Source organism: Carassius auratus, chromosome 27 (assembly GCF_003368295.1).
Source record: "Carassius auratus strain Wakin chromosome 27, ASM336829v1, whole genome shotgun sequence".
Classification (NCBI taxonomy): Eukaryota; Metazoa; Chordata; class Actinopteri; order Cypriniformes; family Cyprinidae; genus Carassius; species Carassius auratus.
In genome coordinates, this window is record NC_039269.1 from 28,332,142 (window position 1) to 28,476,320 (window position 144,179).

Below are 144,179 nucleotides of genomic sequence, written 5' to 3' on the forward strand. Positions count from 1 at the left end.
TATATAAGCTTAAAAACACGACACAGAACCTCTGAATGCAGCTCTCATTGTCTGCTATAATTTTAATGGTGTTAAAATTAAATGAAAGCACAGTTTTGAAAAGACTGAAAAACATGCACCTCAAGGTTACTTTTTACGAATGAGAATAAAGAGTTTATGATGTGGTTTTAACAGCAAGCCAGAATAAACAAATGAATAGTTTACAGAGGAATCCATCTATTTTAGTAAATTTATGCATTTCTTTCTATATATGTGAGTGATGATGTCATAATTGTATACTTTACATAGCAAATGAAATGGTACAGTTTTGTTAAAAAATGGAAACTGTTGTAATATTCAAGTGTTGTCATGGAGTATTCTCGACAAATGTGTTTTACAGCTATTAAGTTTTGAAAATACAGCCCTCGATGAAAAATAGCTGTTATCTTTGAATGTCAAATGCAAATAATCTCAAATTGTTATTTCATATGTGCTGTGATAGACTACAGATTAATATATTGATATCATAAGATTTTTCCTCTTGGAACATACTAGCACAGAAAACCCCTTTTCATTTAAATCCCCTTTTAGAGCTTTGGTTTTCTAAACAGTTTTTAAATGGATAAAACAACAACAAAAAATGTTGAATGCAAAAGTTATAGATATTTTGAAGAATGTTGGAAACCAGATGCTTATGATATACACAATGACTTCCACATTATTTTTTCCATACTTTGAGAGTAATTGTCTACTCTCAGCTGTTTGGTTACCAAGATTCTTCAAAATATCTTCTTTTGTGTTGAACAGAAGAAAGACAAGTTTGGAACAACTTGAGGTTGAGCAGATGATGACAGCGTTTTCATTTTTGGGTGAACTATCACTTTAAGTCAAGCATCTCTAATACTTTAAACTCATTTCCAGGGCAGCCTACTTCAAGTGCATTGAAATTATGCAGAAGGAGAAGTACAGTATGCTATTATTAACTTTTCTATGCATCCACACTCAATTAAAAATTGGACAAGATAATGTAAAACAAACTGTCAAGGTACCATACTAAAAACGTTTCAATTACCAGCAGCTTTTAATTCTCAGAGGCACTTGAAATACAACTTGTTCTTTTAATCCAATAAAAAGTTTTTTTGTGTGTGTGTCATATAGGTAAAAGTATATATAATAACTAAAATGAATAACATAAATGAAGCCAAGTAGGTAAACCAAGATGTTATCATAAGTGGACTGCAGCTACTGACTGTTCAAGAATATATTTAATGAAAAAGCAAATATTAAAACCTTGCTGAAAGATGTATTTCAGAAGCCAGCGAAAATTTTAATCCAAATGTTACCCAGCATTGTATTTGCATAATTTCATCGGTTGCATTGCACGGTGTCGACGCGGACCGCTTAGAAACCTTCGTCTGCCAACATAAAGTACAGCACTGAATGCGAGGCTTGTGCAAAAGGGGCGGGAAACACGTGTCATCTTGAGTCGATGTGTAATGAAACCCTAGAGACCGTCCGCCAATCAAATCCCTCACCATTTCCCCGTAAACCAATCATAATCCTTCACTCCTGTCAGCGATACCTGCCTCTTTCTATCCGCTTCTTCAACATGTACTACACAGGTTTAGTGAGGGTTACCGACGGGTGCCGTCAATGAGGACAACTCTAAACTTGCGTGAAAATAATCTTAAAAGCCACACTGATTTTCTTCAGCGGCGACTTTACGTTAAATGTGAAGTAGACGTGGGATTATTTCTTTAAACAAAATCCCATTTACCTACTTTGTCACAGTTACCTAACGTTCGTATCGTCGCTTTAATTAATACAGCTGTCAGATTCTCAGTGTAGTAGATGTTAAGCTTTCAGTTAAAACTGAAAATGAATCATTTTTTAATTACCAAGAAGTGTCATGTTTCACTAAAGACAGCATTTGCGTTTGAAGTCTGAGTTATAGCTACCGAATAACGAAACCCGAATATCTTCTTTATTGTGGCTTCAGTGTGTATTTCGGTCCACGTCGCTCCATCAGTCTTCGTTAAAACCGTTTCTTTTGCCGTTTTTTGATGTCCTGAGAGAAAAATGAAGGTTGAGCCTGAGGGACACCGCTTTATTATGTCGCTTTTTTTTACAGCGAGGCTGAAGGGAAATTTAAAGACCTAAAAATAAAGCGTCGGTTTCTACTCCACAAAGAATCATTTGAACTTCCTACCACAGAAGGAGCAGGACATAAATAGTTCTGACATGTGGATGTAATTTCAGAAAAAAGGCAGACAGATGCAGAGAAATAAAACGCGAGCGGGAGAGAGAGACTGGGAACAGTTTGAATCGAGCTGCAGATCTGTGACAAGGAAAAGCCGTGAGAAAATATTCATAATTTTACAAGCAAACGATGTAATGGGAGGGAAGCGGACAGCAGAGAAATGACTGGCTCTTTGACTGCGCTTTAACAGACGCAAACATCACAGAAATCCCATTCAAGCTGACAGCAATTTGCGTGAACTTGTCGGGATGGGAGCCACGCTGATCGTACACACTTTAGGTTTTCTCTTTTGCGGCACCTTGCTGAGTTTCGTCTATGGTCTGGTAAGTTTCTTTCTTTCTTTCTTTCTTTCTTTCTTTCTTTCTTTCTTTCTTTCTTTCTATTACGTGGTCTTTCAAAACGCTTACTGATATGGCTGCTTGACTTTCTTATCCAGAGTAACAATTATTACTGATGACTGTCAAGAACCAAGGACAGTGAATTTATTTATTTATTTATTTATTTATTTTAAGTAACATTTAGGGGTACAAACAGCATGTCCCATTTCTTTAAACTCATTAAGACTTTTTTGCACTATTACAAGTATGCTGAACACATCGTAATTGGTTATGCTCACGATTCATATGAACAACCTCAAACCTAAGACAGAGTCCATACGATATAAACCTAATTTACTGTTATAAACCCGAGCGCAACACCTTATGATACTCATCATGGAATCCTGTGAGCCATATCTTATGATATACATTGGCAAAACCTGATGATACTCGCCCTCAGATTTCATGTGATGCAGAGCTAAATATAATATCTGTATAGAAATAAAGCTTTATGCATACTTTATTCACAGCAGTGGCACTTTATACCTAGGTAGAGTGCCTTTATTAAATAAAAAAGGGATTTCTGATACAATGGTGATGGATGTTGACTCTCAGTGATGTGGCAGGTAAAGGATGTTGGTTTTTACGAACTTCACACAGTCAGATGTGCGCTGTATAATTAAAGCCACTCTATGGTGAAAGCTGCAATTTGTCCCAGCATGAACAAAGGGTTGCACTTTGTTTCTCACTATAAGAAATATCAGTTACATGACAACAAGTCAACTCTGTATATATCAGTATTCTCAAAAACCGAAGCATGGTCAAGTGCCTTGTCACTATTAAGAAGCTAAAAGTACCTTAGGCATCACTACATTGACAAACTAGGAACTCATTGCTTTCAGTTGCTTGTTTTTTAAATTATTACTTTCATAGATAACGCCCAACCCTAAACCTAACCCTAACCCTAACCCTATCCTGTGGGGTCCCCGGCAAGATCATGACAATAGGTTACACCGGTACTGACTGTATATATTATTGTACACCTTTTATCTTTTATCAGTGATGTGACAAAAAAAAAAAAAATTAGGTACAAAAAAAATCATGAAGAGATTAATGTCGTAGTATAATGCTGTATAATAACCGTATTGTATAACTGAGAGTTCAATTTTAAATGTGTCGCTTGAGTGTTTGAAATTCCTTGTCAACCACTCACATAAAGTAACTTATATATATAAACATTTATTTAGTGCTGCAAAATTAATGTACATAAAAATAATGTGGGACAGAACCATGTGCAAAAGTGAATAGAAGTTAAAACTGTAAAAAGTAAACTATTTAAAAAAAATATAATGAACTCTAATCTAATTCTTTTAATATATAAATTAGTTAATGTATTAATTAATAGGCTACATTTTTCATTCAGATTTTTTGCATCTTTGTGTTGTCAGCCTTTGAATTAATTTCCCAGATTATTCCTGACTAAACAGAGTGAGACTTTGCGCTGTTTCTGCTATCCAAACGCTGCTTTAAACACAGAAAGCATCTCAAATACCCACAAAGTACTCATTTTAGGGGCCGATTTGAGCATTTGTGGCACTTCTAAGGAAAGTCTGTAATATTGGAAAATAAGAGGGTATTCCATAAAATGGCACGTGACACGAATGCAGTTTTGCAGATTACGATACATTTTATATTTTGTGGTTTGCTGTTCTTGTTTATTCTGTGTTTATTGTCACTAGCGATTTCACTTATTTATCAGTTATTTTTCATTTGCTGATTGAAAGCTTATTTTATACTTCACACTATTTGTTGTTGTTTCTGTCATTGTGGTTAGTGTTTTAAAGGTCCTTGTACATCTGCTTGTTTGTGCTGGTGTGCCGATCACATTTTGTCAATGGAGAACAGAGAATGTTTATTTGGCAGTAACTGTACTAAAACCATAATGTATATCTCCCTGCGGGGCTCTCCAGGCATGTTTGGGGCCCCAGGCGAGGGTCTGTATTTCCTGTAGGATGGGCTGGCTCTGCTTACCCTAAACCTAAACGCATAACAGGCAGATAAAAGTAGAGTCACTGTTGTTTAATGCAAAAACGGACCAAAAGTAAACGAGTCAGGATGCATCCCAAGTCTTCTGAAGCCATGAAATATCTTTGCGAGGAACTGAGTGAAACTTAATGTTTTAATTGCAAATCCCACTTTGTTAATGCAGCCACATCTCATTCAAAAGATAAATCTGAAATTTAGCATGATTTAATAATAAGTCATGCGACACGAGAGCCAATGGCGTTTCACAATCACAGCTGATGCAATACTTCTTCAGGCGGCAATTTTTTAATATGGACATGTTTGTAATATGGACTTTAAGGTGAAAGAAGATGCTGATCATCAGATTTGACACAAAGCAAACATTTGGCCTCTAAAGTCTTGGAATATAATTACTGTATTTTTAATTGCCTATAGTTATATGTGTTTTATGATTTGTTACAAAATTTTACTCAAATAATAATTTAGATACATTTTCCATGACCTTTGTATGTGTGTATTGATGCCAAAGTTCTAATTTAAAGCAGTTCCTGGTTTGTCGATATATTGCTGGCTAGCGGTAACTTTAGCATCTTTATAACGACACTTAAGTTGCTTGACTGTGCTCCGCGTTTTGACGCCTTGGGAGTGAGAATGGGTTATGTGTACAGTCGTGTGGATTGTGCAATTAATATCGAACACATTTTCCAAAAATGCACTAGTATGTTTTCATCTTCAAAGGAGACAGAATCTGGTCCACACCATCTGATCTGCCGTTAAAGTAACCCACAGTTTAAGTATGCTGGACTATGTTAGATCACAGACAAGGTTTAAGCTTAGTCCTAGACTAAAAAGTAAATCTGAGCTGTTTCAAATGAAAGAAACTTGCACTGACCGATCTTAAAACATGTCATTGTTTGTTTTGTCTTAAGCTGCACATCAGTAACGCTATTTTCTAAGACATGTTTATAAAAATTACTTAAATGTCCTAATTAACTTATGGCCTAATCCTGGTTTAGGCTAAACCCTGTCAGTGAAACCAGGCCATAATAAGGTGCCGCTTCAGAGCACCTTACCTTTCCTAAAATATCCTTTCTGTAGAAAATGTGAGTGGAGCTTGTTTTAAGGTGCTTGTTCGGGTATTCCTTTTCTGTTTCTAAAGTGTCATGAGTGCTATTTAGGACATTGTTTAGTTAATTGGTCACTAGATGCAACACACAATGGTTGAATTAATTGAATTCACTGGCTGATTAAATGAATGATTGTAGACACCATTCTTGCACAACCTGTATTCAGAGCATAACTGAAATAAAACAGTACTGCTAACAATCAGTCTCAATGGAACAGTAACAGTGATGACCAGCACTTCTGATATTTGACAATAACCTTTTTTATTTGTATTTTTACAGAATTTGTTAAAATCCTTTATCGCATGCCTTCCCCCTTTTGTGTGGAATATAAAAACATCCAAGTGCACAATTTTGACTTCTCAATGCAGCCCATTTTTAAAGGGCAAAGATGTAGTTGTGGATACACTGAAGGTGAACCACTCAGTTACAATACGATTCTCAGTGGGTCACCCAGCATGCCTTGTTACTGAAAATGTTGTCTGGACAAAGTGACTCACTATCTCCTGTATTTATTAAAGAGGAAATGCAACTTCTCAGGAGCCACGGCATGCAGCTAATGCCCGGCGTATGACTAAGTTGTCACTTTGCTGCTCAGCTGCATGTATATTTGTCCACAGAATAACAGTCAGGACACTATATTCTCTTGTCATTGGAGACAAATGTTGTGACCTATATCACCCAGGCTTCACATTTAGCCAAAATGACAATAACAAAAGGTCATGCTGCAGGTCTTACTCACTGCAGGAGTTAGATCAGGACACTAGTCAATCACTGAATATGTGGGTGCTTCAGGGGCCAGACACAGAATTCATAAATCACAAAGTTAGTCTGTTAAGCGTAAAGTTATTTAGGAGAAGAAAAATCATACACACACACACACACACATATTTCTACGATCAAAGCTGAATTTTCAGCATCATTATTCCAGTTTTCAGTGTCACATGATCCTTCAGAAATCATTCTAAGATTCAGATTTATTATCAGTGTTGGAAACAAATGTGCTGCTTTGTGTTTTATTATTAATTTTTAGTTAGTTAATTTACTGACCCCAAACTTTTGAACGGGAACTGAGGTGCAAGTCGTGATGAAAGTAACAGCAGATCCTTTCTTCCGTATTGTGGAAAGTGTTCAAAGTGTGACGGATTTTCAGAAAAAAAGGAAAAAAAAGTAGTTGTTGATTGACATCACCAAAGAGAAGTCTGACATCTCAAAATAAGTAATGCAACAATTGCATGAATTAATCTTTTAAATTAAAGTCAATAACGTATTTAAAACGTATATAGCGTGAATTTTCATTTCATGCCAACTTTGATGAACTACCTTATTAAAAATACTGTGGCACTGCATGTGTACATGAAATATATGTTTATGTGATTATAATATCGGGCTACCGTACAACCCTTGTGTGAGTTATGTATCAATATTTGCTCTGAAAGTAAGAAAGTACAGCTGGTGCGGAAAAGGTTCAGGGGTCAACATGCATTGTCTTTTTATTTATAATCACTCCAAAATCATTCTATAATCAATTTTAGATTGGATTCTGTGTTAGATTCTTTTGACCTAACTAATTTAATGATTTATTATTGAGTTAAATTAGTCAATTAGTCATGCTGGAAGATAAATCTAGGAATGTGACTGAAGCCAACTGCCTTGTTCGGAACAGAATGGAAAATGAATTTAAAAATAAATTGCAAAATCAAAAGAATAATAGAAAAAATGCAGACACTCTTGGTTCTTGCTGAATAACAGATAAGCTTCACAGAGAATCTAAAATTACTATGGCATAGTGAGTGTGTAAAGTGAATGAGTGTAAACTCTATGAATAAAAATGAGCGCAGCACGATCAAACAGACACAATGCAACTTCTGATTTGCAGAAAGTGTGTGAAGTAACTATGAAAGCATAGAAATGTGTAGCCAAAAGTCTTGTTCATTAAATTGAACATATTAGGACATTCTCAGTGTGGGTCAAAATTATTATTTTTTCTTGTACGCCAAAAATCATTAGCATATTAAGTAGAGATCATGTTCCATGGAGATATTTTGTACATTTCCTACAGTAAATATATTAAAACTTAATTTTTGATTAGTAATATGCATTGCTAATAACTTCATTAGGACAACTCTAAAGGTGATTTTCTCAATATTTAGATGTTTTTTTGTTTTTCATCAGATTCCAGATTTTCAAATAGTGTACCTTGGCCAAATATTGCCAAATCCTAAATAATAATAATAATAATAATAAACAAAAATTTGAATAATTTCACCCTTATGACTGGTTTTGTGCATTTATTAACCTTTTTGAAATTTCTGAGTTAGTTCACAATGCATTATCTAATGTTAACAAATACAATTTTTGATTTTAATGTACAGTATTAGTAAATGTTGAGCTAACTAAGATTAATAAATGCTCTATAGGCATTGTTCATGTTAACTAATATAGTTAACCAATGTTAACAAATGAAACCTTATTGTAAAGTGCTACCCAGAAATACATTTTTTACATAATTTGAGCAAATTTTGCCAATGCAACAGATGCAGATACTGGCCTCACTACACACACTTAATCATTCCTGTTATTTTTGCCTTTACCACTGAAGCACATGTGCAGAGAGTTTGTTGATATTACCCTAAGAAGTATTTCTCATTTTCTAATTACGTTTTTAGAAGTTCTTTGAACAAACGATTGATTTATTTGTACTTTCTTCTTCAAAAGAGGGTTTTTGAGATAAATGCAACAAGGAAAAAATTAAAACTGAAGCATATTCTTGGATACATCAGCAGTGAAATTTCTTAGTAAATTTGCTTCTTTTACAGATGAAGAGTATAAGTCTTGATGTAGTATTGTTTTGAACCCTCGTTCAACAAAATGTATTATAGAGCATATCAACTCTATGCAGTTGTTTGTTTACATACTGCAGGTTCTTTAAAATAATTGAGTGTTACTCATGCATGTCTGATATATGTTTTCGCTGAGATCTGCACTTTCACATGAACACTATTTGAATGAATACATTATCTTTGAATTGGATTATCATTGCAGCCAGACGTTTCTCTTTGTTTTTATGTTTCTCATGTAGTCTTCTTACTCATAAGCATTTTATACAGTATGCAGAACAACACCCCCCCCCCCCCAATACCATTGCTATCTTTTCCAGACATATGGTCTAAAAAACTGGTAAGTTTAAGTGAACCGAACATCCAATTGTACAACATTGCGGCTACACAAAAGGACATTGAACAAATTGATCCGCTTTGGCTTTCAACCCCCCCATATTTCTTCCCCCAGCTCTTCACACCAAACACACACTGGAGTCTGATCTGTTCTTACAGTGTTGTGCATGTGCTTCAGATGGATTTGGGACTGAATATTGACAGTCCAAATCTCTTTACTTTATCAGCAGTGTTATTACAGTTATGACGCCTTTGACCTTCAGGAATAATTCCCACTGATTGGCCCTTCCATTTGTGCGTCTATTACTAGGTACAAACCGTCATGATTGCAATCAGACGTGTTTTTTTTTCTCAATTCATGCCTTGTAACCTTGCAGTGCGAGCACTTGATGAGAGAAACCAGTGTGTCCGTTGTAAAGTGATGGTGTTTTCCATAATATGTGGTTTTAATCGCATTGTGTCCCTGTAGGCATGTCCAGTTAAATCCTTGTACTGTTAGTTACTGTAAGTTCATAGCTATAACAGTGTTTTTAAGATTGTTTGTATATAGTACATAACCCAAAGAATTTCCAGATTGAATTAGGCTTTGTGCTCAACTCATCCAAACATGATTCGGAAATGTTGAACTTTCAAACAAGCATTCACGTAAACCTTAATAAATGTTTGATTACATTGTTGTATCACAATCAGCTTTCACCAAAGAGTATACAGTTGTGTGAATGGATATGCATCAGGGCAAAGAAAGCACTGTCTATGATTGAGGGTCACTGCATGCTACCATTGTGTGGAAAGAGAGTTTTGAAGGTTGCCTTCTACGCATTAAAACAAGCAGAACTGATAGCTGTGTGCTTAAAGCTTACACCCACTAAGGAGTCAACATTCCTCTATGAGAGCTCAATACTTCTTGCTAAGGAAAAAAGTAACTGGAAAGAAATATAGCTCAATTGAAAGTGCTATCTTTTTTTCTGTATGATAGAAACAATTAGAGAAATGGACTGACGTACATCATCTATTGGCAGCAGTTCATGACTCAGAGCTGGTGTTAATAGTTAAGGCCTCAGTTTCTCTGGCGTGGCAAGGCAATATGATGGCAGTATTTGACTCAGGAAAATGTTGTTTACTTGACTTCCCTTGACCTTTGCGAGGATTTTCCCCCCACCTTTTCCACTCGAAGAATGTTGGAGTGTGAGTAACTCAATGCCAGTTTTACAGCAAACCAAATAGGTGACACAGCTAGCACAAATATTTCAACGAGAAGCATTTTGCCTGTCAGATTTCTGGACGGAGTCCATGAAGTGCCGAGCCATGAGTAAAGTCACTCATGCATTTCTTTTATGCATTATATATTTTTTTGGGCATCCAGTTTGTCGTAAATAAAGGAAACATATCAAAAATATTTAGGGAAATTATTGTAGACTGATACCTTAGCTGAATGTTTTCTCAGGCACTTTCACTCATTGGTGTGAACCCAAGTCCATTTGATGTCAGTTTGTGTGAAAGAGGTTTTCAGATCTTGGTGATCTGCTTTAAAAGGTGGGTTAGGATACGATTTATTTGTGTTCATCTATAGTTACAGTGAATATGAGTGAAATCCACATTGGCATACACTCTCAGAAAATAAAAGGTACAAAAGTTGTCACTGGGGCGGTACCTTTCCAAAAGGCAGACCTTTGTACCTAAAGAGTCCTTATTGGTACCTTAAAAGTACATATTAGTACCTAAAGTGAACATATTAGTACCTTAGAGATACAAAAGTGTACCTTTTGAAAAGGTACCGCCTCAGTGACAGCTTTTGTACCTTTTTTTTCTGAGAGTGTACAGACGTAAACTGCTTTTATTTTAATGCTCCATATTAATATCATATGATATAGTTTAGCAATATCACACGAGCATGAGTGTTTTTTTGTTTTATTTTTGCAAAATCTCAAATTCAGTAAACATTGAGCGTTAATAAAATGTTACATTTTTGACACAATATTATCTATTTTTGCTCAGTTTTGCCAATGAGACTAGTTCCAAACACAGCCACAGCAGAAGCATTGTGCCTTTCCAAGCAACTAACACTGGTGTTTTAATACTGAATGAATTGAGTGAGTCAGTGATTCATAAAGACAGTCACTTGGTTCATTTATGAATGAACCAGCCATTAAAACATGTAGGTGGAATGGATGACTGAATGACACTCTAACTCTTTAAGACAGTGGTTTGCTGCCATCTACCAGTGCTTTAAGTTTCCAAATTTAGAGTCACTAAACAAAACAAAACAAAAGAAAATCTAATTTATTACATTGTTTTTTTGCAATTCTAATTTAAGTATAAATGCATCCATGCCACCTCTGAACAATCTTTGTAAATATATACCACTTAAAGGCCCAAGGTTGTTGTTTTTTTACGCACATGCTACCAATTGTGCACAAAGGATTTCAAAGTATAGTCCATTTAAGTTGTATGCGACTGCAGGCAGTCTACACATGTGCTATAGAAAGCTTCATCTTTTGGTCTATTTTCTCCAGAAGTTATGACTGATAAAAGTGTCTTTGCACTATTTTAAAGTAAGTGTTGCCACCTTGTGGATCAACTGATTAGTGCAAAACCAAGTCAGTGCATGTGTGCAACCTATTACAAAAATCAGATGGTGTGCTTACTATTCTAGTGATGTGACTGTATGCAGGCTCTGAAAACAATGTTATGGCCATATTGTTGCCTTAATGCTGTGTTCACACCAAACGTGAATAGAGCGTCTGGCGTGAATTATTTCAATGTTAAGTCAATGCAAAGGTCTGTTTTACACGCGTCTGGAAGTCTCGCAGTCTCGCAGCGCGAATGAGACGTTTAGCGTCTGGTGTGTTACGCGCGAATTGTGCATTTATGTGTTTGACGCGAATTCGCGTCTGCCGCCCGAGTTGAAAAATTTTAACTTTGCCGTCAATTTACGCCGCTTTAACCAATCAGGAGCCTGCTCAGGAGTCACTCATTCAACACGGAGAAACGACTGATTTTGTCAGTGAGCAGTCAACTGGAACTTTATGTCACAAGTATCATACACAAGTTCATATTTCAGGAATAAAACGGACCTCGCTTGGAAGAGTGTGTTGTAAATACACATTTAACTTTTGAGTCACGTACATGTTTATCGACCCACGGCCTTTCTGCTGTTTTTTTAAAACTATTTTCCCCCTAATATAGCCTACAGCTACTTTTTGCTAACAAGATAAAGTGTTTATTCAGAGGACGTGTGCTGGAAAAAGTGGAAAAGACCCGAGTGTTCGATCAACATCAGCCATCTTGCAAACAGACAACCGCTAGCACTTGCTCCTCCCACAAGAAGCAGATTTCGTCTCAGACGTGCGTCAATTTCGCTTCAAACTTTTGCTTTCTACACGCGTCTATTTCGCTCTAGACGCGCGAATGCATTCAAAATGTTCAAGCGGCAAGCTAGACGCGGTAGACGCGAATTTGACGCTCTATTCACGTTTGGTGTGAACACAGCATAAGAATGTATGTGCAGTAAATTCTTTGTTGAATCAAAAAGTTTATTTTTCAAGTCATGTTTTTTTTCACGTCTTTTCAGTGTTTTTCTCATTTAACATAATAATAATGACTTTTTTAGCCTAAATTAATGTGCAATTACTGTAATTTGTGATTAATTTGATTCATTAATTGGCACATGTTAATAATTAGACCCAAAATAGTATCACCTGACAGCTCTACTACAAATACTTCAATACTAGAGTTAAACTGGCCTCTTGACTCATTATGTAGCCGCCGTTAGTTTCCACAGTGCTATTCATGTTGATGAGGCAAACACACCATGTTTCTTACCCAGAAGTACAATGTGAAAAGATCTGTTGGGGCAGGAGGAGAATGGTGCAATTGAGCTCAGTTTCAGGCGATGTAATTGAACCAAGTGTGAAAACGGCATAACAAAAATAATAAAAAATACACACAGACAAGACACAAGGATCATTATCTCAGAAAGTAGGAGGCAGCTGAATTTTGCAATGCTTTCGCATATACCTGCTATTAAAAGGAATCTGGCTTTTTGTGTGTGTCTGGTTGAAATGATGTGTGTCGTATGTGGGCAGATGACATGTTTCAAAGGGAAATGCACAGAAGGATTGTGTGAAGAGGATAGTCATTTTAGACACTAGGGAAATATGTCAAGATGAGTTGATAAACCTAAGAGAATTCTAGCCATCACTTTGCTGCCTTGTGTACTATCTAAAACATTTTATATGACACCTGAATTTATGATATTGTAATTGCATTTTATCAGATGCTTAAAGATATGTACACAAAAAAATACACAAACACACACATTACACAATGCTACTGTTCCAGCTGAGCTTGAGTTGTGGAAAATAATGGTCTTTTAATATAATTACAAATGTTATATAGTCTTTCTTCGGTGTAGTTTCAGTTTTTCGATTTGGGGAAATTAACCAGCCATTAATTATTTTTTTTTTTTTTACTAAATGTATGTGCATTATTTTATTAAAAAAACATAACATAAAAAAAAGAAATTACAGGTTAAACAACTGGAGATTAATAATAAAAAATTAGGTAACACTTTACAATAATGGTCCATTAGTTAAGAGCATTAGTTAACATGAGCTAAACAAGAACAACCCTTCTACAGCATTTATTAATCTTAGTTGATGTTCATTTCAACATTTACTAATGCATTATTCAAATATATATATATATTTTTTTTATAACAGTGCAACTACAATAAAAATATCTATGGTTATTTTTCTTTGCTTTCAAACGTTAAATGCTTTTATTTTGGCAGAAAGCAGCAGGGAAACGTCTCTTTTGAATTTCTTTCATTCAGCTGACCAACATTTACAAACCATTCTCATTCAAAACCTGCAAAGATGTTTGGCGCATGCTATATAATATAAACGAGTCAAACTCAGAGCGCTTTCAGAGATTCAGAGAGTTCATGTGCAGCAGCATTGACTGCGAACGAGATGCTGAACGAGATGAGAACACTGTTCTCATGTTTCATATACTTCCCAACACTGATTTTACTCACATTTGGTTCTTGGCGAGTGTTAATTTTAGGCCCTAGGCATAATAGTGCAACTCAAAACGTTTTATATGTGTCAGTTACAGGCTAATCTGTTGGTACCCATGTGCTAAAACACTGATGTAGCTATCTCTACACCAACCATCATTCAGTAGACCATGCAGTTGATAGTTCAGAAGGAATGGCATAATTTTGACTCAATCCCCTGTGAATGTTGTCTTCTTTCCCGAGTTCGCCTATCAAAGTCCCGGCCCCTGGATTCCAGGCAGCTCTGCATTCCACAACTCCCAGGTTGACAGAGTAGTGTTACCATGTGAAAATTTGCAGTCATGAACTTTTAGCTTCTCCACTGTAGTGGCAAGAAGCATTCGAGTCAAAGATACCAAGTATCAGGCATCGTGGATCTGAGGTGCTGGAGGTATACAGGCTCTTCACCAGACGCCACCAAACTCTTGGCAGAGCTGGCTGTGAAGGGGGTGGCGAGGGGCTTGGGTGGGGGATTCTTAAAAGGACCTTTATTAGTTTCATTGCAAACCTCAGGGGCTTATGGGAGTTTGTAAGAATGCAGTTCATTGCTCTAGATTTTCCAGCCAGGAGATTCAATACCGCTCGGGAGAAATGCTAAGTGACCTAGTATTCAGATAGCAGCAAGGCCCTGATGCAAACCCTGGGCAGCATGCTATATAACTATATAACGCTCTTAGCTTGACACCAGCACAGATTACTTCTCCAGTTATTTACCCTTGCTTCTTCCTTTCCAGGTAGACCTGTGCATTGGGTTTTGTGATGCAGGTTGATAGCCCACCCATTCTTTCTCTGAGAGATCATACATAATTATGATCGTAGCCCAGTGTGTTTGGGTTTGCGCTGCTCTCTGTGAGTGAAGGTTTGTGATTTGGATAAGTGTGAGCGCGAGCTCCGCTGACGATGTAGCAAAACACTGGGGTTCATTTATCCAGTGCCCCACGCCCTTGTGACTGCTGGGTAATATATGCAGAGAGCATGTGCTGTAAACGCTGCACTATCAGTGCCACAACCTGCATTCCTCCACACGGCTTCTCACTGACACACACAATCTGCTTTTCCTCATGAAGTCAAAGACAAAGTAAGAGATCCCTCTTATTTTTCAGTGCTTCCAAACATTTAGCCACATCGTTGTTTGTAGCAAACAATTTTTTTTTATGATCCAGACAATTCCCACCCAAGATTTCCTCTCAGTCTGAAACATGCTATATTATGGAAGCAATGTATTTAAATGTGACTTTCAGGACAGGTCAGAAAATGTCAGAGACACATATACAAGCTAAAGAAAAAAAGAAGAAGTAAAGTGCCTAGCAATTATTTAAAATGAAATATTTTGTTTACAATATACCATACCATTTAAAAGTTTGGGGGTAGTAGTTTATTTAAGAAATACATTGTGTCAAATTGGTAAAAAGTAATAAAGACATATACCATTAGAAAATATTTAATATTTTGACCCATACAATGTTTTGTTGGCTATTGCTACAAATATACCCCAGAGACTTAAGACTGCATTTGTGGTCCAGGGTCACACACACACACACACACACACACACACACACACACACACATGTGCATGTATCCTCCATAACATGCAAAAACTTTAAGATTATCTACAGATATCTCAGTGTGAATACTAATTAGTTCACCCAGTTTTTTCTGTACAGACAGAATAAGGTGCAATTTCACAGAACCTAACAACATGCTAATCAAAGCAACAGATTATCATCTTTTCTCGCTTTAATTAACAATTTGTCTAAAAATAAAATTGTAGTGTTGATTTATGATTCATCACTGCATGACTTGCTGAGGATTTGACATCACTTCACACATTGCATTGTTTACTGATGGAAAGGCCTGTAATGTTTTGACAGGACACTTCATTAGCAAGGTGCATTAAACAATAAGCATCTGAATGAGATACTGAAATACTGAAAACAAAACTTTTTTTTTAAACTAATTTAATTTTGCATTCCACTGATGTCAACTTTTATCATTTGAACATGAAACTTAAAGTCATACTACATAATAGTCCTTGAAACTTACCCATTTTACTAAAGTTATCCAAAATATATTTCTACTGGAGTAATGACATAAGCAAAAATGACTTATGCAAATCAGAAATGCTGCTTAAATGATAAGCTAGTAGGCAGAAGTCAAAGAAGGGGAGCTCATCTTAAATCAAGAGGGGAATCAAAAGTGGCACTAGGGAGTAATTTTTTTCTTTCTTTCTTTTTTCCAGAAATGTTTCATGTTTTCTTCTGTAAAGGGTACAGAAAAAAAAAATGACTGGATGTCTGAGAACTACACAGAAATACGTTCGACCTTGCCATCAAGGTTCACTTACAATAGGCCATTTAACTGTCTAATCAAAGGGGTGGGATGTTCTGAAAAACTGAGAGACACCTCCTGATAATTAAGCAATCTCTGATTAACTCCCATTGGGATGCCAACTATTCACCTCTGAGTGCTCTCTCTGTCCTTCCACTCATGTTCCTCAGCTCCAATCAGACACTTTTGCAGAACATGTCCTTGTTTCTTCTGACCTCTGCCAGATCACAGCAGGCTGCACCTTTGGACAGAGTGTTGCAGCACTTGTAAAAAGACCAGCTGAAAACTGAGTTAGCTTAGCGCTGATGTTTTCTTAAAGGGACAGTCTCCTGAAAAAATAAAATAAAAAAATCTGTCATTATTTACTCGCCCTCCACTTGTTCCAAAACAGAATGTGAGCAAACTAATAGTTGCTGGTAGTCATTGACTACCTTTTTTTTCATACTATGGAAGTAAAAATATCAACTTTTATGTTGAGAAAATCATACAGATTTAGAACAACTTTTCTTTATTTACCCTAAAAAAATGGAATGTAAAATGTGACAATATGCCCCCCAGGTGGAAAACATTTAGTAAAACATGACCATATGACAGCATAAAATGTTTTCCTTGCTTTATGTTTTGCTTAAAATAATTATTTTTATGTTGCAAATATTATGAAGCTTGCTCTTAAGAATGACATAGATAGAAGTTCATCTTTCTGATTAGTTGTTCAAGGTACCGCATATATGCAAAACTGGAAATCTAACGTTCGTGTATCTTCATATAAATATGACTAATAAAATGTGTTATTTTACTTATGGATTAAGGAGCATCATCTCTTTAAACGTGTTTGCCAGAGGCTATATTTAAAATATCATATAACCATCTTAAAGGGGTCATATGGTACGATTTAAACATTTGCTTTCTCTATGGAGTGTTACAAGCTCTTGGTGCATAAAGAAGACCTGTAAAGTTGCAAAGATTAAAGTCTCAAATCCAAAGAGATATCACAATCACAGCGAACTGGATAACTGGCCAATCAGAAAACAGTTCGCTTTGAAAAGCGATGAGCCTTGTGAAAATCGACACGTTTCAGAAGCCGAGGCACAGTGGAGAAACAATAATGAACATTATGTGGAAAATAATGTGTTTTTGAACCTTAAACCACATAAACACATTTAATTACACCAAATGCACCAAATAATGTAATCATATGACCACTTAAAAATTGGACGTGAGCTTTAAACGAGATTGTAATTACACCTTTTATGATTAGGATTAGAATAGATTGCTTAAAATAGTAGCTTTGAGTTATAATAATTTTTTATACTTTCTTCAATGTTTTGCACACAGAGCTTTCCGTCCCATTTAGACTACACAGTGATCAGGATAACGTCTACCAAGGTGTCGTTGTTATCTGGCTACAGGCAAGTTGTGGCAAAGAGTCACTCCTCAGAACACTTCTTATCACATTTTACACCGAAAAGCTTTTTACGAGCACGGTGTTAGGAAGCAGCCACATTTAGTTCTGACACTCACGAGTAAGCAGCGGTCTGACAGCGGCCATAGAGCAACCAAAGGGCAGTGGAGATCCCTCGATAACAGCATTATTAGGTTGATGCTTTCTTGACATTCTCCTGCTGCATAATGATATCAGGCGGTCTAGTTTCAGCCTTCATGTCATTTGGCACGGGCTATTTGTTAGAATGCCAGAGGTGCAACTAAAAAGATGTGACAGCAAAGCCTTGGCGTAATTTCACACTGCATTTTAGATATGTTTACAGCTAGGGACCTTCAAATGACATTAAAATCCTACAGTGGTGTGCAGAAGTGAGCTTTAGTTTGGTTTTAGGGTATGTTTATATTACGGCTAATTACATTGGCACTCATTTTCAAATGAGAAACACAGTAAAACATGCCTTCTGGGCTTAAATTAGTTGTTAGGGCATTAATGAAGGTGGTTGCAAAAACTAGTAACATCTTCACATGTGATAATGAAGATGTTAACTTATGCTAATAACACTAGCCTCGTGGCTGATATGGTATCTGGTCTTATTGTGGGTGATTAACTGATGCACATTATTCCCTATTCTAAGTAATTGTTCAAAACCTGCTTATACATATAAAACATTTTACCTTTCCACTATTGTGTGTGTGTTACCATTTGAATGTCACATTGCATAAACTGAACCTTTGGCTAAAGCTACAGACCTTTTGCTGGTCTCTTTTTTTTCTCTCCAGACTTGTCATCATCCATTTATGCTATTTATTGCAGGATATATCTCTTTGTAAGGCTTTCAGACTTATCCTTAGTCATATTTATTTCATAAAGTCCTTAAATTTGTCTGTTCACTCCCCTGCCTCAGGCATTTGAAAATGTAATGAACCTATTAGAATGTACCTGTAATATTTCAGAGTAAATGCTCTGATGTCTTGCTCCATGCTCTCCTGCTCAACTCTTCTTTACTTGAAAAGTGATGCATAGACAGAAAGCAAGAAGCCATGATTCAGTAAATAATATTGAAGATAACAGTGGAGGAAAAACTGTTGTTGTTGCATCAAGACACCTTTACGGTCAACTGAAATTGGTGCAGTTTCAGACTACGTGTCATAATTATCAGAGCATCCAGCTACGAAATTGCCTTATATGACAACAGTACGAAAACAAAAAGCAATGAGATCCTTACAGAATTCATATATGTTTATATTAATATGCTGGGCAGGCATGCTTGGAGACAGTGTAACATGCAAAGAAATTAAAACCATCTGTGCATGAATGTAAAACATGCAAAATGTGTGTGTGGGCGCATGTACATCCATAAAAGTCCCTCAAACATTATCTTATGTTAACGCATTGTTAGCATCTTAGTTAAGAGCGTAACATCTGTAGTATCTAAAAATAGAAAGCACTTAAGGGAATTAAAAACATGTTCTAATCCATAATCTAGACTGGGTTATTCTGTCATTGCATTAAGATTTCTATAATGAGCCCACATACAGGTTAACAGCTGTGTGCAAATGATTGTGCTGGTGGCACACAGACAACCATTCGGCTTCCGTTACACACAAACATCCACCCCCTGTCTGGGCAGTTACAAATGAATGACATGGTGTAAATATCCATTAAGGTATTGCAAACATCCTAGTGTCCACTCTGCACTTTATGTAACCCGTTTTTAAGCTTTAGATGAAAATGAAAATGCAGTGTTGTTGGCAGTGTTCAACAAGAAAACATACTGTATATTAACGGATCTTATATAATAGATAAAAACACACACACACACACACACACACACACACAAATTCTGTTACAAGTAAAAAAAATGGAGGGAGAGGCCACTTCTGGCCCATGAGTGCACAACTCACAATGTTTCCATACCAAATTCAGCTGCTGTTCTTGAGTCGTATCTGGCCAAGGCAAGACTGTAATTAGGGAACTAAATGCTGCACTAAGTCAGAATGTGGTTTTGCAAGCATTTCCAAGGGACAACCAGTCTTGTGGCCTGTGGTTTTTATCATCAAATGCAAATTGCACAGTTGAGGAGGAGTGGCACTGACTCACAGGCTTCATAAGGTCCAGGAAGCCGCGCGGCTCGAACATTCATGTGGTGCAATATGTCAGAAGCAACATATTCATGTCTTTTCCAGATTGTGGACGTGCCATTAAAAACACGATGGCAAGGCTATAATTTGCATGATTACTGCCCTCTGTCTTTCTTCTCCTTTAAAAAAGGGATATTTTGAAAGAATGCCAACAACAAGGAAGGAAAAGTTAGGCCAGGGTGTAAAGAAGTACAAAATACCAAAACAAATATAGGTAACACTTTAGTACAGGGTCCAATTCACACTAATAACTAGTTGCTTATTAGCATGTCTATTATTAACATATTGGCTGTTTATTAGTGCTTATAAAGTACATATAACGCATGACATCCTTAATCCTACCCAATACCCTAAACTTAACAACTACCTTATAAACTATTAATAAGCAGCAAATAAGGAGTTAATTGAAGTAAAAGTCATAGTTAATGGTTAGTTAATAGTGAGAATTGGACCCTAAAATAAAGTGTGACCCAAATATATATTAGAAAAAACAAATATACACTAAAATTTCCATAAAAATCTCATTTTATAGTAAGATGTGTCAATATTTACTGCTGTTTCATTTACCACCAGGATATTTAGGTGTTTTATATTTTCATGTTTCACAGAGAAATTATTTGGTTCTCTTCACTTTAGATTAGTTAATCTAAAAATGTGTCACATATGATCTGTTTGTGTTTCCCAATTTTTCCATTTTCATCTTATTGTGTGTATTTCAAGTGGCTGAGTTTCCACTGCTTATGTAGTTACCAATTGTGCACACCTGTTTCTTGTTTAGTTTTCACTGTTCCATATATTAATAGCCCTTTGTTTCAGTTGGCTTTAGTCTAGTATTGTCTTGATGTGTTTTCTGTTTTTTGTTGCTGTTGTGCTGTGGTTTTGTTAATACAGCACTGTAGAGGGCTGCATTGAGTTTAGGCTCAACCCAACGCAAATCTCGCGGGAGCGAGCGGTTTTACCTTTGCTGTGGGTGGGTGTGGGGGGTCAGAACATCTCGCGGGAGACCCGCGGGGAATGGTGGTGTGTAGTAGAAATGGAGTCAACACAAGAAGTTGAGAAGAAAATTAAAGATGCTGTTTACTTGACAAAAGCAAAGTAAGGCAAGTCAGACATCTGGAAACAATTCTCATTTGTTACAGGAAAAAAATGCGTTTTATTTTGAGCATTCCTGCCAGAGCATGTGAGCGGGGAGCGGGGAGCGGAGTGGTAATATTTCCTTAAAAGCGCTGAGCGCCTTTCTGAAGATTCCGCTCCGCTCGCTCAACCCAGTCCATTATCTAAGCGTTCTTTAAGTGCATTTTATCTTGTGTGTGCTTTTCACTGGCTTAATAATCCAGTTGTATTTTGTAAAGATCTATGCACATTTCATCTTGTGTGTGTATGCGTTTGTGTTTTAATGAACCTTTTTTATTGCACAACATTGGGAAACAATTAGCCTAATACATTTAATGAAATTAAGAAGAATGTAAGAATTTCGTTTTGAAAAATTGCTATTTATCAGCATGCATTATTTTAGACAATTATCCAAGGATTTCGACATAAAATTGATCTAGTATGCTTAATTGTTTATATATATAACTTGAACAAATATTTAATCTGAGAACCTATTTGTGTACATTTTTCACAAGCTCTGAGATAAAGTCAGCGGGAGCGGGCGGGAGTGGACACATAGGTTGCGGGAGTGTGCGGGCCTGGTCAAACATTCAGCGGGAGCGGCCGGGTGCGGGTTTAAGAAAACAGTCTCTCTCTACAGCACTGCTTATGATTAGATCCTTAACGCACTGACTGTAATTTCCTGGACCTTTCTCTTCCACTATTTCCACTTGACATGGATGACTCCCAACTAGGTCCATATCCCGTCTTCCTCCAATGAGTCCACCAGGATTCCCTGACTTCTTCTTCCTGCTCCAGTGGCTCTCCCCCATCCTCCAGATTCACTGGTGCAACCAACATTTCCATCGTGGTCTTTTGAGTCGATGCCCAAGCCTGTAACTTCTGACCATCTGACTCGACCTTAACCCTGGGCCCTATGATCCCTTGGCTCCACTTTGGTCCTCCATCATTTCAGTACTACCATAATCACTCACTCCTTCCAGTCTCACCATGGCTTCACCGTGGACTAATGGGCCTTTAGATGCACCTTGGCACTTAACCTCTTTGGCTCCACTGGGGTCCTCAATCCTTTTGATTCTACCAAATCTACTCCAATCTTCTGGTCCCCAGGATCCACCTTGGTCCTCCGTTCTTCCTGCTCCATCATTGCCCTTTTGTCCACTTTAAGAAAAGAGATAATATATTTTTTTAAGGCACACCAACTACAAAGAAGTAAAAATTTGCCATGGTGTAAAGAAAGAAAATACAGAAGCACATGAAATAAATAAAATAAAATAAAAATCACCTTGATCCTGTGTTCCTCTGGCTCTCTCTTAGTCTCCATCCCCTTCAGTTCTGCCTTGGTCTTCCAAATATTACATATACCTATTTTCCAAAGGACTCTTAAGATGAAGTCTTCTAGAACTCTTTGCTTTTCCATTGTTTCTGTTCCCACTTTCTGTGAGTATTTCCTGTAGAGAAGTTTGTTTTTTGTTGAGTTCTCTTCAGAATATTAATAACAGTATGTTTCAGTTCTCTTTGGTCCAATTATTATTATTATTATATTATTTTTTTTGTTGCTGTTGATTCCTGTATTTCAGAGATTTTTTGTTGTTAATAAAGCACTACTTGTAATTAGATACTCTCCTCACTGTACCACTTTGTGACAAAATGTACTATAGTTTGTCTATTACAAGTCTGCATTCTGTGCCATTTTCTTTCTTCTGTGAAACATGAGGAGATGTTTTGCAGAATGTCAGAGATGCGGGATTACATACTGTAAGTGGTTTATACTACAAAACTCCAAATGGAATAAAACGGTACCATGAAGTATTCAGTGTGATTGATAATCTAAAGGCAGACAAGTGAGGAACCAAAATGTAAGTCTATTACAGTATCAATAAAAAAAATTATTTAATAATCAATCAATAAACTTAAATTTAATTGATCTAATAGAAATTAGAGTTTATTCCTGAACTTACAGCATGCTACAGTCTTTGCACAAATATACACATCACATAGCACTGCATGCAAATGTACCAGTCTTAAAATAGGTCATCATAAGTTTTTGTCCTTTTTGCAGCTTGGCAGTGTAGATCACTATTCCTTTTTTTCCGTTGTTTTGGAAAAGAGCAAAACTTTCTGCCTAACACCTCCTTTTGTGGTTCATAGAAGAATGAAAATAATACAGAACTGAGAGCATGATGACAACATTTTCTTTCATTTAAGGGTCAGTCAAGGGGACATAGTTCTTTGCAGGGGGACACAGGACTTATGTCCACACACTGTTGATTTTTTTACGGTGAGTTCTCAATGATCACAGGATGCAATACTGTCATTTTTACTGGCTCAGGAGTTTTGCTTTGACTTTATCTGTCATATTTGTACCGCTTCCTTTTGAAAGTGACATGTTTGTGAGCAGTCCTTCATGCATCACTACATTATTGCCAGAGGAAATGAACCCTTTTATATTTTAGCTAATGGCACTGAACCTAACATGACCGTTTATGCACTTCATGTAGACTTTTCTACAAAGGTCTGCACAGTACTGCTTTTTTTTCTATACCACTCAGTGTTGCCAATTTAGCAATTTTGTTGCTAGATTTAGCACATTTTCTAACTACCCGAGTAACTTTTCTTTTCAAAAAGCACCTAGCAATGAATTTAGATATTTTTAAAAGGTCTTTGGCAACTTTTAGCAACTTTTGTAAAGTGACTCAAATGGCACATATTTTTATCTAAATTACACAAAAAGAGGAAACCATTGAGCAGCTAGCCAGCCACGCAGCACATCAACCTGAAGAGAGCTGGAGATACAGTACAAACAGTACAAACATCAAATGTGCATTAAGTTTCTAGTTTCAATTGGTAAATAATAAATGCACATTTATGATTCAGCATGATATTAGCTTATATATAAAATAGTTGTTTTGGTAGGTACTCTGTAAGAAAAAATATGTGAAAAAAAATGAAAAAGTAGTCATTTTCTGCCAGGATGTTATCCAGGTTGTAACCCTGTAACCTTAAAACACAAAATGCAATGTGGAATTGAACACATAGGTAAAACACCTGTGAAAAATAAACAGTACATTGTGTCTTATTTTTATACACTGCTTAAAATATTATTGTTCAGAATGCACAGTTTTACTATTTGATAAGAAAATAACTAAACTGATCAATAATTAAATATAGTGAAAAATCAGATCACAAAGATGTGCTACTGTACTTATGTTACTTATACAAATTAAAATATTTTATGTTTATAATATTTTTTATGAACTAACAACATTTAAAAATCTGTATTTGTTTGCTGAGATGGTTTTGTGTAATGCACACATTCATCATCATGCAATGACATCACAACATCATTTAGCACATTTTAGCAACTTATTTTTTTTTTTTCCTTCGGACTGTCTGGTCACAGCTTATAATGATCATCTTCCTGATCTTCATACGTCCTGTTCTGCAGCCTGTATTTTTGGTAAATTCTTAGTTTTATGACAGGTTAGAATTGATTTGTTTTTCAGCTAAATAGTGGTGTGATTACAAATACATCTTATTAACCATTAATAACCATAATAAAACATGCATATATGTATTACATGAATGTGATGCATATTAAACACTACTGTCTTGTGTCTTATGCATGTTATGTATGAAGTGGAGTGAATAGGAGATTGTTCACAGCATTCGCACATACATGTATGTGAACAAATACTTTATAAGCATGCATGTCCAATATACTTTTACACAATAAACAGAAATGCGAGGGTAAAAATAAATAAATAAATAAATAAATAAATAAATAAATGAATTGCATTCCACATGCCGACTTCTATTAAAATAAAAAAAATATGGACACTATAGTGGCAGATTGCGTATCAATTTAATAAAACCAGAGCAGTCTGGTGGAAACTTCCATTGTCCCAGATAGCAACACACCTGGACGGATGTAGTCCATCCTTATGGTGTGTTGTCAGTGATGATTTGTGGATGCAGTTGTCATGCTGTTGTTTGCTATGACCATATTTACCATGTGTTGCTCCTGCTCTGCTGTGAACAACAAACTGCTGTTTTCTTCCTCCAGTGAAGGATCATCTTGCAATTCTTCAAAAACATGATGAATGGTTAGGGTGCAAGATTTCTTTCAGTATGCAATGAAAAGTTACAGCAGTGCTGTTAGTGCTGCAGTACTGTATACCAGGTTGTATGGTTTACCAGGTTGGTATATCATGAGAAACTCAGACTTGAGATGACATTGACTACTGTAGCAGTTTAGGTTAAGCTGGATTCTGTGCTCAGTGTCCTTAAAAACTCAAATTATGGTTGACCTGATAGCCAGCACTTTTGTACTCCACTTTTCCAGCTCCTCTTTGTCTCACCCGCCTCTGATTTTCATTTTTTTTTTTCTTATTCTGTGTCCAGTTGTCGTCCAGTCCAGGAAATCCAATCTGAATCCTATTCGCAAAGCTCAAACTCAAACTTTCTAAGTGAACAAATTAGCATTTTTGCACATGAAACACAATAGGGCCTCTGCACCACAGGAACCTTTTCATACTACCAATTGTGGAACTACCCACTTTTTGCCATTTTCGAAATGTCGGTAGTGGGTGTGATTTGGGTACCATACTGCCTTTTTCGAGAACCAAATTAGCTCCTACTCCGGAGAAGGGTCTAACCAGCAATACTGGTACTACCTGTGACATAAGTAGACACTGACTGGCCAAATGTGTACGAAAACGCCCTCAAGCACTATGATTTAAAACACTGTGTAAACATTCTGTAAACATTGTGTCAACTCATTTCGCAAGTATTGAGAACAGTAATAGATGGATGGATGCTGAAGTGCAGGCACTTGTAGCAACTGTAGCATGGCTAGTTGTCGTTGGAGATTCTTAGTCCTCTGTCCATTCTTTTAATCGCTTTATGTATACGTCGACATTCCATGTCCATTATTGTGAAACCCGCGAGACAAAACAAAAACACAGCTCCGATCACAGCGCCCTCCATTCTCTTGTTGTTAACGTTGCTCTTCTTTGTTTTTGTTGTTGAACGGCGTGCACAAATGACGTCACTGTCGACCAGTTTACGACACTTCCTAGTACACACTGTCGGTGCAAATGCAACCCTTTAAATGGTCCTAGGAAATAGTTCACGCAAAATCTTCTAAGTACTTTAGTACTGTATATTTAGTTCTGAAACAAAAGAGGATGTGAAAGGCACTAATAACTGTAAGTTATGAGGGATTTATATTATAGAGAATAGAGTTTGTTTTACAATTTCAACTGAGTTTAAAGCAGATAACTTGCTTGCATTTTTGCTGACTTGGTCTGAAGATTAGGTACACACTGATGCATGGTTTTACTGAGTGGACCTCAAGTACCACTTTTATTGTGTAAGGAATTTTCAGTTCGGAACATAAAATAATATGTCTCATGACTTTCTGGCTGATTGTTTCTTTCCATTGTTCTGGGAAAGCTTGGACAAAAATTGCCAATGACCACAGTAAAGTCAACTCAGCAGCAAATATCTGCTTTATAACTGCCAAAAACTGAAGGCCGCAAATATTGTGTACATAGTTTGTTTCTCAGAAATGATGACAAACAAAACATCTTGGAACCTAACTGTGTTTGCCCGTAGTGGTGATGCAAAAGCCTGACCACTGCTTGGTTTGGTGTGGCTAACATGAACAGTGCTGCCATGTTCTGTTACAAAGAGCTATAGCCAAAAACCATCTCAGCTGCACAGAAATGGTTACTGACACTGGGAAATGTACTGTAATGTGCGGCACCTCCAGCATTAAAATATGATGATTTCCAGATCCTGGAATTATGCATTTTTATTTAAAATGTGATGCTCGGATGCTTAAACATCATACATGCATACACCGTTTCTCCACAAACAGAATAGGTGTAGCTTGTTCAAGTACCCTCACATTTCCTTCAGGAACATGAAACTATTATAAAACCATAATAAGTATTATTTATTATTTTATTTATTTATTTATTTCTTACCACAGTTACCACAGTTTTGCTGTAGTAACAATTGCTGTATCAGTTATATTAGTTTGATGGAAAGTGTGGTTACCATGGTACATTTTTGTGAGGATAGCCTAATATAAATCAGCATGTGGTTAATTTACACATAACATGTCCGTTGACTTTTTTTTTTCATCAGTATCACTTTTAGCCTAATACATATAAGAATATGTATATGGACATACAGTAAATAGGGAATTACAGTAACACTTTAGATTAGGGAATACTAGTCACTACCGTTTTTGCATATTACTAGCATATTGGCTGTTTATTAGTAATTGTAAAGCATTAATAAAGCAGACTTTGACTTTTGACTTAATGTCTTATTTTGCATTACCATATTCTAGATCATTTAACCCTACCCCATTCCCTAAACCTAACAACTACAACAACTGCTTAACTATCGATAAGCAGCAAATTACAAGTTTATTTAGATAAAAATAAATAGTTACAGTTTAGCATTTTTCATCCTTTTTGTCCCCTCACTAGTTCATGTCAGATATCCTGTGGAGTGACAAATTATTCTTTTAAAGTACAACTAATCCAGATTTTAAAGAAATTAGATGCATATGAATTATGAAATAATTGTGGCAAAATGCTTAAAATAGTTTTAGATGGAGTGTAGCATAGACAATTTTCCTCAAACTTTTCAACAAAACAGTACAATGTTTGTCTGTTGGATGCTTCCCACTAATTTTAATTTTTGGCAAAATTTAGAAATCCAAACATGATTGTTTAACCTGATAACTGTCACTCACGTTTTTGAAGATAGAGATGAATGTGCATGATACAAACCTAAATTTTTATAATTCATGACTGAAAACATTTTGTAACATGATTTTGATGTACCATTTACATGGTAATGCAATGTCTGATTTTAAAATGGGTTTTGAAGGATGCATTTTGAGATTTTATGTTTTCAAGTGATATATAACTTCTGATGATTTCTAAAATGTGATAGAGAAAAAGGCAACGAGGAAGTCTTTTTTTTTAAACAAAGGTCAAAGCTCCTTTTGTAATGTAGATTTCTGAAGGTGCACTCTTGTCATAAATTCATCTATTACTTTTCCTACATAATTTTTAACAAAAAATATTTGTAAAATATATATTTGGGAGTCTTAGACCTTTCCAACGATATATAGTTTGTCAACATTAGATTAGATTTGATTGTAAAATAGTATAGTCAACGTAGGCATCCCGTATACGGGACGGGGTGACGTTTAACAGGTTAAAGGATTTTTACTCTTTTTAAACATATTTACAAGAGTTAGAATTGTACATTGGTTTTCATAGCTTGTTAAAAGTTCAATATTTTTTCTTTCAATGCAAATTTACATCAGCAATTTTTTTACTTCAAGATACGTATTTAATATTTTGAATGAAACATATATTCATTAAAATATTTTTAAAAAATTAAAGTGATTACTGTCAAGTTTCTTTCTGCTTAGTTTTGAGAACTCTTAATTCACATTTTGTTCCGTGGTTGTATTGGTAAGGAGTTTTTATCAGTTTCCTTGGTTATGTTCACCTGTGTCTTGTTTACATCCTCCCTTACTGTTAACATTCGGCTATAGTCTGTGTTTCAGTTGCGCCTTGTAGTGATGGGAGAATCCTAACACCCATTACGAGTCTCTTCCAGTTCTTATTGTATCGTGTCTTGTACGTTTGATTTGAGTAGTATTCATTGATGCTGTGGCTTTTGGTTCTAGACCTTCTGGATTTGATTTTCATTAATAAACAAGTTGCATTTAGAGCCACACCTCAACTATACCTCAACGACACGTTTCCATCACATTATTACTTTTATGATACCACTGAGTAAATACTGCTCTAAATATGAACTTAATGAGGTATGACAGCATACAGATCTGCAGAAACTATATTTGTGTTCATATTAACGAGTCAAGCGGAGCCAGCAGCCTATTCATAAAATCATGAAGTGACACAGTGCCAAGCTGGATCCTCTACTCTCTTAAGCCTAAATACAGTAAACTCAATATTAGTTGAGGTATTTCCTTGAAAAGACACATTTGTTTTTTTGAGACAGAAATGCACAGTGTCATTCAAACACAGGGTGTGCAAAAACCTCATGTATTTATACCCTGTGTATTTTTCTCGTTTTCTTCCTGGACTGCCTCCAGCGCTGTTTAACAAAAAGAAGACTGTTTTGAATGAAAAGCTATAAATTCGAATATCTTAGCTTCCCCCTTGACTCTAATGTTTACTTTGGTGGCTGGGACTCAAGCCAGTGGAGAGGGAACAGTTTTCAGAAATAATTGTGAGGCGCAGTCTAATTACTTGTGATCCGCCTCTGGGGAAAGCTTAATCCTGAATTATGCTCAGTATCTTGATAGAGCGGTAAAGACGATCAGCATCCTGCCAGTTATTGTGTGTTGTTTGCCAGCCTTGTTGGCCTCACAATCAGAGGTCTGTTTAATGTAATTGAGGAACACCTCGCAGCCAATGGCTTATTTCTGTATCTCTGCAGGACCCGCATTGTGTTCTGTTTCAATTTAATATTATTTGAGTAATGTAAGCCAGCTTTGAATGGCACCAGGATGATATACATCCGATTGAATTAAGCTCAGGAATGCCATCGACGAGACGGGTCTGCTGACTGCTTGTTACTCTCTTGAGGAAGCAGCAGTTGACATGTAGTAAATGAGGTCAGACTCGAGGGATACCGTAACATAAAGCCACTCAAAGAAACCGTGTATCTCAACAAAGTATCTTGTTTTCATTAGCTCTGGCCTTTTTGTTTTGACAGGCAAACCCAGGTGACCGGTCACACCCTGATACACCCAATGAAATTTATAATGACTCCTTCAAAATATAAAATCTAGGAGACAGACAAGGGGTGAATTCACAAACTTTAATTTTGACATTTAGTAATTGGGAAACAAGCAGAACATTAGGAAAAATAGAATGTGGTAAGATTTCTGTGAAGTGATATTATATGGATTCTTACACGTTTCATGACCGTGAATCTGGTAATGTTTTATTAGTTTATTTAAAAGACCAATTCTCACTATTAACCACTTACTTATTAGTCAACCTGGTCTCATAAATACGTACCTCTGGGTACTTTTCTGCAACACTGTTTTTACGTACCTTACTGCATGTTTCGCCACAGTTTCAAAGAGAAATGTCCACTGTGAGTGGCGCTAAATCACGGGTTCATTTTGTAAAACCCTGGCACGTTTTTATTAGGTTGATATAAGTACATATTGCTGTGTTTTATGACGTTGCTTCAGGTACGTAATGCGTCAATTTTCTAATCTTTCATTAAATCAATATTGTTTTGAATTCATAACATTATTTAATTCAAGTAATTGTGCCAAAATTACTCTTTATTAATCAAAACTCTGTAAATTTGTCTAAAAAGGAAAGAGTTTTACTAACTATGGTATTCATTCATTTTGTGTACATGTACTTATTGGTACATATTTCGAATATCACAAAAAAAGTTATGTTTCTGCCATGAGATCGGGTAGTTATTAGCATGCATATTAGTGACTTATTGTCTGTTAATTGGTAATTATACAACTCATATTAATGCCCTATGAACATTTTCTAGATCCAGTCAAGTCATCATTTATATAGCGCTTTTTACAACAGATTATATCAAAGCAGCCTTACAGTATAACAATTTTACAGTTTTATTAATCCACCCCATACCTAAACTTAATAACTATTTTACTAACTATTAATATGCAGCAAGTTATTATAGCATTTTAGCTTGTTTAATATATATATATATATATATATATATATATATATATATATATATATATATATATATATATATATATATATATATATGTATATATGTAGTGACTTGTTTCAAAATCAGTATTATGTCTATAATCAAGGTAAGATGGGATAGAAACCTTATTTTTTTCTCTTGATAATAGATGACACAAAATACTGTCAACAACTAATTTGTGAGACTTAAGCTATGTTTCCACAACAACAATGTAAAGTACTGAAAATGGAAAATGTTTTTCCTTTGCATTTTTGAAAAGTTTCATGCACAGGCGACATCTTTATCAAAATGGTCCTCATTCACACAGATCTGTGAAAACAACCAAAAATGTAGTATTATGCCATAGGTGGCGATGCCATTATGTAAAGAAATACTATTTACCTGTGCACATTCCTGTAGACTGAAGAAGTAATATGTATGCACACGGTGTCACTGTTTTCATTTAAACAGAGACGATAGCATCCATATAATGTACAATTTTCTAAAATGTAATTGCAGTGTAAATGAATGGCCAAAACACTCATTTTTTTATTTATTTATTTTTATATTTTTTTTTATGTGTGTACTTGTTAGAGGGATCTGTAGACACATCAATGTTTTAGATTTGTGGAGTAAAAAAATAATAATTTGTTACTAGTGATATTATTTTCTAAATGTAATTACATATTCAATAATTCAAAATATTCCAATTATTCAATAATAAAAAAAAGTTAGATCTACATTTCAGGTATCTTCACTATTCATTAAAACCTGTGATTGAATAAAATCATTCAGTTTCTATTAAGACAAATAAAAATATGGAAAATTAAATATGTTCATATGCCTGTATATAATTCACAGACTAAATTTTCCTTCCAGGTGAATCTCTTTTCATTAGGATTTATGTGGTCAAACAATTATTCAATTAATTGTCAAAACTATTTTAGACCCCAGTAGTAAGACGGTCTCTTATATTTTGTGCCATGACAACTAAATTAACAAATGTTTCAGTTTATTTCCTATGATAACACATTATCTGATGCATCAGCATCCTGCATGTGTTAAGTCTATAAGAAAAAATGTTATATTTTAAGCGTAAATGCCCATTAAGGTAGGCATAGATCTTACCCTAAATGTTTCTCTATTTGCTATTTTGCTAAATGTAGATTTGATGAAATGTGTTAGTTGTGTCCAGTTTCTCACTAACCTCTGCATAACGTTATGTCAATACTGAGCAAATTTATATCTTGGTCTTCTATCCTCAGCTGTTTGGATTGGATTCTGGAATATTCTATATTCCCCCATCTAGAACACCAAACAAGTCGTGTCTATCCGTGTTTGCTTGTGGCAAAATGTTGTTCCATTTGTGGTTGTTTACTGTGCATAGCCATACATGTCTTTCCTCTGTACACCCTTTCAGTGCCCAAAATATGACTTCCCTTTACCTCCATACTTGAGAAAAGAGAAAATATTGATGGATAGAATATTACGGTTACAGATGCTGCCACTCAATGGGGTCAGAGTTTAGGCGTCAGAAATCCCCAGCCTGGAAAAATGTGAATGTGGATGCTGTGAAAGAGACTATGATTGCCACTGTGAAGCAGACAATTTTGGTTGGCTGCCTACTATTTATTTTGGATGATTCACATGCACGTCTAGTCTGTCTGTGCTACTTAAGGAGAAAGGAGGAAGCTGGTGGAACTACTGTTGGAGGATGGTTTTCTTACTGTCGACTGTCTGTCGTCTGGTGATGGTGCAGTTACAGCATGCACCAGCAGGGGCGATGGCCTACTTTGAGCAATTACAAGACCTTCTTCAAAACATCTGGCTCTGTTCTGATATGTGACGACCACTTTTTTTTCAATCCAATCAGTTCCTTGATGAATATAATCAAGTCCTGCTCCGAATTTGTTTTCTTGCAGATAAATGTCCTGTTTTTTTAGAAATAGATAACAATATGGGCTACATATTTTTTCTTTAAAGGTGTCTTATAAAACCCTATTTCAAAGCCTTGATTTGTTTCTTGGGTTGCACTAGAATATATTCCCTATCGTCTGCATGCTTGAATTTTTCCAAAATCAAATTTGGCATGTTTGGCATTGTTGCAGCACCTCTCTTCCCAGTCTGTCTCAAACACACTGTTTAGTTACCATTATGATGAAGTCAAGTGGTTAGCTGACCATGTGTTTTGTGATTGGCAAACCGTTGTTTGTTGTAATTCTTGAAAAGAGTTTTCTCTTAAAGAGAATATCTTGTTTTAGAGTGGACCTTGAGCTTTGTAACCTTGCAGATCTTTTTTTATGCTCAAATAGCAACATTACACATTCATGGAATTGAAAAAGTGAAAAAGCATAATAAGACCCCTTTAAGGTTATTGAAGCAAATTAACATTATTGATGAACCTAGATTTTCCTGCCTTTCTTTAGAACATAATGTGATGTGTTTTTCTTTTGCATTCAGCTTGGACAGCTCTTTCTTCTGTTATAATGATTTTATGTTATCATGTTTTACTAGTTCTCTAATAGCGAAACCAGTTAATAGTAAAGTTGGATATTGTTAGAAATTTTCCGGTTCCGGTTCCGGTTCTGTTTCTGCCTAGCGGTTCTGGTTCCGGTTTCAATTGCCTCCTTATTTCCATTTTAACATATAGATAAATTGAATACAGACCAAAGATCACCTGTTAGATTTTTTATGATAATGATATTTTATGTTTAACCACTAAAGAGACATCAGAGCCAGCGGCACATATCAGAAGGTCTAGCCGAGGTTAGGCTGCTTCTCTGCGGATACATGATCACTGAGCTCCCGCTGATTGCGTAGAGCTCACCATCTCCGAGATCGGCGAAACACATTTTTAAATAGACGCTGTATTTATAAATAAACCACAGATTTTAGTTTATACAACTAAATTCTCGCCTGAAATACTTTTAAAATTATATTTCATGACACAATAACAGTAATATTTAGAAAATAATCAGAATAAATGGTGGTTGAAATCACAATGCTGCGTGAACTCAACCAATCACGATGTTTTGCACCTAAGTCCCGCCCCCAAAAGTTCCGGAACTTTGGAAAAGTACGACCTTGCCAGCAGTGACTTTCTGAGGGGCATTTTTTTACCCGGAACTTTATTTAGTTCCTGGTTCCTGTGGTGGAAACACACAAGTACCAGGTCAAAGTCCCTAGTTCTGGGTAAAGTTCCTGCGGTGGAAACGCGGCAATATATTACAGTACACAGATCTTCATAAGCAGGGTTGGGTGTAGTTATAAATTTTCTGGTTCTGATTCTGGTTCCATTCAAGTGAACTTTTATGTTTTTTTACTATTTACCTTCATTGAATGTAGTGTTGCTGGAAGGTAGTAAGTAATGTTGAGTAATGCAAGTCCATCAATCAGCATGTGCTTTGAAGTTGATATTCTTTACACTACCAATGACATTTATCTTTTCAAGCAGGAATAAGCAGGTTGGCAAAAAGTCCCTTGTGGACTAAGACACTTGTTAATTTTCTCTAAATTTAATGAAATATAAACTGTTATAGTTTTAACCATGTATACACACACTCCGTAAAGCCACTATTTTACAAATAATAATGCAGTCAAGGGATGTGATGCAAAGCGTGGTTTGCACATTTTTCCACCTGTACTCTAAATAATGTGACACGTCTGTGGAGTGCTCGTCATTGGAAACAATGTGCTCAATAATTAATGAAGCTGGGCTGCATTTCTGTTATTTGGTTTGTGACATCCTTTACGGGAAACGGAACTTAAACGTAGAAATTGCTCACGGTTCCGGTTCTGAAGTTTTCAGTTCCCAACCCTATTTAATAGTGAGAATGGATCCTTAAAGTGTTATGGATCTTTTTATATTTTGAAGAACTTAGATAACCAGACAGTTGACAGTAGCCATTGACTTCCATAGTTGGTTGTCAGTATTCTTCAAAATATATTCTTTGGTGTTTAGCATAAGAAAGAAACTTGTTTGGAACAACGTGAGGGTTACCCTATTAAAAACGTAAAACATTTAAAATACATTAATTTCATACTAAATATAGTTCAAAACTGTTATCATATTTACTTACATATCGCTCAAGACTTACTGATATAAAAATTATAATTAAACTATTTGGATTACAACTTGTGCACAATGCAATGCTTTTCTTAATATTAAGCCTTAAATGTGTTTTAATGTCACTAATGATGAGGATTGTATGATCTTTGGATAATATCAGTCTTTAAATACAAGATGTTTACCTGAAGTATACTTGCAGTAGTTTCACTTCAGTATATCTTGGATTCAGCGTGACTAAACTGTATTAAGCACAAAATTGTCTGTTGCAATGTAGCACTCTTTTAGTACTGTATACCAGTTTAGTATACTAAAAGTGCAATTACCTTGTATTTTTTAAAGTGCATAAATTCATTTGTAGTATAATTAGCATGAAATAATTGTATTTTAAATACTGTACATTTGAGTATATTTATTTTTCACTAGGGTAATAAATGACAGAACTTTCCTTTTTGGCAGAACTATTCCTTTAAAGCTTCGGTAGGTAACTTTTGACGCTCTAGCGGTTAATAAACAGAACTGCTTGCGTCTTGCGGAAGAACATCGTAGCCGGATCTACTTCTCTCTGTTTATGTCTATGAAGAATCACAAAGGTACTGGGTTACTCCGCCGCGGTATCCCCGAAGCAATCTAAAATAGTCCGAATATAAACACTTATTATAGGTGCACCCTAGTGATTCAGGACAAGCTAAAAACACAGTTTGGAAAATGGATTCTTGGTGTACTCGCTTATTATATACATTTTTCTACATTTTGAAGACAAACAAAGTTACGGACCGGAGCTCTGATTGGTTGTTTCTTACCGGGAGCGGTCTGTAACTGCAAATGGCAATAGGACACTGGGAGGAGATTATCTGTCTCATATTCTACTGTCAGGACATAATGACAGGTTTAATAAATATGTAAAAAATATTTTTTTACAAAAGTTCCCTACAGCACCTTTAATGGCCATACAATACCAATATTGCCCAGTCTAATCTTGTTTTAACCCTCAGTCTATGACATTTTATGAAAATGGACCTTCAGAAGTTTAAAAACATTCCATTCCTGTTCTCTTTTCTTATCCAAGGATACAGATTTATTTTTAATCATCTCAGATTTTTCAGCAAAAAAAAAAGCTGTGAGACGGTGGTCTCATTATAATATCCAAACAGTGCACAGTAGAGTCGAGAGTCACTCAACCATTCCGTCATAAGATAAAAGACATGCTATTCATGTCATTAATTTGGGATTTTGGCCTGGACATTTGGAAAATATTGTGATTTAATTTAATGAAACCCTGTCTGGCTACTGTGCTTATATAAGTATAAAATGTTGACTGTCGTGTACTGTGAAAGGTAAATGTTTTCAGACAAAAAAAGAAAATGTTGACCTAAGGCCTAAATTAGTGCTACTGCATGCATCTCAAACTTTCAGATTTTCATATTTATCCACCATGATTAATGTCTTAAAGACATGTAAGAATGTCACTCATGCACCTTCTAACTATATTTCTTAATGAATATCAAACATCATGTGCAAATAATGCCCCAATTCAGGATACACAGAGCAAATAAGAGCAACATTTGGATTGCTTCAAACTGCAATTAAAATATTGATCCGGATACAGACAGTAATCATGGTCTGACATTACTGATAAAACTTAAAAAAAACAAAATGTGCATAATTTTTGTATTTTGGAATGGCAAAAATAACTCCATATACTAATGCTTGCAATGCAATGAAGTAGCAGTTACAATTCACTGAATAAACAGCGTTGGTTGAGGCAGTTTCGCTGTGTCGGGTACATCGATGTTTTGATAGCTCCATAAAGCCTCAGTGTTTAGACTTTTTCAGGAGAAATCAGCCAAAGAATGACTTGCTTCTCCACTCAAACTGTATGTGTAGATAAAAGAAAATACTGTATCATCCAAAAGATGATATACCATACCTTTGAAGTATTAGCTCTTATACCCTTAGCTTTTATAAATTCACTGTAAATCACGGTTTAACGTGGCTTATTGCTTTAATAAAACGTTTATTCCGTATTCCACATTACAGCAAACTGAGAAAGTTATCCATTCATTCTGTGCATGCAGAAAATTAGCATGCAGTCACATGTACTGTGTAGAATGCGATGTTAAACAGAACCAGTGAAAACATGCAAAGAAAGAAACTCCAGCCATGCAGGTCTATCAAGGCCGTGTAGGCACTGACACTTTCCCTCAAAGGAAATCAATGCACTGCAATCTAAACAGTAACTGGAGCTCAGCTGGACGTAATCAGTGTTGACAATCAAATGCAGGGTTCATTTTCTGAGTGTCAACATAAGAAATATTCATTTGATCTTACAAGCGTTGACTGACATTATTAACAAGCTTTGCAAAGCAACATACTATAATCTCTAAGAACCTGATGTGGCCATTTGTCATCTATAAATAGCACATTTTGTTTGGTTTGGGTAAATGATGATGATTTTAAATAGGTGGTTCTCCCATAATCGTAGCTTGTTCAGGAAAAGAGATCGTCTAATTATGGCTGTGGTGAAGTCTCTCAGCTCAGATCTTGATTGGAAATGTTCAGAGGCGTCATTCTGTTCAAACAGACGAGCCCCCTCATGTATTTGAGCCAAATGGATTTTGAATGCAGCTTTAAAAAGACAAAAATAATAGACTATTCACGCTAAACACCTTTCACTATTAACTAGGGCTGTCAGTTTAAGTTAACGTGAATTACTTTTGCGCAACATTAAAGAAGGTGTTTTGAAGACTTCCAACAAAGCTGTTTTGGTTACCAGGGACTTTAATTGCATTGCAAAAAGTACTGAGAATATATTTATTTTTATGTTCTATAGTTTATGTTTGGCCATCGTAGACTAAACATTTATGTGTAAAACATTTTATGTTGAATCAAATTAAATATTTATTTCTAAAGTTAATATTTGTAATTTTTACTAGATACTTTCTCATTTCACAATAATAGTTTAAAATAATCTTTTGTTGGTATTTTCACAGCCATTTAATCACACGATTAATTAATCATTGCACCATGTAAATAATTTGGTAAAAACATTTAATTTACTGACTGCCCTACTATTAACAAGTTGCATATTAGCATGCATATTACAAGCATATTGGCTGTTTATTATTGTTTGTAAACCACACATTATTTCATAAATATCTTATTTGGCATGAGTACATATCAATACAATAAAGTACTATCAATAAGCAGCAGATTAGGAGTTTGATGAAAAAACCTCCTCCGCGTTTGTAGTGAATATGTGTTCCCTAATCTAAAGCATTACCAATATTAATTTTAGCTTTGGAAGCTGTATTCAAAATCTATTTTCACATCTATAAAATAATTACCATAATATGTTTGCATTTGATAATTAAGATCCGCTATTATTGTAGGTATAAAATGAATAGTGCTTCTAAGTTTTACAAACACGATTCCAAAAAAGTTGGGACGCTGTACAAATTGTGAGTAAAAAAGGAATGTAATAATTTAGAAATCTCATAAACTTATATTTTATTCACAATAGAATATAGATAATATATCAAATGTGGAAAGTGAGACATTTTATAATGTCAAGCCAAATATTGACTAATTTTGGATTTCGTGAGAGCTACACATTCCAAAAAAGTTGGGAAAGATAGCAATACGATGCTGGAAAAGATAAATCTACATATAAGGAACAGCTGGAGGACCAATTTGCAACTTATTAGGTCAATTGGCAACATTATTGAGTATAAAAAGAGCCTCTCAGAGTGGCAGTGTCTATCAGAAGTCAAGATGGGCAGAGGATCACCAATTCCCCCAATGCTGCGGTGAAAAATAGAGGAGCAATATCAGAAAGGAGTTTCTCAGAGAAAAATTGCAAAGAGTTTGAAGTTATCATCATCTACAGTGCATAATATCATCCAAAGATTCAGAGAATCTGGAACAATCTCTGTGAGTAAAGGTCAAGGACGGAAAACCATACTGGATGCCTGTGATCTTCAGCTCTTAGATGGCACTGCATCACATACAGGAATGATACTGTAATGGAAATCACAACATGGGCTCAGGAATACTTCCAGAAAACATTGTCGGTGAACACAATCCACCGTGCCATTCACCGTTGCTGGCTACATCTCTACAGGTCAAAAAAGAAGCCATATCTAAACATGATCCAGAAGCGCAGGTGTTTTCTCTGGGCCAAAGCTCATTTAAAATGGACTGTAAAAGTGGAAAACTGTTCTGTGGTCAGACGAATTAAAGTCTGAAGTTCTTTTTGGAAAACTGGGACGCCATGTCATCCGGACTAAAGAGGACAAGGACAACCCAAGTTGTTCTCAGCGCTCAGTTCAGAAGCCTGTATCTCTGATGGTATGGGGTTGCATGAGTGCGTGTGGCATAGACAGCTTACACATCTGGAAAGGTGAGCACCATCAATGCTGAAAGGTATATCCAAGTTCTAGAACAACATATGCTCCCATCCCGACATCGTCTCTTTCAGGGAAGACCTTGCATTTTCCAACACGACAATGCCAGACCACATACTGCATCAATTACAACATCATGGCTGCGTAGAAGAAGGATCCGGGTACTGAAATGGCCTGCAGTCCAGATCTTTCACCCATAGAAAACATTTGGCTCATCATAAAGAGGAAGATGTGACAAAGAAGCCTGTACAAGACAAGAATGGGACAACATTCCTATTCCTAAACTTGAGCAACTTGTCTCCTCAGTCCCCAGACGTTTGCAGACTGTTATAAAAAGAAGAGTGGATGCCTCACAGTGTTAAACATGGCCTTGTCCCAACTTTTTTTGAGATGTGTTGATGCCATGAAATTTTAAATCAGCTTAAACATTTGATAAGTCATCTATGTTGTATTCTGAATAAAATATTGAAATTTTAAACTTCCACATCATTACATTCTGTTTTTATTCACAAAGTGTCCCAACTTTTTGGGAATCGGGTTTGTAATTTATTTAATTAATTTCACAGTTTTTGGCTACAGATTAAGAATAATAATTTGCTTAATCGTTCAAGTCAATTGTAGCCATGTTTTACTCCTTTGTTCCCTTGTTTTGAGGTAATTAAAACAAATATATACAATGTTGCCATGGATTTCAGGGAATTAATCTTAATTTGTGGCCATGATACATATATTTTTCTACAGTTCACATGCAGGGCTATGTTAATCAGTCCAAAAGTCTATAAAATGACTTTTGCAGATTTAACAAAATCCATGTGTCTGTGTCTAGGGAATCCAAACAAAAATGTAAAACAAAAATCTGTTAAAAATAGAAAAATAAATAAATAAAATGAATAAAAAATTCAAGCAAATCTGTTTTAATTATTGGCCATTTTAGTATATAGACAGGCTGCCTTTAAGTGCACTTGGTAGACTCATTTTAGAGTTGGCAGTTATTATGACACATCATGCATCAAAGAAAGAAATAAAAAAAACAGAAGCTGAAAAAACCATGAACCAAGAGAAACATTACCGTCTCCAGCCGCGAGAGGGCGCTCTATGTTTATTAGGGGTAGACTAAAGGAACACTGAGCAGCATAGAGCGCCCTCTCGCGGCTGGAGACGGTAATGTTTCTCTCGGTTCATTTCTCTCGGTTCATGTCAAATTCATTTTGATAAATAAGTCTCACCTGACTATAAGTCGCAGTACCAGCCAAACTATAAAAAAAAGTGCAACTTATAGTCCGGAAAATACGGTAGTTACTTTCCACCAACTGGGGTATCTTTGATAATTTCAGTTTTCCCACTGAATCGCATACTGTAACAGTAATAGACATTATAGAGAAAATAAACCAAATTCAAGTCACACCTGCGCTGGCATCACATCTCAGTGTGGATGAATCATATCTGCTACTCACCTCAAACACCACTGTAAATCTTATTTAGCTCTTGTCTAGGCATTCAGTAAAGGATCTAATATAATTCTAATAATCACCACCTTTAATACGTTTTAAAAAGTGAACTTCGCACTTTTGTGACAGAGTGGATATAAGAATATATTATAGCACATTCTGTTACCAAAACCCCACTGGGATATGAAGTGCATAAACTATAGAGATATTGTGCATTGTTTGTTTTGTTTACTTGGCAAAGCTTTTCTTAGCAAGGACTGTGCACTGATATTAAAAAAGATAAAAATAGCTGGATTTATTCAAAGCTTAGAATTAAGTTTTGAATAAGACTGCTGTGGGATTTGTTCAGGAACAAAATATCTTTCCCATCTCTCAGAAAATGTACACTAAATAAGTGCATAGAGTGACCTCAGAAAACATCTGCTATTAAACCAGACTTAATAATCCATTCATCCGTTATCTAAACCTTTACAGAGTCACGGGGATGCTAAGAATTTTAAACTATTATACATTTAATAATAATTGCAATTACTTTTATTAATCAACTAATGTAACAGTGAATTTTTATTTTTTGAGTGTGTGTAGTCAGTTACCCTCAAGTTCACACAGAAGTCCTATTAGAGAATGAACAGGTTTACCGTAATCTATCACTTTGACTTTTTCAGACTATCACAATACATTTATCTTTATTTTAGATAATATATCAATTCTTGAAAAAATGTGCTTGAGTTATCTTTCTATTTGTTATCTAATGCGAGGATATTCATACATTTTTAAGCCTGGCTTAGGTGTCCAAATACATTTTGGGGGCTGCTGCATCCATCACGGTCCAAACTGATTTTTCCGTATCCTTCTGAAGTTTCTGATGCAGTTATTGAAATTATAATTCAGTATAATGACACACACTTCCCAGCTATCCATCAGGTGTCCACAAATATCCCCAGCACATTTCCAGTCAGGCGTTCAGAAATTGCAGTTAAAACTTAAGTAAATCTTAAGTATATATATTCAGCTTCAGTGTAGTGCTAACACAATAAAACAAATCCCTGTAACAATGTTTTCTTGATTATGTATACATCTTATAATGCATTTTATGATCTCATGAATTATACACAATTATTATACTTCTCTGTTTATTTTTACACTTTTAGAAAGTATGATGCATTAAAACACATGACAAACAAATATTCTAATGCCTTTGGTCACAGTTTTTTATGAAATGATGCAATGCATTACATCACACGCCTTTAAAATGCATTATTCATATTGACTTTAAGTAAATTGTTACCGAATATTCCATTTAATCTACATATTTTTTTTATAACCTCACGTAAAATATGAGTTAGAAATAAGGATGAGTTATTTCGATAGTTCATTAACTTAATTATTCAGATCATTTGTCAATGAATTATTGCATTGAGTGTTTTAAGGTATTAATATTAACCAATATGCACACATAAGGGTAAATTACACCCATGATAATCAACTCCGAAATATATTAAATTATATATTTTGTGTGTCTGTACAGGTTGACGCTGATGATGTCCTCACTAAAGAAGAACAAATCAATCTTCTGTTCAACGCAAAACGAAAATGTGAACGAGCCATCAAGTCCAAACATAAAATCACTGGTAAGTCAAAAATATCTTTTATCAAAACTGAGAGTAACATATCTCCAGGACGGCAAATGTAGATATCTGCTGTCACCGAGCACTATGTATAGTGCAGTTATACTCACCTTCAGGTCAATTTAGCATTGCTGAACTGACATATTTGATAAACGCAGCAGTCGATAAATGTGTGTCTGTAGGGACGTGATCTGGGGTCAGGCTTCCGACGTCGAGACACACACAGTCAGGATGATGCTAAAATGAACTGGCATCGATTGAACTGTATCTCTGAGCAACACTTCATCAGACAGAGCCAAAGCCAACAGAATTCATTAGTTTCTATTACACTGACGTGACACGACGCTATTGAAGATGTTTACCAAGATAGGCAGCTTTCTGTCAGAGTCCTGCTTTAAAAATTCACACAGAAAATAATTCTGTACCAAAACCTGTCAAAACTATTTCAGTTTCAGTTCAAAATCTGAAAGAACAATAACATATGTTTACTTCCTAACCAAAAGTGACGTGTTAAATGATGTGATGTCCAAGGGAACTTATCTTTACAAATAAGTGCTTTATGTTTTTTCTCCTTCTTGTTCACTTCCCTACAAAGTCAAATAGCTTATATAGTGCCGATATTACATAATATAATAAAACTATTTCTCAAACAAAATTTACATTAGTTGATATTCAGATAACTACAAATATGAGATATTATGCTTGACATTAACAAATCATTAGTTCATGGAAATTTAAATTGTTAATAATCTTTTTATTAAACGTTTAATTCGTAAATTAGTATGCCCTTTTAAAATAGAAATTATTAAGAAACTATATTTGATTCGTAATAGATCTATATATATTTAAATAGCCACAACTGTGAAATAATATGCTTGTAAATGAACACACTGAACATAATGAATAACAGATCATTAGTTAATGGAAATTAAAATGCTTTTAAAATTCAATTTATGATCATACGGTTTTCAAATATCTACAAATGATTTTAACAGATGTATTAACAGCTTCTTTATTAATGTGCATTTGCACACATTAAAATGCCATTAAACCAGTGGTTTACACTTATTAAAATAATTGATATATCATCTAATGCACATTTTAACCATGTTTATGCTGACATGTGTGATGTGGTAAACCTTCAAAATCAAAATATGATTCAGTAAAGTCTGTAAAGTTGACAAATTTGCATTTTTCTACTACTTTACAAATCGTTTATTAATTATCTGTTCAGGCTTCTGCAGTCCCCAATCTAGTCGAATCTATTCATAGTTTATAAACGTTTGCTGTTAATTATTTAGTATCTTTATAGAAATTGTACCTTTGTACAAAAATTTGAGTAGAGCATGATTAGTTCAGAGCATTTATAATCTTTCTTCTTTATATAATGTTTAATATTTTCATTAGTGTACATCTACAAACATATTAAATAATGTTTGTTAATGATTTATAAAAAAGAAGTTACCAGTGATATATTTCTATATATAATTTAATTAAAGTGTTTTTGTGTGTCATATCCCTACTCAATGACCTAATGTCGTGGTGTCTGAAAGATATGTTGGTATTGCGACATCAGAAAAGAACGGCTAAATGTAGGCTGGAAAATAGCGTAGCGCAGTTGTGTGTAATCCCTTTTATGTGATTTGCCATGCTAAATAGAGATCTGGGAATAGAGAGTGTGAAAGGCTTTCATTTTTATGGTAACCTCAGTTTCCTTTCACTGTGGTGCCCCGTCTCAAACACATTTTAAATAAGGTTTTGGCGGCCTATTGTCAAAGGCAGACTGCTGTATTATTTTCTTCTCATCACAGGCTTGTTTTACTAGTGTTAAGTCACTTCTGTCTCACAGCATGAAACAGTTAAGGATGTTTATGTCCGAGCTGGAGTGAATGCTGAGGAGTCTGGAGGACAGGTTCTCACACAATGGGAATATGTGTTGAGTTTTCGATCCAAGCCGTAATGAAACATGACATAAGCTGCGGCGCATTAGTCACACAGAAAGAGGACGTTTCCAAGACATTTGCAAGACATCCTGTGCTTAAAATAATTATGCGTGTTTAAGGATTTCGAATTCAAATTAGAGTATCACCTTCTGCGTTTCATGATTTTAATATTTATATAAAATGGTTTAACATATGCTTACGATTTCAGTTTTTTCAGAAGTAGTAATGTTTTTTGCCAGTAACTACTAGCCATTATTTTATTTTTAGGCTTTTGTGTTTGTCCTAGACAGATTAAATTATTGTGAGCAGATGGTATGAGGACATGCTGCAGACTACAGGCCTTTCTTTTTTCCCATCGCAAATCAGCTTGAAGAGACATTTTTATTAAAAAATGATAATATTAATATAAAAATTACAAATAAATCACTAATTTACTTATGTTTAATGTCTGCAGTTCAATTTCTTAACATTATTTAATAAAACCTACAGCATTTGTTATTCTTAGTTAATGTTAAGATTAGCATACCCTAACCCTAAGATCAAAAGTTGTATTTGTTAACAGAGAACTGACATGAACATAAGCACTTTTTTAATAACTAACCTTAACAAATATTAATCAGTGCTGTTAGAGAGTTACTAATAATTACAATTGAGACCTTATTGCAAAGTTTTACCAAAAGTGTTTTTTTTTAAAAAAGGTATTCATAATTCATCCAGTTCTCACTATTAACAAACTACAACCTTTGCATCAATATAAATGTGCTGCTTATTAATAGTTAGCAAGGTAGATGTTAAGCTTGGTGTAGTATTAAATGATCTAGAATATGGTTATGCAATTAAAGCAATAATAAGTGCTTCATAAATACTAATAAACAGACAATATGCTAATAAACAACTTGTTAATAACAAGAACTGGTCCTGTGTCCAATGAACATTTCATCATTAGCTGGATATTGTTTAATTATTTGTGTAATCTCTCTCACTCAAACTCTTAAATTACTCAAAAAATAATAATAATTAGATTACTTTCTCTAAAAAAGAAAGTAAGTTTTGCATTACTTATTACCAGTTTCGTTCTAAATCCCATATATATTTTAATTATTTCAATTCTATTGCATAAATACTTAATTAAACTGACCAGAGTATTTAATGGGCAAAAGTTACTTAAAGACAAACATTCACATTAGATGTTGATTACATCTTGATGTTAAATCCATTATTGTTTTATAAACAAATTTTATAGTCTATACCGTTTTTAATGCAGTTGCATCAGAAGTAACTGATTAAATTACAGAATAATAAAAAGTAATACCCTACTTTACTGTTTCAAGGGAAAAGTTATTAAATTACTGGAATGCATTGCCACACTGCTACTTATCCAGGATTCACGACTAATTCAGAAATCATGGAAATTCATTAGTCAAAAATGTGTGAACCTGGTTTAAATTCAGACACATAATTAGTAGCTGGTTAATTTCAATGAAAAAGAAATGGAAGTGAAGATTGATGTGGCCACGCCAGTGTTTATGCTCAGTGCTGAGTTGTTCTCAACAGAACTTAGTCTTGAGTTCATCCAGCAGCAGAGGGCTTCATGAGACAGTAGATGCTTCTATGTGTCTATAAGCAGCCACAGGTCTCAGTGCAGCTGGATGCTGATGCTGAGCAGAGACTCGTCTGAGCTCTGTCACACCTAATGCCTCCCGACATCTCTTTCGTGTCACTGCCAAGATGGACAGCTGTGCTTTTACACTCATTTCCAAAGTCTCATTTACTTTGGTTTGAGGATTCGTTCAGAAATATGAAATGATGAATAACAGAGAGGGATAATTATAATAAACAGTGGGGTCCAGAAGTCCGAGACCACTAGCATATATTGCATTTGTATTAAGAAATGTCTTAAACAGCTCTTTTTAACTGTAATTAGGTCATAATGATTCTGTAAAATAGTATACCTGATCATTTTATCATATGATTAAGTTTGGAATACATGTAATTCAGCTGTAAACAAATATGTGAATTAGGGTTCATATAAACAAAATTGTAGAATCTGAAATCTTGGATTCATTTGGATTAATAAAAACTGTTTTTCATTTTGTTTTGTTATTACATATTTTCGTACAAATCCTTTTGTTTGTTCAGGATGTTCAATAACTGCGTTCAGACTCAGAGAATGTAGAAACAAATCCACATTCCTTTAAGTTTCATGCAGCAAAGTAATAGCATATGTCCAATTTTAAATCATAGTATATATATATATATATATATATATATATATATATATATATATATATATATATATATATATAATTAAAACAAAGAGATAAAGCATGACTGAAGGCAACAAAAGGAAAAAAGGAAATACACCAAATTCAAAAATAAACCTACGAAGAAACAGAGAATATATAGTGCAAAGATGTATGTTTCGCAGTCTTTTAATACTTGTGAGATATTATACATATATAAACAGTTAACAATATATAATGTGTACATTTGTAGAACATATAAAATAAGAATGGATGAATGAATAAATAAATGTGAATGATAAAGAAAAAAGAAAATTGACGATATTTTATGATGTAATTGATGTATTGATAAAGTTAAGTTGTAAATAGTAAATGGCTATTGTTGTGGTTGTAGTCACCATTGACATCTTCAGAATACTACAAATACATGTAACAATCATCATGAATTTTTTTTAATGATGTTTTATCAGATCTGTTCAAAGCACCCCAGTAATGTGAAGGGATGTTATTTGGGTGAGATATTCTGTGATCTGGTCTTTGCTCTCGGCCCTGTGCTGGGTGGATCTGAGTCAGATCTGACCGGTTTACCTGATGACTCTGCGCTCTTTCTGGTGGCTGTTTTCTGACCCCTTTTGGAAGGGTGCACACGTCTTTCTGATCATAGAACGTCTATTGAAATTAGGCTAAGCGTGTAACCTCTGAGACAGAGCGTGCCTGATGTCATTTTGCTGTTTCTGAAGTGCCGAGACCAGATGTGACTGCTAATGGTTACAATGCATTTTGTATTTGGGTCGATTATCTAACACTTTTAGCTTTTTGTATCTGGATCGATTAATTTAATTTCTTAGAAGTAGCAAGCAGTGATTGACAGAGTTAAGATGCTTTATGATGTTTAAAAAGATACCATGTATTATTTAACAATTTAAGAATTATAAGCATTTGGGTAAACTTGGTCACACCCATATTTGATTTATTTTTAAAAGGAGCCTGTAATAGCCATCCAAATAATAAAGTTCAACATTTTAAACAATATTGACCTAGTGAGTCCAGAGAATTATATGACACTTGTTTTGAGTGAAAAACCTAAAACTGGATAACAAAAGTATGTTTATATATATATATATATATATATATATATATATATATATATATATATATATATATATATATATATATATATATTATTATTATTATTATTATTATTATTATTATTATTATTATTATTAGTTGCAAATATAAGATAAAGAATTTTGGTGAAAACGGTCAGCGCACCTGGCGCATGGTCTAAAATGTATTATTTAAAGTTTTAGGGATTTCAAGGATTAGGGATGTAGAATATGGTCTATGTTCTTTATAAGTAATAATAACCAGCCAATATGGAAATAATAATAGGCATGATAATAAGCAACTAGTTAATAGTGAGAATTGGTCCGTAAACTAAAGTGTTACCCATTTTCCTCCTAAGGTCTTTTAAAGCAGGTCATATCATTGTGTGTGTTTTATTTTCTCAACAGTGTTAGAAGTTATTGTAGCATCTGGGATTGTAACAGCGTTTAGCACGGAGAACAGAATTTAATTTCCCTTCCCATGTTTTCTCAAATGATGCACTAAGCACTCATCACTGTCACCGCCATCACAGCAATGCTCAGTGTTCTCTTGCTTTTGTGAGGAATTGCCAAAGACGTTTCTGGCCCAACTACAATAATTGCATGTCATAGCACATTAAGGAGATTTCCTACAGGAGTGGCAGTAAAAACAAGTCTATTTTCAAGAGTTCGTCGTCAGAAGGAAACGGCTAGCCCGCTACATCCCTCCGTCTTGCTGAGCGTGGAAAGCCATGAGGATTGATTCAGCAATGGCTTTGCCTTGCCCCTGACCATGTCTTTGTCAGACCACCCTTGATGCTTTATGTGCAATTCATGTGGCATTCTCCACTAACCTTCGAGCCAACTATTATTAGACCATCGCATCGTTGTGCGTATCTGAGATAGTTTGCTCAGCAAATAGTTAGCTGAGTCGGTTTATCTATTCTAGTCTAGGCTGGAGGTGGCAGAGCCCAACCTCAAGTCAAGGCCTGGCCTCAGAGCTCGCTGCACTGCACAGCTCTTATTTGTTATTATTGCACATTTGTGCTTCGGTTAAGACCAAGTCTCCATGGCGGGGCATGAACAAGGTTCTCATTGAGTGAGACACTGAGGTTTCAGCATGGGTCGCACAGTGCAGGGATGTGGCTTCCACAAGCCCTGAGACTCTCTGGCCTGTGTGTGAAAATAGCCTGACGCTCAAACTTTGCGGTTGGGTGTAAAATAACACCACCAGATTGCTATAAAAGCTTTCATATATCAAAACGCCGGCACAATTCGGGCCAGGCCCAAATCTCATGCGAGAAGGGGGCGAGAAGACAAATATTATTCAGAAACCCCAAATGACATCATCAATAACCACAGCCTCATCAGATACGATGATAGCTTCCTCGTAACCTTGGATTTCGGGAAACTGTATATGTGATGTTTCTGTGTGGAGTTATATCTGAAACCACTGGGCTATTGGAGGCGGTCTGCGGCTTAATGCTCTATATATAAGACATAAACTTAGATTTTTGGCTATTGTTATTTTGGGAATGTGAAACACACATGGCACACTCCCTCCAGGACAAGCGTCCTTCGAAACAGGCCTGTTGTCTGAAACTCTCCTTTAATTACATTCGCAAAAAATTGACAAGCTGGTCTCCAGGCATATGAAAAGAGCTCCATCATATGCTTTGATTTTCCCTCTGAAAGTCTTTAATTACAGGCATAGGAAAATAATGAATCTGCAGGAAAGCCATACGCCGAGATTTATCCTTAACTAGTTATTTGTGGCAAGTTAGGGGCAGCTGGTTTCAATAACAGCGATGGAAAGCAAAGCCAGAAATACTTGCGTTGCCAAGAAAATGTGGAAAAAAACAAAAAGGCATTTCTGTGGGGAGAGAGGACCCAAGAGTGAGATAATTCTCAACCAAACTCTACTTGGTATAAATAACTAGTTCTGTCATGAAACGGCACAGTGCATGAAACTGTAAGGTCCTTGAAGGGATAGTTCACCCAAAAACAGATTTGTAAAAAAAATTTGGGTTTGTTTTCAATGAGTGTATCATTAAACCATGCTACGAATCACACATATCTAGCGTTTATGCCGTTCTCATTGCTTGTCAGAGCAGTGGCTGTAGATATGTCTTGGCAGTAGATCTGCTTGTTTTAGAGGGCTATATTATCCTGTCCATGCCATGTGTGGGGATATATACATGTTTATTGATGCTGCAGCTTGTTTCATATACTCAGAGAAGCATGTAAATATATTGGCTTGTATTTTTTATTTTATTTTCTCTCCTGCTTTGTTGGAGGGTAATGTCAAGTATGCTCTTTGAGCACCAGCAGCTTGTCTATGTATATATTGGTAAGTCTTTGTACTTACAATAGTAGCATCAATATTCTATACCTCCATAAGCAGATACATTACAATGGTCACATCCATTATTGCTGTCATGATAGAACTATCTAGTTCAGTCATTAAACTCTAGATAGTGCAGGGTGATAGGGTGATCCTTTACATTCTATAGAATCTACTAGCTGTCATTTACTACATGACACAAGATAATTGGTCTCTGTTGCATCTGCAGCTAATGAGCATGATGCACAACAGCTAAATAGTTTGGTTTCGTGTTTGCTATAAGCAAGTTTTGCAGCACACTATTAGTGATGGCCGATTCGTGAACGAATCGTTCAATTTAACCGGTTCTTCTTAGTGAACCGGTTGAACCAGTTCACCAAATCGAACTGAATCGTTTGAAACGGTTCACGTCTCCAATAAGCATTAATCCACAAATTACTTCAGCTGTTAACTTTTTTAACGTGACTGACACTCCCTCTGAGTCAGAATAAACCAATATCCCGGAGTAATTCATTTACTCAAACAGTACACTGAATGAAATGCTGTGAAGACTGAACTGAAGATGAACACCGAGCCGAGCCAGATAATGAACGAACACGCCCACTGCTGGAGCGATTCTCGTTCTCGAGTCAAGAACCGGTTGCTTCGGTTTTCGGATCACCAGTACACTCAACCGAGAATCTTTTCTGTCGGACGCCTCAGCGTGAAGCCAACTGACTCACAGCATGTCTGATTCTTTTGGTGATTGATTCTGGTTCTGTACTAGTAATGTTATGAGCGCGGGTATTTCGAGGGCTTGGATGAAGGGCAATCTGGCAAAACGTAAGTTCATTTAATAACAAATACATCGCAATGGATTATGTTTAGTAAGTGGATCATGGTTTCTGCGCTGATGACACCTAATTTATTTACTTTATATCTTCAAGACTTAAATCCTCATATGCACATTATTGCTGTTACTGTATTTGGGTGTTGTTGCAAAATTCAAATGTAAACCTTTCATGATTATGAGGTTTTTAACTGACTAAAGTTATGATTACTGACTTTATATATTTGAATGTTTGATAGACGTGACGCCATTACGTCATCACCAATGACGTCATTACGTCGAGCGTAAAAGAACCGCTGAACCGGTTTTTTCATCGAACCGTCCGAAAGAACCGGTTCGCGGAAAAGAATCGAAATTCCCATCACTACACACTATCAGAAATCCTTCTTCTCCACCAACTCCAGATGGAGCAGGCTGATAGGTGCTTTACGTGCTTTATGATAGCAATCACATCATTTACTACATGGCACTAGCTGATTGGGCCAATGCCAATGACCTCCCTGCTCAGCAATTAAATTTTTCGATTCAATGTTTTCTGCATCAGAATCCCTCCACCTCCCCCAGCTCCACCTGTCTAGGTGTGCTAATGATGATTTCATGTAAGTTATTTGTGCAGCAGCAGTATGTATTAAATTCTCTATTATTAGTATTAGTATTATCTAGAACAGTCTTGAAACTCTAGATTGCACAAACTGATAAGTCTTTAACACGTAACCTGATAGCTGTCACATAATTTAATACATGGCCTGAGCTGATTGGTATCTGTTGCATATATTGTTGCAAAGGGGAAGATTTCTAGTACATTTCTGGAAAATTGCCAGGAATTTGTGGAAACTTCAGTAAAAATGTAGAAATCTTCGGAAACTTTCAGAAAGTATCCTGAATTTTTACTGGATATCGTCTGCCTTTTATATTCGTAGTTGCATCTGCTGCAAGTGAGAATTGCTACTGAACAGTTAAATGGTTTGATTCTGTGTTTTCTGTATCAGAATCCCTCCACCTCCCCCAGCTCCACTTATCTAGATGTGCTTCAGGATATTAAAGGTATTACATGCTCACAGAAGCATGGACGTTTATGTATCGGCAGTAGCAAGTCTCAAAGCGTGCTCTGTAACCGCAATAATCAGCTGCAGCAGTAGCATGCATAACAAATATATTGCGCCAAGATCAAATGCGTTAATACTGGCAGACTCATTACAACACTGAACTATTCAGAAAGATGTCATAAAATAAATAACTGTAAGAGAGTGAGAGCCAAATGAGAATCGAAACCAGGTGATGAGTCCAGACAGAGAACTGTTGACATCAGACAGGTCGATAATCAGGCAGGCAGAGCAGTTGAAAGTCAGGTGGTGAGGAAACTTCAGGGACTGAAGCAGGACTTGTCAATGACAGAGAGGGGTCGTAAATAAGCAGCCAATCCAAGCAAATCCAGGGGTCAGAACCTATGGAGCACCCCAAAGGCTGGGATAAACAAGCTGGCAGAATCCACTGGGCTAACTCAGTTGATGGCTAGAACACAAACAGCGAGAGGTCACAATAACCGGACAAGGCTAGACAACTAAAAAGCAATAGAGTACGGTAAGGGACACAAAGGATGCAATACAAAATGTGTGGCAGTAAACGGTCATGTATAGGAAGGAAATAACATAAGGAACAGGTGAAAATTAACCAAATGAGGACTAGATAAGTACTAAACAAATGGGCATTGTAAAGGGAAACAAGGAGGCCAGACAAGAGGAGCCTGCGCACAAAAAAAATCTGAATGAGCTTTATTGCCAGGATGTTTACACATACGAGGAATTTGTTTTCGTGACAGGAGCTCCACAGTGCAACAGAATGACAACGACAGAACAGAAAACACATAATAAAAGAATAAAAATAGAAATAAGTAGGTAAGGAATGACAATATACAAATTGACAATTGTAAGTCAGGTATATTACAATAAGCAGTTATGTTTGTACAGGTATATTATGTGCAAAAATTTAAGTGTAAACTAAGTATGTGTGTTAGATAAAGTGTATGTGTATATAAATATAAAGTGTAGTGTGTTCACAGTTATTATCAGCTGTTCATAAGATGGATTGCCTGAGGGAAGAACTGTTCCTGTGTCTGGTCGTTCTAGTGCTCAGTGCTCTGTAGCGTCGACCAGATGGCAACAGTTCAAAGAGGGAGTGTGCTGGATGTGAGGGGTCCAGAGTGATTTTAACAGCCCTTTTGCTCACTCTGGATAAGTACAGTTCTTGAATAGACGTAAGGGTTGTACCGATGATTCGCTCAGCAGAGAACAGCTAATATCGAAAATCATTTAGAAGTGCATATAAATGTGTTAGCTTCAAGACCTTTATTCAGACTCATTCAAAACTTTGGCATATTGTATATTGTCATTAATGTATTTCCAGATCTTTATTTAGACTTTTTAAATCAAAAGTGGCCATTATTCATACTTATATTCAAGAGCAGACTTTTAAATAATGTGGATGGTCTAAATCTTAGCTTCGTTCTTTTGTTCCTACACTATTAGGAGTGTTGAATGACATCTCCAACATAGAACTGTAGGTTTTTACTTTAATTTGTCATATTTCTGAGTAAAAAAAAAGATATTTAAAAGGTCCATGAGCTGTACTTTTATAATGTTTTTTGAGGAGCACGTATAATGCTTGCACTGTACATCAAAAACTGCCATCATAGAAATAAATGTCATTTTCTACCCAGTTTTTAGTCCTCAGATTTGAACAGTTTAAATGGATGCATCTCCTTTAAAACTTCAACGTAAAGACCCACTGCTATGATTAGCTGGCATTTTCACATCTAAACAAAGTATTATACTTGGAGCTACAGTATTTGAATTTTTTTTTACACCTGTCAAGATTAACTAAGAATAAAAAGTGTTGATTATAATAATTTATTCAACTCTACTCCCATAAAAGATTGCAGTGCTAATAATTTTAGCCGCTCAAAGCCATGTCTGTTGAATGCAATGATCTCAACAGACTCAACAGATCTAACTAACGTGCGATCATAAAGTATTATTCAGCATATATATCAAAACTGCCTAACGTTACAGATTGAAATGTCAATCCAGGCAGTGGTTTATGACTGTGGTTTATAACACTGACAGCAAAAAAAAAATCAGCAGACTGTATGAATATAAATGCAAATTCACTCTCTGACAGTAGGTGGCACTTTTGAACAAGCAGAAAATACACTGGTTACCCCTGCATTCATTTCCATTCATTCCTTTTCTAATGACTCATGATCAGTGTAACATGGGTTTGTACACTCAATAGTACTTGTGTCAAACTATCCGTACTTGAAAAAGTAATGTCAGGTCTGACTGAATTAGACTGGAGTGTCTCGAGGAGACAAACAGAAGTGGTCACAGGAGATGCGTTTGAAATGCAAGGTGGAAACAGTGTGCATCTTGACTTGGATTATTGAAAATGCATCTTTATACCAGGTAGAATTAGAGTATAAAATTGGAGATTACACAAAATGGGCTTCTGTTGATGCTGTGTCTTTAAAGTCAACACAAAGCCCTTTTTGTTTGTGTTTGTGCACAATTAAAAAATTTCATAAAAATGTGTCCTTTTGCCATAAACTGTAACAACGTTTATGAATGCTATTTCATGTTGGCTTTCAACTACAATAGAAACACTGCATGTAAAAGACAAACAAATAACAGTGCTGTGAAAGCTAGTGATTGTCAGTTTCTGTTCTGTCTGAGTATATCGAGCAGATAGACTAGTAGAGATTGTAGCACTGTCACTCTGCTAAATGTGTCCAAGTGCCTTCTGTCAACTACACTGTATCCTCTGACTCTGTCCACAGATTGTGGAGGAGGGTATTCATGTTTTGCTGGAGTGGGTGGGTTGTGTAGGTTCTGGAGTGGAAGTGTTTGCTCTATCTACATGTCAATCCTGCTTTGTGTTATAGAGGGTTACTGCATGCCGGAGTGGGATGGCATCGTTTGCTGGCCCGAGGGACTTCCTGGAAGGATGGTGTCCACTGCCTGCCCAGAGTACATATATGACTTCAACCACAAAGGTGAGCTTGCATCCACTGACCTGTGGCTAACTGGTACCTGTCTAATGCACACGGCGCTCTCTTGACATCTTCCAGCCTGCACATATTTGGTATAAACATCAGTTTATTGCCACCTCCAAAATCTGTGCTTTTCTCCTCAGTTCATCATTGTTGGCGCTCCAAGTTCTTGTCTCATCTTTCAGACAAACATTTTGAAATATTTCCATACATTTTTACATGCTTGACTTGTATTCATAACAAAAACAGGGTGTGTTTTCACAAAGCAGATGTATTGTGGACCTGGACAGTGAACTGAGCACTAGCAGTGCTGTTCCTAGCTTCATTACATTTACATTTATTCATTTAGCAGATGCCAAAGTGACATGTAACCACGAGGTAATAATCCAAGGGAGAAAACAATACAAACCAACCCAGGCTCATTGGAAATACGTACTTTAGGCAACATTTCTGCAACACAGAGCGTTTGTACCTTACTGCATGTTTTCAGTAAATTAAAATGTAAATGTCCAGTGAGTGGTGCTTAAATGTGTATTCAATTAGAATTTTTGAATTTGAATTTGTTCAATTTATTGCATTGGTACAGGCATATATTCAGGCAGGGTTCAAAGCGCTTGACCTCACAAGTGCCACACTGTATCACATGAGCTACAATTGAAACATAAAGAAAACGCATATATTGTATATAAAGCTGTATATGTGATGGTACCTTTTAAAACGATTACTTTTCGAATCTCACAGCCTGTTAAAATTGTTTTGAAGCCATAACAAAATATTGTGCAAGGAATTGTGCAAAAATAAGGTAAACTTATTCAACATTCTGGCCCTGTAAATCATACTTTGAGTAAAAATAAATAAAAGTGGTTGGAGTTTTACTGCCTCCAGTGGAAACTACAACAGTTAGTATGTACAGGTACGTTTTTGAGATTTACAGAAATGTAGGTAGATGCATGTATTTCCAATGATACAAACAGTGCTACTGTAGCTTTACAGATTGTAACTGCGTAGGGTGGTGCTATTCTACAGCAGTAATCAGTGTTGGAAGAAACACATTACATATGATGAATGTTATGCAATCAGACAGCTATCTGGAAAGAAACAATCGAGCTGTTGGTAAGTTCACCCACACACTCATTTATTTCCTGATAAACTATGTTTTTCCTATTTCTTTTGATTCAAAGAGTCATATCCAAAATCTGAAGAATGATTCAGAATCGGATTTGAACATTTATTTACAACACTCATATTCATCACTTTGATATTTTCACATATATAGCATAATATACCTAATAAACTGCCAATTTGCTGCTTATTGTTAGTAAAGTAGTTGTTAAATTTAGGTATGGGGTGGATTAAAGGATCTAAGATATGGTCATGCAGAATAAGGCATTAATATGTATTTTACAAGTACTTATAAACAGCCAATATGCTAGTAATATGCATGCTAATAATCATCTAGTTAATAGAGAGAATTGGTCCTTATATAATTGGTCCCTAAATAAAGTGTTACTGTATATTTTCTAATGTTTGCATGTATATGTTGTATTTTGTTAATTCTTGAATTAACACAATAATGTAACACTCTATTGCAATAGGTGAGGTTTTCTAACAGATGAATCAAATTGCTTCCAAACAACAAGCTTCCTTGTTAAACAGTGTTTGCAACAGAGCTTTAGAGATCCATTAATTACACTAGAGACCTACACATGAAAACACTAACTGGGCATCTTACTCAAATCTGTCTTCAGTGGTGTTCTTTTAAATATTTTTGATCAATAATTCAATCCATATTTGTAGCACTGTTTGATGCTAATAGTGGTACACATTGATAATTTCATACGCTGTGGCTCAATGCTGTCAGTCTGATTGAGAAATCAATACATGGGTGTCCTAAATGAAGGATGCTTTGTTAATGTATGTGTTGTGCTGTATCCACAGGACATGTGTACCGGCGCTGTGACTTCAATGGGAGCTGGGAGATGGCATCAAATAACAACAAAACCTGGGCTAATTACAGCGAGTGCGCCAAATTCCTCTCCCATTATAACCCGGACGATGAGAGGGTAAGACCTTTCACCTTACAGTTGCTGTTACCCACAAGCATTCTGAATATGTAAATTCGATACCATCACCCAAAACTGAATTTTCTGATTGTTTGCTGATTAATTCAGAACATGCCTCATTGTATTTCTCATGGTGTCTACTAAGTGTTTTCTTGCACATTCTGACTGAACTGGTTTTGTGCCGATTCACGGAGGAATTATGAAGGCAACTTCAAATATATAAATGGATGCAGTGCATAGAAATGTACCTGGACAATGACTAAATTGATGTGTGTTTGAAACATCCTTTCTCTACAACACTGGGCTACCATTACTTGTGTTGTTTCACTCAATAAAGAGTAGCTGTGCTAATATTACTGCAGTGACAAATAACTTCTTACTTCAATGCGTTATTTAAACCACAGAGAGTCTTTCTAAAAGTACAACATAAACATTAAATGCTTAAATGTTATATATATATATATATATATATATATATATATATATATTGAATTTACTTGAATAAACTGGAATCTAGTTTATATTTCTATAAACTACATAGCCAAAAATACATTGTATGGATTTTATTGATTTATTAATTTGTATGATTGTTTTATTCAAAATTATTGATTTTTCTTTTGTGCCAAAAATCATTAGGACATTAAGTAAAGATCATGTTCCATAAATGTCCTACTATAAATATATTAAAACTTAATTTTTGATCAGTAATATGCATCACTTAGAACTTAGAAAATATTTAGAAAAATTGACCCTTATGACTGGTTTTGTGGTCACATAAAAAAAAAACATGACTATTTTTTTTTCTGTTTAATTAATCATATTGATTATTTAATTAGTAGAAACAGTTCCATATTAAGGATTAGTGTTGTCACAGCACCAAAATTTCTGTATTTGGTACCGATACCAGTGAAAATCCACGGTTCTCTGTACCAATTTCGGTAACAAAGCAAAACACAAAAATATGCTAATAAAAAAATTCTAATACACACACTTATTATCACTAAAAATAAAACCAATGCCATTCTTTATACTTATTTACAATTGTGTTTAAAGTTTTTCTACAAGTTAAATAATTATGAAAAACAGTAAACAAGTTTCACCCAAATTTAATTTGTCTTTTGATTAATGAAATTTAAACACATTTTATTTAATGGTAAATAAAGGGGATTTGCTATTAAAATTAAATCATGGAAGAAATATTGTGTGATTTATTTTTTGTTTAAAAAGTTGTATTAATTTTTTCAACATTAGTAGCAGTATCACATACATTCTACTAAATAATAATATATTTGTAGCACAATGCCTTTATGTAAAAATGTTATATTCCTTCACTATAGTTTCTGGTATATTCAAGTTGATATTTTTGCATAAACTGAGAAGCATGTTAGTGTTTAATGTTTAATGATGTAAAAAGAGTAAACTACTGTAAACTAATTATCTAATTTCCAGTTTCTGATAATACAGCAAAAATGAGTCATAGTCACAGCGTAAGTGGATGAAGTAAACTTGAGTTACATATACTGTACATGAATTTAACGTAATACAATTAAGTTGACAAATGTTCAGCAATTGTGTTGCTTTAGCTCATTTTAATTAAGTACATTGAACAAGCAGCAAACATGTTTTTTACTGTATAACCTACTGCTTCATTTAGCAATAACTGCACAATGCAAATTGTGCCAGATTATTTTTGTAAATAAGAAACCAGTGTTGTAGTCGAAACCAACAAGTCTGGAGTACTCAACACTGTAAGAAACAATGCTAAATTAACATAGTTTACATAGAAAGTGTGTGTGCACGGAGAAGAATATCAGTGAATTCATTTTAAAAGTGAGACGCAGTAGATTTTCAGGATTGTGCATGCTAAACTGGACTGCAGGTGTTTTGTGAATATGATGCAGGTATTACTGTTGGCATTCATGTGAAAAAGAGTAGCAACTGATTAATGAATTCCCCCATCAGTGTTTACATTTAGATTTGGTCCTTACTCAAAGCTGTTGTGTCTTCAGAAGACCTACAGACTTGGAACAACATGAGAAGACTTTCTTTCATATTCCTTTAAAAGTCAAACCACATTATGAACACAATTCATTAGTCATCAGTGTTAACACTGAAGTTTTTGTTTGTTTAGTTTTGTTTAGATTTGTTTCTGTCGTCTGTGTGCTTTTCATTTTGGTGTCGACGGGCAAAAGGCTGAGCTGTGGGCTGAACTGAACTATTTATCATTACGATGAGGAATGCACATCAGCTAAAGCCTCAGTGAAAAACTATTCCCCTTCACAAGGCTGAATTGAATCAATGGAATCAGGATAATCAATGTAGTTCAATAGAAAACGTCTGGATTACTGTGTAGATACTCTCTGTAGCTGCTTGGGTTCATGTACTGTGTAAAGCAGAACATCTGACAGGATTTAACTTCATAAATGTCTTGTTATGGTGTCTCTTCAACACCATCAGCTAATGAATCAGTGTGATTCTCTAGGGCTTCAGACGCTGTGGCCACCGACATGTTCTTGTTGCATTATTATTCAAACCTATAAGGCTGCAATGTGGCTCTAATCTTGTTTTCAGAAGCTGCGTCTGAAGTTGCATTAGGTATGTTCACACAGACCTTCAGACTCAGAGGTGGCATGAATGCATTTACACTGCTACTCTAGATATGAAATGAATACCACCTGTAAGTGGGGGCAGTATTGAGTGAGTCATTCATTCATCCAATTCGTTCAAATGGCTGATTCTTTCAGGAAAAACATCACCCTTGCTCATATGATTTTGTTAAATCATATTGCATTATATAAAGGTAAGACAAAAACCCATACAGAGGGCATTTTGTCCATTTTTTGCATTTAAATTTGAAATATATTTTATATTATATAAATATGTTTTGTCTGGTTTGGGTCACGCCATGCTCTGTATTGTATATTTCATTTTGCTCTCACAGTTAATTTTAGATTAATGACTGATTTACTCTGTGATAGCTCTGATATATCTACCACAGGATAATGAAGTCTAAAATATTGCAGAGCACTCATCTTTAGTTCCACAATTTGACATGAATAGATCAAAATGAGTAATTTCTCTGTATTATGTGAATTTCCTGATGAAGTGGATCATTAAGGTAATTTGCTCTAATTCAGTTCGGACATTTACTGTTACGCATCATTGCTAACATCTCATTTATTCATCCATCATTCAGGTCTGAGCAAGCTGTCCTTTTACCATCATTAGTTCTGGATCAATTTATTCATATTCATAACAATTCTGTCACAAAGGCTTTCCAGATTCGATTCCCAGATCCTTGATTGCTCTACGCACAAGATTTATTTGTTCAAACTTTCAAATAACCAATTGTGGTTTCCAGTTTTTTATTTGCCACTTTTTTGGAAGATACTTTCCTTTGATCTGTAACATTGTTGGGTGAATGTAGGAATCTGTATTTTGAGGTCATGCCTTTTTGCTTCCCAAGTCTCAAGAGCCACTTCTGCAGTTAATGAGAAGTTCATCCGAGCAAATGAAGCGCTTTGGAGTGCAGCGACTCAACAGCTCTAACACAGCGCTGGGTTTGGCCATCGCATCTCATGCTAAATGTTAACAGCTGGCAAATCTCTTGTTCTATCAGCTCCAGATTGCTCTCCTCTAATGCACACCGCTGATCCAGCTCGCTCTCTTGGTGCGGTTGCGATGTGAACTTGCTCGGCTGCCTACAGCCTGAAGTAATCGCAGTTGAAAGCGTGGCCGCTCACCGCTCAGCTTTTGTCGAGTCTCTGAACTTCCAGACAAACAGTTTTTGCAAGAGGCCACCGGGTGTCAGCTTGCTCTCCAAATAAACAGTTGCACTTCTGGCAAAAAAAAAACAAAATGCCAAAGGCAGAGATTGGATAGGTAATTCCTTCAGCAGCTCTGCTTGTGTTTACACACCAAAAGATGCAATGCTTCAGCTTTGAGTTTAAGCCCAAACAGAAACATGGTGTAAATAGCAGCAAACATAAAGTACCTGGGATTGTTTCAGACAAGCTCATAATATACTGTATTGAGATTAAGAATTCATTAAAAGGTTCTATATATAGCACTTTCATATCATTGCAATTTTTCTTCTTCTTTTTTTTTTTTTTTTGAGTGCTTTGTCCTCATTTATAATTCGCGTTGGGTAAAAGTATGTGCTAAATGACTAAATGTAAATGTAAATGCTAACTGCAGCTATTTCATTTATTGCTATTTAACCTAATACATGCTCAATATATGATTTGTTTATACTATGATTGTCTGTTTTTATGCCAATTCTGGTTTTCTTGCTTGAACACCAAGACCTTCAGCTGTTTTCCATTCTGTTATTTGCTAGCTCTAGTTCTAGTTCTCACTTTCTTATTCTTGTCCTTATTCTCAGGAGGTTTTTGACAGACTTTACCTGATCTATACCGTGGGCTACTCCATCTCTCTGGGATCACTTATGGTGGCGACAGTCATCCTAGGATACTTTCGGTAAGAAAAGCCCTCCTTCTTGTTTTCACAGAGAGTTGACAAAGCCCTTCACAATGAAGAATTTTAAAAAGCAATTTTAAGGGCATTTTCCTCAGTCTGGGAGTTGTACAAAAATGGTATTGTTTGGACGAAAATGGCACATCAAACAAGACGTCTATGCATCAAATATTCTGGAGTTGTCCTTTTACTTGATGTTTTACATTTTTTTATTTTTCTCTTTGATTCATATAGTTCTTGCATAAAGTTTGCAAACAGCATGTCAGCTTTCACAGCTTTAACACTATTATTGTTCCTGCTGAACAACAGAATTATTTTGCAGAAATTTTTGTCAGTTTGTAAAACAGTTAGACATAGACAAAATCAGAATTTGGATGTATAAACTCTCAAAGAATCACAATTCTGACTATATTTCTCATAATTGTAAGTTTGTACAGTATTCCATAATTATTCTCACAGCTTTGATTTTATACCCCAAAAATTCAGACTTTTTACTTGCAGTTGCATGTTTATGTCATGCTATTTTCACTTTTGTCTTGCAAATTAAGAGAGTTCAGCACCAAAACGCATTTTGCAGTGTTGCTTTTCCTCCAAAGCATTCGCTGCATAAACATTGCACTCTGTCAATAAATAGAAAGAAATCGCTTAAACACAATAGAAGTGTGAAATTGGTCTTAATCAGGGTTCTTAGGCTACAATCTAAATACAATATACATGCCCCATTTTGTTGACTAGATTTGTTTACTTGATGCACGTTTTATGCTATCCACATGCAGACTTTGTTCATGTAGATGCATTTATCACAGACTCCAGCTGAATGTCTGCTAGCAGCCCATGTTTACATGCTGGTTTGATGGAGAAATGATTTACAATAAACTAAATGACTTGGAGTCTTTTTTCTTTTCTTTTTATTTTATGTTGAATTGATGTGTGCTTTTATGATCATGAGACACGAGCAGAACAAGTGTAAATCATTTGTAACCCCCATTTTAGTAATATTTAATAGGTTTATAGTAACAAAGCACTTCTAAATCATTAGAAAGCTACTAGTTTATAGCAGTTAATTCATAGTTTATTATTTTTGTCCCTACATTGTTAATACATTATGTTATGTACAAATAATGAGTTCCTCAATGTAACTGACACACAGAAGTAAACCAGAAGTAAAACAGTTGTCAGACATTAATTGCTAATCGCATTAATACAAAGTATATGAAGAGTTCAGATGCAAAAGCCTCTAAGAGCCCTTTGAAATTTTCTTCTAAAATGAGCGTTGTGCATGGTCAGTAATTTCACTTTTTTTTAATGGCAATGAATAGGTAACTTGCATTTCCATTAAAGTGAAAAAACTGAACCTAAACATAGAGAAAAATGCTTATTTTAGAAGAATATATATCTATATAGTTTGCAAATGTATACTTTATTCGCTGTATACCAAATTTGACCTAAACTGTCCCATCTGATCTATGCATGGCTTTGAATGCCACAATGGTTCAGGAGTTAATGTTTTTGCAAGTGTGCTGAAAGTGACTATTTTACATTGAAAATTTCATTAAAACGTTGTGTTTTGACTTGACTGAAGCGATCGGTTGTCCAAACGAACGCCGTCAAATGAATGCTTCTCTAATAGTTCACCCAGCATGTGTACTGGCCCTTTTTCAATATTAAGACATATGAGTGCATTTATTACTTTTGCGTTCAATCGTTCCATTTTCATTGCTAATTAATGCAAAGAGGTTCCCTTCGTTATTTATCCAGCGGGCTTATTCAAATAAAGGGTCGGGTCGTGTGCCGAACGAGCTGCTGACAGGTGCCATATTAGCTTGACTCGGCTCCAGTGCTCTGTGGTTTTAAGAGCCAGCCCATCGCCTGGGCACCAGGAAATGCAGGTCAGGAAAATGACTTTAATAAGGGCTCGTCTGGGCCACTGCTGATGGGCTGCCAGCGTTTCCGTGCTCTGCGCTCACAGTGTCAGTAGTATGGTCTCAGGTGCATCAGCCATGCAGCACGGGGACTCTCAAACATTAGCTCCAGTGTTTGAGACACGCTTCGAGAAGCCAGCATCTACACGGATCAGCTCTCCGGAGCTTCCCGATCAATAGTTCCCAATGGGACGGTGGTTAAACAGCAGTTAGTCTACTGACGAAGAGGCAAGCGATTCCACACAGCTGCTCTAAACCTCTCCAGAGGAGCGAGCGGAATAACAAAAATAAACCCAAAGGTTTCATATTTCAGCATGCCTGTCTGAAAAAAAAAGAAACAGAGACCGGACTGCACACCTGAAGTGTGCATTTTGCACATTTGCAGATTTTAATCACTTTATTATTAGTATTATTATTATTATATGTAAAAAAAGGAATGGCTACTGATCACAAAAGAAAATGGCAATTATACAGTTTGTTGCTACGATGACAAAAAGGTTTAAAAGTTACATTTTTAGCCTTAGTGATGTAACAATGCTCATCAATGTCTAAGTGAATAGGACGGCCAATCAAATTAAAGTAGTCAGGGTTTACTTTTCACAGAAGCAGAGCGCGACTTCTGGAGAAAAGTGTCAGTTTTAAGGGTGAAAGAATCTGAGGGAAGATGGAAGTAGTAAAACATCTAATGTAAGTGTCAATAAAATCGAGTGATGCACACTATGTTTTGAATTGAAAATATGGTATAATTTACCGGATTTGTGTAGTTTCTATCTGAATATGATGAGATAAGAAGTGTTTAGTATTGTCTACACACTAGGCTTTCAAATAACAGATTTAATCAAACAAATTGGACTTTGGCTTTCATTTTTGTCTAGCCTTTTTTTTTTTTACTGTCCTTAATTTGAAACCATAATTTCTCCTTTAGTACTCTGAGTAACACTTTAGATCAGGGAGCACATATTCACTATTAGCTGTATTTTCCCTCAATAAACTCCTAATTTCCTGTTTATTGCTAGTAAATAAGGTAGATGTTGTTATAGATGTGTTTAGGTATGGGCTAGATTTAAGGGATCATGTAGAATAACACATTAAAAAGTGCTTTAAGTACTAATAAACAGCCAATATATGCTAGTAATTTGGATGCTAATAAGCAACAGGTTAATAGTTGTGATCTAAAGAGTGGAAAACCTTGACAAATCATTTGATTTCAAATATGTGATTTTAAAAGCCATGTAAGCTAAATCTTAAAAAAAGGCATGGAAATGTCCTGAACATTGTAATGTGTAATGTGTGCCCTATGACACCAAACTCTTTTGTCATTTCAATTTAGCATTTAGTATTTCATGATTTTGCACTTACTTTTGATCCGGACATCCTGTTTACAATATTGATTTTTTACAAAAGTGTCATATCTGTAGTGTTAGCATGATATGAATATGTAAATAGCATGGTTATCATTAATACAGTATATTTCAACAACTAGCAACCACTCAGTAAATCATACCAACAATCATAATAATATAGACAATTCCTTTTGATTCCATGCTATTTTTAAAATATCACACACAATCTGTGGTGATTGTCTAGCGTTGGACCAAAGCAAACACCCACAATCATTTTTGACCATTTTTGTAATTGTTCTCTTACAGCACAAATTGATCAGTGATTCTCATGAGTGGATCTTGTTTGCGATCGGTGTTGAATGAAAGGGGCATTTTAATGCAGACATTTAGGTGCCTGTAGTCTTTTAGTAGACATCAATACTGTATCCTTTTGAGACAAAAGTGCCATATGACATTAGCTCCGATGGCAAGACATGAATAAACATACAATATGCATTTGGCTCTAGCACAATTATGGTTTTGTACATAAGCATTGAAGCATACAGGAAGGATATGTTGGCAACATCTAAAACGCAAACATTTTTACACATGAACAACTGTAGAAATGTACAAATGTCTATGAATTTTTTTAAGGATTATCAAATACTGAATTGAGTAGTATAATATATCTAAAACTGTGCATATTTACATTATATGTTAGCTGTGCATTATATTATAACTTATTATATTATTGTTATGTGGTTAGCTTTAGGCAGAGGTGGCTGGAGGGCAAACTATATAATATGCATGCACAAATATATTTACATTTGGTGTAGATTTACTTGTGAAGTAAATATTACTCACAAATATTCATGATTTTTCAAGAGATCAGGATGCAACATAATTTCTTTCAGAGGACTGCATCAAATCTGAAGGAGCTTTAATAGACTTGCTCCGGTCAAACTAGTTTGAGAGAATCTAGACAAACCGAAGGGAATTTGGGAAACACATGCTTGCAATTTTGTTTTTATAGCTTACGTTTTGAGTCCTACATTTTCAACATTTGTGCTTTCTGAACCTTTTAAATCCAAAGAATGTGTTACAGTCAGCGGCAGACTCATCTGGCTCTAATTAAGATTAGTTTTGTTCTTCTAGCCTCTGTGAAAGGGCACTGGAGAGCAACTAAACACACATACACACACATAGCTCCGAGTATCTGTTATTTTCTAAAGGTACATTAATCTGCAACATTCTTCGTGATTTCATGAACCTTGATACCTCGCACTATTTACAGCTAATTACAGAATAACCCTTGTTTGACCTGATTTCTCTTTCTATCTTTTATGTTTCAGGCGGCTGCACTGCACCCGAAACTACATCCACATGCACCTGTTTGTATCGTTCATGCTGAGGGCCGTTAGTATATTTGTGAAAGACGTGGTGTTGTACTCTGGTGCTGCTCTGCAGGAAATGGAGAGCATCACTGTGGAAGATCTCAAATCCATCACAGAAGCTCCTCCTGCCAACAAAACCAAGTTTGTAAGTGCAGCACACATACAACGATCACTGAAGTCCATAACAGAGGAATCTCACATTGTGTTGTTGCCATAGTAGTAGTAGTTTGGGAGCCTCGTTACCCTCTGGAGCCATTTGTTGTTGACTGTAATGTTGTGCGTAACCAGGAAACAGGGTTTTCAATTAAGTTTTAATGTGAATTAAATTACCTTCCTTTTTAATTAAACATTATAATAATTAAGACTATTATAGTAACTATGATAGTTACTCAATACCTAGTAACTGGAAAGATTGTGGATATTCTCATTTGGCATGAATATGGGTCCCAAGCCAAATAAAGAGATTAGGATATAATAGAGAGTCGATTGAGCTTCACACAGCACTGTGTCAGTCGCTGATGCTATAGGGAAACACCATTTTCCATAAATACTGATGCCCTATTAAATCAAACCAATGTCTCACACTGGCCTATGGCATTGGAGCGTGCCAAATATAGTGCCTTTATTTTATTTTACTCATGTTAATTGGGTAACACTTTAGTTTAGGGTCCAATTCTCACTATTAATCAGTTGCTTATAGCATGCATATTCCTTGTATATCGCTGTTTATTAGTACTAATGAAATTTAAATTAAATTAAAATAAATTTATGCATTAAGCGACTTACAGTGCATTCAGGCTATCAATTTTTACCTATCATGTGTTCCCGGGAAATCGAACCTCCAACCTTGGACTTGATAGAGCAATGGTCTACCAATTGAGCTACAGGAACAAATAAAGCACATATTAATGCCTTATTCTGCGTGATCATATTATAGATCCTTTAATCCTACCCAGTAGTACATAAACTATTTATAAGCAGCGGATGAGGAGTTTAATGAGGCAAATGTCATAGTTAATAATTTGTTAATAGTGAGAACTGATCCCCAAACTAAAGTGTGACCATTAATTGTTTACAATTTGTTTTAGCACTTTTTACCTTGATATATCTCTCCATGTTGTGTCCATTAGAAAATGTTGCACCAGGGGATTTAGAGCATGAATGGCATTTCATCCCCTCTTTATACTTGTAAATCGCTAATGTGACAAATAAAAGCTCTCTTATCTTGAATATAAAGTGGCTATAACACCAAATCCTCAGCATCTTTCTCATTCTGACATTGCTCAACCGGAAGACAAGAAGCCCTGGAATATCCTTCTGCTGGAAACAAAATTCCAGTGATCCAGTCATTATCCTTCTGTGATCCATTGAGGAAGAGTACAGATACATTCACTCATGGATGCATTGTTTCAAATGTCAATCCTTGAGTAGTCCTAATGTAAGGGTCCCTCTTCCAGTCATCTGGCATGAGAGCTGTCTTTTCTCCCTTGGGAGATTCCACACCGAAGCGTTTTGATGTGACAGGCTGCCCTCACTGTAGGGAAAATGATTCTCAGGATGCTGCTCTCTAAGCTTGCTCTTGTTATGAAAGATGAGCTATCTTCATAGGTTGTCCCACTGCCTTCATTTTCCTGTTCTCGTGAACTGCGGAGGAAGAGCAGTCGAGCCATGAAGTAGAGCAAGAGGGTTTAAGTGAAGAGCTCACATCAGCTCAGGTTCTTTGAGCTCTTTGTTCCTGGATTTTGCATCCTACCCAATTATTTTCACTCGAGCTGATCTCCACCCCTGCTTCGGAGATTGTGATTTGGTCACATTTTGCAGATTGGGTGACTGGGGAGGATGCCATGTCACTGGCAACCTGACAAAGAAAGATTGTCCAGCATGGTGGAGTCAAGAATCCGACACAAAAATCTCCTGCATTTAATGACCAAATCTTTCGACAAGCTTGGCCTTGAGTGGTCTCTTCAGGCTGAATCTGGCCACAACCATAAAGCCACCTCACAGAGACCTGCTCCATTCTCCCTGTAGGTGCACAAAGAGCTGACAAAAAGCTGTATTGGATTTGTGTCCTGCTTTTACAATGTTGGACGGCGCTGTCTGCTGGGATATGACAAAACACATGGACAAGAATGACTCCAAACCGGAGCATTAGTGTCGCAGGTGACAAAGATGACAACGCAGTCTATCAGCCACACAATGGGGAGACTCATTTTCTCTGACTGCTATCTGTGGTTAAATTGAAAAGACTGTGAAAGCTGTGCTTTTAGATGCTCCTAAATGTGATCAATGACTATAACAGGATTTACACAGAGATTCACAGCAGCAAAAAGACTTTGCAATGTGGCATGTTATTCCCAAGGAATACAGCTTGACCCCTCACCTCGATCAGGCTCTTTGTGTTCTCACCAACCAGCAAAGACATCTGTTAACTTTGCCCCAGACCCTCAAAAAGAGCCTGAACCAGCTGTCTATCTTATCCAAAGATGCATGGACTCTGTCCAATTGGAAAACCTTCGCCTGATAAACAGTACTGCTTCTCATCTGGTGCTAAGAGGAGTTGTTCTTGTCGATGTTCTGCATGAACTGGCTCTTAAAAGAACAATAAGAAAACCATTACATGCGGTGTGAGTTTGTGTAAGTGTAAGAAGATGAGGAGACGCCCTTTTTTTTATTGCACATGGACAATCCTGAAGAGTCATAACACATCAGTCTACCTCGCCATTCTGAAATGAGGAGGGATAAGAAAATTCAAGCACTGAACAAACTCATTTAAGGTGAAATTCCTTTGCTGTTGCTTCAAGGTAAAGGGTATCTGACACACTCACCTTAACTAAAGTGCGACATAAACTCATTAACATTTTGGTTCCCTGTGTGAGGCATATTATAGCACTTTCCCAACAGGCAATGGGTTTATACCGCAATCTGATCTGCCTCAACAGTTAGGTGTTGCACTGTGCAAACACATAGACCTTGCATAAGGCTACTTTCATTGCCTTATGTGGTGCTTATTTGGCACCAGTAATCTAATGTTGCTTTGTATAATATTAATACGCACTGGTGAAAGATACATCATGCAAATGTGCTGGGTCACATCGTCAGTAATGTACCTTGGGGTCACTGGGTGTTTCGGGTCATGCGAGACCCCGCACTGTGTCCCAGCAACATTGCCTACATTTCTGTACTATTGATACAAAGCCATTTAGTGGCTTTTTGTGACTTTGCCTTTCTCTTTGCTTTCCTGGTGAAGCCTAGTAGTGTAAATGTAACCCCTCTCTCCCGGGTACTCACCGCCACACCTCGTTCTTGTTCCGAGTTGGTCTCGACCTGGGTCTACAGAATGGTAGGCAGACACACTAGAAAATAAGCTTAATGTTTTAGCAACTAGAGTCAGTCACTAGTGCGTCTCTTGAGATCAGGGGAGTGAGGTTAACTGAACTCTATATAGTGGATTTCAATGGTGACCAAAGGGTTGAAGGTCCAAATTGAAGATTCAGTGCAACTTCAACGGGATCTACACAGCAGAGAGCTGCACGGGTCCGATTTTGTAAATCCGCACCCGCCCGTACCCGCAGTGTTTAAAACCGCATCCGACCCGTTTTCCGACAGCAGCACTAATTAAAATCCGGACCCGACCCGACTCGCTTAAAATAGAACCGACACCCGACCCGCACCCCAAATCAAATCAGTCAAGCAAATCACATTAGACACACTTTTTTCGAATTTTATTGCCAGGTAATACAGAAGTTATTTATGGAAACTCTTTTTAGAAGATATTCGTTTTTTATACATTGTATCTTAATTTTGATCAATGTTTTATCTATCAATTGCCCATATTTTAATAAATAAGAAGCAAATATATATAGCAGACAATGAAATAACCTTAGTGTAATTGACAGAATTACTAAAAAATATTTTGCTACCTAAAATTTAAATATTTTTCTGTATCACGCATGCATGCATGTGTATTTCCCTCATGTTAAATATAAAACGCATGTGGACTGATATTTTCCAATGTCTGGACTCCTTTATTAATGGAGTAGGCTATATAAACAGACGTTTCAATAGGTATTAAATGCATTTTCTGAGAATTTATATTTCACTTTTTTACTGCAAATGTCGAAATACGTGCTCTTTGGTCCATCAGTCACTGATCACATTAGAATAAAATATCTCATAATAAAATACAAAATTGACTGATTTATGAATGTATATGCATAGTTTTCATCAGTCGGAAATACAGATAAACGCTTTCATTTGTTGTATTTTTGATCCTGAAAGAAAACAGAACAACAAAAGAGCGAATCATACCACCGTCTGAGGTTGTGCTTCAAGTGGAACGCATCCATTTATTAATCCTTCACAGCTGAGCATCGCGAGAGGCGGATCTGCGCCAGAGCGCACATGTAAATGAGCTGCACAAAGTCAAAAAAACAACAACCCTGGATAGCCTAGATTAGGCTCATATTCACAAATGTGTTAGCTATGGAATGAAATATCTGTTATTTTGTCAAATACATGCAAGTGGAAGTGTATTGTTGTTTAAACACCTTTATAACGATCGCATTATGCGCAATATAATTTTATGACACAAATTTTAAAATAGGCTTAAATCAAACATTTTAATTTTAGATTCTATATATATATATGAACGGAAAACAAAAATAACGGGAAAAAAACAGCTGGCTGATCTTAACGTCTGTTAACTATGACTCATGCAGCCGTTTGCGTTTTTTTAAAAGTGGAACATAGGCCTATTTTTACGTTTGCACGTGACTGTTTTGAACCCGTGTTTAGAGCCGTGTTTCCCTGTGTCCGACCCGACCCGCACCCGTATCTGACACAGTTGGATATTTTTCACCCGTCGGGTACCCGAACCCGTGCAGGACTCTACTACACAGTCCCAGGTGAGGAATAAGGGTCTTATTTAGCAAATTTATCAGTAATAATATATATATATATATATATATATATATATATATATATATATATATATATATATATATATATATATATATATAGACAAAATATATTAGATGCAGCATGATTGCAGCATGATTGGACACTGTTCCCCATGATAAGCCATCGATGCAATGAACCAAATTCAGAAGAGAATATCTGTGGTTATTCTAGTAGCTCCAATTCCCAGATATGAGGGAATTAAACATTGCATTCACTGGCTATTATTGTACTTTAACTATCAGTAGAGCAGTCAATTCTGAGGATTTGGTGCTTGCTTGAATACCACTGGCCAGTCCATGACACTGGTGTGATTCAATAAGGCTGCAGGATTTTTGGAGAAAGGTAGTTTCCCATAACACCACATTTCATTTCCTCATCTCATAGGTAACCCCTCACATTATCTTTCAAAACTTGTTTTAAATTATCCTTCACTAGTAACTGTGCCTTTAACTTTTAAAGGAGTCGAGTTACACGTAGCTTGTATCTCAAACCCAAATGAAGGTGAAACAGGAACACATGCTTTTAATCAATATGTGCTGAATCGATTTTACTTCATCCTTCAAGATTGGCTGTAAGATGGCTGTGACTCTCTTCTTGTACTTCTTGGCGACTAATTATTACTGGATTCTGGTGGAAGGCCTGTACCTGCACAGCCTTATCTTCATGACCTTCTTCTCAGACAGGAAGTACCTTTGGGGCTTTACTCTGATTGGCTGGGGTGAGTACACAATCTTCTTCATGTAGACTCATGTCCAATACACCGCACTAGGGCATAACTATTCTGTCTAATCATCCAAAAGATTTCATTCATGCTTTCTCCGGACGTCTTCCCCAGTTAATTTGAAATAGGTTATCAACTGGGCTATCAATTTGTGTAACAAACAGATTTTTCATCTTACTCTTGAAGAACAGCAACAGTCGTTTTGAGGTATTGCTAACTGTTTCCAGAGCAGCACAGTGGCATGTGCTATATCTACTGGAGACAGCAGCAAATGTGTCTGCTTTTGTGGATATACTTTGGACTCCACGGCTCCTGCATTGTACACACTGTGCGGAAAAGTTGGACATGCACAGCGCATACAATGTGGATGCTGTGGAGCTACGCCACTTCTGTGTTGCTAATACCAGTGTTGCAGAGCCAAGGCTCAACTATAGACCTTTTTTCTGCATGGACAGTACTTCAGATTTATGTAAATGCTTTTCAATAAGAAATAAAATGATTTATTAGTTTAATTACTTGCAGTAATCACAGAAGATTATACAGAATAAAAGCCCTGAGGGTTCTTCTGTAAGTAGCAGTTTGAAAGTAAAGCTTTTACTAAACAGGTTTCATTAAACAGGTGTTCCTGCGATGTTTGTGACCATCTGGGCTAGCGTGAGAGCCACTCTTGCTGACACCGAGTAAGTGTTTGTGTTTCAAATCGTTTGCCAATATTAGCATGTGTACATTTAAACAGGAATGCAATATTAATTCAGCTTGTGGAACAAATCAAATATTCTCTATGTGGTAAATAATATATGCATGCGCAGGACTTTTGCAAAAGACTCTAGACGCTAAATAAAACACAGTATCTTTGTATACTATCTATTACATATTAATAGGATGTCTGGTTTGAGCTTTCTGAAAGTGACTGATCTGGTTTGTGATCTACAGGTGCTGGGATTTAAGCGCAGGAAACCTGAAATGGATAGTGCAGATCCCTATTCTGACAGCAATTGTTGTAAGTTTCCATAAATAAAAATGAAAAAGAAATACATAAGTAAGCATTATTTAGGCATAATTCTATTTATGAAAAATGTTTGTATATTTTAAAATCATGAGAAGTGTAAACTCTGTCATCTGTGTACAAATTTGACAAAGTTCTGTTGAACTCTCATGTGTCTCAAGTAAATTGCAAATATTATATCAATTTGTCTATCAGTTATTTTATTGTGAATGTGTCTGTTAGTTATATGTCTCAATTATGATCTATTCAATTAGTGTATATACTTTTCCCCCCAAAGGTCAATTTTTTGTTGTTCCTGAATATAATAAGAGTCTTGGCAACGAAACTTAGAGAAACAAACGCAGGAAGATGTGACACCAGACAACAGTATAGGTAAGAATTTTATTTATTTATTTTTTATCATGGCTGCTTTTATTTGTTCAAAAATACAGTATGTAATACAGTATAGAGTAGTAATATTACTATTTAAAACAGCTGATTTCTGTTCAAAAATATTTTTAAAAATATAATATATTTAATTTATTGTATATAGTTTTTTTTATTTATTGTCTTATATTTAAAAGTGAATAATGATATCAATGTTAAATGATCCTTAAGAAATCAATGTAATTTGCTGAAGTGGAAACCATAACTTTTTTTCCCCCTCAAGATTCGCTGAAGAATAACCTTTATGTCGTTCATTTATTATGCAATTGTGTGTGTGTGTGTAAAGAGTGTATTTATTTATTTTCTATTCTATGTGTTTTCTTTTTATTTATTATATTATTTAAAAGCCCATGCTACGTGTTCTGTGTTTAAGCTAACTGAGACTTGTCATAGCACTTACACATCATTGCTCTTTATGGTTTTTTTTTTTTTTGATTGCTTTCACTGTCCTGTTTTGTAAGTTACTTTGGATAAAAGCGTCTGCTAAATGACTAAATGTAATGTAAATGTAAATTTGATGTATAAATCTTGGTTTAAATCAGTTTAATGTTACTTACTTAAATAAAAGTGTCAAACACTTAATAAAATAAATAAATAAATAATAATCCTATTGACCCCAAACAAATCCTTTGGTTCTTCATCTTTCTGTTTTCTTTTGTCTTATCCCACAGAAAGCTGTTAAAATCGACGCTGGTCCTCATGCCGCTCTTTGGGGTTCACTACATTGTGTTCATGGCAATGCCCTACACAGAAGTGTCTGGGGTGCCGTGGCAAATCCAGATGCATTATGAAATGCTCTTTAACTCATTCCAGGTAATATTTCAAAAAAGATGTAGACAACTAAAATTGTACAAAGACACCAAAATATTTGATTATTACTTGTATAATTACTGTATGCACTTTTTACCAGGGATTCTTCGTTGCAATTATATATTGCTTCTGCAATGGAGAGGTAAGAATTACATTTTATTTAATTGTTTATAATTAATTATTTACACGTACATTCTAAAGGCTACCAGGTCAGTTTGTGTTTCAGTGGTTTTAAACAGCATGAACCTGCAATACTGGAGACTACAGATGCATGACCGTAGTCCTAGGACTCTAGCTTTCTGTTAGTTATTGCACTTCATACAAATTTATAGCACTTACTATTAAATTCTCAATTTGCAATATAAGGTTTCAGAAACAATTTACTGATTGATAATTCAAAAACCAACGATATTCTTATCAGTAGTTGTTGCAGCTGTATGTGTATAAGCGACAGGCTATTTTAGAAAGGAACATTTAAAAGGTGAAAAAGAAGAATTAGGAAGAAGCAATACATTATAGAGAATTTATTGCTACTGTGTGAATATGTAATCAATAAAAAGCAACTGTAATCTGATTCTGAGTATTTTAAAATGGAATCTAATTACTAGGACTTTATTTTTAGTATATGATTGCATAATACAGTAATCAGTTACTTCCCAGCTGCTTGTTTTATTCACACACCAAAACCAGTCTGAAGTCTCTGGGGTATATTTGTAATAGACAACAATACACTGTATGAATCAAAATTATCCATTTTTCTTTTATTCCAAAAATCATTAGGATATTAAGTAAAGATCATGTTCCATGAAGATATTTTATAAATTTCCTATCATAAATATATAAAAACTTAATTTTTCATTAGTAGTAAGCATTGCTAAGAATTCATTTGAACAACTTTGAAAGATGATTTTCTCAGTATTTAAATTTTTTTGCTCCCTCAGATTCCAGATTTTCAAATAGTTGTATCGCGGTCAAATAATGTCCTATCATAACAAACCACACATCAATGGGAATATTACTTATTCATTTATTTATAAATCTTCATGGCTAGTTTTGTGATCCAGCGTCACAAATATTCTCATTCTTATCACACTTTAGGTCCAAGCAGAAATCAAGAAGTCCTGGAGTCGGAGGACGCTGGCTCTGGACTTCAAGAGAAAAGCCCGGAGTGGCAGTAACACGTACAGCTATGGACCCATGGTGTCTCACACCAGTGTCACTAATGTGACCGCACGGGGCCCTCTGGCCCTGCACCTCACCACCCGCCTGGGGCCCGTCTCCCTCAACGGCCACCGAAACCTCCCGGGATACGTGAAGAACGGCTCCGTCTCTGAGAACTCCATCCCGTCCTCGGGTCACGAGCTCCATACACAAGAGGAAGAACCTTCGAAGAGCTTCCAGGTGGAAAAAACCATCCCGGTGGTGGAGGAGGAAAGAGAAACGGTCATGTGACTTCACAAACCTTAATAAAGACCAAGAAAAATGTCAAAGGATTAGAGAGTCCTTTGTTTCTCAGGATTTCCTCACAATTAGGGTTGTGAGACCATCTAAGATGTACAGTTGGACCGAATGGACCAGATCTGATCCGTGTCTTTTAAATGAGCCGCAATGTTCTTACAAGACTGGAAGCTACAACAGGCAGCAGGCCACCTTCACCAGCAGCAGTCGGAGAATGAGAACAGATTTGGGCTTCAAAGATTGTGGTGAACGCATTGTGCAACAGTGAGTTTGCTTCAGGGTCAAGTCATATGAAATATATGGCACTGTGGACCGTGATTTGTAAATAAGAGACTCATATTTGAAAGATGTTTTTGATCAGCACTAATATAATGTTACTTACAGATGCGACTGCCAGTAGGGACACTCTTTGTATTATGATAGCAGGTCTGTGTTGGTAGAATGTCATATTTATATGTCTTTAAGTCTTGAGCGGCTGTGTCTTGTTTATCCATGCCAAATCTTGCCAGACTGTCTTTTTTCTTCATGAGTGAATTCCCTCAGAATCTACAGTACAAGCTTGCATTATCGCCAGTGATGATGAAGTGATTGTTGCCAGTGGTGAAACGTCCAAGAATTTTGTTATAAGGACCAACACATACTATACTAGGCATTAAAGAAAAATCCTGTCCATGTTTTTTATTTTCAGGATCGTTTTTGGCTGCCTTAACCATTTCAGTTTAGCATAGTTTATAATACTGTTTCCATTTGATCACTAACACCATTGTTTCCATCCAAAGTGGAAATCATCACATTGTCTGATCATGCATGAGCAATAATTCTTATTAACAAGGTGATATGAGCCGTCATTCATATCTGAAGCACAGACCGTGCAGGATGAGTTATGCAGTTATGCAGATCTTTAAAGTGAGGTGTGCATTCACATCTTTAACCCTTTAGTAACAGCACTATTGCATTATAAAACACATTCAACAGGAATGATTCAAATATTTTCATACCAATGTTGTTTTAATTAATGCATTTCAGAAAATGATTATACTGCTTTACAAAATATCCTTTGGTAGCAGCCAGTATACCTTTCCTTTCCTTTATAGATGACATATTTCAAGTGAATGAAATGCGCCTCTCATTCTGTGTAAATCAATGGACAGCATCATTATGCTCTGTACTGTGAGAGTTTTCAGGGAACTGTGAAATCTCCATTAAAGGCATCATAAGAGCAGTTCACTGAAAACCCCTATACATATACATTATCCTCATTATCGTATAATGAATGACGGTCATATTTTCCACATCTACTCTCCATCCTGAAAAGGCTTTTATTAAACCTGCTCATGCTTCACTCCACTGCCTCACATTACATTCAACCGTTTCATCAGAATGTTTCATGCATTACTGTAAATGAGAAGCTGGAAATCATTTTTTTAAAGCCATAAGGAAGAACAAACTGAAGTCAGTATTGTAGGTTTAGAGGCTCATCCTCTGTTATGTGTAATATAATGCTGCTTTTTGTTACTCCATGTATATATGTCAATATTGTGTTTACAGATTACATGAAAATGTCCACACAGTTACGAGCTAAACGTCCTTCTGCATATGTTTTAGAATGTAATACTGATATGGAAAGACAGAAATGTAATGCAGGTTATGATTTTATATGCTAATAGTTTTTTTTTTTCATATTTCAAGCAATTAGTGTTTGCTATTCAATGAATTCAAACCATTACTCAACAAAAAAAACTTTAATAAAATATATACATTCTGCTTTTCTTTACGTAACAACCATCTGAACTTGAATTTGAGGACAGATTAAGATGACAACATGTTTTACCATTAAATGTAATCTATTATTTTCAGTCATATTATTTATAAAATGGCATCTATTTTTGCACTTTTTATGCCTTTCTACTCAATAACATTTGAGACTGTTGGTTTCAGATATTAACAGGGATTGATTTGAAAATAACTGCTTGAATGATATTGAGGATTCATGACAGATCGAGAAATTGACCTTATTTTACTGCTTTGAATATCTCTGCTTTACTCGTGTGCATATTTTTATTGCATCCCATCATTCTTCATGTCCTCTTTTTGACACATTGCAACAAAAAATATTTTACCCAAAAAATGTATATTCTTTCTGCAAAAATGTGCATTTCTGTTGTTGTCGATGTTGTTTGTCACATTAATGCAAACTAACTTTTCTATGTACACCAATGTTGTATATTTTAGTGGTGAACGTGTATCATGTGAATAATAAATGAAAATGTATAATTAAGAGATAATCATTTATTGTCAATATTTACAATTTACAATAAAATAAATATGCAGTAAATGTGCTTTTATAAATTTTCTTAAAAAAAATAAAAAATGGCTAATGAACGTTTAGCAAACACCATTGAGGTGACTAAATGTTCATTTCTTTACAGGCTTCTTGGCACCGCCCTTGGCTCCGCCTCCTTTCCCTCCTTTTTCTTCTCCTTTTTCTCCTCCTTTCTCTCCACCTCCCTTTTTACCTTTCCCTCCATCCGATACCTCTTTCTTCGGTGCTCCTTTCTCCCCCTTTTCTCCTTTCTTCTTTGTGGTTTCCTCCTCTTCTCCTTTCCCTTCTTTTCCTTCTTTTGCACCCTTGCCTTCCTTTTTGCCTTCTTTTTCTTTCTTCTTTCCCTTCTCAGCATCAACCTTGCCCGCAACGGTTGGCACCTCCTCCTTCTTCTCCTCAGCCTTAGCCGCTAACCCAAAGAAGAAAGAAAGAAAGATCAGGATTCTCTCAACAGTACTGGTATATCTCATGAAATATGGGAACACTTTAGTTTAACGACAAGTTCTCACTATTAACTAGTTGCTTATTAGCATGCATATTATATTGACAATACTAAGTAATTTCCTTTAAGCCACCCCATATCTACATTTAACAACTGCATTACTAATTACTAAAAAGCAGCAAATTAGGAGTTCAATGAGACAAAAGTCATAGTTAATGATGAGAACTGCACTTCATTGTCCTTAAATGTAAACTTGCGAGTGAAGCAATGTTACGCTATTGTACACCAGTCACATTTTTCTGATACAACTTGAAAGAGGTTTACCATTTTTATTTTGAATATAAATTAGCTAAAAAAAGAGTTATTATTTTTTTTTTAATAGGAGGTTTACCTACGGTATGTTTTTCTTTTAAAGTGCATAAATAGATTGTGTTTCTGGCCTTATCAGAAATACACAAGTGAAACCCAGAGCAACAAAAGGATGATTTTATAGCACTTACAGCATTTCCAAAACATACAATTAGCTTTCTTTAGCCTTTATACTATTTGCTAACATTGATCTATATAACAAAAGTGTGATGATTCCGTAAGTGCATTTTCAGATTTTAACAAAGCCTTTTCTCGCTTACAGAGATTTGGTTTGAGAGGCTTGAGATTGTGTGAATCATTCTGTGGCTGCTCTGAATTCCATCAAACATTTTTATGGGGAAATGTTCCAACTGTAATATTTTCCCTCCCGCACGTTCACCCTATGCACACAATCCCAACGCATTCCTGCTCCGAGGGGCCATTCTTACCAGATGATTGATATCAGGACGCGTACGAGCTCTGTGAGACACACATGCTGCTTTCAAAAGAATAATATTTTTGTAATGTTTAATAGCATGCATTTATAATTGGACCAAACATGATAGAATCCACATGTTAGACAATAAAAGCATGTGCATGCCAAAACTTGAGCTAAAGTAACTCAACAAATGAGTGAAATACTGTAATATGCAGTTTATATGCAGGAGTTTATCACATTTAAACATGTTGGCTTCAAAGAGTTTCTTCAGGTGAACAAATGTTAATGTATTTCTAAACACAGTGCAACAGCAATTTGAAAGCTTACATTCATTTTTAAAATGTCCATTCTGTCTGTCACGAAGGTGTAGAAATGCAATGTGACGTGTCATCGCATATGAAAACTGTGTTATTTGCAGTTGACAGGAATTTTCCATTCATTCAGCAGCTATTAGCACAACAGTCACCCAGAACAAAACAATAAATCCTACAGTTCATGTCTTAAAAGATAAAACATATCTGAGCATGAAAAAGCAGTGAAAGGAATGGAAAGTATTACATCTCTGTAGACAGTGTTATTTGCATAATTTATTCCTGATGATTCTTAATTATTTACACCACATTTAGGGGAGAAGACCTTTTTTTAAATTGTTGTCATTGTTATTTTCATGAAAATTAAATCTGATTTCCAGTTTGTTATTACTATAACTTTGTTTCCAGCTAAATTGTTTAAAATAGTAACTAAAATGTCTTTAAAAAAATGAAATGGCAGTGGTGGAAAAAGTACTGTATTATGTGTATTTGTATAAATCAACTGATGTTGTACACCTGTACATCTTTTCAGTCCTAAAGAATAACAGAGGGGTTCTGTTTCAAAATGAACGGGCAGTCTTTTCACCCCTGGTCTGTTTGGAGTGTTTGTTCCAGAAGATGGTGTTTTCTTTCTTCAGTTTGTTTTGGCATTTATGGACATGGAAATCATGATTGGAACAACAGAAAAGAAACAGGCCTGAATGAAGTGAAGGTAATCTAGGCATAACCAAAAAATGCCTCTAAGTTACGAAAGAGGTTGGTACGAAAGGGCTCGTTCCTTTGAGGAACTAGGGTTATATTTGTAACCCAGAGACATTCCTCTTCAGGAACACGAGCTGCTTCTAATGCTTTGGGGAATGATGTGCCAACATTGCCAGACTAGCAAGCCCCTGCCTAGTGTTTATCCGAGGAGCACAGCTAAGGCAAGAGGACAGAAGAGCCAGGAGCGGCTTGCATATCAAGATTGTAAAATCTGGCAAATGTGGAGGGCGTGGACCATCCCGCAGCGTTGCAGATGTCTAAGAGGGACACACCTGCTAGAAAGGCCTTAGAGGCAGCCACACCCCAAGTAGAGTGAGCCTAGGCTCCCAAAGGAAGGGGAAGACGAGGGGCTCACCTCCACGCACAGCTTGGGCTCTGGAACCACACTTCTTGAGAGAGGCTGGACTCTCTACCACTCTGGAGTTGCCCATGGTGAGAGGCAGAGGGCTGGAGTGGGTTTGCTTATAGCCCCCCAGCTCAGCCACCATGTGTTGGAATTCTCCCCAGTGAACGAGAGGGTCGCTTCCCTGAACCTTCGAGTCGGGGATAGGCACTGTTGTTTGTGCCTACGGGACACCCTAGGCCGGAGGTTGATGATCGACTTTGTAGTCATGTCATCAGACCTTCGGCCATATGTCTTGGACACCCAGGTGAAGAGAGGGGCGGAGCTGTCAACTGATCACTGCCTGGTGGTGAGTTGGATTCGATGGCGGGGGAGGAAGCTGGACAGACTCGGCAGACCCAAACATACTGTGAGGGTCTGTTGGGAAGTTCGGCCGAGCCCCCTGTCAGAGAGATTTTCAACTCCCACCTCCGGCAGAGCTTCGACCAGATCCTGAGGGAGTCTGGAGATATTGAGTCCGAGTGGACCATGTTCTCCACCTCCATTGTCTCTGCGGCTGCTTGGAGCTGTGGCCGTAAGGTCTCCGGTGCCTGTTGAGGTAGCAATCCCCAAACCCGGTGGTGAACACCGGAAGTAAGGGATGTCATCAACCTGAAGAAGGAGTCCTATCGGGCCTGGATGGCTTGTGGGACTCCGGGAGAAGCTGACAGATACTGGCAGGCCAAGCAGACTGCAGCCCGGGTAGTTGTGGAGGCAAAAAATCGGGCCTGGGAGGAGTTCAGTGAGGCCATGGAGAAAGACTATCGGTTGGCCTCGAAGAGATTCTGGCAAACCGTTCGACGACTCAGGAGGGGGAAGCAGTGCTACCAACACTCTTTACAGTGGAGATGGGCACCTGTTGACCTCAACTGGGGATATCGTCGGGCGGTGGAAGGAATACTTCGAGGATCTCCTCAATCCCACCGACTTGTCTTCCATTGAGAAAGCAGTGGATGGGGACTCAGAGGAGGACTCGTCCATCACCCGGGCTGAAGTCACCGAGGTAGTTAAAAAGCTCCTCGGTGGCAAGGCACCAGGGGTGGATGAGATCCGCCCTGAGTACCTCAAGTCTCTGGATGTTGTGGGGCTGTCTTGGCTGAAATGCCTCTGCAACATCGCATGGCGCTGCCCTTTGTCACCAGTTCTGTTCAGAATTTTTATGGACAGAATTTCTAGGCGCACCCAAGGGCCGGAGAGTGTCTGGTTTGGGGACTATACGATTTCATCGCTGCTTTTTGCGGATGATGTTGTCGTGTTGGCCTCCTCAGACCAGGACCTTCAGCGTGCACTGGTACAGTTTGCAGCTGAGTGTGAAGCAGCTGGGATGAGAATCAGCACCTCAAAGTCCGAGGCCATGGTTCTCGGTCGGAAAAGGGTGGATTGCCCACTTGAGATTGACAGATGGATCGGTGCAGCTTCTGCAGTAATGTGGTCGCTGTACCAGTCTGTCATGGTGAAGAAGGAGCTGAGCTGTAAGGCAAAGCTCTCGATTTACCAGTCAATCTACTTTCCTACTCTCACCTATGGTCATGAGCTGTGGGTCATGACGGAAAGGACAAGATCCTGGATACAGGTGGCCGAAATGAGCTTTCTCCGTAGGGTGGCTGGGCGCTCCCTTAGAGATAGGGTGAGAAGCTCGGTCACTCGGGAGGAGCTCAGAGTAGAGCCGTTGCTCCTCCACATCGAGAGGAGCCAGCTGAGGTGGCTCGGGCATCTATTTTGGATGCCTCCTGGACGCCCTTTCCAGGGAGGTGTTCCAGGCATGTCCCACTGGGAGGAGGCCCCCGGGGAAGACCTAGGACACGCTGGAGGGACTAAGTCTCCTTGCTGGCCTGGGAACGCGTCGGGGTTCCCCCGGAAGAGCTGGAGGAAGCACCTGATGATTGATATAAGAGACCACCGATGTGTTGTCGGTGCACACCAACACATGACAGCCTTTCAGGTCTGGGAGGAAATATCTCAATGCTCAATACATTGCTAGCATTTCTAGACAATTGATGTGCCATGTCAGATGGCGACCACTCCACAGACCACGGGCAGGGTGCCCACTCATGACCGCACCCCAACCAGTGAGGGACACGTTTGTCGCTAGCATTACACTACGACCAAGAGCTCCCAGCACCAGGCCCTGATTCAAGAACCAAGGTTTCTTCCATATGTCTAAGGCACGAAGGCATCGCCGCGTGACCTTGATAGTTCATAATGGATTCCCCCTCGGGGAAAGTCCCTTGGTCTTGAGCCACCACTGAGGTAAGGATTGACTCGATCCAAGCAGGAGACAGACGTGCCTGCATCGTGGTCGAATCCCACACTATGCCTAGATAGGTGGTTCTCTGAACTGGAGAAAGTACACTCTTCTTGGAGTTCAGTCTCAAACCCAGCTCCCCCATATGGGCCACCTTCTGCTCTGATTGAGCTAAAATCAACCAATTGGGCCACCATCTGCTCTGATTGAGCTAAAATCAACCAATTGTCGATATAGTTCATATATACATTTCAAATATACATTTGACTAATATTCATAGGTAAGGATGTTCACTTTACTGCAAGTTTTGCTGAACATTCACAATTTATTATTTTATACTTTACTTACCAAAGGGCATATAAATGATTTGGGAAAACATTTTAGTAAAAAAAAGTGCAGGTGTCCAACAATATAATAATGGTTCTTACATGCTTACTCTTAACACATTTTCATGCAACCACAGGTTTTCTGTTGTAAACATTTTGCACAACCTAAATGGATTCCATGGCTCCTATATCTTCCATTTACTATGAAATAACATCTAACCTGCGTGGGGCAGACATCCGTGAGGTTAATGATTTGGCCTTGGAGCTGAAAGGTTTGAGATTGAATCTCAGGGTTAGTATGGAGTGTGAGTGAGGCCGGTCTTGTAGAATTACCGAGACGACTCTTTGTCTCTGCTCCTTAGTTCTTAATGCGGTTCTGGGCCTGAAACCGGTCATGCTCTGGGTAATTCATTAAAAGTGTGGAAGGTAAACATGGATAATGAAATACTTTTGCAAACACTCCTGCAAGCTTAGATGTTTTCAAACTGATATTGATGAAGTTTTGTGACAACCATCTACTGCTTAGATACCAAGAACAAGCCTGACAAGTGAGAAACACCAACTAAAACAAACATTCCCTTATGAAAGAAAAATATATTGCAGTATATTGGAAAATATCATGTAATATATTAGGCATATATTCTTATATATATTTATTTTTTCCAATATATTGCAATATATTGAAAGCGGCAATCATGTGTATATTTTGCAATATATTATATAATATATGTATCATCAATATATTATTAAATGTATTCAAATATATAAAATATTAGAAAATAAAAAGGGAAAATAATATTACAATATATCACAATATATTTTAAGAAATATATTGGTAAATATATTTTCCTTTCGTAAAGGTTTATACTACTGAAATATTACATTTTTGTTTTCATTCTAAATGCAAACACAAACCCAAACAGTGTTGACTTTCAAAAACTCCACAGTTATGAAGTAGTCTGAAGTTTTCGGATGATGTAATGATGATTATATCAAATTAATAATAATAATAAAAATAATAATAATTTAATTGGATATAGTTAATGTGACGAGAATGGCGCAAGGCCGGTGGAGTTAATGAGAATGGGCGACACCTGCGCCACACACCGGTCTCGAGTCCCACGAAGGAGCTCCAGAAAGATAAAAGGAAGAGTGTCACCAGTGTTGGACGAGGACCAGGCCTGGATTTTATTTTGTGTTTTGGTTCTATTTATGCGCAACAGTCACCCATGAGAGGCTGTCATGCTGTTTGTGTTTATTTTGTTATTAAACTTTTATTTAAATGTTTTCCGGTTCCCGCCTCCTTTTTTCCAAGACTACGAACATTACAGTGTTACATTGGTGCCGAGACTCGGGAGAAAGGAGGGACATGCTCGCGAAGAATCTGAGGTGCCATTGAGCATGGTGGAGCAGTCTGCCACCATGGACACTCAAGACGGTGGGCTGGAGTGAGTTGAGGGTTATCCAGTGCCAATGCCAGGCACCGCAGAATTTACCCAGCTGGTGGGGGGCAGAGTGGGAGTGTGTCTGGGAACCTGAACAATATATATATTTTTTCTTTTTTCTCCTCTCTTTCCCTCTCTAGTCTCTGTCTCTCGTCATCCTTCCATCTCCGTTTCTCACACCTCGTCTGTCTGTCCATACCCCTAGGTATGATTCCCTAGAAACGCATGTTCAAGATGTTTGAGCAGTCCTGCAACGTCAAATGGAGCACTGGCTGTATGCAAAAAGGGAGAAATGTGAGTTCCATCAGACAAAAGTGTCCTTCCTGGGCTACATCATCAGTGCTGAGGGGGCCGCCATGGATGATAACAAGGTTCAGGCAGTTTAAAACTGGCCACAACCAAAGACTGTAAAGGAACTGCAATGGTTTCTGGGCTTTGCCAATTTCTACAGGCGCTTTATCCATTTTGGGATCGGAGCCATCCTGTAACAATGTCAGGGCAATCCTCCCAAGCTATTCCCCTGTGCCTATTATTCACGTAAACTGAAAGCAGTCGAAAGAAACTATGACGTGGGTTATCGAGAGTTGCTGGTAATGAAGGCGGCCTTTGAGGAATGGAGGTATTGGCTAGAGGGCACTAAAGTTCCTTTACTGGTACTCACCGATCACCTCAACCTGGAATATATTCACTCTTCCAAACGACTTAATCCAAGGCAAGCCTGATGGTCACTATTCTTTTCATGCTTCAACTTTAAAGTCATCTACCAACCAGGGTACATGAACTGTAAAGTGGATGAATTATCCCGATTGCATGACTCGTCACCTTCTCTGAGAAGCAGCGACAAAGCCATTATCACGCCAACTCTGATTGTTGCACCAGTTCAATGGGACATTATCACCAAGATCACTGAACCTCAGGTCAACGATCAACCACTGCCAAACTGCCCCAATGATCAAACTTACATGCCAGCTGATCTTCGACAACGGGTTTTGCATCTGGTACACAATTCCCCAAGCTCAGGACACCTCGGGATCACAGTTTCAATCCAGCTGGTGTCCAAGTGCTTCTGCCTAACCGTGGATGGCGAAGAGGTGTACCCGGTCAGAGAGATTCTGAATTCCCGATGCATTGTGCTGCAGTATCTGGTCGACTGGGAAGGATATGGCCCAGAGGAAAGGTCCTGGGTGAACGCCCATGATATCCTGGATCCCACACTCACTCTTGAGTTTCATCAAGCTCATCCAACTCAACCCGCAACTCGCCCCCGTGGAAGGCCGTGCCGTCGGACTGCCCCTCGCATCTGGAGCCCTTCACAGGCTCTGTCATGAATAAGACCTCTGTGGCTCTCTCCGATGGACACCGGAGGGTACCCTCACCTTAGTTTTAACATAATCATCGACATAACATCTCCATTCCTTCCATCATGGAATGAGGGTTTTTTATGTAACCAAGATGTTCTTTAAGCCTCTGGAGTCGATTCCGGCGGATATGCGTGTTGAGGCATCTTCTTCTGATAACCCTGAAAATAACTTAAATTACACTTTCTTACAGATAAGAGCAATACATCAATTAAATCTGTAAAGGGTCTACTTTTATTTTTATACAGACATAATAACAACAAAACTTTGTGCATTTATAAAATAAAGATAACAAACAAGGTGCACTGTCTGCAACCTTGGTCTGCGCTGATCTTCATTTAGAAACTCGTCATTAAAATGTAAAAACTGTAACTCCATGAATACTCAACGAAGAGACATGAGAGATATATCTATAGAAAGCTTGACATGTTTACTTTTAAACTGAACAGTGGTACCGAAAACAAATATTCTGTGATAAAGTAATCCATATGAAAACAATTTGATGTTTTTCATGTCCATTATATCTAATGCAACCATGCCCACATGCTGAACGCGCTATTGAGATTATAATGTTCCACGTGAAGCTCACAGCTTGTAAACGTCCACACAGAAAAACAAAGCAGCGAGACTGTTCTTTTTACAGTTTGCTTTGCGCTGAGAGGAATAAGATATAATTCACCTCAAGAAGATGCGCTGAGGATTACCTCAGGGTTTGAGTTTTGGATTTCCTCAGAAAAAAAAGAATGAAGCGATTAATCCAGCAGAGATCATAAACATGTGTAAGTCTCTTTTTATTTATTTATATACTATACTTACTAGTTTACACATAACTTGTACACATTTTACTAGTTAGACTTTTTCCAAACCATAATTTCTGACTAAATGTATAATCAAGTGAAACTGTCAGGGATCTAGGAAGGAGGACCCAATTGCAGTGTGAGGTAATAAGGGTTTGACAACAGACTGATACAAGAGGGTAGTGAAGGGCACAAGAGATACCACAACTGGAACACGGTAAAAAGACACAGCTAGGGAAGGCCACTGGGACAGCTTCAGAAAACAACTGGCAGAATACTTTGGCAACAGAGGGGGTGCAAGACCAGGCTGATGGAGAAGACCACACAAGGCACCATAGAGCAGAGCTCAGACACTTGTAGTCCACTGCCTTTGAAGCAGACCAAGTACCAGGTGGGTAGAACCACGGCAGGACGCACAGGGACAGGTCAGGAACTCTAACATAAGACTAGACAGGACAAAGCTCCACAAAAACACAATAAGCAAGGAATTATTACCAATTTAACCAACTTAGAGAATAGCAAACAAAACCAAGAAACAGGACTAGAAAAACTAAATAAATTTACAAAAAGGCAAAAACAAATAAATTACTAAAACAAGAAACGAGACAAGAACAGGGAACTAGACAGGACCAGACAAAACAAGGGCACGAGACCAACCAGGCAGGGAGACACAGGGAGACAGGCAGTGTCTGCGTGCACGTTTAAGGGAAATAGAATATAATCAAGGCTAATTCTATTGTCCCTAATCAACTGAACGAATTAGAGGATATATTTAAACCAAATTTAAAAAATGTAATTTTTTGTGAATTACTCTTAGATGAAAAATGCATGCGGTGTAAAATTAAGAGTGATGAAACCCTAAGAGTTTCTCCAATTTTTTTGCATTAGGAGCGGCTTTTTTCATTATGCTCTGTGAATACACTTTAGATTAGCGAACACTATTCTCTATTAACTAGGTGCTTATAAGCATGAATATAACAAGCATATTGGCTGTTTATTAGCACACATTAATGCCTTATTCTGCATGACCATATTTACATAACTCTACATTACTTAAAAACAGCTACAACTACTTTACTTACTATCAAGCAACAAATTTAATTAACGGTAAATATGTGTTTGCTGTTGTTGTTGTTTGGATTTTTACAAACAAACAACTGTGAAGAGTGTAAATGGAAGTTTTGATCACACATATACCCTTGTGCATTATAAGCACTAAGGCATACTCTGAACACAAACCGCACAATCAGGACACTCCTCTCTGAATGATATTCAAATCACATTTTTTATGGGTGACCTAATTAATCCAGATGTAGCCGCAGTGGAAACCCACTGACATTATTTACATAGCTGCCTGTGAAAAATGCACGTGTCCACAGTACCAAGCCACAAGTGTGTGATGTATTCCATCCGTGAACATAAGGAGCAGGCATTCGTATGGCGCCTGATGAGGTGCTCTTCCTGTGCTAAATGGTCTCCGTGGTATCTGGGAGAGTTCCATTAGAATGTCTTTAGCTTTAATGATGAATATAATTAAGTCAGGGTTCGTGTGGGTAAGTGTGAGGCTCAGTGGGTCTGTTTGTTTCAAGCATACTGCGTTATCCTTGGCACTGTGTGTGCGTACAGTTCTCCACACCTCATTCATGTGCGCACATGGAACGTCAATGTTGAGTTCCATCTCATGCATATTGCAGTTTTTGGAGACCTGTTGCGCTGTTAAAAATTCTTGTGTATTTACAGTCTGTCAAAGAATGCTTTATCAACTATGATCCTGTTGAAATAATGAGGCTACAAATATTATTATTTTTGAAAGGCGATCCATAATGTGACAGCACCACAGTGGACCAATGCAAAAAATGTGTGCAATGCTTGAGGAGGGCTTTTATTTTATTTTTTCTTCAGATGTGAAAGACCCCATTTGAAGTTTTGTGGATTTCCAAGTCTGTAGTTAAGTATCCTAAAAACTCACAACATATTTTTTTTAGCACATACGTACATTATATATATATATATATATATATATATATATATATATATATATATATATATATATATATATATATATAGGCTTTTAGCACTTAGAACTTTATAATTCATAACAGCACAAGTTAATTTTTGTACATTTATGTTGCATTCAACAAAGGACTCAACAAAGGACTGTAGAGAGTATTAGCATTTTCTCTTGGCAGAGAAGTTGAATAAGCATGATGAAAATATTAAACTGTTGACAAGTTTATAGCTAGCTATTGTAGTATATTAAATAATACTGTATGTACTAAGAAAATAAAACTTGTTGCATTGCATTAGCCAAGCATTCACATATGCACATTTATGTAAAGAATGTTTGGCGTCTGATCAGAAAATTTTCATCCACTTAAAAAAGACAAAAAGCAACAAAACGGTTAAAGACGTACATCTAGTGCATGTTAACATTGGGGGAAAAAGGGGGTTACAAAATAACTTATTGACATCTACAGCAGCATAGTTTTTAATAGTTTGTAAAATATCCACAGTGCTGGTTCACAATTAGTTTTACTCACTGAACCACCTCAGATAATCCTGTTTTGCAATATGTTTAGCCAATTCACTGGAAAGAAAGAACCGAATTACAAGAATGATTAATTCATGAATGATTGTCATTTCTGGTTCAGTCACCAGAAATACAGAATATGCATATAATAATATGCACATACAAATTTAAGGAAAATTTTCCACAGATCATTCAGAGCTCTCATGATACACACAGTGTAGAGCCATACAGCTGAACATCTCAATAACCATAACTGTGTATTTATTTATTTATTTATTTTTAAATAGGAGACTTTAATACTCACTATAAACCAACTTTGTCAGAAATATACAGTAGATAGAGGTAAATTATTTATTCAGGAAAAAAAGGCATAGATAGACACAGAATAGTAACAGTTAAGTTAAGAGACCAATTCTAACTAAGTTTCTTATTAACATGCATATTATTAGCATGTTGCCTGTTTATAAGTATTTAAAGGTGCATCTCAATAAATTATAATGTCATGGAAAAGTTCATTTATTTCAGTAATTCAACTCAAATTGTGAAACTTGTGTATAAAATCAATCCAATGCACACAGACTGAAAGTAGTTTAAGTCTTTAGTTATTTTAATTGTGATGACTTTGGCTCACATTTAACAAAAACCCACCCATAGGTGGAGGGTGAACCAACTCCAGGGTAAGGCTAAAAGCAGCCAAATCTATTAACTACAAACATCATAAACCTGTCTTTTTAGGCAAGAACCAGACATGGGTGTCATGTATAGACTAATAAAATATGTTTAATGGGACTGAATTTGCATTTAATGTGATTACAATTTAATTAAAATATCAGAAATTGATGACGTTTTCTTTCCAAGGTTATTCCATTGGCAAATAAATTATGTACAGAAATGACATTATCACTAACCTTGATCTATCGCACTTAAATGCCAAAAAAAAGTATTGTTATAATCACTGAAACTGTATACACTGCTAAATGAATCCCTTACATTGTACGTAGGCCTACATCTGCGCTTCGTTGTTTATGATGAGAGAAATCTCAGTCATTGAATGTGCGCCCATTCAACAAAGCATACGAGTTTCAGCGATGACTCATCTGGACATATTTGATTGGCCATTGCATCTCTAAGCTCAACAGTATCATGTGTGATTGGTTATAATGTGCAACACTGTAAAAACACCTAAAATGAAATAAGGTGCAACATAGTGCAAAAATTTGTTAGTAACAGACATAATAGTTTTTATTTGTTTGTGCAGGGGCATTTCTGTCCAAATTAGTGGCATTTTTGCAAAAAAAAAAAAAAAACCTGTGGGCAGGGGAAGGCTAAGCTTACACATGCTCCACCTATGAACCCACCAATTCAAGATCTCAACAAATTAGAATATGGTGACATGCCAATCAGCTAATCAACTCAAAACACTTGCAAAAGTTTCCTGAGCCTTCAACATGTTCTCTCAGTTTGGTTCACTAGGCTACACAATCATGGGGAAGACTGCTGATCTGACAGTTGTCCAGAAGATTATCATTGACACTCTTCACAAGGAGGGTAAGACACAAACATTCATTACCAAAAAAGCTGGCTGTTCACAGAGTGCTGTATCCGAGTATGTTAACAGAAAGTTGAGTGGAAGGAAAAAGTGTGGAAGAAAAAGATGCACAACCAACCAAGAGAACCACAGCCTTATGAGGATTGTCAAGAAAAATCGATTCAAGAATTTGAGTGACCTTCTCAAGGAATGAACTGAGGTTGGGGCACAGATTTGTCAAGGAATTTGGCTACAGTTGTCGTATTACTCTTGTTAAGCCACTCCTGAACCTCAGACAATGTCAGAGGTGTCTTACCTGGGATAAGGAGAAGAAGAACTGGACTGTTGCCCAGTGTTCCACAGTCCTCTTTTCAGATGAGAGCAAGTTTTGTATTTCATTTGGAAACCAAAATCCTAGAGTCTAGAGAAGGGTGGAGAAGATCATAGCCCAAGTTACTTGAAGACCAGTGTTAAGTTTCCACAGTCTGTGATGATTTGGGGAGCGATGTCATCTGCTGGTGTTGGTCCATTGTGTTTTTTGATAACCAAAATCATTGCAACCATTTACCAAGAAACCTTGGAACACTTCATGTTTCCTTCTGCTGACCAGCTTTTGAAGATGCTGATTTCATTTTCCAGCAGGATTTGGCACCTGCCCATACTGCCAAAAGCACCAAAAGTTGGTTAAATGACCATGGTGTTGGTGTACTTGACTGTCCAGCAAACTCACCAGACCTGAACCTCAGAGAGAATCTATGAGCTATTGTCAAGAGGAAGATGAGAAACAAGAGACCAAACAATGCAGATGAGCTGAAGACCACTGTCAAAGAAACCTGGGCTTCCAGACCACCTCAGCAGTGCCACAAACTGATCACCTCCATGCCTCGCTGAACTGAGGCAGTAATTAAAGCAAAAGGATCCCCTACTAAGTATTGAGTACATGTGCAGTAAATGAACATACTTTCCAGAAGGCCAATTATTTTTTTAATGTAAGGGGGGAAAAATGCCATTAAGAACAAAACTTAGGTCGCACCACAGGGGCCTATTGTGCACTACCCCACCGCCTCAAAAAACATTTTTCTAAAGGCCATAGGCCATAATGACTATAATGTTATATTAAAATGTTCATGCTGAAAAATTTGGGATGCACTAGGCTTCCTGTTTCAGCCGCATATATGAAAATACAAAAATGGTGTGCACATCCCAAACATCCAATTAGGACGCAGGTGCAAGACAACTAAATGATATAGACAAATAAAGAAGTGAAGTCTGAACACTGAAAACTACTGCTCCAGAGGAATTTAATCAAGTAACGTTTCGACCTTCAGGTCTTCATCAGCCGCATATATGCCCATTTAAAATGAACGCACTTTAGTACAATGCAAATACATTAAAGGACTAGAGATATGATGACTAGTTGCCAATAAGCATTGTTATGGTGCAAAAAGTCAAACTTCAGAGGCTTGTCATCAATAACTTGTGATTAATCAAAAACTAAAACTGAAAAAGAAATCATAATCCTGATACTTTCTTGATTGATAGCTTCTTGTATTTGGTACATACGTCTGCTATGTCCAGTGTTCGGGGGGGAACGAGTTACAAAGTTGGTATAGCCTACTTATCACAACATTGTCAATCACATCGTCAATCGAAAACGCGAATTTATTAAAACGTCTCGCTACCGAACTACCTACAGTAGCTTAATTTGTGGAGGACGAAGAAAAAGCACTCATTTGGTAAATGAGCCAGTGAGAAATAATAAGTTTTAAGTAGGGTCCAGTGCCTTTTCAATACTTTTAAAACGGTACAGGCTCCTAAACGGTGCCTGAACCGATACTTTAAAAAAAAGAACCACAAAAAAACTATGGATACCTTTAAAGAACATTACAAATATTTAAAATAAATCCATAGCTTGTTGTGCAAGTTGTGCTTCCCTTAATCTAAGGCTAATAAATGTATTTCACAATCTGGGTCATTATTTAATACAAAACCACACATAATGTTTCTACTGTATCTCTGCCACTCACTCTGATATTTAGTTAAGATGAGTGCTGTCTGTCACTGTCTTAAATCAGTTCTGTGAATTACTGTATGGTCATTCCTTATAAAGTAGCAACAATGTCGTTTTTAAAATACAGTATTGTGCAAAAGTCTTATGGAAAAATTAGTATTTTCTCCCCAAAAAGGGTTTTAAGCCAGTTATTTATATCTTTTGCTGTAGTGTGTCAGTAGAAAATATCAATTTGCCATTAATTTTAATAATAATCTAGTGCGATTTTGAATGCACAAGCAGTCTGACAACGGCAAAATGAATGTTTGGAAATGTAAACTGATATTTTATACTGACACACTACAGCAAAATATATAAATAACTGTCCGAACACCATTCTTTTAAGTGAAAATACTAACGTGTCTAAGACTTTTGCACAGTAGTGTATGTATAAAGTACGTATGGTTAAATTAAGTATATTTAAGTAAGTGTAATTAAAGGATGTGTTCGTTCATATGTGTTAAGGGTTAGATTTTCGCAGGAGAAAACGGCTGTAGTGTGATGAGCGAAAACTTTACAGATGAGAAACCGACTGCTACCTCGTGACCTTTTGTAAACTGTATTTATGACAAAGAACTGCACAGATATGGATATTCTAACAATCTATCGATAAACACATACCTTGTGTCCTCTATTTTTTAAGTGCGCATGCGCTGCTCCGTTCGCGGTCTGCGCCTCTGCGGATTGAAGAGCGCGCTGAAAGACGGGAGGAGACCGGTCTGACGCTGGTTTCATGTGAAATTTAAGCGAACTGACTCTGAGGCGATCGGATACCGGTTCCATACCCAACCCTACTTTTAAGAAATATATTTTTTGATAAACGAACCCAAAACTGTCTGTCCTGGCTGGACTGTGATGTGATTTGTGTCACGTGCAGGTGCGATGGATCGCGTACAGACCAATAGGGTGTCGGAATGGTATATGTTTATACTTCTCATCCAACCACAATCAAATTCACTACATCCGGATGGCGCGATTTATCTGGATAGGTTTTTTTTTTTTTTTTTTTTTTTTTTGAATGATGACAAGCCGTAATGAAAACAAGCCGAAAATTAAATAGCAGTAACGAAGCAATTTTTAAAATGTAAGGAGTAGAAAGTACAGATACTTGCCTGAAAATGTAAGGAGTAGAAGTAAAAAGTCGGCTGAAAAATAATCACTCAAGTAAAGTATAGATACCCCAAATTTCTACTTAAGTACAGTAACGAAGTATTTGTACTTCGTTACTTGACACCTCTGCTTATTACTGCTCAATATGTGATCTGCTGCAGATTTAAGTGCAGTGACAACTAAATAAAATGTGCCACCAGAAAACAATCCACTTGTTCTGTGTGTGCAACAACGACACTGAAATCAGTTCATAATTGCTGAACTTTACAGCATTGACAATTATATTTTATTTCCTATTTATTACTGTAAAGCTGCTTTGAACAAATGCTATCATGACAACTCTCTGAGGGTTTGGTATGGTAATCACAATGTTAATGTGATTGTTCTGAGAGGAATAGATCTGCTACGTTGATGAGAAGTTCATCTTCTTCCCTGACCACAGGAAGGTGTCCACTACAGCGAGCCTGTACCTGATCAGAGACTGTCTGCAGAGCAGACGCTTCCTCAAGAGCTGAGCAAACACACAAGAGACGTGCAAAGAGGGAAAATAATACAGATTAGCAAAGGGAAAGAGAAAAGACAGATGACATCAGATACGTCAGCTAAAAGAATGGATTTGAAATGAAATGCAAAAAAATATGGAAGAAAAAGGGAATGTGAGAAGCCTGTATAGAAAAAAAAGAAAGAAAAAAACAGTTCAGGTAATCTGAAATAAGGAGTTGATTGGCCAGAGATCCAACTAACGACTATAATATACTCCAGCAAGATGTTTGTTTTTATGTTTGTTTTTATTTACCGAAGGGTTTCTACAAGGCAGTAATTTTTTTCAACAAAATTAGAATTTTATATTTTTTTTTAATAAAATGTTTAGATGACAAATTTTCTTAAAGCACTGAAAGTAATTTTCCGTCATGAAAAACTTTTTTCTAATTTTGTCTAATTTTCGTGCAAACCAGAACACATGAATAAATGTGATGAAGAGCTTGCCAAAATGGATGTGAGGCTATATTTCCTCATTGCTTTAGCGTATTCAGAACAATCTTGGTTTGCGTTATAATAACCATGACCTAACTTGCACGGTTTTAGCACAGCGCCACCTAGTGGTAGGATGATATGGAAAAATTTACGTTAGACATGTACCAATAATCTGTAATACGATATATCACGGTAATGAATATGCACAATATTGTTATCGTGGGCACTTCTAAATACCCTGAATAATTTTATATTTCAAATTATTCAGAATTTGGGATGCATTTTAAGGAATTATTTTCTCATCGAAATGCACAACACCGCTTGCAATGTGAAAGACGCATGCACACTCTGATGTAAACAAGCATGCAAGCACATGGCAGAGCGCTTGAGAGACACTTTCACACTCAAACTGCAGAAATGCAGCCGTTATCCCAGAAACCCTGGAAGCAAAGCAGCTGCACTACTTTCTGTTTCTGAAAAGTGTTTAACTTATTTAAACAGCAATTCGGATTTTTGTGTTTGCTACAGCACCAAATACTTTAATATTTAGACAATTTATTTTCAAACATTTTTACATTTTAATCTGGACTAAAACATGCCCTAGGTATTGTTTGAAAGTGTTTTGATTCTTTATTGTTCGGTCACACTCTACATTAGGGCTTCATTAGTTAACAGTTGTTAATTCATTAGTTAATATTCATATACATTCATTAATCTTAGGTATTCCAATATTTAATAACACAATGTTAAAATCGAAAGTTGCAACTGTGTTATTTAAGACTTGCATTTTTAACAAAGATTACGGCTGGCCTACTGTGGCAGAGACCAGGAAGATTAACATCAAGGGGTTTATTTTATAACACAATGAGGAACACAGGCAGGTTCACACACATAGACACAATGGTTGACATTCAATACCGGACAAACACTAACTGAAAGGACTAGGGCTTTTAATAACGAGGGATTAAGGAGAAACACCTGGAATCAAATTAATAATCAACATGAGGACAAAAACTGGGTCACTGATCTCACAATCAAAACGTACATATTTAGACGTAAAATTAAAACTGTCCAATACGTATGTGCCTTTACGTATTTATAGTGTCGTTTACGTATTATCTGGACGTAATTACAGGTTCAATACGTATCTAAATTTATGTAAAAACAACCTCAAATATGTAAAGATAGAACGTGTTCTCTGACCAGTCAATTATCCATAGAAATTTGCTCATGAAGCTGCTTTTCAATGCGTATCTGATTAATTTTTTAATATTTATGTATATTTTCCCTTTTTATAATTTTTTTTTATAAATGTAAGATCCCTATACCCCACCCGAACCTAAACCTACCCATTTTATACAGAATGTTAAAAGAATAAAACATAATAAAACAATTTTAGTAAAAATATAATATTAAAACGTTATTTTGTGCCACTAACGTTAATCCTACATCTACCCCTAAACCTACCCATAACCATTTCTTAAAACTACATAACGTTACTGTTATAAATAAACAAATAACAGACAAACAAACGTAACGTTAATCATTTATTTTTTTCAAAAATATCAAAAGTGGTACCAAAAGTAGTTGAAATGATAATGAGTTCCAGTCGCAGTCCTCTCTGGAGGTAATCGTTTTTATAGGGTACAGAGAAGAATTTAATTTATTAATCCGTGAAATTATGTATCTGTATTCTCTCCGTGAAGGCGCATTGGCGCAGTACCAGTACTGATTTCTAGTGTTTCAAAAGACGAAATGTCGCAATCTGTGACGAATTAGGTGAGAACCAATGAGCGTTCGATATCAGTGCCGTAAACCAAGTCGTGAAGCACTGGCGCTATTTTCAAATTCGAATCATAACCAGGCGGCAAGGAAGTTGACCGGAAGTGGAAGTCGGCTGGGGGCTGCCATATTGTAGCAGAACTTCATTTGCGTTAGCATTCCCATTGACTCCCATTCATTTTGGCGTCACTTTGACGGCGAATAACTTTACATCTGAGCCGTTTAAAGACTCCGTTTGTCCATTATTTATTTCTAAAGATACACGACAATGTATAAAGAGCTCAATTACCTTTTATGTTACATTATGGCCCCGTATAAACAGTTTTTGTAAAAAATAGGCTAACGATTGTTTCATAACCACTCAACTCTCTGTCGCATTACCGTACAGACAGGAGGAGAAGCTCGCAGGCAATTAACTTAATATGGCGTACTGGCGTTACATTTTAAAATACTATACAAAATAATTAATCAGAATACTTACTCCTGCTCACTCACGACAAAGAACTCCCCGCTCAAGCTCACCGTCTCTGCAAGATTAACGATGGCAGTTTGCACGCACAGCTACTAGAAGATTTACATCTGTCAGACAGGTTGCTGACGTCGTTAAGTTTAGTTTGAGTCTGCGCGTCAGAAACGGAAGTGCTAAAAAACGCTAAAAATGGGCTTTACTTGTCTCAATTGAGTTCCAATGGGGTTGCTGTGTCCATTTCTTTTACTGTCTATGATCATAACGAGCACAGGCTTAGACTGTGACAGTCGCTGTTGCTGAGAATGAAGATGAAGATTGATTGATAAAGGGCTGAATTTGGATATGTTCCTTGCAAACATCTGGATTCTAAAGATATGGAGTACAGCAAACAAATAAAATGGACGTGATTTGTAATTTTATGCTGTGCTTTTGTGTATCTATGGTTGTATTGCATAGAAATGTTATTTCCTATTAATGAGTAAACTGCTTTCAATAAAAACATGTATTGATATGACAATTAAATACAACAGATTTAAATCATTAAAGCCACGATTTTAATAATAATACATGGGAATTCATATACATTGACATATACATTGTTTTTTTCGCTGCTAACACGTAACTATTTGTACGTTTTACTGCTATTAATACGTCAGAATTGTACGTTTTTATGTGCATGAAAACGTAAGTAAATGTATGTGTGGTAGAACCACAATTAACGTAAAAATACACACGTATTCTCATGAGATCACGTTGCATTATGACAACACTTTTTTGCAACTAAATTTCAATATCATGATAATAATAACGTTTACCATGATAAATGCTTTAGCAATTATAACAACATTAAAATTTTCTAACCGCGTTTCCTTAATTGACATTTTTGATTAAAACTTCTGAACAGTTTGACCAAACATCAAAACCGATCATTTTAGATTTAGTGCAGCATACAGAGGTCATCCATACCCAAGATCCCCAATATTGGCCATTTTGGGAATCATTTTTTATTAGTTTTGCCTATTGTCATGAAACTAATCTTGATAGATTCTTTGGATCATGTTGAAAGCATTAATGACAATTATGCCATAATTGGCTGGACTTGCAATTTAGATGTTATTATGTTAAAATTTTTTTTTTTTTTTTTTTTTTGAATCCTCATAGAGAATTGCGCCAATTTTTGTGAAAATCAAACCAGATCATCTTTAGACCATGCAAAACTTTTTTTTTAGTTACCACACCAACGAATCTGATGGCACGATACCACAGTACATCTAAGGCTGTATCTCTGCAAAGCTTTGACATAATTACACAATTATTATTATTTTTTATTTATTTTTTTTTATATTAATTTGTCTGTATATGTTAACTAACTATTCACATCAGTGTACTGCATGTCTGTATTAATTAATTTACGTAAAATAAATAGTTTATTGCACTGGGAATTTTACACTATGGGATAATGTGAACTTAAAAGACCAAAATAACAGACTAAATCAAAGAAGATGGTCACAAATCAGACAATAACATGATCAGATCTCTATTATCTGAAAGCAGGCTGTTTATCACTTACCTCCCGGCACCTCCGTGAGTTCGTTGAGGGGGGGCACCGTCTCCAGTGTGTTGGCATACGTTTTCGCTGCTTGTCTTTGTACGTTTCGAGCCTCTATCTCTTTTTTCGTTCGTGGAATTCGGCATTTGAAGATGCAGCACAGTGTTATTACTGTGAAATGAGGAAGAAAGCTGTGAAACATTTGAAAGAGAGTTGTCCTTCACAGCAGGCAGCATCTGTTTGTTCTGTAATTGATATTTTGCTCTGGGGGAATTTCATTAAATCGCTTAATGTTATTCACTATGTGTAAATAATTAAGGGTCTATTCAAGTGAATTCTGAATTCAAATATAGGCATAGCTTGGCATTTTAGAGAGGTCACCCACAAAAAGGAAAATTCTGTCTTCATTTTTTCACACTCATGTCAATAATAATCTTTATAAATAACGTGAGCTATTTCTTCTGTGGAACACAAAAAGAGGGATTCTGAATAATATACTGGTTGCTCTTTTCCATGCAGTTACTGTGAGTTTTTGAGCTTCAGAAACAATACTGCATAGGTTTCATTAAAGTTTTAAAACATAGTCTATACAATTCTTTTGAAGTTAAAGTGCTCTTTTTGTCACTTTGGAGCTTGACAGCCCCGGTGCTCACTTTTATTATACTGAAAAGAGTGGCTTAATATACCTTTTGTGTTCCAAGCATGAAAGAAAGAATATGGGAATAATAGAGTGAAAAACAGTTATAGTAAATAATGGATTTTTCTTTTAGACACTTACTAATTGCTAGGATGAACATGGAGAAAATGCCTATAACCTGCCATAATCGAAGACCCCAAAACACCACAGTTTCTGAAGTGACTGGATCTGGCTTTTTTGGAGGGTCTGTTGGCAGAAGCTGCAGGGATAAAAGAAAGAAAAAAAATATTAATGTTTTTTTTTTCTGCATCTCTTGCAATATCCAGGTAATTGCACCACTGAAATGGTGACAGTAGCGGTGATTAAGAACCACAGTAAGATTTGAAACTACCACTTTCACATGGTGATCACAGTGGAAAGGAGAGAGGAAGAAACACTTGAAACTGTAAATTGCTTGCAGTACATTTTTAGGCATAAAGATGAGGAAAGTGGAAGCAAGTGTCAAAATAAAAATAAAAGGAGAGAGATTCTAAGCTAGCATCCAGATGCATTTGGAAGGATCTATGGATATGTTTCAGTAGCAACCTGTTTATGTAGTTTCAGGTAAAAAAAAAAAGAAAAAAAGAAAAGAAAATCATTTTTAATCTGTGTTTTTAATTTTTATTTAGCTATTTTTCTGCGTTTTATATGTTTTATATTGTTTTTAAATCATTTAATCATGGGGTTTCGTGGAATATTTGTCTTTATGGATAAGATATCAGAAAATAATATCTCAAGGTTTTATGGGATGTATCTTATTGTAAAGCAGTCAGGTGCTGAGCACTGAAACATATGCAACTTGAAGATTTAATCTAACAATTTTTATTTTTTACATGTTTGAAATTGAAAGATAATGGGGATTTATGATTATTAAGATTAAATCTTCCGTTCAGAAATGTAGCATTTGTTTTTCTAAAAATACACTATACACTTGAAACTATTCCAGCAGAAAATGCTGTGTTACATTATCCTTTAAAATCAGGAAATCTTTCTTATTATCAGAAAAATTTAATTAGTAGTGTTGCTTAATGAACTGTGCCTTTATTCAAAGTATGCTCACATTTCTTGAAAAGTGGGATGGGATTTTATAATATGTGACATAAATATTTCAACAAACTTGCTGTCTGCACAGCTGTCTTTACTGCAAGTTTGCAGAAGAGCAAACAAAAACATGCATTTACAGCATTTGAAATGTTTTACTGATCGATTACAGATCAATCCTGTGATCATTATCATTATCAGGTCCTTAAAAAAAAAAAAGTGTTTCTAAACTTTTGAATACTTAACTCCAGCATTGACAGGTTCAGGAGACCTTCAGGCTTCATGTGTGACAGACAGTAGCTTTAAGATGAAAATGTGTTGCTTTCGTTTAAATAATTCAGTATTTATGTCATACAGTACAAAGCATTGGTGAAAGTTTGTGTTCAGGGATTCGGTCAGTTTTGACACATTGATGTGTTGTCCACGTTCTTCCACACAGGTTATCACTCCTTATCTGATTTGAATCTGCACTCCTACACTAATATACCTGCAGACAAACGTAATTTCACCTGTCCCCAGTCCTCAGGCCTGAAGGTCATATTGCCCTGCTAATAAAACTAAGGTCCTTAATACAAAGCTTTTAACTGAAGGAAGCAGTGCATTGTCTTCATGGGAACTGTATTGTCCACTTCAAAATTCATGTGGTTGGTTATACAATGGCTGTCTTTGTGATCTAAAATATATCTTCCAGTTTGTCACCTCAAGACATCTTGGAGAACAGATCCTACTAGTTCTGGTGGTTTCAAGCAGATGATGGTCTTGTATGTTGAGATGTACCAAATCTGCCAAGGAGTTACATGCCCTTTTGACACATGCATATAACAAGTACTGTATAGTGCATCCATAAACAGATTTAAGTTTGAGAAGGTGGAAAGTATAACATGAATATAGTGATGTACATGGTGAATGTTCTGACACCTGTATTGTATCCAGTGTTTGCACAGTGCACACACAACTCTATAGAGAGAATGACTGCCAGCTCACTTTTTGAGGCCTGCTGGTTCCATAATGTTGTTTTGTTTTTCAATGGAGATTTAAAAAGTGTTATAAAGTCATGTATCAAAACCAAACAGCAAGAAGATGATTGAAATCATTATATACTTTTATTTTATGCACAAAAATGTATGATCATGCAGAACATGTGCTTTGCCTGAATGCACTGTAAGTCGCTTTGGATAAAAGTGTCTGCTAAATGCATAAATTAATAATTTTATTTTAATTTATAAGTGCTAATAATCAGCCAATATGTTAATAATAGGCGTACTAATAAGTAACTAGTTAATGGTCAGAATGGGTCCCTATACTAAAACATAAGTTGAAATAACGCAAACTGGTGGCTTCAACAAAAGCATGTATCATCTATTGACAGCCTCAGAACTCACAGCACAGGTCTGTATTTAAAGTTTTACAAGTTATTGTTAAATATATATCTCCCTATGAAGAAAATAAGCAGCATTTTTCATTTCTGGCACCCGACTGTTGTGCTCTGTTGTGTTCAGGGCTGCGCTTCCCAAAAGCATCCTAAACCTAAGTTGATCGTAGCTCCATTGGTGGCAATGGCTCTACGGCATACTCTCAATGCCTTTGGGAAACGCAGCCCTGGTTGCTGGCTGATTACTTGCTGAACGAAATCAATAAAGCCAATTATTTTTAATGTAGCGTGAAGTGTTTGTTCAAATCTCTAACCCCGTGTGTCACCAAAAGCAGTAGTGATGTTTGCCTTAGCAAAAACAAAAAAACAAACAAACAAAAAAAAACACACTAATTAGTATTGACTTATACCATTAGTATTTAGTATTGACTGATTAACATTAGCATTGATATTTTTGCTAGATAAAGGGTAACATTTCCATCAGTGAGGCTGAAGATAGCAGATGTCCCTTCGGCTAAAAGTGAATTACTATTGATGTTTCAGTCTTATTCAATATACCCTGAGGTTTTAACATGGTCGCCTGCTATGGCACATCAATAGTCAGTGTGCTGAAAGCTCATTCAGATATTCATAGCTTGGCATCTGTGTTTCTCCAGTTTACTTCACATGTATGCAAGCTGCATAGATGCTTTGTGGATACAATGTGCATGTATATACTGTACAAAGAAAAAGCCCCGGAGCATAGATTTAAATGTCTGATCGATAGATCAATATCTCAACCAGAGAATGAGGGGAAATCCTTTTTATTTCACACACTGTGTAATATCAGCAAAGCAGAGTACCTCAGGGATCTGTACTGAGCCCGTTCCTGCTGAGAATTAGAAATGCCTTTTACTACTCCCTGTATGACTAACCAAGTCCTTTCGGTTAATCAGAGATTCATGGCCTCTACATTGATAAATTTATTACATTTAATTTTGATTCAGTATTAAATACTTTCAGCTAAAACCAAACAGCATAGTTCCAGTCAACGAGAAACATCTCAAAGGTATTTTACAGTAACATATTCTCCCTCTCTCTCTCTCTCTCTCTCTCTCTCTCTCTCTCTCTCTCTCTCTCTCTCTATATATATATATATATATATATATATATATATACACATATATATGAAAAATACAACCTGGCTGTTCAAGTATAATGGGGAAATTTCCGCTGTTTTTCTTTTACAAAGAATTTAGTCTCTTGCACAGTAAACTATGCATGTATTTTAATTGCAATGATGTCATAATACTTATAGACTATGAATTTACATTAAATGTTGGTGGTTAGCTATCATATATGTCGTGTTGAATGATAAAGATTTGGCTGAAATCTAATTTAGTGTAATTTCAAACCCTGGAATTATTAAATAACAACACCAATAATTATAATGATTCAATTATCTCAGTTACATGCCACCTCTGTCTGCCCAACTGCGCCAATTAACTTTTCAATATAAAATAAAATGAAATAAAAATAATACCCTCCAAATCGACATGATTTTTTAAATCTAATGTACAATACACTAAAATCAGTTCTGTATTATTTATTTCATATGATGTTTATACGTTGTTCAAAAATCAGACTATAATTATTAAATAGATTTGTTTCAATGTACTTTTTTTATTATTTTATTTATTTATTTATTTAAATCTGTGTTCAAGAGAAATAGCAATTTGCTATCTTACACATCTTATTCAAACATGTATTTATGTAGTTTAATTTGGCATCTACTCTAAACTTGACAGTAATTGTGAATTTTGGTTTTTATTTGTGAAGCAAAAAATTAATCTTAACTGGTATATACAGTCCTTCTGTTTTTGGTTTGTAAATGAAAAAAATATATATCGTTTTTGAAAACAAACAAAAAGATACTGTAAAATTTCAGCATTAAGGCAGAAAAGCATGACCTGTTAGATGTAAGGATTTGTTGGGTCCTTCAGTGTTGCTGACAGCCAATCAATCATGAGATGCAATCGTTATTGTGAGTGGCACAGACTGTTCTGAGAGTTCAGCTGGCAGTAGATCACATATTGATATATTTCTTTGTAATGTACTTCATCATGTCCCTTCTCTTCTGTCCTCTAGAGAAATAACATTGACTCGTATTTGATGTACCATCCTTAGCAAGTCTATAGACAAACAGCAACCGAACATATCAGACACTGTCTGCTCATCCATCATGTGCACTGTACAATGCATTACACTTAGATTCATGTATAGTGTATTGCATAGCATGAAGACAATTCAAACAGAGAATGCATTGTTATTTTCTCATGTTTAGCACTTGTTCTTCTAGCATGACATGATCTAACACGACATGACTGATATAATTGTGTGTCTTGTAATACACATATTCCCTGCAGATGAGAACAAATCTCTATGATCATGGCATTTTTATGTGTCTATAAATATAAATGAAAGTTATCCTGTTTTCCTGAGTCCACCGGAACTTCAAATGTACCCGAACCATATTTGTATTCCTTAAGCTGTTTTATGTTGGAGTTAAACATTGTACCAGCAGAGAAAATTGGAGGCACCTGGATAATTGACCCTTTAATGAGTGTTTAATTAGCAGTGGGAGTAGGAAAACGGTACGTCTGACACCTGCTGTTAAAGTCGACTAAAAAGAACCCTGTAGTATTATCAGTGCTTACCAGAAACTTTAAGTACAACCGATGTTGTATTTGCATGATGTTGTATTGGCAGAGGCATTTAACATGTCTTGTGGTTCACCTGGACATTTGTTTGTTGCAAATTTACAGACAATGAAATTGAGATGTTTATTTGTTGGGGTGATATTGATGTCAACCGACAACAAAGATTTCCTTCTCAATTAGCTTAACTGCACAAGTTTGATAGTTAATACAATCTTTCAAAACAAATTGCATTCATTATATACTTTTATTTTCTTCAATAAGAAGGAACTATATAAAAGATAAAAAATGCTGGCCCTCATAGCTATCAAAGTTGGCCATCCGTGCTATAGAGCACGCACTTTATTAATATCCGAGGACACCCCTAGTCCAAACGTTCACTGCTATTTATTACTTCACATTGTCTGACATGAATATCCCATTCTTTCAAACAGACAGCAGCGATTCTACAATGAGTTGCATCTGAGAGATTGAGAATACTCAAATTGAACATTTCTGTTGTTTCAGGTTTCAAGATCCTAGGTTTATGCTTATTGTCATATTATACATTTTGCATTCTGCTGTTTTAGTTCATACAATAATACATTTATTTCAGTCCCCTACTGAAGAAAAAAAAACATAATTTGTAATGGTTTTACTGGTTATAATGAAATTGTGTTGGTTTTAATGGAAACTATAATGGTGCCTGTTGGTCTCTACTGTTAATTGATCATCTTCTGTTGGTGGCTTTTGTTAACATCATTAAATCCTAATGTAATATGTCCCAACAAACCGAAAGGTTGGTGGTTCAATCCCCGGCTCCACCTGACCAAGTGTCGAGGTGTCCTTGAGCAAGACACCTAACCCCAGCTGCTCCTGATGAGCTGGATGGTGCCTTGCATGGCAGACACCGCAGTCGGTGTGTGAATGTGTGTGTGAATGGGTGAATGTGAGGCAAATTGTAAAGCGCTTTGGATGGCCATGTGGTCTGTTGAAAGCGCTATATAAATGCAGTCCATTTACCATTAGTTGATTAGCGTGTGGCACCAGGTGTCTTCAATATTGAACCTTTTCACAATATTCTAATTTCCTGAGATACTGAATTTGGGATTTTCCTTAGTTGTCAGTTATAATCATCAAAATTAAAAGAAATAAACATTTGAAATTTATCCATTCTGTGTGTAATGAATGAATATAATATACAAGTTTCACTTTTTGAATGGAATGAGTGAAATAAATCAACTTTTTGATGATATTCTAATTATATGACCAGCACCTGTAATATTAAGTGCATGTGCACGTGTAACATGGACACCTTAAAATAAAGTGTTACCTCATGGTCTGAAGTTACTATGTTGTGTAACTCATTTGTTCCTGTGTAGTGGTTCATTAATGAAAGAACAGTATTATAAAGTGTTACCCATATCTCTAAAAGTAAGTAATAGTAATAGCCAGCACTAATAATTCTGCTAGGGGCAGCATTGTCGTATAGAAGCATACAGCAGGTATTATCTTTTGTGACTAATGTCCTTCAGAGGTGAAGTTTCAGATCCAAAGATCCAAATCCTCTATTCCAGTACATCTTTCAGCATTTTGAGTTAAAAAAATCACCTGTTCAAAACAAAGATAGTCGCAACAATGGTGCAGTTTAGGAGCCATAACTTCTAAGCAGCTCTTACCTCTGGGTCTGGTATCTGTGCAGCGGCGTTGAAGACGTGGTGTGATATCAACACAGCCGTCACGCTCATCAGCAATGGGACGAGGGTAGGCGGTTGATGCCTAGGCCCCTCCATCCCCATTTTCCCTCTTCTTCTCCCACGTCTCATCCCTCCCCCTGCTGCTTCTTTCTGGCCAGAAAACTGTGCAGGATCACAATGATGCAGGTGATTGATAGAGGTACAGCGTGAAACAGCCACCAGCTCCTCTACATGAATGCTGCTCTGGTCTCTTGTTGTCTTAATGTCTCCAAACAGAGATACTGTGCTCTCTGCCTGAGCCCGGCCCAGAGAGCCAGCCGCTCGGCTAAAGGCCATTAATTAATTAATAGCCCCGGTGTCGTTTACAGCCCTGCTGCCCGGTGAACAGAGAGGTTACAAGAGTCGTGGGGGGAAGGGAGTTACACGGAAAGAGGATCACAGGAAGTTGTACCACTGAGATAAGGACAATTTACTCACGGCAAAAGTTTAATGGAAAAGGCAGCCTTTTTTTTTTTTTTTACATTGGCTCATTGGAAAATCATTACTATTTATACTTTTTTTTTTTTTTTTTGCACAAACTACCTATGCTGTACATACGATTCAGTGCAGTTTCCAGCTGAAAAGAACTCTAGTGGCAGTAAAATACCAACTACGTTTATTCTTTTTCACATAAAATATGAGTAGAGGACAAATGATCAATAAGTTATTTTAGCATGGTTTCCTGCACAACACATACGGCAGAAAAAAAAAAAAAAACTTCGCTCATTGTGCTAAAACTCTACACACAAGTAAACATCACACAACACTGGGAAATATACCATTCACATCTGTGTCAAATTGAAGCTCTACTGTCAAAACCTAAACTCTGCTATCACAACATAACATTCCTTTGTCAAAATGTAACTCTGATGACAAAATGACACATACTTTAATCTTATGCATACACTTTTAGATCAGCGGGAACACACTAGTCTACTTTATATAAAACACTACAGTCTTTGATTTTCACTGTTTATTCAGAAGGCATATTTTCAGGAGGCACAATTTCAAACAACTAAAAAAGCAAATAGGCCTGCTCAATATTGTACATTGTAGCACTGTGTACAAAAGTTGTTACTTTAGTCTAAGCATGGGTCGGTAGCACTTTATTTTACAGACCTGTTCCTCGTGTACATACTATGTACTTATTATAGTAATTACAATAACTATGTAATAACTAGGTACTTACCCTGAACCTACCCCTAAACCTAACCCTACCCCATGTAGTTACCTTGTGTTACCAGAACTTTCTTAGATAAGTACACTGTAAGTACACTATAAGTACATGTTAGTACACGTACTGTAAAATAAAGTGCAACCCATGGGTCTATAGTGTTCAAGCAAGGGGCAAAAACTGTAAACACATGCTTTATATGTTGAAAACAGTAAAGGTCAATGAAATATACTTTATTTTTTATAATATATCTAGTCTCAAACTTAATTTAGCATTATTAAAAATGTTTTATATATACACATACACATATTATATATATATGTGTGTGTGTGTGTGTGTATTTCTATATAAATATTGTATATATACATACATAATGTGTGTATGTCTGTGTGTGTGTGTGTGTGTGTGTGTGTTTGTGTGTCAGTGTTTCAAAAATATAATGGTATAAAATATATTTCCATAAATATATTTTAAATATATTTTGAAACTAATTTAAGCAAATAAATAAATAGAAATGGCCATTTTTGTATATTTTGTAATATATTTAAAAATATATATAATATATATATTTTTTTTTGGACATATGGGAATATTATGTTATGAACTCAAAACACTCTCATAGTGATGATTTGTACACTACAATGCATTTTGTTGTTTGCATCACATCACATTCTGTAACTTGCTTCATAAAATGGGATTTTTATAAACTCAGTTAGGTTTAGTGTTATTTTAGGTTGTATGTTATTTTTAAGTGCAATGTAGCATTAACCTTTGACATTTCATTTCCGAACTGCAATGATATGTACAACAACCAATGCAATCTAATATTAATTCTATTCATATCATTGCTTGTTTAGAATATAACACAAGGAAAGCTCACAGTAATGAACATTTGTGTAAATAGTTCTACAAGCCTCCTGACTCAGAATAAAAGCCATAACACACCAAGGTAACACACCAAAAACTACAGCCAATGGCCAATTAGCCCGTTTATCCTGCACCTGCATGAGAGGAGATAGCTTTCACAGCAGGTGGCAGTAGTCAGTGTTCATCATTTAAAAAAAGAGAAACCAGAACTAGGATTGCAGATATACAAACCATAATCAATGCAGTGCTTGCTTACCATTTTCAATATGAATCATGTTGATCATGTTGTTCAATATGGAAATATGCAGGTATTGGATAGGATGATGTAAAATTTCACCACAGAAGGGGCATAATTGAAGTTGTGTTCTGTGCATTTAACACACACACAAAATATAGAGCGAAATGCTTAGTATGTTTACTGGTGACACCCAGGTACAACACAAATCACGATGACAAAAGATTTAAAAGTTAGGACCCTTTCAATCAAAACCGTATGCATTTAAGCATTGGTATATAACTTAAAAACACACTTGATTAACTCTGCCCTACTGAATTTGATGTTTTTCTGTACACCAAGCTATTAACCAACGCAGAAACAGAAAAACGTTTAGCTGATTTAATTTACAATTCCTCAAAAGTGTGAGAGCATTGTGACAGACGTTATTCATACTTCATGCTTCTATTATAAATCACTGGGTTCATCACTGGATATGACTCATCTTGTAATTTCTTTCTGTACTAAAGCTATCAATTCAACAGTATTTTATCATTTATTTCCACTTATACACAACTATCAACCAAACACATTATATAAAATGAGCTTCTAATGTGAGCCGAGTCATTGAAATACACTTATTTGTGTGTGCGCGCGCGTGTGTGTGTGTGTGTGTGTGTGTGTGAGAGAGAGATTCCATTTATATTTCAGCTGGTCAAAACACTCTATACAAACCTTCTATAATACAACTGAGGTTTCTGATATTCTTAAATATATCTTTGTTTTGGTGAACTCCATGTGCAATGGCTTACTTATAACCATCTTTACATAGTAACTGAGATAAGATTAATTAAAAAAGACCCACCACCACTCACAGACATGCATAGTTAATATTTATGGTGGGTGATAAAAGTTGTGACTCGGCCAGTAAGCAACCACACAGAACACCCTCATAGTATAAAAATAACAAAATACAACATCCCACAAATTGTGCTGTCTATTAAATACCCCAGTGCAATATCTCTGTCTGTTCATTCAGAAGTATTGATGAGTTAGAGAATATGCTATTCAAATTTGTTCTTTAGGATTTTCCACCCTTCTTCCAAGGGATCTGACATTTCTGGGCTGTGATCTTCTTAGACCGTGATCATGCTGCTGAGAATACATCAGCGGCGTTTAGCTTACAGACAATACATCTCCACAGCTTGACTGACATGGTTTTCTCCACTCCCTTTGAGATCTGTAAGAGAAGATAATGAATAAAACACAGCCAAATGTCACGCTAATGTTAAAATCTGGGGATTGCGTGATGGGTGCTAATAACAACCTACACTGCTGTTATGAAAAAAAGGGGTGGAATTAGATAAGTCTATGAATGTCGTGGCTCTTCTGAATTACTGATTCTATCTTGGTCAGATAATACATCAGAGCGTGTGATTCTGCTTCATATAATGCTGCTGCTTTTAGACTGAGATAAGCACATTTTCAAAATAGACTAGTCTGAATAGGGGGACAACCTAACAAGTTTGGCTTTCTGCACATTCATTTAACACATCTGATACAAAGGCCCTAATGGAAAGTTCACGAGTTCACACTTGAATATAATATACAGTAGTACAGGTATGCAAACCCGGGGTACTCCCCTGTCCGGGGAGAGGCTCCCCCCCGAGTGTTCCTCCTCGTGCTGGGTTAGGAACGGCTGAAGATGAGGAGCCGGGTTGGTGGAGGGATGCTTAGAGACTAGAAAATTAAGGTAGGACTTGATTATTTATAGGGGTTCTCTCTTGTAATGATTGTAGAGATTAGATGGATGTGATTACTGATGATGAATTGGCCGTGTTAATCACTTCACAAGTTCACACTTGCATATAATAAACAGAGTAAAGGGTTATACGTATTTGGCGTGCTGTGGGCTCCGAGCTCGGCATTTAGCCTGGACCCAAGTGCTCCCCCAAAATGCATTAAAGGGTTAGTTCACCCAAAAATGAAAATTATGTCATTAATAACTCACCCTCATGTAGTTCCAAACATGTAAGACCTCCATTTATCTTCAGAACACAGTTTGAGATATTTTAGATTTAGTCCGAGAGCTCTCAGTCCCTCCATTGAAGCTGTGTGTACGGTCTACTGTCCATGTCCAGAAAGGTAATAAAAACATCATCTAAGTAGTCCATGTGACATCAGAGGGGCAGTTAGAATATGCTGAAGCATCGAAAATACATTTTGGTCTAAAAATAGCAAAAACTACGACTTTATTCAGCATTGTCTTCTCTTTCGTGTCTGTGTGAGAGAGAGTTCAAATCAAAGCAGTCTGGATATCCGCTTCGCGAACGAATCATTCAGTTCACCAAATCGAACTGAATCGTTTTAAACGGTTCACATCTCTAATACGCATTAATCCACAAATGACTTAAGATGTTAACTTTTTTAATGTGGCTGACACTCCCCCTGAGTTCAAACAAACCATTATCCCTGAGTAATGCATTTACTCAAACAGTACACTGACTGAACTGCTGTGAAGAGAGAACTGAAGATGAACACCGAGCCGAGCCAGATAACGAACAAAACATTGACTCGTTCACGAGTGAAGAACCGTTTCTGTCAGACGTGTCCGATTCGTGAACCGAGGAGCCGATGATACTGCGCATGTGTGATTCAGTGTGAAGCAGACCGACACACAGAGCATCTGAACTGAACTGATTCTTTTGGTGATTGATTCTAACTGATTCTGTGCTAGTGTTATGAGCGCGGGTAAACCGAAGGCTTGAATCAAGGGCCATCATCGCAAATGACGCCATTATGTCGAGTGCAAAAGAACCGGTGAACCGTTTTCTTCAACCGGTTTATTGAATCGAACTGTCCGAAAGAACTACTGGTGATCCGAACACCGATGCAACCGGTTCTTCACTCGTGAACGAGTCAGTCTATTGTTCATTATCTGGCTCGGCTCGGTGTTCATCTTCACAGCAGTTCAGTCAATGTACTGTTTGAGTGCATGCATTACTCCGGGATATTGGTTTGTTTGAACTCAGAGGGAGTTTTTTTATATTATGCATTTATTCATGGTAAACTTCATTTGAATGCTGACTATCACATGTAATAAAGTCCAGTAGCCAAGGCATATGGTTAATATAATAATTTAATAATAAAATATTTTCTATAATAAATAATATAATATTTTCTTAATTCACAAATAAAATATTAATGAATCCATCTCTGATAATCCCAGGTTGCTATTGTCACACAGGTTTGTTTACGCATTGAACTCGTGGACATGTCAAAAACGTGCTTCGACATATTATCACATTCCCACGAGTTATTATGTCATGGCCACGACAAAACTAAGTGAACAGACCATGTCCTCTCCCAGGCACTGTACACATCACAAACAAAGCTGGACAAAAAAAATTATCTAGAACTTGCATTGTTACACCCACATGAAAATGGGGAGTAAGCGCACACGCACCAGAACACAGAAATGCTCGCACGCACATCTTACTTTTTGTTATATTTCTTAGTACTGCGACTACACCCTGGACATCCTGTATGTTGCTGTATGAATCTGAGGTGTAAATATGACCCAATAAAAGCAGAAGACAACCACAGGTGAGCAGATGTGCTCGAGAACCACCTCAGTGGAGCTGATGGTGCAGGAAAATGGCTCAGGCTGGGCAGATGTCCTCCAAAGTAGAGTTGACGAGGCAGGTGACCACCAAGGTGGATCAGACAGCACAGGAACAGAGAGTACAGAGATGTTAGTAACAGCCTTTATTGCCGAAACAGGGCAGGCAGACAGTTCAGCAACCGTCTCCCTGGCAGTGACAGGACAGAGTAACAGTTCAGAGAGAATCTCCATTGCCTTGCTCAAACAGAAAAGGGATTCCAGCATGACCTCCTTCTCCATTACTAGAGAGACAGAGGATTCATAAACAGCCTCCTTGACTGTTACAAGACCATCAGAGCATTCAAAAGTGGGTTCCACCTCCTTAAGAGGAGCTGAATGGGATGCCGATGCCTCTGGAAGAACTAGAGCGGTCTTAGGATTGAACTCTGAGGTTTTCCATTGGAACCAATGGAGCTACAATTAACTTAAGCTTAGGATGTGCTATTATCTTATTATGTACTTATCTTATTAAGAACTATTTTGCAGATTCTGCATGGGGTTATGTGTGTGTAAAACCGTGTTAATGGGTATTCCCTACATCTGAACTACTTTTAAATCAGCACCTGCCACGTTGTTTCTAGTTTATCGTCCCTGATAAATTTAATAGCATACCCAGTTAAAGACTTGCCACAGAAAGGTATTCTAGTCTCTCCTAATTGGTTCACAGCTAGTCTTGGCAGATGAGGGAAAGTCAGTGATCTACACCCGCTGCACCTGTAACACGATGTACTCGTGATGCTACAGACCCAGCAAACCCAGATGGTGCTTAATAACTATAATTCACTCGAATGATTCTGGATTACAGACACATGAAGGCCAGTCGGTTCTTTATTAGCTACACTGACGTCCTGGCAGTGGTTCTCTCTGATAGATCCAATTCAGTTTTCATGTGGAGCTTTTACTGTATTTTACAATCAGTGTCTCAAGGCCAATTTCAGATTCATAGTTGCTGGAACCACAGAGAGCAATCTTCAGATAAGTGTGTCATGGAAAACTGGTTTGAGAGTGATGGGAAACGAGCTTTGTGAGGACAGACGCATGAATCAAGAATGTATTGCGCGTCCAAAAATAGGGGCTCTCCACAGTTCTTTAAATTGCCTAGTAATAGGAACTGACCCTTTTCTTTCAATGGTTTCATTAAAAGTAATTAAGTTAAAGAAAGAGCTACACCCGTGGGATTGTGGAAAAACGGCATATCTGCATTAAAGTCGTGCATGAGCTGCCACCCAGAAGGCCCCATATAAAACACACTGCCAAACCGTAATACTGAGGGCCGCGCTGTGGTACCACTGAAAGCCCCAATCACAGCCTGCAGTGCCCGTCTGAACACCCAGCTTCTCAAACACCATGCGGCAGTTTATTGTGCTACTCTCACATGATTTCAAGTGAGGAAAATAACATTTCTGCTACTATCAGACATTACAGTGTACTAGTAAATCATTGGCGGTAACACTGTGTATTTCATGTTTCATAATCTCATGCAAATTGACTCATGACTTAATGAGTAACGACTAATGCATGCACGGAGGGATGTAATTTATGCAAGCGCTTACCCATAGTCTCTACTAATGCGGAACATCATTTATTTCGATCCGAATTAAGGGATCCGTTGAGAGACTGGAAAGAAGATTCAGGCCTCTCTCCAGTTTGATATACACTGCCATCTTGAGGTTAAAACAATTGTTACAGCACCGATGCAAAAAGTGATATTGGCTCATTTTTGGTTAAATGGAATGGTCAGAAAAGGAAAAATAAAAAATCATCTGATCTGAACACTGATTATGATTAACACTATAATGCTGACTGTATCATTTTTAACATGCAAATTTCCAAGGCCTCAACATAATCCAAACTTTGCTGAAAAACACGTTGAACACAAAAGTGACGTCTGACTGAATATAGGAATATAGGCTTATTGTTAGTAATGTTGTATGATGAACACCTGGAGCAACTTTACTTTTATTTAAATATCCATGGATTATTTGCAGAAAAAAAAAAAAAAAAACATTTTCAGATGTGAGTCTCAAATATGTTCATTTCTCAGTCATCATCAATTACAATTCAATCTGAATAAACCGTGCTGTTTTTCCCTCCATATTCTCAATATATTATACTATATGAGACATAAAAGCCTACGATAAAAGTAATATGGTGCACAAATGCAATCTTTTTTAAGGTTCAATAAACTGTTCAATTCTTAACAAGAATAAAAGATAAAAGATAAAAAAAACTAGTGCTTGATTTAAGCCAAGGTTTTTTTAGTTAGTTTCCCAGCACTTGATTACATTGTCCTTGTAAAACACTGTGCATGTGAGTACAATTACTGACTGCGGTAATGTGTACAGCATTCAATCATTTTTAATTACAAGCTAATTAATTAATGATTGCATACTGATTACATGTTTTTCTGTAATTGCAATGTAGCCTGGAAACTGTCATGTAAATCGTGACCTGAAACACTTCAGTTAACCAACATGCTAAAGTTTGATTTCTTTCATAATCACGGTGTGAAATGAATGCATGTATTCACACGGCTGTGATTTGCTCTCACCTCTTTCACAACGCCGTCAAATCTGGCACAGTCCACTTTAACCTCTGCCTGCACAGCGGGGACTTATTTACCCAAGTTCCTGGATGTAGTCAATGGTGTGGAGGAAGCACTGGTCCGGAACGAGGGAATACCTTGGAGGAGCGGCGCAGAGAAAGAGCCCATTCAAAGCTGGAATGACAAATAGGTGAGTCTGTTTACGTACACGCTGTTGACTCAAGTATGCATTTGGCTCGGTGGGTTATTGCTGGGTATTCGGGAATAAATCTGAACCTTTCAGGGCTACTGAGGTCCTGCAAAACAATGCCAATCTGTTTGGTTTAAAGCCACATATTTCAAAGTGATGGCTTTCCTAATGCCTCTTCACTGCTTCTTGTGTTTTGTACTGTACCTAGTCTTTAGAAATTACTACTGAAATGATTGTGCACCTAAAATTGTCATGTAGTGAAATATTTTTTTATTATTATTATTATTTATTCATAATATATAACAGTATAAAATATGATATTAGCAATATAGAAAGCGGTCAAAATAAAATTTTATGGGCCGACAATGAAAATATTAGATTTTTTTTTTTATCCTGCATACGAAACTCAAGTTCATGTTCTTAGGTCATGTTTAAAAAAAGTTTTGATTTTTTAATTATTAATTTTTTTACTTCACAAATGTTTTTAGCACTCATATGTACACACACAAACACAAAAATTAATACATTTAATCTAGTGGGAACAAAATATAACTAAAAGTATTTTTTTTTTTAGATATCAACCTCACATTTTGATTACGTTTAGATTCATGGCTGTTGATTTTCACACATTTTTAAAGTAATGTTTTGGTAAAATAAGTATTTAATATGATTTTTTTTTTTTAAGTACAAAAGTACATTGTACATCTTGTGTATCATAAAAATAAACGTGTGTGTGTGTGTGTGTGTGTGTGTGTGTGTGTTTTCATGTTATGTGACTTATTAAAAATTTACTTTGAATTGAATTTACAAGATAATTTACAACTGTTCAAGTTGGAAATTTTAGATTTCATTTTCAGGTCTAGGCTAAAAAATGTAATAAATGGATCATAACTCTTTAATAAATATAATTTAATACAATGAAATCCCCTAAAAATAGAAAATATCAAATAATAATAAAAAAAAACAACCAAACTAAAATATAATACATTAATTTCATGGAAAGGGCTCCATCTGATAAAACTAAACTCTGTTGGCAAACAAATACATGGTTTTCTACATGGCAATAGTCTGTCTGCTTGAATGTGATGATCAGATCATCCTCCCAGTTTTCAGTCTTGTACAGAAAACAAGGCTTTTTTATTGTAATATTTTGAGCCATGCATATAAAGAGTAGCATGACGCTACATTACAGGCCTGATATATCTTGAAGCACTGAGTCAAAGATAAATGCTTTCTTGGATTTCCGATGTTAAGTTGTATTCCCCATTCCAGGATACAGAAAAACATTTTAAAAAAACAATAGTTTGTTATAGCATAACATATAACATTGTAATTATAAATGCAAAAGCATACGGGCCTGTATGAATGTTACTGTTTGGAGACATTCTTGTGGCATCACCACAAAGGCTTTTCCCGATGCAGAAACTGCTGATCGTGGAGGTGTTACAGTTGCAGTGGACTTCAGGTCTTCAGACGTGTCAAAGCTCTGGCTGATACTGCTGTATTTCTACCAGCTTTAATAATGAATATTGGCAGCGCCGCTAACATTGTGGGCAGCATGCCAACATACATTTGCTGACAACTGAGTGGTCCCTCGAGAAACAAATGTCAGCATTGCAATCTCTTGCAATATTAAAAGGGATAGTTTATCTGTCAGCGTTTACTCACTCTCAAACCCATGAGACTTCGTTCATCTTCAGAACACAAAGTAAGATATTTGTAATATTCTCTCAACATTTATGTTTATCTGTTCAAAGTGCATGCAACCAGAACTTTCACAAATCAAAAACAAGATCACATCAGCTTGTGTCAGTCAAGCACGGCTGAGCTTTTTCTGATGAGCTCTATGTATGTGTTGATCAATGTTAAATTAATCAATAAATGAATTAAAGCATATAAATTAAATCCATTCATCATATAAAGGGATTATGTCTCTTCAGAAGACTTGAATTCATTTGGATTACTTTTACAAAGCTGAACAGAAATCTTATGGGTCTGGAAAGGGTACAGTAAGTTACCCTTGTGAAAATTTGCTTAATTGTATTTGATCTGCACTTATTGTGTACTTAAAATTATTATTATTATTATTATTATCATCATTATTATTATTTTAATGTACTTTCAGAAATTACACAAGTGCACTTTTGTAATAAAGTAACATTACAGGTTGTACTTATGTTTTAAATCGTTTTAATATTGGTTTGCTGGCTTTAAAGAAGTAGACCTGTATTTTGATGTGCTGAATAACACACTAAAGCATAAAAAACATATTAAAGCATAACTTTAACTGTAGTGTGTTGTTCAATATTACATTGAAATTACATTTTAAGTTAATAACTTACATTATATTTTACACTTAGATATTTTATTTTTGAAATGTACTTAATCATTACAAATGTGAAATTATAAATATATTTAAAAACACAAGATATACAAGTTTCATTAGAAATTACATTAAATATATTTTAGTTTGTCAGTACATCTGACATTACAATTAACCATATTTCTAAGACGATTATGCAATTACATATAAAGATGAATATAACATCCTACTTACGAAGGTCAAAAACACTCTTAATTTCAACTAACTAAAATAAATATAAATGTAAACTATAATAAATTTTAATTTGACCACAAATAGCATGCAAATAAACTGAAAACCCTACATTCAGATTGCACTCAAGTATATTATTTTAAAATATATTATTACCATATTAAGTACACTCTTTAAAGTATACTTTACTTCTTTTTAACAAGGTGAATTATGACAGAATGTTCATTTTTTGGTGAACTGCCCCTTTAAAGCACCACTCCATGACTGCAATGAAGCTGTGTCAAATGAACCTTTGCTTGTTGAACATCTGTTATCTACAATCTGATTTCAAACACAAGTTCTTTTTATTTCTTGACTGTAAATAAGGCTTCATTTCCAATCCTGGATGATATTTTGGTCTTGTGGTGCTTGCACTCGTAACAGCCTGGGGCTTGCCAGTGTCCCTCAGGCTTCTGGGAAGATGAAATAGTGCGCTGTTTCAAGAGGAGCACACTGCTTCAGCCACAGGTTTAAATTAAGCGTGGTGGAGCAGCGTCGAACCCCCTCCGGCCACATAGGAAAGAGAATAACTCATGTATGGCAGCATGAATGCGCCGGCTGATACGCTGAATGTACACAAGAGGAGAGACACGAGGGGTCAAGTCATCACACGTATCGCTTGAGCAGGGCACGGTGCACCTTCTGCCGAGCTTATTTTGGTCTTGCTTTTCATTTTTGGTTTCACACCACGACACACAAATCAAATATTAATGAGCAATGTGCGTCAGAAAAGAAGGCTGGGAAGTTTGTTTCCACTTTAGAGAGCCAAAAAGAGAAAAAACTTGGTTTACCTTGATCATTTCTTCAAATGTTCCTACCGTTCATAAACAAACAGGATCTCATTATTATGCTATTCTTTCCACAACGGTTCCTCCAGCAAAGAGTGAAGCATGTATTATATCTCATTCATATCTCATGTCTTCACAATGCTGATCCAACTCATGGAACAAGTCGTCTGTTTTGTATGTGCATGAGTGTGTGTGTGTGTGTGTGTGTGTGTGTGTTGTCAACAGCAAGCATGGCACCACACAGAGCGAGCGTCCCCTCAGTGCTGGTGTTGTTCCTCAGGGATCTGTGTTTGCTAGCAGAGACCCTTCATCGGTCCAGTCTAAGTCCCCTGCTCCTGCTTTCTGTGCGCCTGCTGGAACTCCTGCTTTGCTTGGGCCAGCATGTCCTTGTAGAACTGCATGCCTTCTTTCTTTTCCTTCAAGGCGTTCTTCAGAGCGGTTCTTAAGGATTCATTTTCTTCTAGTTGCAGTGCCAAACTGTATGGACAAAAAAAATGCATTTAGTTACTCGTCTGAAGCAAGAAGATTGAGAGAGCATCACTATTACAATTGCTCATATTATATATAATGGTTTTAACTTGTTTAGCATGCTTATGATCATGGCAATGTTAATGTGTTTGGCCTAGCTGGAATAGTAGATCTACACTGCTGCTACAGCAAAAGAGCAAGTGACAAGACAACATGCTGCTGTGAGCATGTGAGAAATACTGCTGCTAACATATATATGAAATAACCCCCATATAACATGCATAAAAATCACCCCGCAGTAGATCTATACAGGTGGGGCTGGAGAAGGTGGAGGGTTTCTGCTACAGCACTAGCTGAGTATCTGAGTGTTGAGCAGCGAGCTCATTGGCTGCTGATGCAAAAAGAAAACAATCAGTTATTGATTATATCAGATTGCACCATCTAGAGACTCATGACTGAACACTGTATTTGTTGGACAGACATGAATGGTACCCAGTGTGGCTAGTAAGAGCTATCATGTTCTGAGTTGATGGTGATTCTGCAGGAAAAGTGCACGATCCAAGCTTTCCTGATCACACATGAGACATGCTTTATATTAAGCATCTCAAACTAAGCCTCCAGTTTAAAGCCACTTGTCAAATGTGTGTGCTGTTTAATTTCACAATGCATTAGTTTTATGTTCGACTTCAAAACCTAGGTACATACTGAACTGCCAACGTCAATGTCATTTGAATTTAACATAAAGCCAGTTTCAATAAATAGAGGCGAATGCAAGTGTCCAGGAAATTTGCAGAGTAAAGCTGCAAGGTTTTGCCAGCAGCAGGAAGGTGCCATCAGATTAAAGACATTTTAAAACATTTCACGGGCAAAGGGTCTATGATATATTGTATATTGTCAGTATTGTTGTGATGTATGAATCATAGCTCACTTTTTTGTAGGTCAACACTGTGAATCGAAGCCTGACCTTGAACACGTGTGACCAAATTGAACACATTGCCAAATTTGTACGGGATAATCTTCTACCCTCACTTAAGTTTCCAGATCTCATGGATGCCTATAAATTTCACTTCAGAATTAAATAACTTTGTATTTTAAATTCTGCAGATTTTCTCTGACAATCAGGACAAAATACTGTGAACAAAATGAGTAATTCAGTGATCTAGATACTGGACATGTGTGTAATGTATATCCACTTTTAAGGAAAAATCTTATTCATTGCTTAACTGTTTTATTAAAAGATAATAGAGCTGGTCATACAAATGTGTCAGACAATGCCTTGGTAATGCAAAAGTTCACAGATGGTGTGAGATGTAAATGGTGACCTCTTTATAGAGGATGATCAGATATTAATGTTTGCGTTGCTGGAATAGCATGCTACTAGAATGAAGCTGGTAGCCAGGAAATGACCAATCCTGAGCGGTGACATCACTACACTCTTTTTACCAGCATGGTTCTCCAGTACAGATATCAAAGCTGAGAATGGTTTATACTGAAACAAGCTCAAGTGGAAATAACTGTAAACATTCTTTACCGTTCGTAGAGCTGTTTGGCTCAATGGTGGAACACCAGCTTATTTGAAGGCTGCTGAAATATCTTTTAGTACTACAATGAGGTTGCATGTAAATACTTAGTTTAGGAAGAAAAGCCGTACCGTGCTTTGAGTTCACCAAGTTGAGCATCACGGGTGACATCAGAGGGGCTTCTGGGAGACGAACCCTCCTGTTTGTCAGGGAGACTCAGAGTGCTGCCTGAGCTTCCTACATCAGCCAAGAAAACCCAAAGATTTCAGTTGGAGATAATTGCTTTTTGATATAATATTCAATGAACCTTGGTTCAGTGAGACTCCTATCATGAGAAATATCATTCAAATTCAGTCTAGACGAGGCCATACAGAACCTGTTCTACTCCTATTAGATGTTTGCAGACTCGCTTCTTTCCTTAAGTCCAGTTTGGTTTTCTCCAGCTGCTGCTCCAGTAAGACTGACCGCTGCCGTTCCTGTCGGAGTTTCTGCTCCGCTTCTGCACACTGGCGCTTCGCCTCCTCCTCACTGTCACATAAATGAAGACAACAGTCATTTCCTTGAAAACACACTGCTTAGCCCGTACGCTAGGGTTTCCCAAACGGGTTTCATGAGGGAAATGCAGGGGGTTTGTGAGTTAATGAAAAGCTAGTAATTCATAATATTGTCTGTAAGATTATAATGAAAACAAAGGGCCACACGATAATTAAGATATCGCTTGCTGCAATTATCAAATCAGATCCTGTGATTTAATGAAATCATGCAGAGTGAAGCAGGAGCAGCTTGTGATCCAGTGTTTTCAGCGTTTCATTCACAGTAAACACAGTCAATAAAAGTTTAAAGTGCATATGGGAATGCAACGTATGCTTTTTTGTATGAAAAATATCAATTTTGAAAACATAATAATCACTTTAATGTAGCTTGCAGCAACAGTTGTACACAGAAGCAGCTCCAGGAGCATGACGTACGAGGTCAGCATTACACATGAGACCATTACACATGGTCTCGTGAACACCAACGTTTGTTAACGGAGCAAAGGAAGCAAAGTGTCCTTACTATGGCTTATATCGAAATCCTCAGATATTCTTCTTTACAAATCCTCATTTTGTACTTCTAATTAGTGACTGTTGTTTTGTTTTTATGTCTCCACTGTGTTTCTGCATGTGCCAAATTTTCATTTTTGGGTGAACTAACCCTTTAGTGTAAAATCTAAACGTAAAGTTAACATTAAATGGGTTTGGCTGACAAAACATTTTGGGAAGCCCTGACATCAGTGCTGTTGAAGCTTTTGAAAGATTCTTTGATTAAGCAGATTCAATGGTTTGAAGTAACAGTGGGTGAACAGCACTCAAAGGGACACCACACACCTATGCTCTTTCCAAACCCATGTAACGTTCTTTCATCCATGGAACCCTACTGAAGATATTTTGAAGAATGTCACTCATAACATAGCCACTGTTTCTGTCCTACCTGGTTTGCTGTACTTTGCTCAGCTCCAGCAGTCTGTCTCTCTCCACACTGGCAGCTTGATAAAGAGCCTTGTACTCCGCACACTGAGCCTGGAGCGCTGGGATTTTAACAGCACACTCGGGACAGGCTGCCTGTGCATCTCTGAAATAACATGCATTGCCTTCACTCACGATGCTGTATTAGATAGAAGGAGATACTGAAGGAAGTGTGTGTGAGTAAAACTACAGTGAAAATTACTCCACTACACGTTGCAAGTCACCAATTCCAAAACAACTTGAGTAAAAGTCGTAGAGTTTCAGATTTTAACAGTAATTATGTATTTTACTTATAATACATGTAGGCTTGAATATGCACCAGTCAAAGAGACATGCAAACAAAATGTTTAGTCCGAAAATCTCAGTTTATTTGTTGTCGACTAAGAATGATGATACCTGGCAGAGTTTGACTCCCTGCTGTTCTCATGTCGTGACTTCGAGGGCCTGGTGTTCGTTTGACTCTTACTCTGCTACAGACACACAAAACATGCATAAGCAGGAGCAACAGAAGACAGCGCTGATGATGTGATGGGACGTGTGGTACCATGAGGGCGAGCTGCTGGATCTCCTGCTCCAGCTCTTTGACCTTGTTCTCCTTCTCTGACACCATGGCTCTGAGCTGCTGGATGAGCGAGGCGTGCTGCTGGGCCTGGCTGTGCAGGTGTCTCTCCAGCCCCTGCTGAGCCTCCTCACGCTGGGAGCCGTTCTGACTCAGATGCCCGAGCATGGCCTGCCACTTGGACTGCTGCTTCTGTCAGAGGAGCGAGTCAGAGATCAGCCCTGCTCAAATATTCAATATCTCCAGCTTGTGTTGGAGGAGGGAGTTCAGAGGTCAGTCATCTGTTTGCTATTCCTGTTTGTTTGTTATTATTTACAAGAATATCTTTCTACACTATATTACTATTTACAATAATGTCTGTTCGATATCTTCCATTAGATTTCATGTAAAACACAGGAAAACTTTAGATTAGGGAACACTATTCACTATTTACTAATTAGCATGATGAATATTGCTTGCATAGGCTGTTTGTTAGTGCTTGTGAAGTACATATTAATGCCTAGTTCTGCCTGACCATATTCTGGATCCCTTAACCCACCCTATACATAAACATAACTACCATATCAACTACCTTACTTACTAATAAGCAGATAATTAGGAGTTTTCTGAGGGAAAAACTAACAGAGCTAATAGAGTGTATACGTTACGCAGCTTAATCTAAAGTGTTACCAAAATTCTGCTCATACTGTACATATCAGATAAGTTATTTATTCATACAAAAACATTTATTTACATTTATATTTATGCATTAAATACTGTTTATACAGGGTAAAAGATTGTTATAGATTTTTTTATTACCAATATTAATGAAATTGTTGACATTAATAAATAGTGTTGCAAAGTTGTGAAAAATTTCCAGTAGATTTCAGGAAACTTTACAAAAGTCCATGGAATGTTTCCTAAATCTATTTTCCACTTTTTGCAGCACTATTAATTAATTAATTGAACATCAGAGTATTTTATTATAACGCTGTCTAACTGTTTAATCTTGAACCTTGTATTTTAGCAGCTTGCGAGTCATACAGTATGTATTGGGTTCTTATAGTATCTTCTCCAAAAAATTGGATTTTAGAATTTGAAATGTTCTTCACAGTAAAGAAGAAATGTTCACTGAAAGGTTTTCCTCTTTTGAAAGCTATGTTTTTAAGAGTGTATATATTTGCACATTCTGTCCTGAGTTATCCCACAGTAATTCCAGAATCAGTTACCAGTAAGGCATCGACCAGCTCATTGTCGTGTTTGCCTTTATCCAGCAGAGTGCTGATCTGGCTCTTCAGGGATTTGACTTCTGTGCTCAACACTTTGTTCCTGGATTTAGAGGCCTCCAGTTTCTTCTTCATGTCTGAGTGCTCTTCAAGCAGAACTTCATAGTCCACTGTGAGCTTCTGCAGAGAATCATTATTAAAATCTTATAACTCAAATAGACCCAGGAAGATGTTTAATCAACGTGCATAACCTCCAGTGTGTCCTTCCTCTCCCTCTCTATGTGACGGATGTGGCTGAGGTTTCTGTCTTGGGTCTTCAGTAGGGCTCCTGTTCCTGGGATCTCCTCCTCCAGGCCGAGGTCACATAACTGCTTCCTGTGAGAGGACTGGCTCAGCTGCTGTTCCAGGTCACGCACCTTCAGTTTATAAAATGTTTAACAGTATTAAGTGACCGATGAATACTATGAATACAACAGAGCAAATTCTAATAATGAAACCATGGAAGCCTGTTTCTATCACGGAATAGAAAAAAATCATTTTTTTTCTTATAAATTAAAACTTTTTTTGTCACACTTCTCAGAATTGTGAGATATAAACTCACAATTCAAACATTTAGAAGAAAAAAAAATTACATTTTGAGATAAAGGGCCCTATTTTAACAATCTAAATGCGGGGTGTGTCCAAATCCACTTTTACTATTTTAACGACAGAAAAACGGTTTGCGCACCTGGGCACATGGTCTAAATGATCTATTCTCTTAATGAGTAATGGGTGTTTTTTGGGCATAGTATGCAATAAACCAATCAGAGTCTCATCTTCCATTCCCTTTAAGAGCCAGTTGCGCTCGTGCCATGACGGATTTGCTATTTACAAGCGCAAAGACAGAACGTGTCTCAGAGATGAAAGACAAATTTGAAAGAAAGATTGCTCGTGTGCAATCTGATACATGCAATGACTTTCCATTATGACATGTAGGCATTTTTATATTTAATTAGCCTACAAAAAAATTTTATGCATTGCAATTCTTTCATTTTTAATATTTGTCATCTTTGTGTGCTGCTGTGCATCCCTGTTTAATAAGCAGCGTGTACGCGCATTGTGAACCCGCTATACTAACACGCTCTTTAAATAACAAAGAAAAAACATTGTGCCAGACTTCAGACCAGGTTTGAGTTGGTCTATAGCGCAGTCAATTTTCAGCTCCTTAAAATAGCAATGTGCCTGAACACACCTCTTTTTTAGACCAGCACGCCCATGTGCGCAAAAATGAGCGCAAATGCATTTGCTAATTAAACGATGTGGCACTGTATGGGAAATGCAAACGGCACCAGACTGAAACTAGCAAACACTCTTGCGCTGCGCCAACCCGATCTCACGGCAATTCGTACATTTTTCACAAGGTGGCTTATTCGTATGAATTCGTACGACCACACTCGTACAAATTCATACGATTTTTGCCAAATCGTACATATTTTACGAGTTGCACAATTCGTATGAATTTGTACAAATGACCTACACCTAACCCCGCCCCTAAACCTAACCGTCCTTGGGGTTTAGACAAATCGTATAAATTCGTACGAATAAGCCACTTCGTAAAATATGTACAAATTGGTTGTGAGATTTGAGAGAGTATTATAGGGCCCAAAAAGTTAATTAATATATTTATGTTGTAGCAGAAACAAGCTTCCATATGGAATGATTGTTTCAAGCTAGCTTCAATTCTGTCCAATGTGTGATTAGTGGATAATGACTCTTTGGATACTTTTGCAGAGATTTATATTTTTTTTGTAAAATGTTAGCATAAATATAAAAGTATTACCGTGATTATAACAGCATTTCTTCGTAATTTCAGGAAAAATGTCAAAAATTGTGCAATATTAATTCATAATTGCAGGAAAAAAAAGTTACTTACAGTTTACAGTTACTTTAACTTTTTATTCCATGGTGAAAACAAACAAACAATTGTTTGGGTTTAAATTCACTATTCTGTTTTTATCTCATAATACTGACTTTCTTCTCAGAATTGCAAGAATTGCAGATTCTGAATCACAACCAAATTTTTCTAAATAGTAAGACAGTTGTGAGACAATAGCAATATGTGACCTTGAACCACAAAACCAGCCAAAATCAAGACTTATGCATCAGTGAAAGCTGACTAGATAATCTCTCCATTGATGTGTGGTTTGTTCGGAGGACAATATTCAGCTGGGATACAACTACTTGAAAATCTGGAATCTGAGGGTGAAAAAAAATCGAAATATTGAGAAAATCATCTTTAAAGTTGTTCAAATGAAGTTCTTATCAATGCATATTACTAATACAATATATTTACAGTAGGGAATTTACAAATAAAGATATTTAGAAATATCTTTATCTTTATAATAGAAGTAAAAAAAGAAAAATCTATAATTTGGACCCATATGATGTATTGTTGTCTATTGCTACAAATATATCTTTGCTACTGCTTTTGTGCTCCAGGGTCAAATATATAAACTCTGAATTCTGCCTTTCTTTCTCGCAGTTTGGGTTTACATTTTGCAAAAAGTTTCTCACAATATCTCGCAATTTGGCTTTTTTTTTTTTTGAATAATGCAGAAAAAAGACTTTAAACTCAGAACTGAAAGGTAAAAAAAGAGTCTATTTCGAATGACAAATTTCAATTATGAAAGAGCACTTTTGCTCTGCTTTTACAGAACAGCCATTCTCAATGCATGAAAGCTGATAAACATGTCTCAGTATCTAAAGTTGTGCATGAAGACTCACTCTATTCTGAAGGGCGAGGATCTGCTGAGAACGTCCTCTCCAGCCTCCCGGGTTACACAGTAACTGCTGAATATTGACGTCCTCGCCCACCTCACAGCTCAACACCTGACAAAACACTTCCACTAAACCATCACATGAGTAAAACTGATGCTTACCGAAACCATTTATTGTGAGCGAACCTTGTGTGCTATTTTGAACTCTTGTTTGAAGGTCTGGATCTGGTTGCGGTATTCAGTCATTTTGAGTTGGGCTGTAGATAGTTTCTCTTGCAGGGATTTTACTACGGGACTGTTCTACACAAAAACACATTGAAAAGGATGTCACTCAAAACAGTTGCAAATGTCTAATCAGTGATGATCAACACAATATTACCTCAAGATGGTCGTTCTCAGTCCTTGAATCCTGTTTTTTGGTTGTCTTCTTGCCAGGATTAAGTAACAGAGTGGCCTGAAGCTGATAAAACAGGAATGATATTGATGAAACACCACAGAGAGAAGAAGCTGACAGAAGCAACGTTCAACACATCATCCTGCACCACAGCACAGTGCACATAAACTTCTTTACCTCTTTCTCCAGTTCTTTGACTCGATTGTTTGCTTGTTTAGTTTTGGTCTTCTCTCGTTCTATTTCAGCGGCTAATTCTCGAGTCTTTTTTGACAGTTCCACAATTTTGGTTGCTGCTGCATCTCCTGCCAGACCAGCAATACCTTCAGAAAGAAAGCACAAAAGAGACCGTCACACACTCATTATACCCCAGACTCAATGCACCTAATGTATGAATGACATTGCATTAGGATGGCATGAAAAACTGCATCTTTTAAGTTATAAACACTAATGTTTTTGAAAGAGAATGCATATTTTTGTTTAACATGGATGCATTAAATTAATACCTAATTAATTAATCTATTTCAAAAAATATTTTGTCCGTCAAAGCCTCGAGCAGTGCAACAGGTTTCCGGATGTAACTGTTTTTGGGCCACTATCAAGCTCAAACAATAGAAACGGTGCAGTGGATACCTGCTAAAGCCAGTCTTTCCTCCTCTCTCTTCTTCTTCAGGTGTTTTATCTCAAAGTCTTTCTCACTCAGAAGTTTATGAAGTCTGCCGTTCTCATCTCTCAGCTCCCTCACATGATCATGCAGTTGCTCGTTTTCATTCTGCGTCACTCTGAATTAGAGTACAATTACTATTTAATTAATACACAGACAGTGCATATCGAATTAACACATGGTAAGTATATATGTGTGTGTGTGTGTGTGTGTGTGTGTGTTTTATAAGTTATATAGTTATGCAATTTTGAATAACAAAAAAATAGAGAAGGAGAACCCATGCAGAGGTTATTAGAATTTTAAAGGAAAGTGATAAAAACTGAAAAAATGAGCAGGTCTCATTTCTGGCATAATGGACTGTGTTGTTGTCCTGAAAGGATGTTGTTCTCATGATTATATTTGTGATTGCAGCTCTCATGTGTCACCTTGTGTTGAACAGGTCCATCATGTCATCGTCCTCTTCTGTGAGGTTTATATTGTCCAGAGCGTTGGAGTCGGTCTTCTTCATCTCCAGTCTTCTCTGGATGCGCTGCACTTGTTGCTCCTGAAGAGCTTGAAACTGAAGCCTCAGCTGCTCCTTTATCTGATCACTGTCACCATCCATCACTGAGAGATCAGAGACAACACGACACATCTGACACATGGCGTGAGAGCTTGCTTATGCAAACTAATGCAGTTATAGATGAGAGCTGTCCAAACATGTTCAAAGAAAGAAAGAGACAACATTACACCTGCTTCAGCTCATTTACACGACTTGTCTGTTTTTTGTTTTTTTTTTTTACTATTATGTTACTGTGTTATGATATATGTACGATATTAGAGAAATGTCGATTATTTTAGACAAATAAACGTTTAAGTTAGCATTATTATAGTCTAACGTTACAGTCCGGCGAGGATTCTCAAGCGGTCCGTTTACACCTGAACAAAAACTTACCGCACTACTTTAGATTCCGATCAACTTAGTTAAGAATTGGCATTGTTATTGATATGGTTATGGTTATAAATTCATAAAAAACGCATATCAAAGAGAGTATATCCCGTGATTGAACAGACACGAGCGGTTTCCTGTCTGTTTGTAAACACGACCGTCTCCGTGGAAACGCGTTGCCACGCTCTCAGAGAAAAAAGGTACAAAAGATGTCACTGGAGCTGTACCTTTGATTCAGAGTATTACTATGTAATATTTAGGTGCTAATATGTGCACCTGATGTAGTAATATGTAACTTTAGGTCACAAAAAAAAACACCCTTGTGGGATAAATAAGGCACAAATGTGTACCTTTTGAAAGGGTGATAGCTTTTGTACCTTTTTTTCTAAAAGCGTAGGAAGCGCGTGGGAGTAATAGGTCACTTGTTACAAATAATTCATAACAACAGGAATGTAACACACACTATATAAAAATGTTCGATTTTTTTTAAGGCCGAAACAATCAATAAACGCCTAAAATAAATAACTAAATTAATTATCAGAGAAAGAGAACGTGAGAGGGGTTCTTAAAAACATCTGAGGAACCCTTTCACTATAAAGAACCTTTAGCCTGTGGAATGTCCTTAAAGTTTGCATAGTGTCATTGTACATTGTACATCCTATTTTTGTTATTGCTAAATCAGTCTCAGATCCTGAAAAAGTGTTTGTTCATCTTTGTTCTGAATCTCAGGGATATTGAGATGGTAACAAGGACCTGCAGTCCAAAATATCTAACTCTGACTTTCAGTATGTACTTACACACTACAAACTAGGCAACATCATCTATAGAGATGAGCAAACCTGAGGCCAGCAGGGGGTCTCTGTGGTCTTTACAAATCCAGAGGAGTATCAGTGGCAGGCGTTTCTGCCAAGTGTCTAAGTCACTTGTTGACTGAATGTAATAAACACAGGTTGGTTGCAGTTACTGGGTGTGACGGGCTGTTTCAGTAGTTCATATAAACCATGATGAAATCTAAATAACATAATTAGGAAATTCCTGTAAGTACATTGTGTGCAATTCAAACTTACACAATGTTCTCTCATTCTTAAAATACTGTGAAACATAGTGAAACTACACGTCTTTCTGTTTCCACAATCTTTCCCCTATAATTTGTCCAATAAAATACATCCATCATACTCCTGTAATGTCAAAAATAATCAAGAAATAAATGATTCTAATCACATGAATTGGATAAAAAAAATAAAAATAATAGTACATAAAAATTTAATAAACGTAGGATGGCAAGACCTCATCAGAGAAGAAGAAAAAGGGCCAAAAATACACACATCACAGTAATACATGGATGTAAAATGAGCCGAGTTTATTGGAATTACAACCGTTTATATTGGCAAAGATAAACACACTATCAGCTGAGATCCTCAAAATATATATCACTCTAAAAGTACAATTTGTGTCCTTTTTGAAATATGAAAAAAGTGCATTAATTACCTCACAGTAACAAAATAGATCTACAAAATAACAAGCTCGTCTCCTTCCTCATGACACTCTGGAGCAGTGGTGAAGACCCCATATTGTGTTCAATGCATTGTACAGTTTCAGATGATGGTTTGTTAGGTTTGTGGTCCTGGAATATCTTTTGTCTATTGACTTAATACAATGATACAAGAATGAATCTTGAGTTACAAGGTGCAAAGATCTTAATGTCACAGCTCTGTGCTGAAACAAGAGCAGCAGCATTTAGCAGAAATAACACTAATCCAAATATTGTTTTCATCAGTTTTTATCACTGATATGATACATAAATAATAGTTGGCAATAGCTACAATTCAGTTTCATACAGTACAATGTTTCTTAAACAAATGCAAGTTTAAAAAGAAAACAGTTTAAAGAAATAAATTTAAAAAATTTAAAACTAAAAAACAATCCTAAATTATATGTTAGCAATAAATACAAAGGGACCCCTCAACAGCTGGTATTTTCAAGGATATCGCAGGAATCACTTTTTTTCCAGTGCCTTCTGCTCTAACGCTTTCTGTGCATCGTGAGGTTTGAGAACGTACTCTTTGTACATAGAGTAGATCACTCCTGCAAACAAAAAGACAAAATAGTGCATTAAACCATGCATTTCTCTGTAACTCTGAGGAAGGACGCATGTGTAAGCACCTCACCTAAAGTCATGGCTCCCACCACGAAGCCCTGCGCAGCCACACGCATGTGAATCAGGTGCACGGACATCTTCGTGTCTCCTCTGTTCTTCAGCTTGTACAGTCTGTACGCCACGATGCCAAAGAACCCAGCCAACCCTTAAAAGACATCACAGACACATGAAATATCATACATCAAACCGCTGAGCTGATGTATTGTAAGGGTTAATGTTTTGCATTTCTGTGTTTTAATATAAAGCCATGTGACTTAATAATGAGGTTCTTACTGCACACGTGAGAAAGTAACAAGTTATAATGTTTAAATGGTTTACCTGCAGGGACAAATGGATTCTCTTTGGCTTTTCTGATAAACTTGGATTCATTGTCTTCGTATTCCATGACAGTCATCTTGACTAAAAAATAATATTGAATAAAGATTAGATGTCACAAATTAAATGCCACAGTGCCATTCTGACACTTTTTACACTAGATAACCATAAAACATTTTCTATCACACTAAGCTTTTCTGTTGTTACAGGTTTATAAGTTGCCACATCAATTAATGACTTAATATCAGCCAGTTAAATGGTCAATAAATTAGTAAAGTACTAAGTTATTATAGGCACATTGTTTTTAATTAATTCTGAATTGTACCATATTGTACTGTAAAACGGAAGATATTTTTATTATTATTATTTTATTTATTTTTTTACTTGACTTTAGTGTGACTTGACTTTATTTGTGTGGTGTAGCAAGAGAATGTTAATGTTTTTCCATATAAACATAAAGAAAACTGAAAGGAAAGTTCAACTGATGACGAGTTGAGCAAGAGATTACTACTGACATGTTTTATGAAGGTCAAAAGAAGCATACAGGCCACTTAATAAACGATTTTACACAGTTCTTACTTGATAAAAAAATGATGTACATATGTAATCAAACATGAACAGCAATGGCAGTCTTTTGATTTACATCGTAATATCAGCTTTCAATGAAAAGATGCGACATTTCCTCAAGCGTTAGCAGTTTCTGGGAGCACACAAAATCACTGTCGCTGTTTGTAATTAAACTATAATATTTTATTATATTTGGGAAACAATCAGATATTAAATTAAGTTTATAACATACCTGTTTGAAGCTGTTGTGGAGCTGTCCTTTCTGCCGGTTCCCGGTTGAGAGCTGTACGCGTGAATGTCCGCCTGCCAGGAAACAGAGTGATGTAATATGGCGTACGTCAAAGTGACGTAGCTATACGCGTTTTACAAAATAAAAGTTTTTCCCCCAAAACGATTGTGCGTTTTCGGAATATAAATCGTCTATTTTGTCACGAAAAAAAATATAACAACTGAGTTCATTGAGGAGTAAAACAACCACAAAAAGGGGAATTGTTTATATGCATGTTTGAAATTATACGTGTTCACTGAAATTTTATTTTGAAGAAATAGGAATTTGAAACGAGTTTGTTTCCAGTGAAGGGGCGTGACCCTTGCGTGCAAGTGCATGGGTTCTGGTCAGCAGTTCATTGCGTCTACATAAACAGCCTAGTCTTAACAGTTTATCTTCAAAGACAGGAAATTACTTTTTATATACGTCTCAGTATTATTTTATGTTTATATTAGGTTGTGCAATATTATTTGCATCATATTTACGACATTTAACGCACCTTTTGAACATGCCACATATGTGAACAGGTAGCTAGAGCTATGAGCTAGAGAACACTTTCACTGAGAACACTTCCACTGTAGAGAACTTGTTGTATAAACTCTGAAAACATGTACTTTTAACAGGATTCAAAATATATGAAGTTTACTCTGGTATGTTTAAGTTCTTCAAATTCTACTATTCATGTTATCACTGAGGCTGAATACATAGGTTATTATCTGTATGTATGTCTTGCCTGAACTCAAAATTGATCAAATATGAAGTGTTATATACAATATGAACAAATTAAATGCTCAGCACCTGAACTGTAATACTGAAATGAGTCGCTAGGTGACTGTCAGATAAAAGCTGAGTCATTGTGAGTTTTGTAATATAAGCAGTGTTTGTTTACTATAGGCGCTATATAATAGCCTACATAAGGTAACAATGAATGTATTATATATTACTGTAAATTACATGCAGATATAGGCCTTTGATGTTATTTATTTAAGCGTGGGTTATGTTATACATACACATACCTATATGTTGACAACATAATAGCCTATTAGTAAGGATGATTCAAACTTGCTTAGTGTGCAAACTCATAATGAATGGTGCAAAAACATGATTAACAGGTGGTGCCAAATAAATTCTCTATCTCTCTTTATACATAATTAGAATAATACAAATAAAATTTGTAAGCATTTTGATGGATGATTTCTATTTTATGGATGCACACTTGAAATTTATTCTTAATTGTTTCATAGTCTTCCTTTGCTGGCCTCTAATCATGTGCGGATTTATTTTGTTGTTCATGTTTTCATAATGTTATGTAATTCAAGTCTGTTGTCATAAGTCATGTTTATATTTGTTCAGTTTCTCAAAGTGTTTATTTGTTCAAAAAGCAAGCCGCTTTGTGTTCATGATTCTGAAGCAGAGATCTCGATTGCTGGGACCTCTATTTAAAGTTGTTTTTTAATAGTTTTAAATAACCTGTTTATTCATTGTTTTCAGTTTTTATTCTGTTTTTGTTAAATTGCACATGGATGCAGATTGTTGAATATACAGTATGCCAATGTGTGTTTATTACAAATTTATCCAATTAATAATTAGGTTGGTTTTCATGTTGGGGACAAAATCATCTGTGGCAAAAAGTGGTAGGGACCTGAATCACCTGCGAATTATGCCTTTGAAAATGTGTTAAGAGTAATAGGAAATTTACAAATGTGGTGTCATAACAGTGAATTTAGACTGTTGTAGTAATAAGCAACAGAGAATGTTAGTTTATAATTTGATAGTTTTTATTGTTGAAATTGCTCCATATAAACACAATCAGATTATTAAAAGCAAATCTCAAAAAATATCAAGATTTCCACTTTGAAATTCATAGATTCATGTTGATACGAAGTCAGTAGATGTTACAAATTAAAAAGTACTTGTTTTCTGATATAGTTTTCTAAACTATGGATAATGCTGGTGATGAATTGCTTCTTACATTTCTAAGTTGTAAATTATTTAGACAAGTGTCTGCTAAATGAATAAATCTAGAATGTCAATGAAACATGCAAAGGAAAATATTAGAAAATATCTAGGCTAGCGAATAAACCAAATAAGGAGTAATGAAAACATTGTTAAATGCAGTGGTGGGCCGTCAGGGTCAAGCAGGGCCTTCTCTGCTGGCCCTATAAAAACAAATTTCTGTGAAAACACTTTTCGTGTTATTATAATTTAGGTATCATTTTCATTTGTGTAATGTCCACAAAATTCTCTATGATTAGTTTAGTTGAGGTTGATCTGGAATATCTTACATAAAAAAAGTCTGCGCCAGCACTACTAGTGCTAGCCTTTTGGTCAAAGATGTCACATCTGATTTTTAACGCGAATTAGTGACAGAATCATCAGCCAATCAAATTTTGACGTTCAATGACAGCACCCCGTTTGGGTCTAGCGACGTGCCCAGTGCTACCCCCAGCGTTTAGTTGGGAATTTCCAAGGTTTGAAAGTGAAGTTCAACGAAAAGAAACTCACAGCAACAGTCACTGGCGCTAGATCTTTTTGCTGATCTGCTAAAATTGCTTTTTCAAGGCGCTCTTTTGCAGACAAAAGAGGAATAACTGAGAAAGGAAGACCTACACCCAAACTGAATTCGCTAACAAAGGTTTTGTGCATTTCAAAGATTTCAACTATGAGTGGCTAACAGCTAGCACCGAGCAGAAGCTATTTGGCCATGTTTACTTTTGTAATATGATTAAGGGACATGGAATGACAGACGCATGGACTTTATTTAAAGTGAGGGGTAAGTGCTTTATTATTTGATGAGTATTTAATCATGCACATTGTTATGGAGGTGTACGTGGTTGATAATACTGTGGCGTGGTGTGTGGATGTCCACCATTTGTACACTTTTGCTGTTGCGGGCACGTCGTCATTTAAGAGTGATTTGACTGTGCATAGTAACACGTGTATTGGTGGATTACTTTTACTGATCCATGTAGGGAAATTTACTCTGCATTTAACCCACCCTAATCTAGCCTATTGTTGAAATTGTTGATCAGCTGTCATAGCCAGTGTGTGGCATACTGTAATATGGGAACTATATGCATATGTCTGCATTATCTGTAACAGAGTTGTGTAAGACAGATGTGTAAGGGTATTTAGTTTACAGTTTCTTACTGAAGGCCCTGACTGAAACCGCACGGTACGCTACTGGTTAAATGGCATGATAAATCTAACATTCCCTATGTGTAAATAATCAAAAATCCAATACCTCGACAAAACATAAAAATCTAAAAACAACTTAAACACCCAAGACAATTGATCAATTCTAGTAAAAGAAGTTAATCTACATTCTGTATGCCAAACCCATACTTAAATCTTCATGAATAGAAAATCATTCTTAAATGTAAATTGTACATTCAAAGCATAGGAATTACACTATAATTAAGATGTCATGTAGCTGTATGTAACCGAAGAGGTGTAGTCAACACTGCCTCTGCGTGATCCACTTCTTGAGCCGGTACGAGACCCCGCTCTGGATCCTGTACGAGAGTTTGGTCCCGAGGACACGTTGTAGGGGCTGCTTATGCCTTTGGTAGACATCGAAGTAGCCTGGAGCATCTTCATGCCATTGTTCTCCTCCACCATGCAGTTATCCATGGCCTCTTTGTATGAGATTTTAAGTTTGGTTTTAGGACAGGTCAGGTTCTTAATGTAGTTCCTTGTGTCCTGCAGCTTCTGTGCCCCTTTGCCATCAAGCCATCCTCTTCGGATAGCCTCCTCAATGCTCACCCGGTGGCCAGTTTCTGGCTCTACGAGTCCACCCGTCAGGTACTGGAACTCCAAAAACCTCTGCCCTGCCTCGTAAGGCAGCCATTTCTCCTTAATGGCCTCTGCGGCGGAAAGTTTCCTCTTGGTCTTCACATCCTCAAAACCAGCATAAGCCTTCTGTGCTGGTTTTAGCTTGATGGACATGTCTTCATCAATAAGGCTTTGCTGTACAGCATCCTTCAGGGAGAGTCTCTGGCCAGTAGCAGGATTCACAATCCCTCCAGTGCAAACCTGGGCTTCCAAGAGCCGCTGAGCAGTGATGTTGTCCACTATTCCACGTCGCTGAGCCTCGGGGATGGTAATCTTCTCAAGGGTCTCAGTATCAAAAATGGCTCCCACTGGGCTATGGTCATCAAAAATATCATTTGGAGGGGAGAGCGTAATGGATACGCTAGCAAAACGTTTGCGGACGGTTGGAGATGATGGCGCAATCTGTGTTGGACTGCTGCAAGTAGCAACATCCTCAGGACTGCTGGAGCAGATGGAAAGCTCAGAACCACTGCTTTTACTTGTGATCAGACCTGCAAACTCGTGGAGTGTCAGAGTCCCGGCACGGTACTTGTCCAGAGTTTGTCTATCAATAACTCCCCTATCTAGGGACTCTTGAATGTCATACTGGGTTCCAGTTTTGCGATCAACAATAAGTAAACGCTTGCTGCCGTCAGCTGTTTCGATAGTGATCTCCTCCCACTCACACTCTTGTTCCGAAAGCTCCAGAAAAGTGTCATAGTCGATTAACTCTCGATGGTATGCTTCTCGTACTGTCATCTCTTTGCCGGTGTCAGGGTCTACAATCACCACTCTCCTCTTGCGCAGTGTGTTCTTTTGAGACGTCATTTGCTTTGGCTTCTTCTTGTCCTTCAAAGGTAACAGGATGAGCCCAGTCTTGGGGTCTTTGATGCACCTCTTTTTTAATTGCAGATATGTAAGGTTCTCATGAGTGTTGGGATCAAAGAAACCTTTGGTATCATCACCTTCGTATGCCAAAATCTCGTTCATTTCACGGTCGAAGTAACCTTTCCTGTAAGCCACTTCCACATCAATCCGATGACTCCCTTTAGGATCAATGATGCCACCACTGGCTATCTGAGCTTCCAGCAGTCTAATCCCATGACCCTTCTCTATAATCTCTTTCTCGATTGCTTGGAAGAGTGAGATGATCTTTCCTGTTTCAGGATCTTTGTATCCTGTCACAGCCTTTTCGGCAGACAGGAGCTTGTCTTTAAACTCCTTTCCCACAAGAGCTCTCCTCCATGCTTCGTCCACTGTCATGCAGACATTGTTGACTGGATCGATTATGAAACCGGAGGCAGCCTGGGCTTTCAGGAGCTCCAGGGTGGTTCCTCGCCGAAGTAGACCATCTTTCATGGCCTGGTAAAAGGGTAAGACCCTATCATTGGCCTCATCGTAGATACCAGCGATGCAATCAGAGCCACCTAGGTATGATCTTAGTCTGTACTCAATTTCTTGGCCTGTTAGTTGTCCTCTGTTTACTTTATCCAAATCGGTCTGATCAAGCAAGTTGGAGTCTACAAGCTCTGTGAGTGAGACCTCACCACGGAGACCTTTCACTGTCAGTTTCTGACAGCTACTATCAGAGACAGTCTGACTGGTTTGTGTACAACGACAGCATGTAACCGGGCGCTGTTGCAATAACTTCAATTCCCTTTCCAAAGTCTCCTTCTTCATTATGAGCTCTGAGATCTCCTTGTCCGAGCTCTGAAGACGACTCTTGTAGCGTTCTTCCAGACTTCTCAGTTCAGAAGTCAATCTTTGGATCTCACTCTGCAAGGAGGCCTTGTCTCTGTGTACTTTGTCTCGATCTGCCTCACTCTGTCTGATCTGCCCTTCCTTTAACTCGTATTGGCTTTTCCAGTACTTGAAATCCTTGGTTATTTTATCAATTTCGTCCTGGAGACGTTGCTTCTGTTTGATCTCAGTTTCCAAGGAGAGTTTGATGCGCCGGAGCTCATCTTCGGAGCGCTGCTGCTTGTCTTTGTCTTGTTGTGACAGCTTCAGCTTGACTAGAAGACTATCTCTTTCTTGCACAATTTCTTTGTAGTTGGCATCAGATCGCTGGATCATCATGGATGTCTTTGAACACAAAAGAGAAATGAGTTATTGATGAACTGTGTCAGATTATAATTCATTTAGAGGATTTAAATAAAGAAATAATTATAACACCAACACCATATTGATTCAAGCATAGTTAGAAAAAGAACAACAACAATTATTTATCTTATCAAAGCAAATACTAAAAAAGCTATTTGTGGAAGAACTGCAGGGCAGTGTTATGCAGAAATGTGCTTTCAAAGCATCATGCAGCGAAGTGTTATCCAGCAAAGCCATTTTGATATAGCTTAAATTGGTGATGCATTTTTGATTCAGCTGATGTCGCGCAGAAAAAAATACCTCCGAGAACTGCTTTTGGATTTGGGCAATTTCCACCCTTAAACTTTCTCTCTCTTTAGTCAGATCATTGATTAGTTCCTGCAGTTCCAGTGCTCTGTTATTGCTGGTTTGTAACTGGAATTGAATGGCAGACAATCGGGAAGCGCTTTCACTCTCGATGGTGCTCAGGCTTCTCTTCACATCATCTCGCTCTAGTCGCACAGTCCTCAGTTCCTCCTCAAGCCGCAGACGCTCTTTGGTGAGATTCTGGGTGAGGCTTTGCAACTTCTCGATCTCGCTGGTGCTCTCATTTAGCATTCGACTCTTGTCTTCTATGGTCTTGTAAAGGGTATCGTTGCGTTGATTGGCCTCACGGACAAGGTCTTGTTCCCGCAGAAGCTGCTGTTGCAAAGCTTTCAATTCGACATTGACTCTGTTTAGATTCTCGACTGTGATTATATACTCTTTCTTGTATTTCTCCAACTCATCTTTTGAATTGCGTAGCTCCTGCTCATACCTGCGTCCAGAGGCACTTTCCTGCTCTTGATGGACCCTAAGAGTGGTGATGGTAGTGGTGTATTCACAGCACATCTGATTGACCCTCTCCAGCTCGGTTTCGATCCTTTTCCTCCTTGTAAATTCATCTTGATTACTCATCTTCTCCTTTTCCAGTTCAGCCTGCAACTCGTTAACCTTTGTCTGCAGTTCACTGATGCGACTCTGCAGCCTGATGGCATTCTGTTCAAGTGTGCTCTTTTCATTCTTTTGAGTCTGCATGTCTCGCTTTATAATGAGTAGTTCTTGCTCAGAGACCTTAAGCTTGTTAATGGTCTCTGTGGTCGAACTGTGCTTAGAGAGCAGTTCAGCCTGAGACTGTCTGAGACTTTGATTCTCATCTTCCAAGGCTTTCCTCCGCCCGGTCTCGTCTTGGAGATTCTGGGTCAGAAAGGTAATCTCATGGGTCTTTTCCTGAGCAGCTCTGTTGGCCTCTGCCAGTTCCACCCTGTGTCTTGTTTCAGCCTCTTCGCTTTGACTCATTATGACCTGAATCTGTGACTCCAGTTCCTTCTTGAACCTGCTACCCTCAGTTGCTGAAGACCTCTGCTGATGAGCGTCCTCTTCTGCTTTTCTACGTGCCATTTCAACTTGGGAGAATGAAAGCTGCAGCTTTCTGAGTTCTTCTTCCAGGTCTCTTTTCTCCAAGGTTAACCTATCCAGCTGAAGTCTCAGAGTTGATGATTCCTCTTCCTTCTGTTGTGTTGCCTTGAGCACACTGGTCTTGGTGATGTGGATCTCAGATTCATAAGTTTGCTTTAGGCTATTAATGTCCTGGTTCAACTGTGTTCTTACCTTTGAGGTCTCTAATTCTGCTGCATTGCGCCGGGAGGCCTCATCCTCCAGCTGTAATTTGAGCCGTTCAATCTCCCGCTCTTTTTCTTTGATGGCCCTTTCAAATTGACTTTTGGACAAACTGAGCTCCTCCAGTTCTTTCTGTCTCTTGCGGACAGCGAGCTCATACTCCTCCTGCTGGGTGGTGTATCGGTCCTCAGCCAGTCTGCGTTTGCGTTTCTCCTCCTCGATAAGGAAGGTAAGGTGGGACAGCTCATCTTGTAACTTCTTCAGCTGATTCTGGGTGCTGTCCAGGCTTTCCTGAGTGGTATTGCATTGCCTAGCCTGAGTTCTCTTGATCTCCTCCAAAGATATAAGCTCTTCTTTAGACTGGGTCAGTTCCAGCCGATAACGAGCCATAGCATCTTCCAGTGTGTTGTTCTTTTGTGTTTGATCTTTAAGATTGTCCTTGAGACGTTTTAGTTCTTCCTCCAAAAGGTCAATTTTAGTGTTCCGCATCTAAAACAAAAAAAAATCACATTGAATGGTGTAAGACAAGGGTAGCAACTTCCAAGCATAACAAATTCTTACTCTTAAGAAAGCATTTTGATAATTTGTGTTTCCTTTTTGTTTCCTATATGTATTCAACCCTCTACATTGCAAGTAAATCATTCGCATATGTGACTAAATCTTTACTCTGGGTGACTAAATGATGTCTAATATTAGCTTATGGCTCTGCCTGAGTGCTTCAGAGTTTCACTCTCCGTCAAGCGATCTGTGACATTTTTCAATTCAGCTGAATGAATGTGCAACTCGCCTGTATTTGACGTACCGTAAACTCTAGTGTGAAGGCGCACACCTCACATCGCTTTGTCTTACACATGCAAGGAGAGCGAGAGAATTGACACGCTACATGTAAACGATATTCTTTGTTGTATTTTCCTGTCAAAATAATGGCATTCCTTTGGAATTCTCATCTTTTAAGAACTGCCGGTTTGTCCGGTAGTGGGTGGAGCTAATGCGCAAATCTCATTGGCTGGCACTCACCTATTATCATCCCTGTATTGATTTCAGCAAATCAGTTCTAACAAACGCACACAGCCAGATTAACATTCATGAATTAATCATAAGTGTGTTTTATATTGCTCTTATTATTAAATGTATTTATTTATTTATGATTTAACACCATGGGCCCTATCTTGCACCCAGCGCAATTGACTTTGTACACCGACGCATGTGTCATTCCTATTTTGCACCCGCGCAAAGCGCGCTTTTCCCTCCACAGAAGCACATCGCTAAACTAGTGAATGAACTTGCGCTCCCTGGGCGGTTCAGCGCAAAAAAGGAGGCGTGTTCCGGCGCAAACAATCCCTGGTGCTATTTTGCTGTTCCATTAAACAATTGCGCCACTGACCAGAAAAAACCTAGTCTAAAGTCAGTGGCGCGTTGCGCGTTGTACATTATGCTATTTTAAGGGCGCATGCTTGACCATAATGTATAGCGTCCACAACGCGCATACACTTTGCTCATGTAATCTACACAGATGCAACAGTTATTTTTGCAAATCATAAATTGTTACACTAAAAAAATATTAACACGAGATGACAGAAATCATTGTGGTGTGCCACGAAGATGTGAAAAAATAGGCATAAATCTAGCTTACAAATTATTCAGGCTATTTGTAGCAATTAAGGATCAGACCTGTTTGCCCAATAGTGGCAAGACATATATGTATATAAGGACATCTGACAAATTGTGGCTATTTCCTCCCACGCCTGTTTAACCGACGCTATTTTGGGTGGGTTTCTCCCATCCCCATACAACACAACTTCTCTGTCTTTCACTGCTCTTACAAGAACATCAGTCTCCTCGGCTGTGAACCGCTCCTGGCGTGCGCCTGGTAAATACGCCATAATAATAGCAATCCATAATGGAACTTGCGCACCTGCTTTTAAAGGGAATGTTGGATGATGCTCTGATTGGTTTATTTCACGTTACGCCCAAACCACACCTATGAATAATGAAGCTACTTCAGACCAACCCATTTTAGATTTGCGCCGGGCGCAAGAGCCATTTATTCCTCCGGGAAAATAGCAACAGCGCCTAGACCCGCCCACAAAGTTACTTGCACTTCGCGCTTTGACACTTGCGTTTCAGATCGTTAAAATAGGGCCTCATGTCAGCAGCAGTGGCTATATTCATGGCAAGAGGAAACATTTCAATTTCTTATGAGTAAATTTGTATTATTATTATCTTATCATATATTTTTGTTAGTTTTTCCCAATTTTTTACATTTTTTTCACAGAAACAATGAAAGACCAAGAAAAGCACCACCACCAGTTCAGTTAAAATGACTAATATGCATTCATACATGGTTATCAAGTCTTAATTCTAATTACTGAAGCTATTAGTACATAATTCTTGAATATTATAATGCTTGATTGACTGATTGATTGAGTGTACTTTAAGATATTTAAAAATATATGAATGTTTGTAAAAATGGGTATATTATATCAGTCTGGCCAATGGCTAAGGTGTCTGCAGAGGGTTGTGTATTACACTTGGTATCAGCACTAATAATACTGGTAAAACTATTTTCATGGTCCCTTTTGGAAATTCTGCTGACTATACAGTAACTTTGCAACTCTGTCATCTAGCAGTCATTAGAGTATTATTAGGCTGTCTACTTAATATCTCTAAGAACAGTTTATTTTTGATGCTCCCAACACACATTCTACTGACTATAAGTCACTTTGCAAGTACATCTACTTATTCTACAAACCATATCATAGCAGTCTACTAATACTCTATGGCTGCTAGTTAACACGGAGTTGCAAAGTTACTCATGGATAACAGATTTCTAAAGGGGTCCATTAAAATAGAGTGTACCACTGATATTCAGCTTTAATCCTATAGATCAGTTCACACCAATAACGATACCTATAAAGATAAAGATATTAGCATATATTTCTACAAAAGCTAAAATAATATAGATTATAAATTTGCATGCTGTTTGGCACTGGGATCTCATGAACCCATTGGGGTTTCCAATTTGGGAAACTCTGATTTGGAAGTTTATTTGGAAAGATATATTCACTACACATCAGACACAAAATTTACCTTTAACTCCTCCATGTTTTTCATCATTTCCCCAAGGAATCTGTAGTAGTCACTTGAACGTGTCAAGAGCTCTATGTAGCGTGACTGCAGCTCTGCCGCCTTTAGTGAGACAGAGAAGGCAGAAAGTAAGGTAAATCACTTGAACTGTGATGTTAATTGATCGTTTTGTACTACGTGTGAAACATTGGACCTGATCTTTAAATCTCGGATGCAATATGATTACCTCCTGCCTCAGTTCAGTGGATGGAGACTGCAGCATAGTCCTCTTGATGGGAATGTTGAGCAGCGTCTCTAGTCCTGCGCTGTAGGATGCCAGCTGGAGCTCATAGTCCTGCCAAAACAGTTATATGAGCACTGAGGCTTTTGCATAATTTGCATACACTTTTGTTATTATCAAAACAAGTCTTACCTTTATGGAGGCAGCACATGTGTCTGCATCTTTGACTACATCATCCACTTTTTCTTTCTTTCCTTTGATCTCAGAATAAAGCGCCTGTTCATTGACAACAATTTTTTTTTTCAATTAAATATTTAATGCAATCCTTACCCAAATTCTAAATTAACTTATATGATCAGTATATATCAGTAAAATCTTAATTAGTCAAATTAAAATTGCACTAGTACGGACATTACTGTGTTCCATTACTGAGCGGAGATCAACAAGATCTGAACCACAGAGCCACATGATGCTTGTTTAAAATGTCTTTTTTAAGAGCTTTAAGTGTTTAAGTGACTGCTGTAATGACCTTCATTTAATGCAATAAAGGTTTTTTATTTCTATTTGGGAGAATAAATGTGATTGCTCTCCTCGCAAATAAGCTGTTTCTTGTTTTTCACTGGCATTTCTCTAATGCAACATTGAGCCTATGTTGAGTTTGAGTACAATACTTGAGGACTGTTAAAATAAGATTTTTACCAAAGTGGTTTTAAAGTTGGTGACTACAATGGAGTCAATTTAGCTGTACAGTATCTCTACATTTACTGAAGATTGGTTTTCAGGTACTAAAAACCAAACCTTACAACTTTGCAAACTCTCAGGAAAAAATGTACAAAAGCTGTCACTGGGGCAAAACCTTTTACCTTTTATTTACACCTAAAGAGTACATATTATTACCTTTTAAAAAGCTAATCTTGCCGATGTGGTTATTTAATCTAGAAAATCACCTCACTAGACTTTGTAACAGATTTAATAACACTTGATCAAATGTGGGTATTTTATTTCAAATGAATAAAACTGACTTTTTGTTGGTTGAGGTGGTCCATCAAACTGTCCAGACTGTTGAATTTAGTAATCTGGAGGGCATCTTGGCGCTGACGAGTTTCCTGAATCCATTTGTTAATCATGGAGTTTTTTTGCTTGTAGTGATTCAGCTGTTTCTCCTGTTTCTCCAGGTCCCATACCCTGACAAACAAGCACAGAAAATTATGGTGGTCACACTTTCTTTATTTCTAACCATTTACCATTGTGCATCCCACAAGTGCATGTGGAGATTCTTGCCAGAACCACATATTTATCAATACCTGCTATCAATCTGAGCCACAATTCTGCGCCAGCGGTCAGTCATCTGTCCAGCGAGCTCGGAGTATCTGGACAGGTCAACATCACACTGATGGAAAGATTTGTCTATTTGACTGTTCCAGTGCACAGCTTTGGACAGCTCAGACTCCATAGCCTTCAAAACACCTTTCTTCTGCTCCAGCTCTGCTTTCATCGTCTGCATGGCACAAGACATAATCAAATAGAAATATGTAAGTGACATGCTCAATCATTTAGACTTAGAAGTCAAATTTATTTAATTTGCAGGCTTAAATAAATCTCCTAATTCAGTCAAAACTGAATTATTTCATAAAAATTTTTTTTTAAATAAAAGGCATTTTTTTCCTCCAAAAAACATTATTTTATTTTTTATGACAACCACCATTCAATTATTATATTTTATAGACAACAATCATTTTTTATTAAGTGCATAAATCTCAAAATGTGTTTTAGGGTCAAAATTACTAAAAAATGTTATTTTAGTATAACTGAGATTATTATTTTTTGTATATCATTTTTAAATGTTCCATATTCCATTTTAGTTGTGTGTTTTTTCTCATTTTTAGTCGTTTTTGTTGTATAAATAAATAAATACATAAAACATGTCTATATATATTATTTCTATTAATTATTATCTCAGTTTTATATGTGGTTACTGTATTACAT

General features: G+C 36.7%; 5 protein-coding genes across 9 annotated transcripts in view; 1 reads left to right on the plus strand and 4 right to left on the minus strand.

Moving 5' to 3' along the window:
- The first annotated feature begins 1,616 nt into the window (after positions 1-1,616).
- Positions 1,617-77,591, plus strand: pth1r (parathyroid hormone 1 receptor). The gene is made up of 13 exons (XM_026207008.1): positions 1,617-2,562; positions 42,177-42,279; positions 54,658-54,768; positions 56,704-56,828; positions 61,213-61,307; positions 65,901-66,087; positions 71,466-71,619; positions 72,242-72,302; positions 72,556-72,622; positions 72,906-73,000; positions 73,726-73,867; positions 73,965-74,006; positions 74,963-77,591. The coding sequence occupies exons 1-13, from the start codon at positions 2,488-2,490 to the stop codon at positions 75,314-75,316; spliced, it is 1,611 nt and encodes a 536-aa protein (XP_026062793.1). The 5' UTR covers positions 1,617-2,487; the 3' UTR covers positions 75,317-77,591.
- Positions 77,592-77,737: 146 nt separating this feature from the next.
- tmie (transmembrane inner ear) lies at positions 77,738-106,485 on the minus strand. Its single transcript, XM_026207009.1, has 4 exons — positions 105,937-106,485; positions 99,272-99,389; positions 98,515-98,664; positions 77,738-78,054 (listed from the first exon to the last, which is right to left on the minus strand). The coding sequence occupies exons 1-4, from the start codon at positions 106,288-106,290 to the stop codon at positions 77,738-77,740; spliced, it is 939 nt and encodes a 312-aa protein (XP_026062794.1). The 5' UTR covers positions 106,291-106,485.
- A 10,603-nt stretch (positions 106,486-117,088) lies between these two features.
- Positions 117,089-128,201, minus strand: ccdc13 (coiled-coil domain containing 13). 4 transcript variants are annotated; one of them, XM_026207012.1, is made up of 15 exons: positions 128,031-128,201; positions 127,522-127,702; positions 127,066-127,214; positions 126,613-126,755; positions 126,421-126,501; positions 126,228-126,341; positions 126,049-126,153; positions 123,537-123,701; positions 123,289-123,465; positions 122,066-122,272; positions 121,918-121,991; positions 121,487-121,627; positions 120,393-120,544; positions 120,148-120,253; positions 117,090-118,505 (listed from the first exon to the last, which is right to left on the minus strand). In XM_026207012.1, exons 2-15 carry the CDS (start codon positions 127,698-127,700, stop codon positions 118,349-118,351), a joined length of 1,950 nt encoding a protein of 649 aa, XP_026062797.1. In that variant the 5' UTR covers positions 127,701-127,702; positions 128,031-128,201; the 3' UTR covers positions 117,090-118,348. The 4 variants fall into 4 exon arrangements, with proteins under 4 accessions (XP_026062796.1, XP_026062795.1, XP_026062797.1 ...); XM_026207013.1 differs by having other exon boundaries at positions 127,975-128,201; XM_026207011.1 differs by lacking the exon at positions 128,031-128,201 and having other exon boundaries at positions 117,089-118,505; positions 121,918-121,988; positions 127,522-127,937.
- A 1,160-nt stretch (positions 128,202-129,361) lies between these two features.
- Positions 129,362-131,401, minus strand: higd1a (HIG1 hypoxia inducible domain family, member 1A). Its single transcript, XM_026207017.1, has 4 exons — positions 131,297-131,401; positions 130,501-130,581; positions 130,193-130,327; positions 129,362-130,109 (listed from the first exon to the last, which is right to left on the minus strand). Exons 2-4 carry the CDS (start codon positions 130,574-130,576, stop codon positions 130,021-130,023), a joined length of 300 nt encoding a protein of 99 aa, XP_026062802.1. The 5' UTR covers positions 130,577-130,581; positions 131,297-131,401; the 3' UTR covers positions 129,362-130,020.
- Positions 131,402-133,088: 1,687 nt separating this feature from the next.
- The window catches only part of dspa (desmoplakin a), a 28,266-nt gene continuing 17,175 nt past the window's right edge, over positions 133,089-144,179 (minus strand). The window contains exons 18-24 of one of the 2 annotated variants that reach the window (XM_026207015.1): positions 143,498-143,691; positions 143,216-143,378; positions 142,386-142,469; positions 142,200-142,307; positions 141,977-142,075; positions 138,878-139,375; positions 133,089-137,230 (exon numbers count right to left, since the gene is read on the minus strand). In XM_026207015.1, the coding sequence (XP_026062800.1) occupies positions 134,750-137,230; positions 138,878-139,375; positions 141,977-142,075; positions 142,200-142,307; positions 142,386-142,469; positions 143,216-143,378; positions 143,498-143,691 (3,627 nt within the window). In that variant the 3' untranslated portion in view covers positions 133,089-134,749. Of the gene's footprint in view, positions 137,231-137,548; positions 139,376-141,976; positions 142,076-142,199; positions 142,308-142,385; positions 142,470-143,215; positions 143,379-143,497; positions 143,692-144,179 lie in introns of both variants that reach the window. The other variant, XM_026207014.1, reaches the window with a different exon arrangement.

Excerpts from the sequence above, each read along its gene's own strand:
- ccdc13 (XM_026207010.1), bottom strand. The coding sequence starts at position 127,739 with ATGTGTCAGATGTGTCGTGTTGTCTCTGATCTCTCAGTGATGGATGGT. Across the intron at positions 126,342-126,420 it reads CTGAGAACGACCATCTTGAG|AACAGTCCCGTAGTAAAATC; the intron begins GTAATATTGTGT and ends GTTTTTGTGTAG. Across the intron at positions 121,992-122,065 it reads TCCAGCAGCTCGCCCTCATG|CAGAGTAAGAGTCAAACGAA; the intron begins GTACCACACGTC and ends GTGTGTCTGTAG.
- higd1a (XM_026207017.1), bottom strand. The coding sequence starts at position 130,576 with ATGACTGTCATGGAATACGAAGACAATGAATCCAAGTTTATCAGAAAA. Across the intron at positions 130,328-130,500 it reads GAATCCATTTGTCCCTGCAG|GGTTGGCTGGGTTCTTTGGC; the intron begins GTAAACCATTTA and ends ATGTCTTTTAAG. Across the intron at positions 130,110-130,192 it reads GGTGGGAGCCATGACTTTAG|GAGTGATCTACTCTATGTAC; the intron begins GTGAGGTGCTTA and ends TTTTGTTTGCAG.
- pth1r (XM_026207008.1), top strand. The coding sequence starts at position 2,488 with ATGGGAGCCACGCTGATCGTACACACTTTAGGTTTTCTCTTTTGCGGC. Across the intron at positions 2,563-42,176 it reads TGAGTTTCGTCTATGGTCTG|GTTGACGCTGATGATGTCCT; the intron begins GTAAGTTTCTTT and ends GTGTCTGTACAG. Across the intron at positions 66,088-71,465 it reads CTGCCAACAAAACCAAGTTT|ATTGGCTGTAAGATGGCTGT; the intron begins GTAAGTGCAGCA and ends TCATCCTTCAAG.
- tmie (XM_026207009.1), bottom strand. The coding sequence starts at position 106,290 with ATGGCCTTTAGCCGAGCGGCTGGCTCTCTGGGCCGGGCTCAGGCAGAG. Across the intron at positions 98,665-99,271 it reads CATGTTCATCCTAGCAATTA|TAATAACACTGTGCTGCATC; the intron begins GTAAGTGTCTAA and ends CTCATTTCACAG. Across the intron at positions 78,055-98,514 it reads ACTCACGGAGGTGCCGGGAG|CGGCTAAGGCTGAGGAGAAG; the intron begins GTAAGTGATAAA and ends TCTTTGGGTTAG.